This window comes from Coregonus lavaretus (assembly GCF_964263955.1).
Source record: "Coregonus lavaretus genome assembly, chromosome: 15".
In the NCBI taxonomy this organism is placed as follows: Eukaryota; Metazoa; Chordata; class Actinopteri; order Salmoniformes; family Salmonidae; genus Coregonus; species Coregonus lavaretus.
The window spans coordinates 40718757-40858239 of NC_140002.1; the positions used below are offsets into that span (position 1 = coordinate 40718757).

The following is a 139483-nucleotide window of genomic DNA, read 5'->3' on the forward strand; positions in this document are numbered from 1 at the left end:
GTCAGTTAAATTGAAATGTCAATTTTCAAATGGTACCACAAAGATGGTTGGCAGTCCACACATCAGAGAACGTTGATTTGAATATCCATTGTTTTAAATTAAACTTTCTATCTTCCATAGGAAACATAGAAATATAGAGATTAGAATAGACATTCCCATTCAAGTAGACATTCGACGGTGGGTGGACTGGCGGCTATCTTTCTGGTAGTAATTGTAACTGGATCATGGACTTCCTGATGGGCCGCCCCCAGGTGGTAAGGGTAGGCAACAACACATCTGTCACGCTGACCCTCAACATGGGGGCCCCTCAGGGTGCATGCTTAGTCCTCTCCTGTACTCCCTGTTCACCCACGACTGCGTGGCCAATGATGACTCCAACACCATTAAGTTTGCTGACAACACAACAGTGGTAGGCCTGATAACCGACAATGATGAGACAGCCTATAGGGAGGAGGTCAGAGACCTGGCAGTGTTGTGCCAGGACAACAACCTCTCCTTCAATGTGAGCAAGACAAAGGAGCTGATTGTGGACTACAGGAAAAGGAGGGCCGAACACGCCCCCATTCACATCGACAGGGCTGTAGTGGAGCGGGTTGAGAGCTTCAAGTTCCTTGGTGTCCACATCACCAACAAACTATCCTGGTCCAAACACACCAAGACAGTTGTGAAGAGGACACGGCAATGCCTATTCCCCCTCAGGAGAAAATATTTGGCATGGGTCCCAGATCCTCAAAAAAGGTTCTACAGCTGCATCATCAAGAGCATCCTGACCGGTTAAATCACTGCCTGGTATGGCAACTGCTCAGCATCCGACCGTAAGGCACTACAGAGGGTAGTGCGTACGGCCCAGTACATCACTGGGGCCAAGTTTCCTTCCGTCCAGGACCTACAGTTGAAGTTGGAAGTTTACATACACTTTTGCCAAATACATTTTAAACTCAGTTTTTCACAATTCCTGACATTTAATCATAGTAAAAATGCCCTGTCTTAGGTCAATTAGGATCACCACTTTATTTTAAGAATGTGAAATGTCAGAATAATAGTAGAGAGAATGATTTATTTCAGCTTTTATTTCTTTCATCACATACCCAGTGGGTCAGAAGTTTACATACACTCAATTAGTATTTGTCAAACGTTTCAGGTAGCCTTCCACAAGCTTCCCACAATAGGTTGGGTGAATTTTGGCCCATTCCTCCTGGAACTGAGTCAGGTTTGTAAGCCTCCTTGCTCGCACACGCTTTTTCAGTTCTGCCCACAAATATTCTACAGGATTAAGGTCAGGGCTTTGTGATGGCCACTCCAATACCTTGACTTTGTTGTCCTTAAGCAATTTTGCCACAACTTTGGAAGTATGCTTGGGGTCATTGTCCATTTGGAAGACCCATTTGCAACCAAGCTTTAACTTCCTGACTGTCTTGAGATGTTGCTTGAATATATCCACATCATTTTCCTTCCTCATGATGCCATCTATTTTGTGAAGTACACCAGTCCCTCCTGCAGCAAAGCACCCCCACAGCATGATGCTGCCACCGCCGTGCTTCACGGTTGGGATGGTATTCTTCAGCTTGCACGCCTCCCCTTTTTCCTCCAAACATAACGATGGTCATTATGGCCAAACAGTTATATTTTTGTTTCATCAGACCAGAGGACATTTCTCCAAAAAGAACGATATTTGTCCCCATGTGCAGTTGCAAACCGTAGTCTGGCTTTTTTATGCTGGTTTTGGAGCAGTGGCTTCTTCCTTGCTGAGGAAGGTTCTTTGCTGTTGTTTTGGGATTGATTTGCACTTTTCGCACCAAAGTATGTTCATCTCTAGGAGACAGAACGCATCTCCTTCCTGAGCGGTATGACTGCTGCGTGTTCCCATGGTGTTTATACTTGTGTACTATTGTTTGTACAGATGAAAGTGGTACCTTCAGGCATTTGGCAATTGCTCCCAAGGATGAACCAGACCTGTGCAGGTCTACATTTATTTTTCTGAGGTCTTGGCGGATTTCTTTTGATTTTCCCATGATGTCAAGCAAAGCAGCACTGAGTTTGAAGGTAGGCCTTGAAATACATCCACAGGTACAACCCCAATTGACACATATGATGTCAATTAGCCTAGCAGAAGCTTCTAAAGCCATGAGATCATTTTCTGGAATTTTCCAAGCTGTTTAAAGGCACGGTAAACTTAGTGTATGTAAACTTCTGACCCACTGGAATTGTGATACAGTCAATTATAAGTGAAATAGTCTGTAAACAATTGTTGGAATTGTGTCATGCACAAAGTAGATGTCCTAACCGACTTGCCAAAACGATAGTTTGTTAACAAGAAATTTGTGGAGTGGTTGAAAAACGAGTTTTAATGACTCCAACCTAAGTGTATGTAAACTTCCGACTTCAACTGTATATACTAGGTGGTGTCAGAGGAAGGCCCAAAAGGCTCCTAAACAGCTTCTACCCCCCAAGCCATAAGACTGCTGAACAATTAATCAAATTTGCATTGACCCCCCCCCCCCCATAAATTATAAAATAGTTTGAAAACCCTGTTTGTAAGCTTTCAAATGATATCAAACTCAACCGTTTATCTTTTTCAATGACATGGATGTCTCATGGTAGGGTGGGGTATGCAAAATAGGTCTACTTTGAGCACCTCTTATCGCCTGAATGTTTTGGCATTCCGGTCCAAAAAGTCACTTTCTGACCACTTCTACCATGAGCAAACATGTTTGGAAGGCTTCGTTCATTTCTAAAGGGGTGTAGTCAGAAATTGATTGAATTCATATGGAACCACCAAGTTATAATAATAAATAATAATAATAATAATAAGTAATAATAAGAAGTATCCCTGCTATTCACAAACGTGGTGAAATTTCAAGGCTTTTCAGGAAAACCAACATTTTCTCTGCATAATTAATGTCAGAATGCTATTCCCTGCATGCTGCTGCTTCTTTCACAGCTGTGGCTCTGAAGTTCTTAACATGTAATAAGTACTGTAATCTCTCATGCTGGCTGATCCCTTGATTGAGGAGGGTTGGTGAAAGCAGTGCAGCCTCTCCCTGCCTCACAGGTCAGTAAACATTGTGCAATGGACACTGGAAACATCCTTTATCACAGCCAATGTGGCCCGTTGATGTGGATGGGGGTGTGCTCTATCTGCTTTCTCCTGAAATCCACGATCAGCTCCTTCATTTTGTTGACGTTGAGGGAGAGGTTATTTTCCTGGCACCACTGCGCCAGGGCCCTCACCTCCTCCCTGTAAGCTGTCTCATCGTTACAAACTTGATGATTGAGTTGGAGACGTGCATGGCCACGCAGGCATGGGTGAACAGGGAGTACAGGAGGGGGCTGAGCACGCACCCCTGTGGGGCCCCCGTGTTGAGGATCAGTGGAGGTGTTGTTTGTCTACCTTCACCACCTGGGGTCGGCCCGTCAAGAAGTCCAAGACCCAGTTGCACAGGGCGCGGTTCAGAACCAGGTCCCCAAGCTTAGTGATGAGCTTGGAGGACACTATCTTGTTAAAGGCTGTGCTGTAGTCGATGAACAGCATTCTTACATAGGGTCGGTTAATTCATTGGGTTACTACTTACAGCTTTTGTTGACCTGAGTATTAGATGGATCATATGGTCATTACAATGAGCACATCCTCCTAAAGCTCCTCCCACCAGCCTCCTCTGCCACACATATGTTCAACATCATACCGGGACTAAACTTTATTTAAAGTGCATTTAAAGTTTGATTTGATTTAGTCCTATTCTTTAAATTGTATTTGTGGTTGAGATGGAGACGTGAATCCAACATATCAATGATTAATTTGTAGACAAACTGGAATTAAAGCAAGACTAAGTCAGTGACTCAGATGGAACTATACAAGCAGTAGATACATGTCCTTTAAATGTTGATATTTGGTTGCGTTGTCAACCAAACACAATTCAATATTACTTTTGTAATATACAGTAAATAGCCTGAAGTTAAGGCTACTTTACAAACGTATGTAACATTCAACTTTGAAATGAGTAACACATCCATGACCACATTTTGATTTTACTGTAACTATATAATCCTTATTATTTAATCATGTAAAGCAAGATGACATGCATAGGTTGTCGCAGGTCTGTGGAGATCTTCACAATTGCTGTAATAATCTGTACAGAATCTCAAACGGCATTGATCACTTGTACCATGTACTTTTAATGTAATCTCAACTACAATCCAGTGTCATTTGGTCCTGCTATTAGATGAAGCACAGTGATAACACGTCATTAATCAGTTGTATACATAAAAAAAATATCTGACCTTGTATTCCAATTTGAACTTTACTGTGCTTTTAAATGGTTGAAAGCGCAGTGATAACACATTGGAAATTCAATTAACTTTTGGCTGTCTTTTTCAGTGGGTCTCTTTGGTTATAATCTCATTGATCAATGTCTCAACCAAATATTACCCAATTATCCACGCGGAAATGACATAGTGTGCCCAGAGGGTTGGGTCGAACTCTTCATTACTTAGGTCCTGCACTTACTTTCAACTCCATTAATATAGAAATCAAATTGAATACCATATAATATTAAAGTTTAACAGGCTAGTTAGTAATATGAGAACTGGAGAGACTGTAAGGGCCAGATTCACTGAGCAGTTACAAGCTGCGAACTTTAACACCTGTTATATTCCAGAAATAAATATACATAAAAGTAAAAACAATATCATAAAAAGTTGAAAAAAGTAAGCAGACTGACAATATGTAGGCTAATGTGTGATTTGTTTTTATTGTAGCCTCATCTTCTTTTCTTTCTTAAAGGTTTTGTTTGTGTCTGTCTTTGTTGTCAGGTACATTTTTCAGAACGTGCTTTGACGTTTTAGGGGCGTGTCCCACCTGTCACCTAACGATGGTGAGAAAGTCACAGAAACTTCACGTTTGCTCAACAGCCTGTACATTTTTCGCAATAACAGTTGGGAAACATTTGCGATTTTATTTCTGCTGTATATGCTTATTTAAGGACGATTGTTGATATTATATTGGTCTGAGAGGGGAAGGACAATCATAAACTTGCTTTATTTAATTATTCTCTCAGGGGGTCAGTGCTGAAAATAGCTTAAATCTGGATTGTTGCATTGCCGATGAGAAACAAATGTTTTATGGAGATGAGGACAACCCCAACAAGGTTCCAGCTATGCTGTGTGGTGGAGTACGCTGTGTCCGTATGCGGTGCTTTAACAGGTAAAATCTACTCCTCACAGAATCTTTCTCTTCTGTTCAGGGCATAGACCTACAGTAGCCTATCTATAGGTCCAGGGGTCATTGAATTGAGCTTGACCGTTCAATTAACCGTTCAATTAACATTGAGGGTGTAGTCCTTTATGGCAGTTATGGCAGTTTTTTTTACAAGGATAATTAAATGTGGATATAAAAATTATATTACGTTGAGGTAGCCAAGATGAGATTACAGTGTTGTTCGTTTTTTCAACCACTTTGGTGCAATTTTCACAACTATGTGGTACATTTTCACAATTGTATGCACAAAAATCAAAACAGATCATCAAAATGGTTTAAAAACTCTAAGCACATTTTCAATTGACTGAGTACAACAAACAAATTAACTAAGTAACTTGTTTAATGCACCAAATCACTCTTTCAATTTGGATACATATTCAATATGCTTTTTCAAAATGCAATATTCACTTTACTTCTGATATGATTTTCTTGTAATTTGTTAACAATACAATTAAATATCACTTATTCAAACTGCTCAAAACTGATAACTACTGAACCAAAATCATGTAGTGCCTAGTTAACTGCTCAACACTGTACATTTCTATATTTATACCTCATAAATATATCATTTTGACAAATTTATGTTGGAAGGTTAAACCAACTCATATATGGATGTGGCTGTAAATACTACATCATCATTCTCCATCAGCCAGTGTGCTTCAATAGGGCAAAGTGGTAAGATTCACTCTAAGTGCCACCATTTGGAATTATAGTGTAGTCTACAATGCACTGCTGAAATACCTGGGTGTCACGATCGTGGGAAGGAGTAGACCAAGGCGCAGCGTGTGAAACAAACATGACTTTAATTAGTTAAAGTTAAATATACAAAACAAGAAACGACTCGTGACGTCCAACGATAACACTGACCGAACACGGAACAAAAACCCACAAACCCAAAGTGAAACACAGACAGTTAAATATGGCTCCCAATCAGAGACAACCAGCAAACAGCTGACACTCGTTGCCTCTGATTGGGAGTCACACAGACCAACCTAGAAATAAACACAACAGAACTACCAACATAGAAACAGAAAACATAGAATGAACACACCCTGGCTCAACATAATGAGTCCCAGAGCCAGGGTGTGACAGTACCCCCCCCTAAAGGCGCGGACTGCGACCGCGCCTCAACTAAACAAACCAGGGGAGGGCTGGGCGGGCATACCTCCTCGGCGGTGGTTCTGGCTCCGGCCTTGACCACCACCCTTCAATACACCCCCCAATGCGCCCCTGGTCCAGTCTGGCCCCGCCGGCTGGAGCAGGACTGGACTTAACAGGAGCGGTCCTTACCAGGCTGTCGACTCGCACCCCTGGCTTGGTGCGTGGAGGAGGAACGGGCCTTACCAGACTGACGACGCGCACCCCTGGCTTGGTGCGTGGAGGAGGAATGGGCCTTACCAGGCTGACGACTCGCACCCCTGGCTTGGTGCGTGGAGGAGGAATGGGCCTTACCAGGCTGACTTCTCGCACCCCTGGCTTAGTGCGAGTGGCAGGAACAGGCCGGACCGGGCTGGCGACGCGCACCGTAGGTTTGGTGCGAGTGGCAGGAACAGGCCGGGTCGGGCTGGCGACGCGCACCGTAGGTTTGGTGCGAGTGGCAGGAACAGGCCGGACCGGGCTGGCGACGCGCACCGTAGGTTTGGTGCGAGTGGCAGGAACAGGCCGGGTCGGGCTGGCGACGCGCACCGTAGGTTTGGTGCGAGTGGCAGGAACAGGCCGGGTCGGGCTGGCGACGCGCACCGTAAACTTGGTGCGGGTGGCAGGAACAGGCCGGACCGGGCTGGCGACGCACACCGTAGGCTTGGTGCGTGGAGCAGGGACAGGCCGGACTGGGCTGGCGACGCACACCGTAGGCTTGGTGCGTGGAGCAGGAACAGGCCGGGCTGGGCTGTCGACGCACACCGTAGGCTTGGTGCGTGGAGCAGGGACAGGCCGGACTGGGCTGGCGACGCACACCGTAGGCTTGGTGCGTGGAGCAGGGACAGGCCGGGCTGGGCTGGCGACGCACACCGTAGGCTTGGTGCGTGGAGCAGGGACAGGCCGGGCTGGGCTGGCGACGCACACCGTAGGCTTGGTGCGTGGAGCAGGGACAGGCCGGGCAGGGCTGGCGACGCACACCGTAGGCTTGGTGCGTGGAGCAGGGACAGGCCGGGCAGGGCTGGCGACGCACACCGTAGGTTTGATGCGTGGAGCAGGGACAGGCCGGGCTGGCGACGCACACCGTAGGTTTGGTGCGTGGAGCAGGGACAGGCCGGACCGTACTGGGAACACACACCACTGGCTTTAAACAGGGATCAGGAACGGGCCGGACCGGACTGGCAATACACCTCAGTCCCTCTCGCCGTGCCTCTACGACTTCCTTCCCTCCTCTCGCCAATGGCTCCCGTAACCCAGTGGCCTTCTCTCCTCTTCTCCTATTTCGCCCTGTGGCAGCCTCCTGCTGCCCAGTCGCCCATGCCGTGTGCCCCCCCCTAAAAAATTATTGGGGGTGCCTCTCGTCCGTCCGACGATGGCACTGCTGACGCCGCTGCTCCTCTCTCGCCAGGGCCTTGATCCTACCCCAAGGTCCCTTGCCCCCGAGCATGTCCTCCCAGGACCACACTTTGCCCACCTGGGCCATCGCCAGCCTCTCCATCTCCTTTCCTGGCGCTTCCTCCCATGACCAGGCTGCCTGCTCCTGGACACGCTGCTTGGTCCTTGTACGGTGGGTTTTTCTGTCACGATCGTGGGAAGGAGTAGACCAAGGCGCAGCGTGTGAAACAAACATGACTTTAATTAGTTAAAGTTAAATATACAAAACAAGAAACGACTCGTGACGTCCAACGATAACACTGACCGAACACGGAACAAAAACCCACAAACCCAAAGTGAAACACAGACAGTTAAATATGGCTCCCAATCAGAGACAACCAGCAAACAGCTGACACTCGTTGCCTCTGATTGGGAGTCACACAGACCAACCTAGAAATAAACACAACAGAACTACCAACATAGAAACAGAAAACATAGAATGAACACACCCTGGCTCAACATAATGAGTCCCAGAGCCAGGGTGTGACACTGGGTTGTATAAAAAAACCTATTCCACTCATTATCTGAATTTCATTGATACACAGTAAGCCGAAGAATTTCAAGCACAGTCAGGTGATACTGTTTCAGTTGACAAGTCACGTAGAAAAGGTTATCTTGTACAATGTTGCATGGAGCAGAAATGACATACAACACGTGCTACGCTTTTAAAGTAGCCAACTGCTTTAAAATACCCCAATTTCTGATTATTTGTCTTATGTACTGTATCTGGATAATGAAACTGTAAGACTGATATATTTCTCAACATGCTCAAAACCTGCCATTGGATACAAATAAAATAAATGTTGCATGTCAAGTTATATCAAATACTGTATGGAAGATGATATTCAGCACTTCAAAAATAATTGTTTTGAAATGTGTATCTTGTATTCTTTGCTATTGGATTAAATGGTAGTTAAAATGACTAAATGTTTGGCTTTATTATTTAGCAACAAAACTGACGCATGCGCAACTATGGGGCAAAACAGACAGGGTTGGCTTAGACTTGACATGTAAAATATATTTAGTCTCATAATGTTTATTGAAAACATAAATACATTTGCACAATGAGCACTTGTCTCTCAAATACATAGTTACAGTTGTTGGTTAGCTAGCTAGCAAGTTTTTTTTTGCCATATTAGCATAGACATGACATCAGTCACTTAAAAACAAGACATGGTATCAATAACAAGATACAACAATCTGAAACGAGTCACCTACGATTCCCCACAAGGCATCTTCTTGTCATTGTTGCTAGCCATCTGACCGTTCAGATTCATAACCCACATGCATCATTTGTGACGTTGTCAGCCAACCAGTCTATAGGTGACTAAACAAAATCTCAGAAAATATGCAATGCCACAGAAAAGAGAAGGACAATGACCAGGAACTAATCTAATCATACAAACAAGCAGCTTGTGGCATTGTAGATTTGAATGTGTGTGTGCGTGCATGTAAGAGATTGTGTGATCAGAGTAATTGTATTATTGTTTCGGGACACAATTGATAGTGTAAATTGAGGTGTGTCAGAACAGGCATACAGTAATGCGTTTGCTTTAGAATGATTTACTCCTTATTTGTGTTAAATATCCATTTGTAACTGACAGAAATAGCTACAAAGATATCACAGGTATTAAAAACAACATTTGTTTAATGTTTGAGAGATCATGTCACAGTTTAGTGTGAACACTTTTTACTCCACCCAAAACAGGATTTAATGTTCTCCAGCACACAACCCCAACACAGAAGACCAGGACAGGTAAGTATGTTCAAGTAACCTCCCCTCAGGTAGGTTACCCTCCCTGACTCCCTCAGGTAAATAGCGGGCAAAAGTGACACTGAACACTGAATTATTCTGATAAGGCACTGCAACAATATGGTAAAAGGCACTACAAATCTCACTCCACTGCACACAATTATTCTGATAAGGCATTGCAACAATATGGTGAAAGGCACTACAATCTCACTCTGGTGCTGCATACAATGTGGGACCAAACCTTGGCCCTGCTCTAATCTGTCAACCCCTCTACTGCTATGGGACAAAATAGGGAGGGGGAAAAACAGACAAGACAACATATAGAAAGGGTGGGGATAGGTTCTCGATTTCTAAGGCCCAACGAGAACCATATCCCCACAAAATAAAAGAAACCTCTCTGTATGGCGTTATCCAGATCCGTACAGCTCCCTGTCCTGGAACGCGCCCGGTCTGAGACTCTGCTTGGCAATGTCACCGATGGACCCGCCTCTGCTGCTAAACGAGAGGAAGACCGACAACAGGGAAACCTGCCGACAATAGTGGCTTTCAGTGGCATGGCAAAATGGCCCAGAAAGAGAAAGATAGTGTAAGGGGAACACAGGAAGAATCACGTCCCTTATTTGGCGGAGCTAAAGCTCCTAGATGTACATTGTACCAATGCCTCTCTCGGTCCTCTGCTCTCGGATCACCACTCAGCTCCACTGCCCCAGTTCGTCGTCAGCACAGCTGCCCACTTCCTCTCTCGAATTCGCAAATAAGACGTTTCGTCCCGCAGAGACTGGTCCAGTGCAATCACAGCAAACACCCAAACAGACAAGACATGGAAACTTGCATAGGGGACCGATCCCCACTGAGAGAAATTCTCTGATCAACTCCTAGCCCCAAATGCAACAAAACACAGGGCTTCTAAAAGAAATTACAGCCAATCCCCAGCTACCTGTCTGATTAGCCAACTCGCTGAAGGTGAGTCTGATCACACCAGCCTCGCCACCGGTCGGTGGAGTTGCATCTGGGCGCGGTCTGAAGGTCAGGTAGGGGCAAGGCCGCATATGGTTCTGATTAATTGTCCGCATTGGTCCCCCTTCCTCTAGTCAGATTCGAAGAACTGGCAGGCAGTCCAGGCCGAAGGTGTCCTAGAATGACAAAAGGCTACGGTTGCCATCGGGTGGCTAGTTTTCCCTGATCACGTCGTCGGAAGTTCCCCAGGAACACCCGTTCACCAGCCATCAATGGAAGGTCCTTCTCCCGCTTGTCGTACCGCTATTTGTCTCGCTCATGCTGATGTCGGGTCGTTGCCTCGAATTACATCAACAGGAAGACGGGCATGCCTGCCACACATTACAAAGAATAGGGTAAGCCCGGTGCTGCTATGTTCAGTGTTGTATGCCTGGAGAAGCATGGGTAACTGCTCTGGCCAACGCATCTGCTCTTCTTGCCCCAGGGACCCAAGGAGAGATAACAATGTTTGATTTAACCCCTCACAGGCCCTGTTGCCCTGAGGGCGGTACAGAGTGGTTCAGATCTCATCGATGCAGGGGAGAGGGTATGCATCCTTGTGGGTCAGGGCGTTGAGTCGGCGGTAACCTACACAGAACCTTCAGGTCCCATCCTTTTTCTTCACCAGTACCACTGCTGCAGCCCAGGGACTCAAGCTTTCTGTGATTACCCCAGACTAGCATCCCTGCCAGTTGGAGTCTCCATGTACAGGCTTGGTGGAATTGGTCGGTCACGCTCGGCTAGGTGGGGCAGTACCTGTGGGAAGGTGGTGTAGGACCAAATCAGACTTAACAAAATATTCCTCATGGGCAGAGAACACACTTTACCAATGGGCTAGGAGTGCATTGAGCCTTTGTTGCGGTGTTGGCTCCAGTCCCTCTACAGTGGGATGTTTACAGTGGGTTGGCCATCAGGCTGTAGCTGGATTGTCTGCACATCCACCTCAATGTCACCTGGTGTCTGGGTGTGTAGCACCAGGTCTCGCTCTCCACACCAGGTCTCGCTCTCCCTGTGCCCAAGAACACTAAGGTAACCTGCCTAAATGACTACCGACCCGTAGCACTCACGTTTGTAGCCATGAAGTGATTTGATGGCTGATCATGGCTCACATCAACATCATTATCCCAGAAACCCTAGACCCACTCCAATTTGCATACCTCCCCAACAGATCCACAGATGATGCAATCTCTATTGCACTCCACACTGCCCTTTCCCACCTGGACCAAAGGAACACCTACGTGAGAATGCTATTCATTGACTACAGCTCAGCGTTCAACACCATAGTGCCCTCAAAGCTAATCACTAAGCTAAGGACACTGGGACTAAACACCTCCCTCTACAACTGGATCCTGGACTTCCTGACGGGCCGCCCCAGGTGGTAAGGGTAGGTAACAACACATCTGCTACGCTGATCCTCAACACGGGGGCCCCTCAGGGGTGCGTGCTCAGTCCCCTCCTGTACTCCCTGTTCACCCATGACTGCATGGCCAGGCACGATTCCAACACCATCATTACGTTTGCTGATGACACAACAGTGGTAGATCACCGACAACAATGAGACAGCCTATAGGGAAGAGGTCAGAGACCTGGCCGTGTGGTGCCAGGATAACAACCTCTCTCTCAACGTGATCAAGACAAAGGAGATGATTGTGGACTACAGGAAAAAGAAGAGGACCGAGCACGCCCCCATTCTCATCGACGGGGCTGTAGTGGAGCAGGTTAAGAGCTTAAAGTTCCTTGGTGTCCACATCACCAACAAACTATCATGGTCCAAACACACCCAGACAGTCGTGAAGATGGCACGACAAAGCCTATTCCCCCTCAGGAGACTGAAAAGATATGCCATGGGTCCTCAGATCCTCAAACAGTTCTACAGCTACACCATCGAGAGCATCCTGACTGGTTGCATCACTGCCTGGTATGGCAACTGCTCGGCCTCCGACCGTAAGGCGCTACAGTGGGTAGTGCCAAGCTTCCTGCCATCCAGGACCTATATACCAGGCAGTGTCAGAGGAAGGCCCTAAGAATTGTCAAAGACTCCAGCCACCCTAGTCATAGACTGTTCTCTCTGCTACCACACAGAAAGCGGTACCAGAGCGCCAAGTCTAGGTCCAAAAGGCTTCTTAACAGCTTCTACCCCCAAGCCATAAGACTCCTGAACAGCTAATCAAATGGCTACCCAGACTATTTGCATTGCCCCCCCCCCTCCTCTTTTACACTGCTGCTACTCTCTGTTTATTATCTATGCGTAGTCACTTTAACTCTACTTACATGTACACTACCAGTCAAAAGTTTTAGAACACCTACTCATTCAAGGGTTTTTCTTTATTTTTACTATTTTCTACATTGTAGAATAATAGTGAAGACATCAAAACTATGAAATAACACATATGGAATCATGTAGTAACCAAAAAAGTGTTAAACAAATCAAAATATATTTTATATCTGAGTTTCTTCAAATAGCCACCCTGGGCGCTCCGTTACAGGACCGGTTTGGCAGCCTCACCCCTACAACCACTCTCCGGTGCCGCTTCTTTGACATTAACCAGAGGGGAGATGAGCCTATGGGAGACAACCTCCTGCACACACGGGAGCAGTTTAGCCGATGGCTCCAATCAGAACTGGACGGATCTGCCAAGGATGAATCAACTCTTCGGAACCAATTCGTTAAAGGTCTAAAGAAGGGCCCTCTGAAACAGGAGCTCCAAAAGTATGCGTGCTGAAAGTAAGGGATGACATTCACTCAGGTTAGTCAGGAGGCTGAGTCGCTGGCAGGAGGAAAGCCCTGAGAAGTCTGCTGTTGTGGGAAACTGCCCTCATGTAGAACTGGAGGTAAGCGGAATAAAAATACCATGTACGTTAGATACGGGGTCCCAAGTAATGATGTTCAGTCTCAGTTTCTTTCAGAAGTGGCTTGGCCATCTCCCCATGCAGAACTTGTCAGACCTCCACTGGCTCACGCTGAAGGCAGCCAATGGCCTACACATCCCTTATGTCAGCTGTGCGGTCAAGGATTTAGTTGTGGGAGGAGTGCAAGTTCAAGCCAAGCTTTGCACACTCTTGGCATTCTCTCAACCAGCTTCATGAGGTAGTCACCTGGAATGCATTTCAATTAACAGGTGTGCCTTCTTAAAAGTTAATTTGAGGAATTTATTTCCTTCTTAATGTGTTTGAGCTAATCCGTTGTGTTGTGACAAGGTAGGGGGGATATACAGAAGATAGCCCTATTTGGTAAAAGACCAAGTCCATATTATGACAAGAACAGCTCAAATAAGCAAAGAGAACCGACAGTCTATCATTACTTTAAGACATGAAGGTCAGTAGCAAAAACCATCAAGCGCTATGATGAAACTGGCTCTCATGTGGACCGCCACAGGAATGGAAGACTCAGAGTTACCACTGCTGCAGAGAATAAGTTCATTAGAGTTACCAGCCTCAGAAATTGCAGCCCAAATAAATGCTTCACAGAGTTCAAGTAACAGACACATTTCAACATCAACTGTTCAGACGAGACTGTGTGAATCAGGCCTTCATGGTCGAATTGCTGCAAAGAAACCACTACTAAAGGACATCAATAAGAAGAGACTTGCTTGGGCCAAGAAACATGAGCAAGGGATATTCTGTCGAAATCGGCCATGTATATCCCCCCTCAAGCCGATACCACGACGGCCCTCAAAGAACTTCACTGGACTTTATGCAAACTGGAAACCACATATCCTGAGGTTGCATTTATTGTAGCCGGGGATTTTAACAAAGCAAATTTGAGGACTAGGCTGCCGAAGTTCTATCAACATATCGACTGTTGTACTCGCGCTGCTAAAATCCTCGACCATTGCTATTCGAACTTCCGGGATGGTTATAAGGCCCTCCCCCGCCCTCCTTTCGGCCAAACTGACCACGACTCCATTTTGCTTCTCCCTTCATATAGGCAGAAACTGAAACAGGAAGTACCCGTGCTAAGGACTATTCAACGCTGGTCTGACCAATCGGAATCCACACTTCAAGATTGTTTTGATCACGCGGACTGGCATATGTTCCGGGTAGCTTGCGAAAATAATTTAGAAGAATATACTGAAACGGTGACTGAGTTTATCAGGAAGTGTATAGGTGATGTTGTGCCAACTGTGACTATTAAAACCTACCCTAACCAGTAACTGTGGATAGATGGCAGCATTCGCACAAAACTGAAAGCGCGAACCACCGCATTTAACCATGGCAAGGTGACTGGGAATATGGCAGAATACAAACAGTGTAGCTACTCACTCAGCAAGGCAATTAATCTGGCAAAACATCAGTATAGAGACAAAGTGGAGTCGCAATTCAATGGCTCAGACACGAGACATATGTGGCAGGGTCTACAGACAATAACGGACTACAAAAGGAAAACCAGCCACGTTGCCGACACCGACGTCTCGCTTCCAGACAAGTTAAACACCTTCTTCGCCCGCTTTGAGGATAAAACAGTGCCACCGACGAGGCCCACTACCAAGGACTGTGGCCTCTCCTTCTCCGTGGCCAACGTGAGTAAGACATTTAAGCATGTTATCCCCCGCAAGGCTGCCGGCCCAGACAGCATCCCTAGCTGCGTCCTCAGAGCATGCGCAGACCAGCTGGCTGGTGTGTTTATGGACATATTCAATCTCTCCCTTTCCCAGTCTGCTGTTCCCACATGCTTCAAGATGGCCACCATTGTTCCTGTACCCAAGAAAGCAAAGGTAACTGAACTAAATGACTATCGCCCTGTAGCACTCAACTCTGTCATCATGAAGTGCTTTGAGAGACTAGTCAAGGATCATATAACCTCTACCTTACCTGTCACCCTAGACCCACGTCAATTTGCTTACCGCCCCAATAGATCCACAGACGATGCAATCGCCATCACACTGCACACTGCCCTATCCCATCTGGACAAGAGGAATACCTATGTAAGAATGCTGTTAATTGACTATAGCTCAGCATTCAACACCATAGTACCCTCCAAGCTCATCATTAAGCTTGAGGCCCTGGGTCTGAACCCCGCCCTGTGCAACTGGGTCCTGGACTTCCTGACGGGCCTTCCCCAGGTGGTGAAGGTAGGAAACAACATCTCCACTTCGCTGATCCTCAACACTGGGGCCCCACAAGGGTGCGTGGTCAGCCCCCTCCTGTACTCCCTGTTCACTCATGACTGCATGGCCAAGCATGCCTCCAACTCAATCATCAAGTTTGCAGACGACACAACAGTAGTAGGCTTGATTACCAACAATGACGAGACCGCCTACAGGGAGGAGGTGAGGGCTCTGGGAGTGTGGTGCCAGGAAAATAACCTCTCACTCAACGTCAACAAAACAAAGGAGATGATCGTGGACTTCAGGAAACAGCAGAGGGTGCACCCCTCTATCCACATCGACAGGACCGCAGCGGAGAAGGTGGAAAGTTTCAAGTTCCTTGGCGCACACATCACTGACATACTGAAATGGTCCACCCACGCAGACAGTGTGGTGAAGAAGGCGCAACAGAGCCTCTTTAACCTCAGGAGGCTGAAGAAATTTGGCTTGGCACCTAAAACCCTCACAAACTTTTACAAATGCACAATTGAGAGCATCCTGTCGGGATGTTTCACCGCCTGGTACGGCAACTGCACCGCCCGCAACCGCAGGGCTCTCCAGAGGGTGGTGCGGTCTGCCGAACACGTTACCAGGGGCAAACTACCCGCCCTCCAAGACACCTACAGCACCCGATGTCACAGGAAGGCCAAAAAGATCATCAAGGACATCAACCACCCGAGCCACTGCCTGTTCACCCCGCTATCATCCAGAAGGCGAGGTCAGTACAGGTGCATCAAAGCTGGGACCGAGAGAATGAAAAACAGCTTCTATCTCAAGGTCATCAGACTGTTAAATAGCCAGGACCAGCACATTAGAGGCTGCTGCTGCATATTGAAATCACTGGCCACACTTGCACTACTCATCTCATATGTATGTACTGTATTATATTCTATAATATTGTACTGTATCTTAGTCCATGCTGCTCTGTCATTGCTGTCCATATATGTATATATTCTTAAATTCCATTCCTTACTAGATTTTTGTATATAGGGTTTATGTTGTGAAATTGTTAGATATTACTTGTTAGATATTACTGCACTGTCGGAGCTAGAAGCACAAGCATTTCGCTACACCCGCAATAACATCTGCTAAACCCGTGTATGTGACAAATAAAATTTGATTTGATTTGATTTAGACCGGTGGAAATGTGTCCTTTGGTCTGGAGTCCAAATTGGAGATTTTTGGTTCCAACCGTCGTGTCTTTGTGAGATGTGGTGTGGGTGAACGGATGATCTCCGCATGTGTAGTTCCCACCGTAAAGCATGGAGGAGGAGGTGTTATGGTGTGGGGGTGCTTTGCTGGTGACACTGTCTGTAATTTATTTAGAATTCAAGGCACACTTAACCAGCATGGCTACCACAGCATTCTGCAGCGAAATGCCATCCCGTCTGGTTTGGGTTTAGTGGGACTATCATTTGTTTTTCAACATGACAATGACCCAACACACCTCCAGTCTATTTTACCAAGAAGGAGAGTGATGGAGTGCTGCATCAGATGACCTGGCCTCCACAATCCCCTGACCTCAACCAAATTGAGATGGTTTGGGATGAGTCGGACCGCAGAGCGAAGGAAAAGCAGCCAACAAGTGCTCAGCATCTCCTTCAGGACTGTTGGAAAAGCATTCCAGGTGAAGCTGGTTGAGAGAATGCCAAGAGTGTGCAAAGCTGTCATCAAGGCAAAGGGTGGCTATTTGAAATATATTTTGATTTGTTTAACACTTTTTTGGTTACTACATGATTCCATATGTGTTATTTCATAGTTTTGATGTCTTCACTATTATTCTACAATGTAGAAAATAGTGAAAATAAAGAAAAACCCTTGAATGAGTATGTGTTCTACTGCTTCTCTTTAATTATTTGTAATTTTTTACTTAACACTTATTTTTCCTAAAACTGCATTGTTGGATAAGGGATTGTAAGTAAGCATTTCACTGTACGGTCTACACCTGTTGTATTCGGCGCATGTGACAAATACAATTTGATTAGATTTTTTATTTGATCTAAGAATGATCCAAGAGGGTCACTGTGGCCAGTGGGCGTCGCCTTGGTTTCTCAAGGGGGTAAGGGTTTAAGATCAACAGTGCAAGGGTAACCTTCCTCCTTGCACTCTCAACACTGTGCGAGCAACTTGCCACTCAACTCCATCACCAGGATCCTCCACCAAGGCATAACAGTCTTTGGAGGAGCTCCCTCCAACAGCAACTTCTCACTTCTAGCTGGGATCCCTTTGGGGTCACCATTGGACAGGCGTGCAGTACTTGGTCCCCACTCAGGCTCATCGGTCTGCATGACTCTTCTGCAGACACCAAAAGCATCCTGCCAATCCTTCCTGGCAGCTGCCTCCAAGGTGGCGTTGAACCCAGTGACACCCTGCGAGACGCCTTGGTACAGCTCCTTCCAGTATTGGGCTATAACATTCATTCCAATGATTCCTTGGTCTGCCCCCAGACAGTCATCCTTGACAATCACAACCCCCTTGGCTTGAACTTGCACTCCTCCCACAACAAAATCCTTGACCGCATAGCTGACATAAGGGATGTGTAAGCCATTGGCTGCCTTCAGCGTGAGCCAGTGGAGGTCTGTCGAGTTCTGCATGGGGAGATGGCCAAGCCACTTCTGAAAAAAACGGAGACTGAACATCGTTACTTGGGACCCCGTATCTAACGTACATGGTATTTTTATTCCGCTTACCTCCAGTTCTACATGAGGGCAGTTTCCCACAACAGCAGACTTCTCAGGGCTTTCCTGCTGCCAGCGACTCAGCCTCATGACTAACCTGAGTGAATGTAATGTCATCCCTTACTTTCGCTGCGCATACTTTTGGAGCTCCTGTTTCATAGGGCCCTCCTTTAGACCTTTAATGAATTGGTTTCGAAGAGTTGATTCATCCTTGGCAGATCCGTCCAGTTCTGATTGGAGCCATCAAGAAGAAGCGGCACCGGAGAGTGGTTGTAGGGGTGAGGGTGCCAAACCGGTCCTGTAACGCAGCCCACGAAGAAGCAGGTGAGATCCTCTGGGCTTGACTAAACATGGTTTCTCTTTGCACGGCAATCTAGAGCCCCCATGATGAAATCAACATGCTGTTCTGCCAGTCCTTGCGCCCTCAATATGGCTTTGATTTGTGCCCGCCATTCCCCAAAGTTAACTCCACTACTCTCAGCAGAATATTTGGGAACCCAGGGTGAACACATGAACCAAGGCATTGCTACAGGAGTATACTGAGGTAGTGGGCCTGCCCCTGAAGGACTAGAGCCTTCTGCCCCCTGTGCTCCATCCCCTAGTTGATCCATAGCCCCCTGTGCAAGAGAAGTGCACTTGGAGAAATCCTGACGACAACACCACTTAGAGGTGTCACAGTTTAGTGTCAACCCCTTTTTACACCAACAGGATTTAATGTTCTTCAGCACACAACCCCAACATAAAAGACCAGGACAGGTAAGTATGCTCAAGGTAAGTTTTATTTTAAATGAATGGGTTAACATGGATCAGACCCTGTTTTCCCACCTCCCACAGCAGATTGTACAATTTCCCCGGACTGTGTCGACACAATAGAGCCTCCCCTCAGGTAGGTTACCCTCCCGCAGGTAAATAGCGGGCATGCAAAAGTGACACTGCACACTGAATTATTCAGATATGGCACTGCAACAAGATAGTTATTTTAAGGGAAGACTGCAAACAATATGGTGAAAGGCACTACAATCCCACTCTGGTGCAGCACACAACATGGGATCCACTCATGGCCCTGCCAACCCTCTACTGCTATGGGACAAAACAGGGAGGGGGAAAGTCAGCCAAGACAACATATAGAAAGGGAACCATATCCCCACAAAATAAAATAAACGTCTGTATGGCGATATCCAGATCCGCACAGCTCCCTGTCCAGGAATACGCTAGGTCTGAGACTCTGCTTGGCAACGTCACCGATGGACCCACCTCTGCTGCTAAATGAGAGGAAGAGTGGCTTTCAGTGGCATGGCAAAATGGCCCAGAAAGAGTAGTGTAAGGGGAACACAGGAAGAATCATGTCCCTTATTTGCTGCCTCTCTCGGTCCTCTGCTCTTGGATCGCCACTCAGCTCCACAGCCCCAGTTCATCGTCAGCATAGCCGCCCATTTCCTCACTCAAATAAAGGAAATTACAGCCAATCCCCAGCTACCTGTCTGATTAGCCAACTCACTGCATGTGCGTCTGGTCACACCAGCCCCGCCACCCACGTATCCACTTATCTACCAATCCATCTCGTGACAATCACACCCAACATATTTTATTCATTCAGAGAACAAAATGTTGATGTTAAAATCTAATCAATCAGTTTGGTTTCACCACACCACCACTATCTCAGTAGTGCAGTCAAAGTATTGTATTTATTTTGTGGTAAAGGACTGTCTCATCAGAGTTAATACTGAGTTTCTTTAACAATGAAGCCTCTGTATTACAGTCTTGATTTATGAGCAGTTAACGTTGATCCTGTGATCTGTTGTTTTACAGAAAGATGACCAAAGCCTCGCATCTCCTATACATGGGAACTAGGACACATCCAAGCCTGCTCCGAGTATCCTTCCTAATCCTTCTTCTTCATGCAGCCATAGGTGAGGTCTTATTATAGGGTAAATCCATTTGAAATCAATCACTTTTTGACAGCATCCCTTTTGATTTAAACAAAACTTTCCAAACATGTTTGCCCATTGCAAAAATGGCCAGAAAGTAACTTTTTGGACCTGAATGGCAAAACATTCAGAAGATAAAGGTGCTCACAGTTGACCCATTTTTTATACCCCATCATACCATGAGACATCCATGTCTTCATCACTGGAAAAGATAATCGGTTAAGTTTGCTATCATTTAAAAGCTTATAAACAGTGTTAAACTATTTTATAATTTATTTTATCTAAAAATGCGTAAACACTATTTCACATAATCTGAGGTTTTTGTGTTGTGCCCGCCATCAGTTGAGCCACAATATGCTCTTGAATGTCGTTTCAAAAATAGATATAGAATTCATAGAATGGACCTATCCCTTCAGACCACTGCAATTTAGCTGGTACACCATTGACATTTAAATTTAATTGAAATGTTAACTTCTAATTACTACCACAAAGATGGCTGCCTGTCCACCCATTGTCGAATTTGAACTTAAATGGTCATGTCTATTCTATTATCTATATTTCTATGATTTCAATAGGTTTCATATGGAGGATTGACGGTATAATTTAAAACAACAAATATTCCCATTCAAGTCAACATTCTCTGATGTGTGGACCTCCAACCATCTTTGTGGTACCATTTGAAAGTTTACATTTCGATTTTACTCCCCTTTTAGTACATTAATCAGCCAAAACGTGACACCCACCCTGTATTCAAGAGCATGTTGTGTCTCAGATGATGGCGAGCACAACACAAAAACCTCAGATCATGTAAAATACAGTCTAAGCTACAACATATGCAATATTTAAAAAATCTAAGTTGACACATTTTTAGATAATTAACGTTAAAGGTTTAAAATCGTTTGACAACCCTGTTTGTAAGCTTTTAAATTGTATCAATCTCAACCGTTTATCTTTTCCACTGATGAAGACATGGATGTGGTGGGGTATACATAATGGTTAAACGTTTAGCACCTTTATCTCTTGAATGATTTGGCATTTAGGTCCAAAAAGTCACTTTCTGAGCACTTCTTGTAGCATAGTTTCTTATGTTGTCATTAAATTTCATGCTGACTGATGTTGAATTCTCTGTTTCTGTTCTCAGGACATTCGTTTGCACAAAGTTTTCCATCTTCACCCTCTCCACCCTCTCCTTCATCATTAACACCTCCTTCGCTCTCTGCAGCCTCTGGCCCACCTCCTTCACCATCTGCCCCACCCCCTTCCCTATCTGCCCCACCCCCTTCCCTATCTGCCACAACCCCTTTGTCCTCACCTCCACCAAATGCACCGCTTAAAACAACAACCATACCAACTACACCAAATACTACCATATCAACTAAAACTACCGCACCTTCTACACCAAATACAACCACAACAACTACTTCAACCACAACAACTACACCAACTACATCCACATCAACCACAACCATATCAGCTACAACAACCACATCTACCACAACATCCATCACCCAAAGTACTATAGCATCAACCATGTCACATACTAACACAACAACTACACCATATCCAACCACATCAGCTACAACCACAACACCTGCAGCTCCATCAACCATACCATTCACAGCTACGTTAACCACCCCTTACATTTCTTCATCTAACACTCGAAACACATCAACAGTCATGGTGCCCACGTCTAATGCAGCAGCATCAAATGCATCCACCATCCCACCCCCACCCCCCACATCACTCACAACCCCTCACCCAACACCACTGCACACCGCCTCATCCAACATGACTAGTGGACCAATGACGTCCACCATGCCATCTCCATCCACTTCCTCTACGCTGCACTCAACCTCACCCATCATTCGGTCCACTGCTAACAGTAAGTTAGATCATCCTTACTACAGTAGTCTATGTTAAAATATGAGAATTCAACTACATTCATTGTACTGTACAGACTCAGCATGCTAATGGATCCTGGCTCTCCATTTCAGTGACCTCTATAAATGCCACATCACTGGGACACTCCACGCCTTTACAAACAACAGTCACCTCTAACGTCACTACAGGTAAGTCAACAGCCTCAGTAATGGTGGAGGGGTGTAACACAATGAGTAATCATATGATTTATGTCAGATTATGTCTTAGTATAATAGAGGTGTTTGTGTGGAGCTACAGTGCTTTCAGAAAGTATTCACACCCCTTGAATTATTCCACATTTTGTTGTGTTACAGCCTGAATTCAAAATTACATTTACATAAGTATTCACACCCCTGAGTCAATACTTTGTAGAAGCACCTTTGGCAGTGATTACAGCTGTGAGCCTTTCTGGGTAAGTCCCTAAAAGCTTTCCACACCTGGATTGTGCAACATTTTCCCATTATTCTTTTCAGAATTCTTCAAGCTTTGTCAAATTGGTTGTTGACTGTGCTTAATTTGAGCCTGTTCCGGAACAGGATCCGGCACCTCTCAGATTGTTCATTCAGGCACCTATTTGCCTGGACCCGGTACCTCTCGCGGCAGTTTGAGGACTATTTTCAAGTCCAGACATACTCGGGGGGGGGGGGGGGGGGGGGGGGGGGGACGACTGTGCATCCACCGACGAAATGCTCGGAGCAGGTGCAATTTGCAGATCAAATGTTTTGTCAATGCGCCGAATACAACAGGTGTAGACCTTACCGTGAAATGCTTACAAGCCCTTAACCAACAATGCAGTTCAATAAATAAAGTTAAGAAAATATTTACTAAATAAACTAAAGTAAAAAATAAAAAGTAACACAATAAAATTACATAACAATAACAAGGCTATATACAGGGGGTACCTGTGCCGAGTCAATATGCGGGAGTACAGGTTAGTCGAGGTAATTTAGGTAATTTGTACATGTAGGTAGGGGTAAAGTGACTATGCATAGATAATAAACGGTGAGTAGCAGCAGTGTAAAAACAAAGGGGGGTCAATGTAAATAGTCCGGGTGGACATTAATTGTTCAGCAGTCTTAAGGCTTGGGGGTGGAAGCTGTTAAGGAGCCTTTTGGACCTAGACTTGGTGCTCCGGTACCGCTTGCCGTGCGGTAGCAGAGAGAACAGTCTATGACTTGGGTGACTGGAGTCTTTGACAATTTTTTGGGCCTTCCTCTGACACCGCCTAGTATATAGGTCCTGGATGGCAGGAAGCTTGGTCCCAGTGATGTATTGGGCCGTACGCACTACCCACTGTAGCGCATTTCGGTCGGATGCTGAGCAGTTGCCATACCAGGCAGTGATGCAACCGGTCAGGATGCTCTCGATGGTGCAGCTGTAGAACTTTTTGAGGATCTGTGGACCCATGCCAAATCTTTTCAGTCTCCTGAGGGAGAAAAGGTGTTGTCGTGCCCTCTTCACGACTGTCTTGGTGTGTTTGGACCATGATAGTTTGTTGGTGATGTGGACACCAAGGAACTTGAAACAGCCCCGTCAATGTTAATGGGGGCCTGTTCAGCCCTCAATTCCTGTAGTCCACGATCATCTCCTTTGTCTTGCTCACATTGAGGGAGAGGTTGTTGTCTCTGACCTCCTCCCTATAGGCTTTCTCATTTCTTTTGATGATCAGGCCTACCACTGTTGTGTCGTCAGCAAACTTAATGATGGTGTTGGAGTCGTGCTTGAACACGCAGTTGTGGGTGAACAGGGAGTACAGGAGGAGACTGAGCACACACCCCTGAGGGGCCCCGGTGTTGAGGATCAGCGTGGCAGATGTGTTGTTGCCTACCCTTACCACCTGGTGGCGGCCCGTCAGGAAGTCCAGGATCCAGTTGCAGAGGGAGGTGATTAGTCCCAGGGTCCTTAGCTTAGTGATGAGCTTTGTGGGCACTATGGTGTTGAATGCTGAGCTGTAGTCAATGAACAGCATTCTCACACAGGTGTTCCTTTTGTCCAGGTGGGAAAGGGCAGTGTGGAGTGCGATTGAGATTGTGTCATCTGTGGATCAGTTGGGGCGGTATGCGAATTCGAGTGGATTTAGGGTTTCCGGGATGATGGGCCTCCTGTAGCTCAGTTGGTAGAGCATGATGGGCCTCCTGTGGCTCAGTTGGTAGAGCATGGCGCTTGCAACGCCAGGGTTGTGGGTTCGATTCCCACGGGGGGCCAGTATGAAAAATGTATGCACTCACTAACTGTAAGTCGCTCTGGATAAGAGCGTCTGCTAAATGACTAAAATGTAAAATGTATTGATGGTGTCGATGTGAGCCATGACCAGCCTTTCAAAGCACTTAATGGCTACCGACGTGAGAGCTACGGCGCGGAAGTCATTTAGGCAGGTTACCTTCGCATTCTTGGGCACAGGGACTATGGTGATCTGCTTGAAACATGTAGGTATTACAGACTCGGTCAGGGAGAGGTTGAAAATGTCAGTGAAGACACTTGCCAGTTGGTCAGCGCATGCTCTGAGTACTCGCCCTGGTAATCTGTCTGGCCCAGCAGCCTTGTGAATGTTGACCTGTTTAAAGGTCTTACCCACATCGGCTACGGAGAGTGTGATCACTCAGCTGGTGCTCTCTTGCATGCTTCAGTGTTGCTTGCCTCGAAGCTAGCATGAAAGGCATTTAGCTCGTCTGGTAGGCTCACGTCACTGGGCAGCTCGCGGCTGGGTTTCCCTTTGTAGTACATAATAGTTTGCAAGCCCTGCCACATCCGACGAGCGTCAGAGCTGGTGTAGTAGGATTCAATCTTAGTCCTGTATTGACGCTTTGCCTGTTTGATGGTTCGTCTGAGGGCATTGCTGGATTTCTTATAAGCATCCGGATTAGTGTTCAGCTCCTTGAAAGTGGCAGCTCTAGCCTTTAGCTCGGTGCGGATGTTGCCTGTAATCCATGGCTTCTGGTTGGGATATGTACATACTGTCACTGTGGGGACGACGTCATCAATGCACTTATTGATGAAGCCGGTGGCTAAGGTGGTATACCCCTCAATTCCATTGGATGAATCACGGAACATATTCCAGTCTGTGCTAGCAAAACAGTCCTGTAGTGTAGCATCCATGTCATCTGACCACTTCCGTATTGAGCGAGTCACTGGTACTTCCTGCTTTAGTTTTTGCTTGTAAGCAGGAATCAGGAGGATATAATTATGGTCAGATTTGCCAAATGGAGGGCGAGGGAGAGCTTTGTATGCGTCTCTGTGTGTGGAGTAAAGGTGGTCTAGAGTTTTTTTTCCTCTGGTTGCACATGTTGACATGTTGGTAGAAATGAGGTCAAACGGATTTAAGTTTCCCTGCATTAAAGTCCCCGGCCACTAGGAGCGCCGCTTCTGGATGAGCATTTTCTTGTTTGCTTATGGCCTTACACAGCTCGTTGAGTGCGGTCTTAGTGCCAGCATCTGTTTGTGGTGGTAAATAGACGGCCACGAATAATATAGATGAGAACTCTCTTGGTAGATAGTGTGGTCTACAGCTATTATCATGAGGTACTCTACCTCAGGCGAGCAATACCTCGAGACTTCTTTAATATTAGACATCGCGCACCAGCTTTATTGACAAATAGACACACACCCCCACCCCGTAGCTGCTCTGTCTTGCTGATGCACGGAAAACCCAGCCAGCTCTATATTATCTGTGTCGTTGTTCAGCCACGACTCGGTGAAACATAAGATATTACAGTTTATTAATGTTCCGTTGGTAGGATAGTTTGTTTTCCAATGATTGCACGTTGGCCAATAGAACCGATGGTAATGAAGATTTACTCACTCGCCTACGAATCCTAACAAGGCACCCCGACCTTCTCCCTCTGTATCTCCACCTTTTCTTTTTGGGCCTGGTCTCCGGAGAGCAGTATATCCTTCGCGTCGGACTCATTCAAGAAAAAATATTTGTCCAGTTCGAGTTGAGTAATCGCTGTTCTGATGTCCAGAAGCTCTTTTCGGTAATAATAGACAGTAGCAGCAACTTTATGTACAAAATAAGCTACAAACAATGCGTAAAAATAAACAAAAAATAGCCCGTAAAACGGCAGCCATCCCCTCCGGTGCCATTATTATAACCCCTGGCTTGTCATGCAGAATTCGTAAAAATAGAACAACAAAGAGCCCTCAGAAAAAAGGTTTTTGAACATGCCTTGGAGAGTGCTGTCCATTTCACCACCATAGATAGTAGGCTACTTGGAGAGTGCTGTCCGTTTCACCACCATAGATAGTAGGCTACTTGGCTGTTTACTCTGTCTGCTGCTCTGCTACGTTGTGTTTGTCACTTATTTTCTCAATGTTTTCTGGTTCCTCAGAGCCCCATGGATAACCCCCCATTCTCGCGCTCACTATGTGTTCTGGGACCTCCCAATTTATAACCAATTTCAGGTCTTGCCATAGATTTTCAAGTAGATTTAATTCAAAATTGTAACTCGGACACTCGGGAACATTCACTTTCTTCTTGGTAAGCAACTCCATTGTATATTTGGCCTAGTGTTTTAGGTTATTATCCTGCTGAAAGGTAAATTAATCTCTCAGTGTCTGGTGGAAAGCAGGCTGAACCAGGTTTTCCTCTAGGATTTTGCTGGTGCTTAGCTCCATTCCATTTCTTTTTTATCCTGAAAAACTCCCCAGTCCTTAACGGTTACAAGCATACCCATAACATGATGCAGCCACCACTATGCTTGAAAATATGGCGAGTGGTACTCAGTAATATGGATTTGCCCCAAACATAACACTTTGTATTCAGGACAAAAAGTGAATTGCTTTGCCAAATTTTTTGCAGTATTACTTTAGTGCCTTGTTGCAAACAGGATGCATGTTTTGGAATATTTTTATTCTGTACAGGTTTCCTTCTTTTCACTCTATCAATTAGTATTGTGGCGTAAATGCAATGTTGTTGATCCATCCTCAGTTTTCTCCTATCACAGCCATTAAACTCTGTAACTGTTTTAAAGTCGCCATTGGCCTCATAGTGAAATCGCTGAGCGATTTCCTTCCTCTCCGGCAACTGAGTTAGTAAGGACGCCTGTATCTTTTGTAGTGACTGGGTGTATTGATACCCCATCCAAAGTATAATTAATAACCTCACCATGCTCAAAGAGATATTCAATGTCTGCTTTTTTTATTTTTACACATCTACCCTTCTTTGCGAGGCATTGGAAAACCTCCCTGGTCTTTGTGGTTGAATCTGTGTTTGAAATTCACTGCTCGACTGAGGGACCTTACAGATAATTGTATGTGTGGGGTACAGAGATGAGGTAGTCATAAAAAAATTGTGTTAAACACTATTGTTGCACACAGAATGAGTCCATGCAACATATTATGGGACTTTTTAAGCACATTTTACTCCTGAACTTATTTACGCTAGCCATACTTATTGAATACTTATTGGCTCAAGACATTTCAGCTTTTCATTTTTTATTAATTTGTAAAAATGATTGTGTGAAAGCCAGAGACCAAAAAATCTCAATTTAATCCATTTTAAATGCAGCCTGTAACACAAAGAAATGTGGAAAAAGTCAAGGGGTGTGAATACTTTGTGAAGGCACTATAAGTGTTGCATTGGTTTGCCTCATGGTTATGTGTGCACTGATCGTCACCTATCTCTTCTCCCATCTCTGTTTCAGAGCCAGCAAAGGTGCATTGCAACTTCTCACAGCTCTGTGCCAATCAGTGTAAGTTGAATGAATCATGCTTATAATATGAATATATTATATTGCTGCATTAGTCTCTCATGTCCACTGTTATTTTGTTACGTTATAGCCTTATTCTCAAATTGATTAATTTATATATATTTTTCTCATCCATCTACACACAGTACCCCATAATGACAAAGCAAAAACAGAAATATCACATTTACATAAGTATTCAGACCCTTTACTCAGTACTTTGTTGAAGCAGCGATTACAGCCTTGAGTCTTGGGTATGACGCTACAAGCGTGGCACACCTGTATTTGGGGAGTTTCTCCCATTCTTCTCTGCAGATCCTCTAAAGCTCTGTCAGGTTGGATGGGGAGCGTCGCTGCACAGCTATTTTCAGGTCTCTAGAGATGTGTTAGATCTGGTTCAAGTCCGGGCTCTGGCTGGGCCACTCAAGGACATTCATAGACTTGTCCCGAAGCCACTCCTGTGTTGTCTTGGCTGTGTGCTTAGGGTTGTTGTCCTGTTGGAAGGTGAACCTTCACCTCAGTCTGAGGTCCTGAGTGCTCTGGAGCAGGTTTTCATCAAGGATCTCTCTGTACTTTGCTCCGTTCATCTTTCCCTCGATCCTGACTAGTCTCCCAGACCCTGCCGCTGAAAAATATCCCCACAGCATGATGCTGCCACCACCATGCTTTACCGTAGGGATGGTATTGGCATTCAGGCCAAAGAGTTAAATCTTGGTTTCATCAGACCAGAGAATCTTATTTATCATGGACTGAGAGTCCTTTAGGTGCCTTTTGGCAAACTCTAAACGGGCTGTCATGTGTATTTTACTGAGGAGTGGCTTCCGTCTGGCCACTCTACCATAAAGGCCTGATTGGTGGAGTGCTGCAGAGATGGTTGTCCTTCTGGAAGGTTCTCCCATCTCCACAGAGGAACTCTGGAGCTCTGTCAGAGTGACCATCGGGTTCTTGGTCACCTCCCTGACCAAGGCCCTTCTCCCCCGATTGCTCAGTTTGGACGGGTGACCAGCTCTAGGAAAAGTCTTGGTGGTTCCAAACTTCTTCCATTTAAGAATAATGGAGGCCATTGTGTTCTTGGGGACCTTCAATGCTGCAGAAATTCTTTGGTACCCTTCCCCGTATCTGTGCCTTGACACAATCCTGTCTCTGAGCTCTACGGACAATTCCTTAGACCTCATGGCTTGGTTTCTGCTCTAACATGCACTGTCAACTGTGGGACCTTATATAGACATGTGTGTACCTTTCCAAATCATGTCCAATCAATTGAATCTACCACAGGTGGGCTCCAATCAAGTTGTAGAAACATCTCAAGGATAATCTATGGAAACAGGATGCACCTGAGCTCAATTTCGAGGCTCATAGCAAAGGATCTGAATACTTAAGTGAAAAACATTTGCAAAGATTTCTAAAAACCTGTTTTCTCTTTGTCATTATGAGGTATTGTGTGGAGGAAAAAGTTTAATTTAATCAATTTTAGAATAAGGCTGTAATGTAATAAAATGTGGAAAAAGTGAAGGTGTTTGAATAATTTCCGAATGCACTGTATATTATTTATGTTTGAACTGCATGTTTGATTGATTGATTGTTTGATTGATTATACACTAAACAAAAATATAAACGTAACATGTAAAGTGTTGGTCCCATGTTTCATGAACTGAAATAAAAGATCCCAGAAATGTTCCATACACACAAAAAGCTTGTTTCTCTCAAATTGTGTGCACAAATTTGTTTACATCCCTGTTAGTGAGCATTTCTCCTTTGCCAAGATAATCCATCCACCTGACAGGTGTGGCATATCAAGAAGCTGATTAAACAGCATGATCATTACACAGGTGCACCTTGTGCTGGGGATATATATATATATATATATATATATATATACAGTGGGGGAAAAAAGTATTTAGTCAGCCACCAATTGTGCAAGTTCTCCCACTTAAAAAGATGAGAGAGGCCTGTAATTTTCATAAAAGGTACACGTCAACTATGACAGACAAATTGAGAAAAGAAAATCCAGAAAATCACATTGTAGGATTTTTTATGAATTTATTTGCAAATTATGGTGGAAAATAAGTATTTGGTCAATAACTAAAGTTTCTCAATACTTTGTTATATACCCTTTGTTGGCAATGACACAGGTCAAACGTTTTCTGTAAGTCTTCACAAGGTTTTCACACACTGTTGCTGGTATTTTGGCCCATTCCTCCATGCAGATCTCCTCTAGAACAGTGATGTTTTGGTGGCTGTCGCTGGGCAACACGGACTTTCAACTCCCTCCACAGATTTTCTATGGGGTTGAGATCTGGAGACTGGCTAGGCCACTCCAGGACCTTGAAATGCTTCTTACGAAGCCACTCAGGCGGTGTGTTTGGGATCATTACGTTGCCCAGGCGGTGTGTTTGGGATCATTGTCATGCTGAAAGACCCAGCCACGTTTCATCTTCAATGCCCTTGCTGATGGAAGGAGGTTTTCACTCAAAATCTCACGATACATGGCCCCATTCATTCTTTCCTTTACACGGATCAGTCGTCCTGGTCCCTTTGCAGAAAAACAGCCCCAAAGCATGATGTTTCCACCCCCATGCTTCACAGTAGGTATGGTGTTCTTTGGATGCAACTCAGCATTCTTTGTCCTCCAAACACGATGAGTTGAGTTTTTACCAAAAAGTTCTATTTTGGTTTCATCTGACCATATGACATTCTCCCAATCCTCTTCTGGATCATCCAAATGCACTCTAGCAAACTTCAGACGGGCCTGGACATGTACTGGCTTAAGCAGGGGGACACGTCTGGCACTGCAGGATTTGAGTCCCTGGCGGCGTAGTGTTTTACTGATGGTAGGCTTTGTTACTTTGGTCCCAGCTCTCTGCAGGTCATTCACTAGGTCCCCCTGTGTGGTTCTGGGATTTTTGCTCACCGTTCTTGTGATCATTTTGACCCCACGGGGTGAGATCTTGCGTGGAGCCCCAGATTGAGGGAGATTATCAGTGGTCTTGTATGTCTTCCATTTCCTAATAATTGCTCCCACAGTTGATTTCTTCAAACCAAGCTGCTTACCTATTGCAGATTCAGTCTTCCCAGCCTGGTGCAGGTCTACAATTTTGTTTCTGGTGTCCTTTGACAGCTCTTTGGTCTTGGCCATAGTGGAGTTTGGAGTGTGACTGTTTGAGGTTGTGGACAGGTGTCTTTTATACTGATAACAAGTTCAAACAGGTGCCATTAATACAGGTAACGAGTGGAGGACAGAGGAGCCTCTTAAAGAAGAAGTTACAGGTCTGTGAGAGCCAGAAATCTTGCTTGTTTGTATGTGACCAAATACTTATTTTCCACCATAATTCGCAAATAAATTCATTAAAAATCCTACAATGTGATTTTCTGGATTTTTTTTCCTCAATTTGTCTGTCATAGTTGACGTGTACCTATGATGAAAATTACAGGCCTCTCTCATCTTTTTAAGTGGGAGAACTTGCACAATTGGTGGCTGACTAAATACTTTTTTCCCCCACTGTATATATATATATATATATATACAATAAATGGCCTATCAAGAAGCTCAACAGGGTCTTGACCTGACTGCAGTTCGGCCTCGTAAACGTCTTCAGTGGACAAATGCTCACCTTCAATGGCCACTGGCACACTGGAGAAGTGTGCTCTTCATAGAGGAATCCCAGTGTCAGCTGTACCGGGCAGATGGCAGACAGCGTTTATGGCATCGTGTGGGCGAGCGGTTTGAAGAGGAGTGTGACAACATTCCACAGGCAACAAACAACAGCCTGATCAACACTATGCTAAGGAGATTTGCATGAGACAAATGGTGGTCACACCAGATACTGACTGGTTTTCTGATCCACGTCCCCTATTTCTTTTTTTGAGTGGGGGGTATCTGTGACTAACAGATGCATATCTGTATTCCCAGTCATATGAAATCCATAGAGTAGGGCCTAATTAAAAAATTTCTATAGACTTATTTCCTTATATGAACTGTAACTCATTAAAATCTTTGAAATTGTTGCATGTTGCGTTTATATTCAGTGTATAATATGAATTTGACATGTGCAATGAAATCTAATTTAATGTGTATGTCTTACAGCCGTGTACTACTGGATGGTCCTTGCTGTGGACGTGACTGGAGACCTGAAGAGTGAATCAGACATCAGTGACTGGGTAGGTCACAGGACTGTGAATGATTCTTAAATGACTGATGTGTAATGAATTGTTTCGAAACTGTACATTTGTTTAGTAATACATCAAACGTGACAGCACTGTTTACCTTTTTCAGCTCTGCGATCTATTTCATACTCACTTGGACACCTGTGAGCCCTACAAACCTGAACAATCAAATGGCACAAACTCGACAGACACACTGCGAACCACCTCAGTCAGTCCAACATATCCCACCCCCTACAACATGACAACACGGTTATACAACTTCACCATAACAACACCATCCCAGAACTTCACCACGACAACACCAACACTGAACTACAGCTCGACCCTCTCACACAACTTCAGCATGACAGCCTTGACAACAAACATGACAACCATGCTTTACAATCATAGTATTACTACTCATTCACACAACCATAGCATGACTACCACACTCTACAACCATAGCATGACTACACCATCACAAAACCACAGCATGACAACTCATTCTCCCAGCTATACCATGTCTGCCAACTGGCCACATAGCACCACTAGGTAAAGTATTCAGTCACATGTCATTATTGTTCATTAATGAATATACAGTAGATGTGCAGAATATGATGTTTGAATATCAAAACATTAATCTCTTCTAAGCTAACTCTGTTCATTAATTGTTTGTTCTGCAGTAAAGAGCACAAAGGTGGAAATAGGACTGCTGCCAGCCTGTTTCAAGTAAGACTAGATCTCTCTCCAGACAAACCTGCCTCAATGTGCATGTGAACATTAGAGGGTACTTTTGCTTTTTCTGTGAAAGTATGTGAGTTGAATCAAAACTCTTATCTTTACAGGACATTGAAGTGACATGCGTCAATAATAAAACAAAGATCAGGTTTGTTGAAAGACTAATTTCAATACTACAGTTCAGCATCCTCTGTCTCGCTCCACGTCTTAATACTGCCCCCTATCCCTCCAGGAGGACTAACTGCACTGTGCTGCTGAAGCTGAGGAAGCCCACATTTCCCTGTTGTGTCCAGCGGGCCCTGTGGTTGGCTGCGGAGAACAGCCCCATACAAGCCTATATTGTGGGAAATAGAGTGGAGAGAGTGGGTGAGTGACACTGACCCTAATGTGAATCTGAAATGTCTCACAGAAATGTAAATGTCCTTATCAGAGCCTCACGTCTGTTGCTTGTTGGTTGTAGCTAAGGGTCTGTGTCATAGTGCAGGCCAACTGCCTCCAAGTAATGGTTTTGCGAAGTGCAATGGCTCGCTCAATGGCACCCTCCCTCTCCCAAACACTTGTCAGTCTCCAGGGCCTGTCAATATCTCATGGTAAGCTGGATATCACTCTGGAAAAGTAAATACTATGCTGTTATTTCTGTGTTTGTAGAATCTCTATAGAATAAATAGTGTATCCATCTTCTCATATGAACATGTTTTATCTTACAGTGGACATGCAGGGACTGTTTATGTACCTCTTGGGAATCAAACCCAAATGAACTGTGGCAAGCCCCCTAAACCCCCCATTGGTAAAAACAATTTGATTTACCCATGTGATAATACTCATTATCCACATTTACACTGGCAGACAAATTAATTTGCCATTTCAACCTTCAGTGGGTTTTTAAAACACATATCTGTCTGTATCTTGATAAGTATCGTACTCCTGCTTTTCAGGGGTGATGATTTTCTGCAACTGCTCTGCTTATTGCTATGGTACAGGTAAGTGAAATATTAAAAAAATCAACTGATAAGTTCACTGATACTGTGATGGACCCACTACACTTTTTAATCTCCCACCATGTGATAACTCTCTCTCCCTCCCTCTCATTTTAGCTGCGTACTACACCTTGGACATACAGATCACAGATTCTGCTATACACATTTCACACATCGTCAATCTGGTGAGTTAGTGCAGATATGCATATACAGGTAACTGCCAAAATAAATGAGGGATAAAAAGTGTATTGAAAGCAGGTGCTTCCACACAGGTGTGGTTCCTGAGTTAATTAAGGACTCAACATCCCATCATGCTTAGGGTCATGTATAAAAATGCTGGGCAGGCCATTATTTTGGCTCCCATGGCTATGCCCCCATAGGATGACAATGCCCCCATCCACAGGGCACAAGTGGTCACTGAATGTTTGATGAGCATGAAAACGATGTAAACCATATGCCATGGCCGTCTCAGTCCCCGGATCTCAACCCAATTGAAAACTTATGGGAGATTCTGGAGCAGCGCCTGAGACAGCGTTTTCCACCACCATCAACAAAACACCAAATGATGGAATTTCTTGTGGAAGAATGGTGTCTCATCCCTCCAATAGAGTTCCTGACACTTGTAGAATCTATACCAAAGTGCATTGAAGCTGTGCTGGCCCAACGCCCTATTAAGACACTTTTTGATGCTGTTTCCTTTATTTTGGCAGGTACCTGTATGAGTGTGTGTGTGTGTGTGTGTGTTTGTGTGTGTGTGTGTGTGTGTGTGTGTGTGTTTGTGTGTACGTGCACTGTCTGTGTGCATGCATATACACTGAGTGTACAAAACATTGGGAACACCTTCCTAATATTGAGTTGCACCCCATTTTGCCCTCAAGAACTGCCTCAATTTGTCGGGGCATGGACTCTACAAGATGTTGAAAGCATTCCACAGGGATGCTGACTCATGTTAACTCCAATGCTTCCCACAGTTGTGTCAAGTTGGCTGGATGTTCTTTGGGTGGTGGACCATTCTTGGGAAACACACACGGAAAACTGTTGAGCGTGAAAAACCCAGCAGCGTTGCAGTTCTTGACACACTCAAACCGGTGTGCCTGGCACCTACTACCATACCCCGTTCAAAGGCACTTCAATATTTTGTCTTATCCATTCACCCTTTGAATGGCACACATACACAATCCATGTCTCAATTGTCTCAAGGCTTAAAAATCTACACTGATTGAAATGGATTTAACGAGTGACATCATTAAGGAATCATAGCTTTCACCTGGATTCACCTGGTCATTCTATGTCATGGAAAGAGCAGGTGTTCCTAATGTATTGTACACTCAGTGTATATGTGTGTGTGTTTAAAACCTAAGCTACCAGCCTTTATTAATTCCTTTTTCATTCATTCCTTCCCCAGGTTGATCAGCTAAAAAATCCACGACCCTGCCACAACATCTCAGTGTATTTCCTAATTTCTTCATCTGTTTTAATACAGTTTTACATTTACATTTTAGCAGACGCTCTTATCCAGAGCGACTTACAGGAGCAATTAGGGTTAAGTGCCTTGCTTAAGGGCACATCGACAGATTTTTCACCTTGTCGGCTCGGGGATTAGAACCAGCGACCTTTCGGTTACTGGCACAACGCTCTTACCCACTAAGCTACCTGTTTTCTCTCTGCTTATTGTCAATATGCTCACACTTTCTAATTAGATCATTACAGCCTTAATGAGCCCCAACAGTACCTATAGCACCATACCTTCCACACCACGTTTGATATTTTGACATAATTCTCTGTTACAGTCCCCCTTGTCCTCTGCCCATCATATCAACTATCTATCAGGTAATTTTGCATTGCATTAATAACCCAACCCCACAATGAACTCTCATTGTTTTATGTTGCACTGCAAATGAACCATATGCTAACTTATTGTCACACACTCGTGGTGTGACATAAATTGAGACCTTATGACCTATTCAGAGTTGTTTTCCCACAGTCTGTTCATGTGGAATGCGTTGGCACAGAGACAAAGTGAGTTCCCATAATCCTTGCAGGCACAAAACCTTTACATTACATTCAAGACAGCCGCCCTTGATGTGCAGTGACGATGGTCTTAATACTTATTAATAACTATACTATTACTGTTTTCTTACCAGTCTCCGAAACTGCAGTGTTATCGTGTGCCTTGACCATTCGGTGCCTATATGTGCAGTCAGTATTGCATTGATGAATGTGTTCAATGATGAGCATGATATTGACTATGATGGAAAGGTGACGCGAGCGGGTGAGTAGCCCTACCATGGAAACTGGAGGCAGAGGGCATCTGTGTCGTTATTCATATACATTATACAATATGTGTCTGGCTGTTTGTTTGTGTTCATATATCTCACACAGGAATTTGTAGCTGGCCAGGATTCAGTGGAAATCTATTGAATTCGACCTTCAGCTCAGCGAAGAGCAGCCTCAACCACTCTGAGTTCTGTGAGGCTGTAGAGGAGAACTATGGCGAATTTGTCTGGTCAGTCCAATCTCTCGTTGTGTGCTTCAAAGATGGCAAAACCTTGTTACACATTTTGTAATCATGTAAAACACTGTAAATGATGGAGAGTAAGCACGTTGCACATTGTTATTTGTACATTTAAGCTGTAACACTTAATCTATTACTGTACTAAAGATGTACATTTATCTGTCCTTTTCTCTTTTTAGCAATCAAGGAGAAATTGTGTGTGTGCTCCTGAATGAAATGTGTGACAGAGACCCCACACCTCCTCCTACTTCACCCAGCCCAATAGCCAACATCACTTTTCCTGCAACAACTACACTGTCTCCTCCAAACAACACCACTCTACAACAAAACACCACCTCCCTCCCATCGAACACAACATTACCTCCACTAAACACCACCTCTACAGCTCCAAATACTACAACATCAGCTCCAAATACTACAACATCAACTCCAAATACTACAACATCAGCTCCAAATACTACAACATCAGCTCCAAATACTACAACATCAGCTCCAAATACTACAACATCAGCTCCAAATACTACAACATCAGCTCCAAATACTACAACATCAGCTCCAAATACTACAACATCAGCTCCAAATACTACCACATCAGCTCCAAATACTACCACCTCAGCTCCAAATACTACAACATCAGCTTCAAATACTACCACATCAGCTCCAAATACTACAACATCAGCTCCAAATACTACAACATCAGCTCCAAATACTACAACATCAGCTCCAAATACTACCACATCAGCTCCTAGCACTATAGTCACAACACAAACCAACACAACGACAACCATCCAGCCCATTCATCCATCGCTAAACACCACCACAACCATGACCATTGCCACATCTACCCTGGGTAATACCACTGCAAACTCATCAACACCCATCCTTCGACCAGTGAACACCACAACAGCTGTGATAACAACCACCGCAGGTAACCACTGGCATCCTAACTCACTCTGATCTTTGATCTATACTTGTCATAGCTGCTGCTGTTACATAAATTTCCATTTAACATTTAGACCCATAGTCAAAGTTCCGCTCTGAAAACATACTTGTTTTTATTATGGATCCTTCTTCCCACAGCACACAACACCACAACAGCCAGTATTGAAGAGCAGTCCAACCAGCTGCTGGGTCTGACAAGTGACGTGTCCAAGCTCAACTCCTCCCAGGTGGACCAGCTGGTGTCCCACCTAGAGGCCCTGCTGGCTGGGCCCAACGTCAGCCTGGCTCTGGGGAAAATCTCTGTCACGATCGTTAGCAACCTGCTGGGTGCCTCCTCTGACACCCTGGCCTCCTCCTCCACCAAGTGAGCTACCTGGAGCTGAACAATCTACAGTTGTGCAGTTGTTCTGGCTGTTGTGCTGCCTGTTGTGCTGCCTGTTGTGCTGCCTGTTGTGCTGCCGGTTGAACTGCCGTTTGAGCTGCCTGTTGAGCTGCCTGTTGAGCTGCCTGTTGAGCTGTAGCTGAAATGATTACTTATACAAAGTCTGTAAAGAGACTGTTTCTACATTTCCTTGAAACAGAAAGAAAGCTTAGAAATGGCTTTGACTAGCCTGCACATCACAGTAACAGTTCATTTTTCTACCAGGATCATTGGGATTGTTGATACGGTGGGCCTGAAGCTGGTCGTTCAGGAAGAGGCTACGATTTTAACCAAGTCGGTCGCTCTCGCTGTCAAAACGGTGGACGGCACTAATTTCCAGAGAACATCTTTCTCCATCCCAGACCCCAACAGTGTGCAGGTATGACCTAAACCTTCCAGTAAGGAAACACTGAATAGGAAATACTGTAACCTTGGTTGCCCTCAGAATGCATGCAAATCTAATGTAAGACATCCTTCACTCTGCATGTATTATCTTTGCACAGTACAGTATGTCTGGTGTGGTCTGGTATGGGCTGGTATGTAAACTCATAACCCCTGTTTATTGCTATGTGTTAACCATAGAGAAATGTGTCCCCTGTAGATCCGTGGAGACGGCAGAGCCAGGAGGAGTGTGAGAGCAGAGGCATCCTCCCTCCCTCAGGGTTCCGTCACGTTCCCCTCCTCCCTCACAGCGAACCTCTCCCCTGAGCATCAGCTACAAGCCTCCAGACTCCAGTTCAATTTCTACCAGCAGAGCACTGTGTTCCAGGTACTCCAAACCATACCATATTCCACTGTATGATCTGCTGGAGTAGAATTGAAGCGTGGCATAGTTGAAAAACCTCACACCCCAGAGGACTAGTATAGTACTTGTCCGATTCTTTCCATACTGTTCCCCAGGACCGAGCCCTGGGAGACAGCAGGCTGAATAGTGGAATCCTGGGGGCCAGTGTGGCCAACCTGTCAATCAAATCTCTGCAGGAGGACGTGGTCATCACCCTGAGGAACACTGAACCCATCCCAGTGAGTCAAACAAACACACACTGTACATTCTAGTCAAAACCTTATTAACTATGTCCAGGATGTGACTTCTTGAGAAACTATTTAATATCTGTCACCTTGTTATCTCAATGAATCCTTGACACACTGTCTTCTCTTTATCATTTGTCCACACAGGCACATTTCGTGGTGTCATGTGCTTTCTGGGACTTTGGCATGAATGGTAAGTGTTCCGCTTGTGTCAAATCAGAATCAAATGTTACTTGTCAAATGCTTCGTAAACAACAGGTGTAGACGAACAGTGAAATGCTTACTTACGAGTCCCTTTCCACCAATGCAGAGTTAAAGATACAAAATATAAAATATAAATAGTGACACGAGAAATAAATACAGAGTGAATAACGAGTAACAATAAAGAGGAAAAATAACATGTCTATGTACAGGGAGTACCAGTAAGTACCCAGTCGATGTGCAGGGGTACGAGGTAATTGAGGTAGCTATGTACATATAGGTAGGGGTAAAGTGACTAGGCAACAGGATAGATAATAGACTGAGCTGTAGCAGCAGCGTATGTGGTGAGTGTGAAAGTGTATGTGTGTGTGTGAGTGTGGCGTCAGTATGCATGTGTGCGCATGTTATGGGTGTGTGGGTGTATGTGTGTGATGGGGTGTGTATGTGTTTGTGTTGGGGTGTCAGTGTAAGTGAGTGTGTTGGTAGAGACTAGTGTGTGTGTGCATAGAGTCAGTGCAAGAGAGTTAGTTAAAAAAAGGGTCAATGTACAGTGAGGGAAAAAAGTATATGATCCCCTGCTGATTTTGTAAGTTTGCCCACTGACAAAGACATGATCAGTCTATAATTTTAATGGTAGGTTTATTTGAGCAGTGAGAGACAGAATAACAACAAAAAAATCCAGAAAAACGCATGTCAAAAATGTTATAAATTGATTTGCATTTTAATGAGGGAAATAAGTATTTGACCCCCTCTCAATCAGAAAGATTTCTGACTCCCAGGTGTCTTTTATACAGGTAACGAGCTGAGATTAGGAGCACACTCTTAAAGGGAGTGTTCCTAATCTCAGTTTGTTACCTGTATAAAAGACACCTGTCCACAGAAGCAATCAATCAATCAGATTCCAAACTCTCCACCATGGCCAAGACCAAAGAGCTCTCCAAGGATGTCAGGGACAAGATTGTAGACCTACACAAGGCTGGAAAGGGCTACAAGACCATCTCCAAGCAGCTTGGTGAGAAGGTGACAACAGTTGGTGCGATTATTCGCAAATGGAAGAAACACATAATAACTGTCAATCTCCCTCGGCCTGGGGCTCCATGCAAGATCTCACCTCGTGGAGTTGCAATGATCATGAGAACGGTGAGGAATCAGCCCAGAACTACACGGGAGGATCTTGTCAATGATCTCATGGCAGCTGGGACCATAGTCACCAAGAAAACAATTGGTAACACACTACGCCGTGAAGGACTGAAATCCTGCAGCGCCCGCAAGGTCCCCCTGCTCAAGAAAGCACATATACAGGCCCGTCTGAAGTTTGCCAATGAACATCTGAATGATTCAGAGGAGAACTGGGTGAAAGTGTTGTGGTCAGATGATGAGACCAAAATCGAGTTCTTTGCCATCAACTCAACCCGCCGTGTTTGGAGGAGGAGGAATGCTGCCTATGACCCCAAGAACACCATCCCCACCGTCAAACATGGAGGTGGAAACATTATGTTTTGGGGGTGTTTTTCTGCTAAGGGGACAGGACAACTTCACCGCATCAAAGGGACGATGGACGGGGACATGTACCGTCAAATCTTGGGTGAGAACCTCCTTCCCTCAGCCAGGGCATTGAAAATGGGTCGTGGATGGGTATTCCAGCATGACAATGACCCAAAAGACACGGCCAAGGCAACAAAGGAGTGGCTCAAGAAGAAGCACATTAAGGTCCTGGAGTGGCCTAGCCAGTCTCCAGACCTTAATCCCATAGAACATCTGTGGAGGGAGCTGAAGGTTCGAGTTGCCAAACGTCAGCCTCAAAACCTTAATGACTTGGAGAAGATCTGCAAAGAGGAGTGGGACAAAATCCCTCCTGAGATGTGTGCCAACCTGGTGGCCAACTACAAGAAACGTCTGACCTCTGTGATTGCCACCAAGTACTAAGTCATGTTTTGCAGAGGGGTCAAATACTGATTTCCCTCATTAAAATGCAAATCAATTTATAAAATTTTTGACATGCATTTTTCAGGATTATTTTGTTGTTATTCTGTCTCTCACTGTTCAAATAAAACGACCATTAAAATTATAGACTGATCATGTCTTTGTCAGTGGGCAAACGTACAAAATCAGGATACTTCAAATACTTTTTTCCCTCACTGTAGGTAGTCCGAGTTGCCATTTGATTAACTATTTAGCAGCCTTGTTTAGCAGTCTTATGGCTTGGGGGTAGAAGCTGTACAGGGTCCTGTTGGTTCCAGACTTGGTGCACTGGTACCGCTTGTCGTGCGGTAGAAGAGAGAACAGTATGACTTGGGTGACCGGAGTCTGACAATTTTTTGGGCCTTCCTCTGACACCGCCTGGCATAGAGGTCCTGGATGGCAGGGAGCTCGGTCCCAGTGATATATGAAACGAAGACTACCTCTTACAATTAATATAATTGTTTTATTTTTTAGATGGCTCAGGAGGCTGGAACCGAGATGGCTGCTCTGTCAGGAACAGCACAGATAATGAGACTATCTGTGCCTGCAACCATCTCACCTGCTTTGGTGTGCTACTGGTGAGTCCATTCTGAGACACGGTTGTAATGTGATCTCTTCCATTCAGTCTTTGTCAACAGACTTGTTTTTAGAATGATTTAATGTGTATAACATGTTTTTGGTGTTTCTTCTGACAGGACATGTCCAGAACGGACATAACCAGTTGTCTCCAGGCCACAATCCTCAACTACATCACCTACATCGGGTGTGGCATTTCCTCCAGCTTTCTCTCCATCACTCTGCTCACCTACCTGGCCTTTGGGTGAGTCTGAGCGCAGGATATCCATGATGACACCCACTTGGAGAGCTGATCTAAATACAAAGACATATAAAAAAGCTCTAATCAATGTAATATCAATCTTAATACCTTTCAATGTGTTCCTGTAGGAAACTGCGTAAGGACATCCCATCTAAGATCCTGATCCAGCTGTGTGTGGCTCTGTTGTTTTTGAACCTGGTGTTCCTGGTGGACGGGTGGCTGGCCCTCTACCCCGACTCTGTGGGCCTCTGCATCTCCACCGCCTGGTTCCTGCACTACTTCCTGCTGGCTTCCTTCACCTGGATGGGCCTGGAGGCCGTCCACATGTACCTGGCCCTCGTCAAGGTCTTCAACACATACATACCACGTTACATGCTCAAGTTCTCGCTCCTCGGCTGGGGTAGGTGAAACAATTATTGCCTTTTTTTCATTATAGTGAAAAACAGCCACCATTTGCAAGTAAAAGTAACAGTTGCTTACAGTTCAATGTAGTCTGTTGTCTCTCATCATAGGCGTCCCACTCCTTGTGGTCATCGTCGTTATTGCTGTTGATGAGGACAACTACGGCCTTGTTGGCTACGGAAAGTACTCAGATGGCTCCCCTACAGATGACTTGTGAGTCCCTTGCATTTTGTTCACTATTTAACATGCCGATTTACAGTTGGAGTCTTTGCATAAAGTGCGTGTATGTGCATCATGAAATGTATACCGATACTCACATTTGCATAATAGGATAGCTGATACGTCTACACCTGTTGTTTACGAAGCATGTGACAAAAACAATGTTATTTGATATATCCATTTATATATGTTATATATATGTTTGTTTTATATATGTTTTATAGACTACTGTTCAAAAGTTTGGGGTCACTTAAAAATGTCCTTGTTTTCGAAAGAAAAGCAATTTTTTTGTCCATTAAAATAACATCAAATTGATTAGAAATACAGTGTAGACATTGTTAATGTTGTAAATGGCTATTGTAGCTGGAAACGGCTGATTTTTTATGGAATATCTACATAGGTGTACAGAGGCCCATTATCAGCAAACATCAGTCCTGTGTTCCAATGGCACGTTGTGTTTGCTAATCCAAGTTTATCATTTTAAAAGGCTAATTGATCATTAGAAAACCCTTTTGCAATTATGTTAGCACAGCTGAAAACTGTTGTGCTGATTAAAGAAGCAATAAAAACTGGCCTTCTTGAGACTAGTTGAGTATCTGGAGCATCAGCAATTGTGGGTTCGATTACAGGCTCAAAATGGCCAGAAACAAATAACTTTCTTCTGAAACTCGTCAGTCTATTCTTGTTCTGAGAAATGAAGGCTATTCCATGCGAGAAATTGCCAAGATACTGAAGATCTCGTACAACGCTGTGTACTACTGCCTTCACAGAACAGCGCAAACTGGCTCTAACCAGAATAGAAAGAGGAGTGGGAGGCCCCGGTGCACAACTGAGCAAGAGGACAAATACATTAGAGTGTCTAGTTTGAGAAACAGGCGCCTCACAGGTCCTCAACTGGCAGCTTCATTAAATAGTAACCACAAAACACCAGTCTCAACGTCAATAGTGAAGAGGCGACTCCGGGATGCTGACCTTCTAGGCAGAGTTACAAAGAAAAAGCCATATCTCAGACTGGCCAATAAATATAAAAGATTAAGATGGGCAGTCTGAGATATGGCGTTGTACGAGATCTTCAGTTTCTTGGCAATTTCTTGCATGGAATAGCCTTCATTTCTCAGAACAAGAATAGACTGACGAGTTTCAGAAGAAAGTTATTTGTTTCTGGCCATTTTGAGCCTGTAATCGAACCCACAATTGCTGATGCTCCAGATACTCAACTAGTCTCAAGAAGGCCAGTTTTATTGCTTCTTTAATCAGTACAACAGTTTTCAGATGTGCTAACATAATTGCAAAAGGGTTTTCTAATGATCAATTAGCCTTTTAAAATGATAAACTTGGATTAGCAAACACAACGTGCCATTGGAACACAGGACTGATGGTTGCTGATAATGGGCCTTTGTACGCCTATGTAGATATTCCATTAAAAATCAGCCGTTTCCAGCTACAATAGCCATTTACAACATTAACAATGTCTACACTGTTTTCTTTCGAAAACAAGGACATTTCTAAATGACCGGAAACTTTTGAATGGTAGTGTATATGTTATATATATGTTATACTCTATTGTAAGCCATACATCTTCTCTCCATTTTTCTCCCACAGCTGCTGGCTGAAGAACGACATTGCCTTCTATGTATCTGTTGTGGCCTATTTCTGTGTCATCTTCCTGATCAACCTCATCATGTTTGTGGTAGTGATGGTTCAGCTGTGTCGGATAAAGAGGCAGAACCCCAACAACAAGAGGCACCGTAACGCGCTGCAGGACCTGCGCAGTGTGGTTGGGATCACAGTACTCCTAGGCCTCACCTGGGGCTTTGCCTTCTTCGCCTGGGGGCCCGTCAACCTGGCCTTCATGTACTTCTTTTGCATCTTCAACTCCGTTCAAGGTGAGATTTAGAGCTCCTCCAAATTTGCCTAAATGTTCTATCCTCAGAGAGGACAAACGGCTTGTGGGGTTTCATGAGGAAGTGTGTAACCAATTGGTACTTCAAATCAAATCAAATCAAATTTTATTGGTCACATGCGCCGAATACAACAGGTGCAGACATTACAGTGAAATGCTTACTTACAGCCCTTAACCAACAAAAAATAAAACAACAACAAAAAAAGTGTTGAGAGAAAAAAGAGCAGAAGTAAAATAAAGTGACAGTAGGGAGGCTATATATACAGGGGGGTACCGTTGCAGAGTCAATGTGCGGGGGCACCGGCTAGTTGAGGTAGTTGAGGTAATATGTACATGTGGGTAGAGTTAAAGTGACTATGCATAAATAATTAACAGAGTAGCAGCAGCGTAAAAAGGATGGGGTGGGGGGGCAGTGCAAATAGTCTGGGTAGCCATGATTAGCTGTTCAGGAGTCTTATGGCTTGGGGGTAGAAGCTGTTGAGAAGTCTTTTGGACCTAGACTTGGCACTCCGGTACCGCTTGCCGTGCGGTAGCAGAGAGAACAGTCTATGACTAGGGTGGCTGGAGTCTTTGACAATTTTGAGGGCCTTCCTCTGACACCGCCTGGTATAGAGGTCCTGGATGGCAGGAAGCTTGGCCCCAGTAATGTACTGGGCCGTACGCACTACCCTCTGTAGTGCCTTGCGGTCGGAGGCCAAGCAGTTGCCATACCAGGCGGTGATGCAACCAGTCAGGATGCTCTCGATGGTGCAGCTGTAGAATTTTTTGAGGATCTGAGGACCCATGCCAAATCTTTTCAGTCTCCTGAGGGGGAATAAGCTTTGTCGTGCCCTCTTCACGACTGTCTTGGTGTGTTTGGACCATGATAGTTCGTTGGTGATGTGGACACCAAGGAACTTGAAGCTCTCAACCTGTTCCACTACAGCCCCGTCGATGAGAATGGGGGCGTGCTCAGTCCTCTTTTTTTCCCTGTAGTCCACAATCATCTCCTTTGTCTTGGTCACGTTGAGGGAGAGGTTGTTGTCCTGGCACCACACGGCCAGGTCTCTGACCTCCTCCCTATAGGCTGTCTCATCGTTGTCGGTGATCAGGCCTACCACTGTTGTGTCGTCGGCAAACTTAATGATGGTGTTGGAGTCGTGCCTGGCCATGCAGTCATGGGTGAACAGAGAGTACAGGAGGGGACTGAGCACGCACCCCTGAGGGGCCCCCGTGTTGAGGATCAGTGTGGCAGATGTGTTGTTACCTACCCTTACCACCTGGGGGCGGCCCGTCAGGAAGTCCAGGATCCAGTTGCAGAGGGAGGTGTTTAGTCCCAGGATCCTTAGCTTAGTGATGAGCTTAGAGGGCACTATGGTGTTGAATGCTGAGCTGTAGTCAATGAATAGCATTCTCACGTAGGTGTTCCTCTTGTCCAGGTGGGAAAGGGCAGTGTGGAGTGCAATAGAGATTGCATCATCTGTGGATCTGTTGGGGCGGTATGCAAATTGGAGTGGGTCTAGGGTTTCTGGGATAATGCTGTTGATGTGAGCCATGACCAGCCTTTCAAAGCACTTCATGGCTACAGACGTCAGTGCTACGGGTCGGTAGTCATTTAGGCAGGTTATCTTAGAGTCCTTGGGCACGGGGACTATGGTGGTCTGCTTGAAACATGTTGGTATTACAGACTCAGTCAGGGACATGTTGAAAATGTCAGTGAAGACACTTGCCAGTTGGTCAGCACATGCTCGGAGTACACGTCCTGGTAATCCGTCTGGCCCTGCGGCCTTGTGAATGTTGACCTGCTTAAAAGTCTTACTCAGATCGGCTACGGAGAGCGTGATCACATAGTCATCCGGAACAGCTGGTGCTCTCATGCATGCTTCAGTGTTGCTTGCCTCGAAATGAGCATAGAAGTGGTTTAGCTCGTCTGGTAGGCTTGTGTCACTGGGCAGCTCGCGGCTGTGCTTCCCTTTGTAGTCTGCGATAGTTTTCAAGCCCTGCCACATCCGACGAGCGTCAGAGCCAGTGTAGTACGATTCAATCTTAGTCCTGTATTGACTCTTTGCCTGTTTGATGGTTCGTCGGAGGTCATAGCGGGATTTCTTATAAGCGTCCGGGTTAGAGTCCCGTTCCTTGAAAGCGGCAGCTCTACCCTTTAGCTCAGTGCGGATGTTTCCTGTAATCCATGGCTTCTGGTTGGGGTATGTACGTACGGTCACTGTGGGGACGACATCATCGATGCACTTATTGATGAAGCCAGTGACTAATGTGGTGTACTCCTCAATGCTGTCTGAAGAATCCCGGAACATGTTCCAGTCTGTGCTAGCAAAACAGTCCTGTAGCTTAGCATCTGCGTCATCTGACCACTTTTTTATTAACCGAGTCACTGGTGCTTCCTGCTTTAGTTTTTGCTTATAAGCAGGAATCAGGAGGATAGAGTTATGGTCAGATTTGCCAAATGGAGGGCGAGGGAGAGCTTTGTATGCGTCTCTGTGTGTGGAGTAAAGGTGGTCTAGAGTTTTTTTTCCTCTGGTTGCACATTTAACATGCTGGTAGAAATTAGGTAGAACGGATTTAAGTTTCCCTGCATTAAAGTCCCCGGCCACTAGGAGCGCTGCAACTGGATGAGCGTTTTCCTGTTGATTTATGGCCTTGTACAACTCATTCAGTGCAATCTTAATGCCAGCATTGGTTTGTGGTGGTAAATAGACAGCTATGAAAAATATAGATGAAAACTCTCTTGGTAAATAGTGTGGTCTACAGCTTATCATAAGATACTCTACCTCAGGCGAGCAAAACCTCGAGACTTCCTTAGTATTTGATTTTGTGCACCAGCTGTTGTTTACAAATATAAACAGACCGCCACCCCTTGTCTTACCGGAGTCAGCCGTTCTTACCTGCCGATGTAGCGTATAGCCCGCTAGCTGTATGAAATCCATGTCATCGTTCAGCCACGACTCGGTGAAACATAAGATATTACCGTTTTTTAATGTCCCTTTGGTAGGATAACCGTAATCTTAAGTCGTCCAATTTGTTCTCCAATGATTGAACGTTGGCTAATAGGATTGATGGAGCTTGTGTTCTCTTGCAGGGTTCTTTATATTTGTGTTCCACTGCGCTGTGAAGGAGAACGTGAGGAGGCAGTGGAGGACTTATCTCTGCTGTGGTAGACTGAGACTGGCAGAGAACTCAGGTAAGACCTGTTGACCTACATCTTGCAATAAAACAGTGACCTACAGTGGGGAGAACAAGTATTTGATACACTGCCGATTTCGCAGGTTTTCCTACTTACAAAGCATGTAGAGGTCTGTAATTTTTATCATAGGTACACTTCAACTGTGAGAGACGGAATCTAAAACAAAAATCCAGAAAATCACATTGTATGATTTTTAAGTAATTAATTTGCATTTTATTGCATGACATAAGTATTTGATCACCTACCAACCAGTAAGAATTCCGTCTCTCACAGACCTGTTAGTTTTTCTTTAAGAAGCCCCCCTGTTCTCCACTCATTACCTGTATTAACTGCACCTGTTTGAACTCGTTACCTGTATAAAAGACACCTGTCCACACACTCAATCAAACAGACTCCAACCTCTCCAAAATGGCCAAGACCAGAGAGCTGTGTAAGGACATCAGGGATAAAATTGTAGACCTGCATGAGGCTGGGATGGGCTACAGGACAATAGGCAAGCATGTTGGTGAGAAGGCAACAACTGTTGGCGCAATTATTAGAAAATCGAAGAAGTTCAAGATGACGGTCAATCACCCTCGGTCTGGGGCTCCATGCAAGATCTCACCTCGTGGGGCATCAATGATCATGAGGAAGGTGAGGGATCAGCCCAGAACTACAGGGCAGGACCTGGTCAATGACCTGAAGAGAGCTGGGACCACAGTCTCAAAGAAAACCATTAGTAACACACTACGCCGTCATGGATTAAAATCCTGCAGTCCACGCAAGGTCCCACTGCTCAAGCCAGCGCATGTCCAGGCCCGTCTGAAGTTTGCCAATGACCATCTGGATGATCCAGAGGAGGAATGGGAGATGGTCATGGGGTCTGATGAGACAAAAATATAGCTTTCTGGTCTAAACTCCACTCGCCGTGTTTGGAGAAAGAAGAAGGATGAGTACAACCCCAAGAACACCATCCCAACCGTGAAGCATGGAGGTGGAAACATCATTCTTTGGGGATGCTTTTCTGCAAAGGGGACAGGACGACTGCACCGTATTGAGGGGAGGATGGATAGGGTCATGTATCGCAAGATCTTGGCCAACAACCTCCTTCCCTCAGTAAGAGCATTGAAGATGGGTCGTGGCTGGGTCTTCCAGCATGACAACGACCCGAAACACACAGCCAGGACAACTAAGGAGTGGCTCCATAAGAAGCATCTCAAGGTCCTGGAGTGGTCCTTTGGAGGGAGCTGAAAGTCCGTATTGCCCAGCAACAGCCCCGAAACCTGAAGGATCTGGAGAAGGTCTGTTTGGAGGAGTGGGCCAAAATCCCTGCTGCAGTGTGTGCAAACCTGGTCAAGACCTACAGGAAACGTATGATCTCTGTAATTGCACACAAAGGTTTCTGTACCAAATATTAAGTTCTGCTTTTATGATGTATCAAATACTTATGTTATGCAATAAAATGCAAATTAATTACTTAAAAATCATACAAAGTGATTTTCTGGATTTTTGTTTTAGATTCCGTCTCTCACAGTTGAAGTGTACCTATGATAAAAATTACAGACCTCTACATGCTTTGTAAGTAGGAAAACCTGCAAAATTGTCAGTGTATCAAATACTTGTTCTCCCCACTGTACGTGTGGTTTGTTTATGAAATCACAGTGCTCTAGGGTAAAAAAGCTGAACATTCTATGTCAACCTAAATTGAGATATTTTATGTCATTTAACTGACGTGAGGATTTCATTTCATTCTTCTTTTCTCATGACAGAGTGGAGCCGCACTGCAACACAGAAGACAGGGAAGAAGTCATTGTCAGTGACCAGAGCCACGTCCCTCCGCTCCGACAACTCCTCCCAGTTCAACCATTCCTCCATCTCCTCCTCCTTGGCCAATCACTCCTCGGAGTGGCCCAGTGGAGGAATAGGTAGGCATTGAGGGAGGGGGAATCAGGGTTTATTAACAACCAATATGGGTCAGACAACAGGAAATAGGACACTGGAAGTCCATCCACCATAACTAACTGACTTTATACGTGGTCCTTCAACGCAGAGGAGTTCATCTCAGAAATACACTACATTACCAAAAATATATGGACACCTGCTGGTCGAAATCATGGGCATTAATATGGAGTTGGTCCCCTCTTTGCTGCTGTAACAGCCTCCACTCCTCTGGGAAGGCTTTCCACTAGATGTTCGAACATTGCTGCGGGGACTTGCCACCATTCAGCCACAAGAGCATTAGTGAGGTCGGGCACTGATGTTGGGCGATTAGGCCTGGCTCGCAGTCGGCATTCCAATTCATCCCAAATGTGTTCGATGGGGTTGAAGTCAGGCCAGTCAAGTGCTTCCATACCAATCTCGGCAAACCATTTCTGTATGGACCGTGCTTTGTGCACGGGGGCATTGTCATGCTGAAACAGGAAAAGGCCTTCCCCAAACTGTTGCCACAAAGTTGGAAGCACAGAATCGTCTAGAATGTCACTGTATGCTGTAGGGTTAAGATTTCCCTTCACTGGAACTAAGAGGCATAGCCCGAACTATGAAAACCAGCCCCAGACAATTACTCCTCCTCCACCAAACTTTACAGTTGGCACTATGCATTCGGGCAGGTAGCGTTCTCCTGGCATCCGCCAAACCCAGTCCGTCGGACTGCCAGATGGTGAAGTGTGATTCATCACTCCAGAAAACGCGTTTCCACTGCTCCAGAGTCCAATGGCGGCGAGCTTTACACCACTCCAACAGACGCTTGGCATTGCGCATGGTGATCTTAGGCTTGTGTGTGGCTGCTCGGCCATGGAAACCCATTTCATGAAGCTCCCAACGAACAGTTCTTGTGCTGACGTTGCTTCCAGAGGCAGTTTGGAACTCGGTAGTGAGTGTTGTAAGCGAGGACAGACAATTTTTACACGCTTCAGCACTCGGTGGTCTGTGTGCTTGTGTGGCCTACCACTTCGCGGCTGAGCCGTTGTTGCTCCTAGACGTTTACGCTTCACAATAACACACATGGCAGAACTTTTACAAACTGACTTGTTGGAAAGGTGGCATCCTATGACGGTGCCACATTTAAAGTCACTGAGCTCTTCATTAAGGCCATTCTACTACCAATGTTTGTCTATGGAGATTGCATGGCGGTGTGCACCTGTCCGTAACGGGTGTGGCTGAAATAGCTGAATCCACTAATTTGAAGGGGTGTCCACATACTTTTGTATATTTAGTGTACCCCTCTAATGATTTGGATACAGTAACTTGTGCAGAATGATCTGTAACTCTGATGTGTCCTATTGCAGGTAGTCCATTTGACGACAGAACCATCACTGCCCTAGAAGAGCCCAACTCAGACGTGTTCCTCAACGAGATAAACAGACAGTTTAGGACTCAGAGTTAGAGAGCACCCTGACACCTGTGAAATACTAGGGGCTCTATTCAACCTGTATCGCTGATGAGTTACAGATTGTGCAATAGAAATGTTACGGTAATTTCCGATTGAGCCGACATGTGCAGCATTTACCGTGAATGCAGTCTTCGCTAACGCGGGAACGTTGCCTTTAAATTTCAATCACACTGTAATGCTGAACTTCTGCGATACGGATTGAATAGAGGCTTCCAGGTAGGCTGGTGGGGGAATGGACTTACGTGACACAGTGTGTTTCATATTATTTTACTTTTGAATAATATATTATTATATTTTGTAGTTTAGCTGAAGTGTGTGACAGAATACACTGAAGAGATGGGACATCACCAAAGAGCCAGCATGCTCATGGATTCCATCCGGTTGATCTAGCAATACTATCATGAACTCGTCTGGGCTAGCACCTATGATTGTGAATATAAATACATGTACTGAAAGGGTATCTAGCACAGAGAAAACCCCCATTCACAGATCCTCATGAGCTGCATCTTTTGACAGCATTCTACATACTTTATTGTTTTTCTTCACATTCTTCAGAGGCATAAGTTAAATAAAGGTTAAATAAAAAATATAATAAAAATAAGCTAATACCAACACTGTGTCACTATCTGATTTAATTGTAAAAAAAATTTACACTCCACTCAGAATCAAGATATTTTCATAAGATATATGTTAATTATATTTTTATATAATTATTATTATTCTAACATTTTAAAAATAGAATGACGAATCTGTAAAACATTATCCTAAATATAAACCATCAATTTAATTAATACCATTGGAGTTTAATATGAGGGTTTCAGCATGAAATGTCCTTTATGTTTTCTTTACACACTTATTTATTTAACTATTTCAATATGTCTTTGTAAATGTTTTGGCGCCAAACTGGTGGCAGTTGTGAAAAAAGTAAATAGTTGGAAGAGTTGCAGAGTTTCAGAGTTAATTGAAAGTGATTTCATTGTTGATTAGATGCGTTTTAAATTAAATTAGGCAATTTTCTCTTGAACCATAGTCTATCCACTAGACAATATGGTCACATATAAAAAGTGATTACTATATAATAATATATATTTTTAAAGTTATTCAAGTATAAATTATCAAAGTTACCATTGCCATAGATTACCAATTAATTAATCTAGTACTTTTGGTAAATTACCAGTATGCAACCCTAATTACAATAGAAATACTCCCATGAACAGCACCACCAACTTCCCACCTGAACCCAGATTTCTAATGAAAAGCAGGTTTACTCAATAGTCTCTCTTCTTCAGTAGGGCTTGACTGTCCAAAACTCCCACAATGCACTCTGGTAGACACCAGTGGTTAAGGTCATAATCCAGTGGGTGGCAGAATACAATGGCTTGATGATGATGCTGTTGTCAATGTGAATAACCTACTAGATAATGTATGGTAGTATAGTTCTGTAGTATAGTTCTGCAGTATAATTCTGCAATATAGTTATGTAGTATAGTTATGCAGTGTAGTTCTGAAGTGTAGTTCTGTAGTATAGTTCTGTAGTTTAGTTTTTCTATTATAGTTATGCAGTGTAGTTCTGTAGTGTAGTTCTGTGGTATAGTTATCTAGTACAGTTATGCAATATAGTTATGCAGTATAGTTCTGCAGTATAGTTCTGTAGTATAGTTATGCAGTGTAGTTCTGCACTATAGTTCTGTAGTATAGCTCTGTCGATCTTTATTAGTAGAGTACACACTCAACTGGATGCAGATCTGTATGAGAACTGCAGGTAGGCTGACAGTGTGCATCTATAGCTCATGAGTATAAACTCCAGTAGATGATGTTGAACAGCAGGTAGGTCATGGGGAAGATGACTCTGGAGTAGGAGTCGATCATGTAGCTGTTGCTCATGATGAAGCTGAGGTTGTGTTTGATGGATTTTTTGCGTCGTAGCCTTGTGCCCTCTGTGGGTGGGGGCTCTGCAGCAGAGTTCCTTGACGTGGCCGTCCTACGCCGCTCTGTGTTGGGGGTATTGGGCAGCTCTGGGAAGGGCGTCAGGTCAATGTCATTGTCATGGTAACATCCGTCAAAGGCCATAGTTTGAGTGGCATTGAAATCGGCAGGGATCTGTGGAGAGAGGAGGGAATTTACAGTACATGATTTTCTGACAGTGGAATACATTAAGACCAGTAGGGGGAGATACAGACATAGTTATTGTCACAGCCTAATCTGGTGCCAATATTGTGGCTCTGACATTGTGGTAGCATGGGTATATTCCATATTTCATAATACACCCATTCACAAGAACCCAACTGTGACTTATTTCACCCATGAACTCTAAGTTTCAGTGACCTTTCCCCCCTTGAGCTTCTTCATCTCCTCCACAGTGGTGAAGTAGTTGACAGCGGCATACTCAATGACGGACAGGAAGACGAACAGAAAGCTGGCCCACAGGTAGATGTCCACAGCTTTTACATAAGACACCTGAGGCATGGAGGCTGACACGCCTGTGATGATGGTGGACATGGTCAGAACTGTGGTGATTCCTGGAGTGGGAGAGGGAGAAAGGGAGATTAGTTGATTATTAAGTTGATAAGGTATAAATCTTGATCAATCAGGGGGGGTTTTCACCACCAAAGTTCATAATTCAATGTAGCTTACACAACCTTTCGGCCTTTGATGATAAAAAGAGGGAAAAATAATTTAGGTGTATTACTGTTTGGGGGATGAGCATAGATGGATGGAAAGTCAAACAAGGGCTAGAGGAAACCGTGTAGCAGCTACATCCCACTCGGCACAAACTGGTTGAATAAACGTTGTTTCAACGTAATTTGTCAACGTATTGTGATGTGGAATCTACGTTAAATATACATTGGATTTTTAAAAAGTCATCAACTTTTGTTTTGAGGCTGATACAGTGGGGAAAAAAAGTATTTAGTCAGCCACCAATTGTGCAAGTTCTCCCACTTAAAAAGATGAGAGAGGCCTGTAATTTTCATCATAGGTACACGTCAACTATGACAGACATAAAAATCCAGAAAATCACATTGTAGGATTTTTTATGAATTTATTTGCAGATTATGGTGGAAAATAAGTATTTGGTCAATAACAAAAGTTTCTCAATACTTTGTTATTTACCCTTTGTTAGCAATGACACAGGTCAAACGTTTTCTGTAAGTCTTCACAAGGTTTTCACACACTGTTGCTGGTATTTTGGCCCATTCCTCCATGCAGATCTCCTCTAGAGCAGTGATGTTTTGGTGCTGTCGCTGGGCAACACGGACTTTCAACTCCCTCCAAAGATTTTCTATGGGGTTGAGATCTGGAGACTGGTTAGGCCACTCCAGGACCTTGAAATGCTTCTTACGAAGCCACTCCTTCGTTGCCCGGGCGGTGTGTTTGGGATCATTGTCATGCTGAAAGACCCAGCCACGTTTCATCTTCAATGCCCTTGCTGATGGAAGGAGGTTTTCACTCAAAATCTCACGATACATGGCCCCATTCATTCTTTCCTTTACACGGATCAGTCGTCCTGGTCCCTTTGCAGAAAAACAGCCCCAAAGCATGATGTTTCCACCCCCATGCTTCACAGTAGGTATGGTGTTCTTTGGATGCAACTCAGCATTCTTTGTCCTCCAAACACGACGAGTTGAGTTTTTACCAAAAAGTTCTATTTTGGTTTCATCTGACCATATGACATTCTCCCAATCCTCTTCTGGATCATCCAAATGCACTCTAGCAAACTTCAGACGGGCCTGGACATGTACTGGCTTAAGCAGGGGGACACGTCTGGCACTGCAGGATTTGAGTCCCTGGCGGCGTAGTGTGTTACTGATGGTAGGCTTTGTTACTTTGGTCCCAGCTCTCTGCAGGTCATTCACTAGGTCCCCCCGTGTGGTTCTGGGATTTTTGCTCACCGTTCTTGTGATCATTTTGACCCCACGGGGTGAGATCTTGCGTGGAGCCCCAGATCGAGGGAGATTATCAGTGGTCTTGTATGTCTTCCATTTCCTAATAATTGCTCCCACAGTTGATTTCTTCAAACCAAGCTGCTTACCTATTGCAGATTCAGTCTTCCCAGCCTGGTGCAGGTCTACAATTTTGTTTCTGGTGTCCTTTGACAGCTCTTTGGTCTTGGCCATAGTGGAGTTTGGAGTGTGACTGTTTGAGGTTGTGGACAGGTGTCTTTTATACTACAATATGATTTTCTGGATTTTTTTTCCTCAATTTGTCTGTCATAGTTGACGTGTACCTATGATAAAAATTACAGGCCTCTCTCATCTTTTTAAGTGGGAGAACTTGCACAATTTGTGGCTGACTAAATACTTTTTTTCCCCACTGTATTTAAAATACAGGATTATGTCATGTATAAAATATGTTGAATTTGTACGTTTGAAACAACATGATATATTTAACGTTAAATCCACTATTAGAAAGAAAAACTATAAGCTGGGAGAATTTATCTATATCTACAGCAAACTTTTGATCTCTCATCCAGGCTTTTAACCAAGCCCAGTTTAGCTATGATGTTTGTCACTATTACAAATGTGCTTTTTTGAGAATGATTGTTGAAAGATATCCACTTAAAAACTAAATACATTCACTGTTTGTATCGAAGTAATTCCAAAGGGTAGGTTTAACAGAGCAAATTAAATGTGACCATCCTTTATCACTCATATAACATCAATGATGCTATTTAGGCCTATATCAATTGCAAAGTCATTAACACACCTCTCTGACTCAGAGGGGTTGGGTTAAATGCGGAAGACACATTTCGGTTGAATGCATTCAGTTGTGCAACTGACTAGTGTCAGAATGGCAGGCTAGGGCCTAGTTTTCTGTGACATTTTAGTGGCAGAAAGCATGGACAGGAAATTCTGACAGGAATGCCCCACTCACACACTCAGACACCCACACACGCATGAAGAAGTTTCACTGTACACTCACACATGGAGCACAAAGGAGAATGAACATTGAGAGAAAAATTGACATTGTCCATAGAAAATAAGAAAACGAAGAAGAAATGAATTGTGACTGGAATTTATTAAAATAATAATTAAATGTTAAATATGTTAAATGTGAAAGGTTGGAAACATTGGGGAATGTTAAAGGGTGACTGAAGTAATATAGTAAAATGGTTAAGGATGAGATGTTTGTTTGTTTTAAGGGACAGTACATTTGGACTATGTCTATCAGGCTTGGAGGATAAGGCCTTAGGAGATAGATAGTGAAATGTTATAATGTTGAAATAGTAGGATGATGATGGGATGTTGAATGTTTAAGATGTAACTGGTAATAAAGTGGACGAACTACAAGCACGTATATCCTACCAACGGGTCGTGGCTGAACGACGACATGAATAACATATAGCTGGCGGGTTATACACTGTATAGGCAGGATAGAACAGCAACCTCTGGTAAGACAAGGGGTGGCGGTCTATGTATATTTGTAAACAACAGCTGGTGCACGATATCTAAGGAAGTCTCGAGGATTTGCTCGCCTGAGGTAAAGTATCTCATGATAAGCTGTAGACCACACTATCTACCAAGAGGGTTTTCATCTATATTCTTCGTAGCTGTCTATTTACCACCACAAACCGATGCTGGCACTAAGACCGCACTCAATGAGCTGTATACGGCCATAAGCAAACAGGAAAACGCTCATCCAGAGGCGGCGCTCCTAGTGTCTGGGGACTTTAATACAGGGAAACTTAAATCCGTTTTACCTCATTTCTACCAGCATGTTAAATGTGCAACCAGAGGGAAAAGAAGTCTAGACCACCTTTACTCCACACACAGAGATGCGTACAAAGCTCTCCCTCGCCCTCCATTTGGCAAATCTGACCATAATTCTATCCTCCTGATTTCTAGTTACAAGCAAAAACTAAAATAGGAAGCACCAGTGACTCAGTCAATAAAAAAGTGGTCAGATGAAGCAGATGCTAAGCTACAGGACTGTTTTGCTAGCACAGACTGGAATATGTTCCGGGATTCTTCCGATGGCATCGAGGAGTACACCCCAGTCACTGGCTTCATCAGTAAGTGCATCGGTGACGTCGTCCCCACAGTGACTGTACGAACATCCGCACTGAGCTAAAGGGTAGAGCTGCCGCTTTCAAGGAGTGGGACTCTAACCCGAAGAAATCCCGCTATGCCCTTGATAGAATAACTATTAATGACTAATTATTACACCCTGAAACTGTGTGAAATGTGTTAGAATGTGTGAGTGTAGGACCAGTAAAGACTATGACATTGAGCTACTATTTAGCAATGTGAGTAAGAGTTAGACCAGACAACAAAGGACAAGGAGAAATGTCTACAGACAACTGAGAAACCAAGATAACTGAGGAATTTAGGGAGGAGAGAAACTGTTAGGCTTTTTAAAGAGTATGAAATATGGTGCAGGATACTGTGAGGACGGCGATAACTAAGGAATGCATGTGTGTGTGTGTATGTATGTGTGTGTGTATGTATGTGTGTGTGTATGCATGTGTGTGTGTGTGTATGTATGTGTGTGTGTATGCATGTGTGTGTGTGTGTATGCATGTGTGTGTGTGTGTGTGTGTGTGTATGTATGTGTGTGTGTGTGTGTGTATGTGTGTGTGTGTGTGAACTGAAGGTCAGGAGAGCAGTTTTAAAGTGGAAAATTAGAGCCCGCCTAGAGAGGGGAGGGATTTTTGTATGACGTGTGAGTATAAAAGATGGACTCTGAAATTGTGATGGCAGAATTCTCAATGAATAAACATCTCTGACTATGCAGACCGGGACTCTGTCCGTTTCTTGATTTTGGGAGACGCACAGAGACACTGAAATAGTTTGTTAAATAATTCACATAACAGCCCTCCGACGAACCATCAAACAGGCAAAGCGTCAATACAGGACTAAAGATCGAATCGTACTACACCGGCTCCGACGCTCGTCGGATGTGGCAGGGCTTGCAAACTATTACAGACTACAAAGGGAAGCACAGCCGCGAGCTGCCCAGTGATACGAGCCTACCAGATGAGCTAAATTACTTCTATGCTCGCTTCGAGGCAAGTAACACAGAAACACGTATTAGAGCATCAGCTGTTCCGGACGATTGTGTGATCACGCTCTCCGTAGCCGATGTGGGTAAGACCTTTAAACAGGTCAACATCCACAAGACCCAGGGCCAGACGGATTACCAGGACGTGTACTCAGAGCATGCACTGACCAACTGGCAAGTGTCTTCACTGACATCTTCAACCTCTCCCTGTCTGAGTCTGTAATACCAACATGTTTCAAGCAGACCACCATAGTCCCTGTGCCCAAGAACACTAAAGTAACCTGCCTAAATGACTACCGACCTGTAGCACTCACGTCTGTAGCCATGAAGTGCTTTGAAAGGCTGGTCATGGCTCACATCAACACCATTATCCTAGAAACCCTAGACCCACCCCAATTTGCATGCCGCCCCAACAGATCGACAGATGATGCAATCTCTATTGCGCTCCACACTGCCCTTTCACACCTGGACAAAAGGAACACCTACGTGAGAATGCTATTCATTGACTACAGCTCAGCGTTTAACACCATAGTGCCCTCAAAGCTCATCACTAAGCTAAGGACCCTGGGACTAAACACCTCCCTCTGCAACTGGATCCTGGACTTCCTGACGGGCCGCCCCCAGGTGGTAAGGGTAGGTAACAACACATCCACCACGCTGATCGTCAACACAGTGGCGCCTCAGGGGTGCGTGCTCAGTCCCCTCCTGTATTCCCTGTTCACTCATGACTGCATGGCCAGGCACGACTCCAACACCATCATTAAGTTTGCCGATGACACAACAGTGGTAGGCCTGATCACTGACAATGACCAGACAGCCTATAGGGAGGAGGTCAGAGACCTGGCCGTGTGGTGCAAGGACAACAACCTCTCCCTCAACGTGATCAATACAAAGGAGATGATTGTGGACTACAGGAAAATAAGAGGACCGAGCACGCCCCCATTCTCATCGACGGGGCTGTGGTGGAGCAGGTTGAGAGCTTAAAGTTCCTTGGTGTCCACATCACCAACAAACTAACATGGTCCAAGCACACCAGGACAGTCATGAAGTGGGCACGACAAAACCTATTCCCCCTAAGGAGACGGAAAATATTTGGCATGGGTCCTCAGATCCTCAAAAGGTTCTACAGCTGCACCATCGAGAGCATCCTGACTGGTTGTATCACTGCCTGGTATGGCAACTGCTCGGCCTCCAACTGCAAGGCACTACCAAGGGTAGTGCGTACGGCCCAGTACATCACTGGGGCCAAGCGTCCTGCCATCCATCATTTAACTGACGTGAGGATTTCACTCCCCACTGCATACAGCCTCGCTATTGTTATTTTACTGCTGCTCTTGTCACGCCCTGGCTCTGGGGACTCTTAAATGTTGAGCCAGGGTGTGGAGTTTCTATGTCATATTTTCTATGTTGTGTTTTCTAGATCGTGTAGATCTATGTTGGCCAGGGTGGTTCCCAATCAGAGGCAGCTGTAGCTCGTTGTCTCTGATTGGGAACCATACTTAGGCAGCCTGTTTGGCACTAGTCGGTGTGGGATCTTGTTCCGTTAAGGTTTGTGTTGTGTAACCTAGCACTTCACGTTTCGTTTGTTTGTTGTTTTGTCATGAGTTAAGTACTTAATAAAATGTACGCTTATCACGCTGCGCCTTGGTCCGTATCTTCCATAAACGATCGTGACAGAAGATCCCACCAAAAGAGGACCAAGCAGCGTGTCCAGGAACAGACAGCCTGGACCTGGGAGGAGATCCTGGACGGGAAGGGATCCTGGACTTGGGAGGAGATTCAGGCCAGAATGGATCGCCATCCTTGGGAGGAGACTGTGGAGGCGCGCTATAGAGAGGAGCAGCGGCAACGCAGAGGGTACCGGCCGAGGAGGAAGCCCGAGAGACAGCCCCAATATTTTTTTGGGGGGGGGGGGGCTAAAAGGGTGGTTGGCGGAGCCTAGGGTTAGAGCAGAGTCAACTCCCCGTACTCAGGCTAGGAAGCGTGTGACTGGGCAGGCTCCGTGTTATGCGGAGCCACGTACTGTGCCGCGAGTGTTCCGGCACAGTCCTGTACGTCCTGTGCTAGCACCACGCATGTGTCGTGCAAAGATGGGCATTCAGCCAGGACGGGGTGTGCCGGCTCAACGATCGTGGTCTCCAGTACGCCTCCTCGGTCCCGTATATCCTGCGCCAGTGCCACATGCTGTAGCGCCAGTACGAGTGCACAGCCCCGTACGTCCTGTGCTGATGCCTCACACGTATTGTGTGGAAGTTGGCATTCAGCCAGGACGGGTTGTGTCAGCTCTTCGCTCCAGACCTCCAGTCCGCCTCCACAGTCCGGCCCGGCCCGTTCCGGCTCCCCGCACCAAGCCAGTGGTGCGTGTTCCCAGTCCAGCCCGGCCCGTTCCGGCTCCCCGCTCCAAGCCAGTGGTGCGTGTTCCCAGTCCAGCCCGGCCTGTTCCTGCTCCCCGCACCAAGGCAGTGGTGCGTGTTCCCAGTCCAGTCTGGCCTGTTCCTGTCCCTCGCACCAAGACAGTGGTGCGCGTCGTCAGCCCGGTGCGGCCCGTTACTGCTCCCCGCACCAAGCCAGTGGTGCGCGTCGTCAGCCCGGTGCGGCCCGTTCTTGCTCCCCGCACCAAGCCAGTGGTGCGCGTTGTCAGCCCGGTCCGGCCCTCTCCTGCTCCCCGAACCAAGACAGTGGTGCGCGTCGTCAGCCCGGTGCGGCCCGTTACTGCTCCCCGCACCAAGCCAGTGGTGCGCGTCGTCAGCCCGGTGCGGCCCGCTCCTGCTCCCCGCACCAAGCCAGTGGTGCGTGTGTCCAGTCCGGCACGGCCCGTGCCTGTTCCACCGGTGCCTGGTCCGGCACCGGTCAGCTGCTCCACTCCGGAGCCAGAGCAATCCGCTCCACCGGGGTCCGGTCCAACTCCTGTCAGCGGATCCACTCCGGAGCCAGAGCAATCCGCTCCACCGGTGCCCAGTCCAGCTCCGGCCAGCGGCTCCAGTCCGGAGCCTGTACAGATCGATCCACCGTCGTCGGGTCCAACTCCAGTCAGCGGTGCCAGACCAGATCAGGGGCGCAACGGGGAGGTGGAGAGAAAGTGGTGGTCACGCCCGGAGCCGGATCCACCTCCGAGGCGGAATGCCCACCCGGCCCCTACCCTGTTGTGTTTGTGTGGCGCGGTCGCAGTCCGCGCCTTTGGGGGGGGGTACTGTCACGCCCTGGCTCTGGGGACTCTTAAATGTTGAGCCAGGGTGTGGAGTTTCTATGTCATATTTTCTATGTTGTGTTTTCTAGATCGTGTAGATCTATGTTGGCCAGGGTGGTTCCCAATCAGAGGCAGCTGTAGCTCGTTGTCTCTGATTGGGAACCATACTAAGGCAGCCTGTTTGGCACTAGTCGGTGTGGGATCTTGTTCCGTTAAGGTTTGTGTTGTGTAACCTAGGACTTCACGTTTCGTTTGTTTGTTGTTTTGTCGTGAGTTAAGTACTTAATAAAATGTACGCTTATCACGCTGCGCCTTGGTCCGTATCTTCCATAAACGATCGTGACAGCTCTTTAATTATTTGTTACTTTTGTTTCTTTTCTTTTTAGGTATTCTTTCTTAAAACTGTATTGTTGGTTAAAGGCTTGTAAGTAAGCATTTCACTGTAAAGTCTACACCTGTTGTATTCGGCGCATGTGACAAATACAATTTGATTTGATTTGATTTATTATCTTTGCCAAAGAAGTGTGGGCTTTCTCCTTGAGGAAACCTACTGGAGAAATACTAAAAGAGCCCATTTTCCATAACCTGTAGGTAGGTCTGCGGTCTGAACGGATAGTTCAGCTTCTGCTCTTTTCTATAACGTGTATGGAACACAATCTATGGTCTATACTTGGCATGTACTTATGGGTGGCACAAATTGAGATATCGGGGAGAGGAATGGGCAGGGTATATGCAAATTCAATACTGTAGTATTTACTTTAGTTAAGGAAGTGTTGTATTTTTGCGGACATTACTGTAATTCAGTACAGTGTTTTTTTGGGGGGAGGAATAATACTGTAGTATTTACAATAGTATTCTACTACAACATTCTATAGTAAGTACTACATGTGATCGAAGGATACTACAGTGTGTAGTATAGTATTTTACAGTATACTACAGTTTACTACAGAATTCTATAGTAAGTACTGCAGTATTCCATAGTAAACTATAGTATTCTTTCATGTGGGGAGTTGCAGAGTGAAATGAGGCCAGCCTTTGTTACGGCATCATGATTCTCTAAAGACCTGCCATGCTCCCAGCACACCCCCCCACACACACTGTTGCATTAGCAAAGTCAATATCTATTCACAAATCTGAGTGCAGCGTTTCTTGCTCTCTCTTGCTCTTCCCTCTCCCTCCCTTTTTCTCTTTCTCTCCTACACAAATATGCTCTGACACACACACACACACACACACACAAAAAAAGGGACATCGCCTCGTACAGGTGACTTTAGTCATGCGCAGAACTGAAATGCTTTGTCACTGTGCTCAGTTTCAGTTGTCCTTTGATGGGAGGTGCATGACGTGTCCACCCCAACTGCTCTCTCTCTCTCTGGGTTAATGAGTCTCTGAGCAGTTCTACTCTGACTGTCAAAGCAGCAGGCTCACGTTCACTCGCCCACATAAAAGGAACACAACAGGAAATTGTTGCACAACCTTCCCCCCTTCACCTTACAGTAATCACAGAGATGTGACATGGAAGAGTAATGTAAAGCACCACCACCCACTTTACTTTATGGAGATGAATCAAGTATGTTGTACAAAAAATGATGGCTTTGAGAGCCGTCTCTGCTCAGTCTTTAAGCTTAGATTATTTTCTGGAGATTCCCCACATACTAGTGAGAGGATCAGTACTGTACCCAGTGAGACTCGGGCTGGCACAGCCCTCCTGTCAATCCAGAAGGACACCCAGGAGAGCATCACCATCAGCATGGTGGGGAAATAGGTCTGCAGCATGAAGAAGAAGATGTGCCTCCTGAGGATGAAGTTTATGTAGAGCCTGTTATACCAACCTGAGAGAGAGAGAGAGAGAGAGAGAGAGAGAGAGAGAGAGAGAGAGAGAGAGAGAGAGAGAGAGAGAGAGAGAGAGAGAGAGAGACAGAGAGAGAGAGAGAGAGAAAGAAAAGGAAAAAATAAAAAAGGGCTCTGAACTCTCTTTTTTGGTGGAACAGTTTACTCACCATCCTTCTGGGTAATCAGAGCTCATTATGAAAGACAGGAGGGCATCTAGTCAAAATAATAGTCACATGGGACATCACATGGCTATGATGTAATGGACACTAGAACTACTGAAAGTTGAGCAGGATTCCACACTGACACTCTGTGGAGGAAAATCTCCCAAACTCTCCCTCTCCTCAGACTGGCAGAGTGGAATCAGAAGGAGGAGGCTTTGGGATAATGGCTTTGGCTCTTACAGATCAGTTTTACGTAATAATAAGCTGAGTAGCAGAGGAGTAGGACAGAGGAACAGCACTGTGGGCCCCTATGCAACAGGGTGCAACACAACCACACATACCCGTGCTGCTGTAGAAGGCAAGCCCGTAGGAAGGGTGGAATTCTTCAATAAAAAACTGTGAGAGAACGATCTCGTCAGTCCTTAATGAATCGTTCCCGTTCTTCCAGTAGAGCATGAGGTCATTCTCATTGTACGCGTCTTCAAGAGAGGAGAGAACAGGGGGAGAAGGTGACTCCTTCATGTGGCCTCTCTTAGAAGAATCATGGGCTATGTCCCTCAGAGGAGAGGAGACACTGAGATTCACTACTATCACCTCTCGTCTGAGACCAGGCCCATGCTTTCTGTGTGTGCGTATCTGCGTGCGTGCGTATGTGTGTGCGTGCGGCGATCATTTGTGTGTGTCTGTCTGTGTGTCTGTTCGTCTGTGTGTCTGTGTTCTAATCTGGGTAAGGTGCACTGCCTCCTGAGGTTGGGTTTAACACAATCATGACAATTGCAACATCAGTGTGGTAGAATGTCTCTGATGAGAAATTACTGACTTCAATTTGACTGTAGCTGCTGCTCCTTTCACACCCAGGGCAACCATATAGCCTTATTGTTTTATACTCACAGCTCTCCAGTTCCAGAGAGCATTTCTGTGTGTCCAAAGGAAAACTACTGAAGTCCATGGCGCAAAGAGCAGTCACAGTGATCCTGAAACACAGTGCATAGTCAATAACACAGCAGTTTCAGAAAACAGACCGTGGTAATATAATGTGGTCGGCAGAGAGATCAGAACTCTCTTTGATAGGTGATGCACTTCCTCTTTTTTTGTGGATATTTTAGGCTGAAAGACACAAGATGGACTACTCCCCCATGTTTCTTATGTGTACAGAGCACCAATACTATCGAGTAGTACACTACAGGCTAAAGGCCTTATGGTCCCTGTGTTAATGGAGGACATTCTCATTGTACCTGACACTGTAGAGAATGTTGCCATCAGGGTACACCCTCAACATGATGTTTTCCATGGTCGTGTCATGGATGAAGGAACGCTTGGAGTGGACAAAGAACACATCCGGCACCCAGATCTTCTTTACCAGCCGAGCGTCAAATGTCCGGCTCCTGTTGCTGCTGGAAGGGAAGGCCAGCCGGTCGTCCTGCCAATAGTGTCTCAGGTACAGAGTCATGGTGAAGTCCTATACAAACACACCAACACAAACCAACGCTCAGGTCCAATGGACAAACTATCACATAATCAAAATGTGGGTAATTGCGCAATGATGGCAGTAAGACTTATATCTCAATAATGGTTCACATGGATTATTTGTATATAGGGTTACGAGCGACAGGGTCATGCAGGTTAATAGTGTTTACAGTGCTAATGTTTATTGTGACCAGAACATCAATGATCCATTAAAGTTAGAGTCCAGAACTTAGTGGAAACAATAGCATAACAGTAAAGTGGTCATCCGGCCCTGTTTTGGAAAAAACTGAGGGATGGGCCTGGAGATTGTGACCACTCTTAAATTCATAGACTGAGCTATGTATACAAGGAATGACCATCCATGATATCTGAATTATAGTTTTAAACACGTTTTGACACTATATTAGTGTTTGTTTACATTTACATTGTTTACAAACCTTGGAGTAAAATAATCTATTATTTTAGGTTCTGATGGGGTATGACAGTATGACTGAACTTATGAGGCATTTATAAGTTATATTCTTCAAGAATTAACAGGTATAAAAAAATGTATAGAGCAACTAAGGATTCTAGCTTTAAATCAATATATGTTTTGACTGTTATTCCCCGACATTTAATTGGGGGCAATAGAGTGGAACAGAGTTCCACCACTTTAGAATGAGGGAGAGAATGAGAGGTTGTCTCACTGTGTGTGAGAATGAGCGTGAGTGGCGGTGTGTTAGTCACATACACACACAGCTAAAGATACTTATCGACACTTACCATGTTGACTTCAGATATACTGTCAATGCTCTCCACCTGCACGTCTATGCCCACAGGAATAGCTGCCCCTACAGGGGTGAAGTAAACAGCTTGAGACTTCATACGTCTATCCTGACAGGGCAAGCACATTGAATGTTAGGCTGTGTGGCTGTGTGGTAATCATATAGTAGTCCTGACGCAAGGCCTTAGAATGTCTGACTCAGCCTGAAACCAGCCTCACTGGTTTTGATTTGCCTTTGACCTATCACACATATATCATTTTACCTATACTGTTTTTTTAAATTTAAATTTCCTCTTCAAGACCTAAGTATTTGTAAATCAACCCAAACACTATAAAGTTGGGACAATATTTGTGAATAAGAGAAAACCCCAAACAATGGTGTCACTGAGGATTTTGGCGCTATGCTGGGTCTCAACAGATATACTGAAAACCTGTGGTCCCACTGGAGGCTGTGGTGTTGCAGGACATCATCAGCTAAGCCCTATGTTGTGATTATCCTGTCCATTTCCATGTAGATACAGGGTCATGACATCACTCTTCATGCTAAACACAGCTGCAAGCTAATGGGCCCCACATAACCCCAAAGACACACCAGTAATCCCACACCTCCCCTCCCCACAGACACAGCATTCTCATCTCTCAGGGACGCAAGAGATGCTCTGTCACCAAACTCAAAAATTGATTTTCTCTCCTTATAGCCTTTCCTTCATAAATCCTAATCATATTATACCTATTGCATTAATCTATAATCAAGTTACATCCATCTATAATCACAGCCATGGTCAGGAGGTTTTCCTGATAATGTGACCTGCCCAATTTCATTTCAACATTACAGGAATTACCTTCCTCCATCAACCCCACCTCGCTTAGACCACACAGACACAAACACAGAGATAGTTCGGAATAGAAAACATCCAAATGGAAACACAAATGGACATAAATCCATAACATGCCCTCACACTACATTTACAAATATGTACCTAAACTGCCATTAGTACTGCCTATAATATAAATGTTATGTAAGTACATGTTTCAGTGACAGTTGATTTACAGTGGGACCCCATACACTGACACACATGCAAGCATTCATAAACATGATCAATAGTTCATTATAAACTGGGTGGTTTGAGCCCTGAATGCTGATTGGCTGAAAGCCATGGTATATCAGACTGTATACCACGGGTATGACAAAACATTTATTTTTACTGCTCTAATTATGTTGGTAACCAGTTTATAATAGCAATAAGGCACCTCGGGGGTTTGTGGTATATTGCCAATATACCACGGCTAAGGGCTGTATCCAGTAGAGTAGTGACCTGAGGGCACACACTTAATGTGTTGTGAAAAGTGTAATGAAATGGAATGTCACGTAATATTTTGAATTGTATATAATTGCCTTAATGTTGCTGGACCCCAGGAAGAGTAGATGCTTGCCTTGGCAGCAGCTAATGGGGATCCTTAATACATACAAATACAAAATCCAGGCACTCCGCGTTGCATCGTGCTTAAGAACAGCCCTTAGCCGTGGTATATTGGCCATTTACCACAACCCCTCGGGCCTTATTGCTTAAATATAATACTGTCTGATCATCACCTAGTGAACATACTGCTGTTGTACTGTATGCATGGAACTCTTTGCTGCCCTGGACTTTCCAGTAAGATGCAACATTTGGTATTGTTTCAGAAAGCGTGGCCTATAATCCAGATTACAATAGTTCTAAAAACACATCTGTGTACTCGGCCGCAGGCTGTCATTGTCTGCTAGGCTCTGCAGACAATCTGGGTCAGTGAGCTTTTCTGGGGATGGGGTGTTATCAAAGATGACACTATAACCTATATTCTGCTCCAGGAGAGAGCATACAAGCTAGCGTCAATGCTGCCTCTTACAAAACCTAAACTCTGTGGCACGTCATGGACTATCTATAATTCTACATCTGTAACAAATTACTGTAAGTAAAGCTCTATTACCCCCCTTCCTCTCTTGCTCTTCCCTCTTCCCTCTCTCAAATGACCCTTGATTTTCCCCATTCAGGCTTAATTAATGAGTCCAACCCAGAAACCGTGAATAGATGGCAGCATTCGCGCAAAATTGAAAGCGCAAACTATCGCATTTAACCATGGCAAGGTGACTAGGAATATGGCAGAATACAAACACTGTAGCTACTCACTCCGCAAGGCAATTAAACTGGCAAAACATCAGTATAGAGACATGAACCCCGCCTTGTGCATCTTGGTCCTGGACTTCCTGACGGGTCGCCCACAGGTGGTGAATGTAGGAAACAACATCTCCACTTCACTGATCCTCAACACTGGGGCCCCACAAGGGTGCGTGCTCAGCCCCCTCCTGTACTCCCTGTTCACCAATGACTGCGTGGCCAAGCACGCCTCCATCTCAATCATCAAGTTTGCAGATGACACAACAGTAGTAGACTTGATTACCAACAATGATGAGACAGCCTACAGGGAGGAGGTGAGGGCTCTGGGAGTGTGGTGCCAGGAAAATAACCACTCACTCAACATAAAAAAAACAAAGGAGATGATCGTGGACTTCAGGAAACAGCAGAGGGTGCACCCCCCTATCCACATCGACAGGACCGCAGTGGAGAAGGTGGAAAGCTTCAAGTTCCTTGGCGTACACATCACTGACAAACTGAAATGGTCCACCTACGTGGATAGTATGGTGAAGAAGGCGCAACAGAGCCTCTTCAACCTCAGGAGGCTGAAGAAATGTGGCTTGGCATGGCACCTAAAACCCTCACAAACTTTTACAGATGCACAATTGAGAGCATCCTGTTGGGCTGTATCACCGCCTGGTACGGCAACTGCACCGGCCGAAACCGCAGGGCTCTCCAGAGGGTGGTGCTGTCCGCCGAACACATTACCGGGGGCAAACTACCCGCCCTCCAGGACACCTACAGCACCCAATGTCACAGGAAGGCCAAAAAGATCATCAAGGACATCAACCACCCGAGCCACTGCCTGTTCACCCTGCTATCATCCAGAAGGTGAGGTCAGTACAGATGCATCAAAGCTGGGACCGAGAGAATGAAAAACAGCTTCTATCTCAAAGCCATCAGACTGTTAAATAGCCATCACTAGCACATTAGAGGCTGCTGCTGTCTATTTAAATCACTGGCCACTTTAAGAAATGGAACACTAGTCACTTTAATAATGTTTAATGTTTCCCATGGAGGGCCAGTATAAAAAAGAAACAAAAAATGAAACAAAAAAACACACAAAAAAAAGGTATTCACAACTGTAAGTCGCTCTGGATAAGAGCGTCTGCTAAATGACGTAAATGTAAATGTAAATGTACTCATCTCATATGTATATACTGTATTCTATAATATTATACTGTATCTTAGTCCATGCCGCTCTTTCATTGCTTGTCCATATATGTATATATGTATATATTCTTAAATTCCATTCCTTACTAGATTTTTGTGTATAGGGTATTTGTTGTGAAATTGTTAGATATTACTTGTTAGACATTACTGGACTGTCGAAGCTAGAAGCACAAGCATTTCGCTACACCCGCAATAACATCTGCTAAACACGCATATGTGACAAATCAAAATTGATTATGATTTGACGTGGTGGGAAAAAGCACACACACACACAGTCACATCCAAACTGCACATTATCGTAGTTCAACCCACCAGGCTAAAGGATATTGGGTGGGTGGTCTTACCTCCAAAGCCAGGCCGCATTGCAAAGTCATGGTCCTCGATACGGAGCAGCTGTTCAGATTTAATTAGCAGGGACTTGGTGCTGTCGGACTTTTTCATCTTAAAGTCTATTCGTCTGAGGAGAAAAGAGGACACAGATCAGCATATCGGATGTTTTATTTCCTAAGAAATACACACACACACCAACTGGCACGCGCACTGGCACACACACACACACACACACACACACACACACACACACACACACACACAAACACACACACACACTTAAGGAAGCAACATCTGCTCTGGGGTGTTTGCTGTTTAGAATAATCAATTGCACTTTAACCATCTGATTCAAAGTAAGAGTATACATGATGTGAGAGCTCTTCACTAATGATTCAGCAGCAAACTGAATCAGTGCTATTATGGTTCAATAATTGGTCCTGGGGGATTATATAGACTTCCCAGAGTTAGTCTGGGTCAAAGGACATAATGAATAACTCCAATTTGGTTGACAACACATCCTGCATCATCACTTGCAATGTTTCTAAATAGCATCATACGATAAACTTCAGTAAACTTATATTTTCATTTTCAAAATACATAAACATGTCTGCTCTAACAAATCATTCCCATACCACCCAAAAACAATCAACTCCCCTATTATTAGAAATGATATTCAAGCGTACAGTCATCCCCCTTATTAACACAACTCCCCCCTATCATTACCCACAAACTACTGCTTTTCTCTTACAATATGTCACCACCAAAACACAGCTTCCCAGACATTACCTCTAAGCCCCTGTGGTAACCTCACCTGCCCTGGCCTTTATCCACAATGCACTGCAGTAATGACATCTGTCCCAGCACACATTGGAGATAATTCATGCTACCATGGTAAATTCACCATCAATATTTTAAAAAATTCATAGAGATTAGATTGATACATTCAATCCATGAATAGCGTTCTGTGATGAACAATACATCTCCCCAAAAAATAACCTTTTAACCATATCAATCAGACAACAGATCAACAGAACAGTAACATCCTGTGGTGTGTGTACCAAATGTAACCTTTCTACCAGAACTATACACAAACCGGCTTCAAACCAAACAGAACAGATAAGCAAACAGAACCCTTGACAAGAACATGAAACAACAACTCCAGTGGGGCCGCACCCTCAGACTCTGGCTCACCCTCCATGTTGGTTCTTGCTGTTCTCCCCAAGGTACACGTCCTTGTGCCTCCTCTTGTTGGGTTGGTGGCTGCCGTTGAGCAGTGTGACAGGCCACAGCCAGGCCAGGCACATCAGCCTGAAGGCCAGGAGCACCAGGTTCATGTCTGGGGCTGGAAGAGCAGGAGCAACCAGGAGGTGCTCCCACTGCGTCTTGAGTCTATCTCCCAGAAATCCTCCAGCAGGTCAGTGGGACGCCACGACTGTCCCTGTCCGGTGACCCATCCATATCCCAGCAGCAACCATATACACCTCACCACACACGCAGAGCTCTGAAAGATCTTTGTTATCCAACCCTCTGTTACATGCTGCACGTTGATCCAGGCATCCAACGATCAGCTCCAGTGCCACAAAATGTGCCCCCAGCTTGTGTTTTCGCCTGCCTGTGCCCTAGTGCCAGTCCCTCTGACTTGTGTTTCTATGCTACTCAGGGCACATGCTGTTGTTCCTGCTCTCCTCTCTCCACTCCCTCTGATTAAAATCAAATATCAATTTATTCATATAATGACAAAGGAATGACGTTAATTCCTCTGTAATCTTCTTATGTGTGGTCGCTGAAATCTTTCAGTAACCTACAAACTGGAGCCAGGGGAGGGCGGGGTGTGGATAATACAACCAACAGTTTCTAATCATGATTTTTCCCCCAGATAAAAATAAAAAGCTTGTAGCTCACAATCAGTGTATGCATCAACAATGTTCCATGGAATTGCATTGAGATTGTGATGGCAGCAGGATTAGATTTAGAAATACAGTGAGCTTCAAAAGTATTGGGACAGTAACACATTTTTTGTTGTTTTGTCTTGTACTCCAGCACTTTGGATGTGAAATGATACAATGACTATGAGGTTAAAGTGCAGACTGTCAGCTTTAATTTGAGGGTATTTTTTATCCATATCGGGTGAACTATTTAGAAATTACAGCACTTTTTGTACATAGTCCTCCCATTTTAGGGGACCAAAAGTATTGGGACAAATTCACTTACAGTGGGGAGAACAAGTATTTGATACACTGCCGATTTTGCAGGTTTTTCTACTTACAAAGCATGTAGAGGTCTGTAATTTGTATGATAGGTACACTTCAACTGTGAGAGACGGAATCTAAAACAAAAATCCAGAAAATCACATTGTGTGATTTTTAAGTAATTAATTTGCATTTTATTGCATGACATAAGTATTTGATCACCTACCAACCAGTAAGAATTCCGGCTCTCACAGACCTGTTAGTTTTTCTTTAAGAAGCCCTCCTGTTCTCCACTCATTACCTGTATTAACAGTACAGGTGCATCAAAGCTGGGACCGAGATAATGAAAAACAGCTTCTATCTCAAGGCCATCAGACTGTTAACCTCTTAAGGATCTGACCCTTTTTTAAAATTTTCGCCTCAAATGACATACCCAAATCTAACTGCCTGTAGCTCAGGACCTGAAGCAAGGATATGCATATTCTTGATACCATTTGAAAGGAAACTTTGAAGTTTGTGGAAATGTGAAATTAATGTAGGAGAATATAACACATTAGATCTGGTAAAAGATAATACCATCTTTGAAATGCAAGAGAAAGGCCACAATATAATATTGCATTTTAGGCGCAATGTAGATTTTGGCCACTAGATGGCAGCAGTGTGTGTGCAAAGTTTCAGATTGATCCAGCGAAGCATTGCAATACTGGACATTGCAAGTCTGCCCTAATGTGCCGAATTGGTCAATTGATACATTTTCAAGTACATAACTATAGAGAACATACAAAAATGATATGGTAATACAAAATGTAAGTTTACACACTCCCAGGAATGTCATACATTATGGATCATTAGCTTATACACTAACTTTAACACATCTAGAGGCCGGGCGGGGTGGGTGTGGAGCCAGAGACAGCAGGGGTTCAAACTGTAGAACACAGTTCCTACATTTGAATATAAAAATTGATTTAATCAAACAAAACTATGCTACATTTTATCTCTGGGACCCTTAGGATGACAAATCAGAGCAAGATTACTGAATGTAAGTGCATTATTTACCTTCAGAGGTGAATGTATCAAACCAGTTGCCGTGATACGTTTTTTGTTGTTGTGCACTCTCCTCAAACAATAGCATGGTCTTTTTTCACTGTAATAGCTACTGTAAATTGGACAGTGCAGTTAGATTAACAGGAATTTAAGCTTTCTGCCCATATTAGACATGTCTATGTCCTGGAGAGTTTGCTGTTACTTACAACAGTCATGCTAATCACATTAGCGCACGTTAGCTCAACCGTCCCGTATATGGGACACAGATCCCATAGAGGTTAAACAGCCATTACTAGCACAGAGAGGCCTACATACAGACTTGAAAATCACTGGCCACTTTAATAAATGGAACACTAGTCACTTTAATAATGCCACTTTAATGTTTACATATCTTGCATTACCCATCTCATATGTATATACTGTATTCTATACTATCTATTGCATTTTAGACTATGCCACTCTGATAATGATAATGACATTGCTCATCCATATATTTATATATTCTTATTCCATTCCTTTACTTAGATTTGTGTGTATTAGGTTTTTGTTGTAGGACTGTTAGATATTACTTGCTAGATATTGCTGCACTGTCGGAACTAGAAGCACAAGCATTTCACTACACTCACAATAACATCTGCTATCCATGTGTATGTGACCAATACATTTGATTTGATTTGATTTGATTCGAACCTACCCCAGTGTCTCCCAAATGCCAGTGATTTAAACCTCACAGTCATGCACTCTGCTACCCCCAAATATTTATATAATTGCACTTCATCCTCCTAGATCCTCCTCTTAACATCTGCAAAGCATCAACATCCAGCTAATCTGGAGGTATGGGAATAGATTGCCAAATGCCAACCATCGAATGTTGAGCATCTGTGAGCCAAAATAAGGTGAGGGAGAGATAGAGGAGCTATAGTTGAGATAATAAGCAGGATAATGAAAGAGGAACAGAGAAATTGGTGGATTATTACAGGAATATTAATAGTAATAAGTATTAGTATTTACAGGGGCACAGGTGGGCCATCCACTGGGGAGCCAGGCCCACCCAATCAGATTTGTATTTTTTTGCTCTACTTGACAGTGTTCCAAGTCTTTTTACCTAAACACAGTACTTTACTTGGGCAGCAGCTCACTGGAACTGTTTACCGGCACCTAACATGTTATTCTGCTTGAGTTCCTGCACCTCCCATAGAATATTAGCTCAAAAGCATTGAGGAGTCCCTGTGCCCAAGAACGCCAAGGTAACCTGCCTAAATGATTACCACCCCTTAGCACTCACATCTGTAGCCATGAAGCACTTTGAAAGGCTGGTCATGGCTCACATCAACAATATCTTCCCGGAAACCCTAGACCCACTCCAATTCACATACCGCCCCAATAGATCCACAGATGACGCAATCTCAATTGCACTCCACACTGCCCTTTCCAAACCTGGACAAAAGGAACACCTATGTGAGAATGCTGTTCATTGACTACAGCTCAGCATTCAACACCATAGTGCCCACAAAGCTCATCACTAAGCTAAGGACTCTGGAACTAAACACCTCCCTCTGAAACTGGATCCTGGACTTCTTGATGTGCCGCCCCCAGGTGGTAAGGGTAGGCAACAACACATCTGCCACGCTGATCCTCAACACAGGGGCACCTCAGGTGTGCGTGCTTAGTCCCCTCCTGTACTCCCTGTTCTCCCACGACTGCGTGGCCAAGTACAACTCCAACACCATCATTAAGTTTGCTGACAACAGCGGTGGTAGGTCTGATCACCGACAATGATGAGACAGCCTATAAGGAGGAGGACAGAGACCTGGCAGAGTGGTGCCAGGACAACAACCTCTCCCTCAACGTGAGCAAGACAAAGGAGCTGATCGTCGACTACAGGAAAAGGAGGGCCGAACACGCCCCCATTCACATTGACAGGGCTGTAGTGGAGCGGGTCGAGAGCTTCAAGTTCGTTGGTGTCCACATCACCAACAAACTATCATGGTCCAAACACACCAAGACAGTCATGAAGACGGCACAACAACGCGTTTTCACCCTCAGGAGACTGAACAGACTTGGCATGGGTCCCCAGATCCTCAAAAAGTTCTACAGCTGCACCATCGAGAGCATCCTGACCGGTTGCATCACCGCCTGTATGGCAACTGCTCGGCATTGGTCCGTAAGGCGCTACAGAGGGTAGTGCGTACGGCCCAGTACATCACTGGGGCCAAGCTTCCTGCCATCCAGGACCTCTATATTAGGCGGTGTCAGAGGAAGGCCCAAAAAATTATCAAAGACTCCAGCCACCCAAGTCATAGACTGTTCTCTCTGCTACCGCATGGCAAGCGGTACCAGAGCGCCAAGTCTAGGTCCTAAAGGCTCCTTAACAGCTTCTACCCCCAAGCCATAAGACTGCTGAACAATTAATAAAATGGCTACCTGGAACATTTGCATTGACCACCCCCCTTTAATTTTTTTTACACTGCTGCTACTCATTGTTTATTATCTATGCATAGTCACTTTACCCCTACCTACATGTACATATTACCTCAACTAACTTGTACCCCCGCACATTGACTCGGTACCGGTACCCCTGTATATAACGTCGTTATTGTTATTTTATTGTGTTCCTTTTTTTCTTCACTTTAATTTATTTAGTAAACATTTTCTTGACTCTTAATTTCTTCAAACTGCGTTGTTGGTTAAGTGCTTGTAAGTAAGCATTTCACGGTAAGGTATACACCTGTTGTATTAGTCTGTAACGATGAGCTGGGAGTCAAGAAGCAGGTGCAGGTGGTAAGTTTAATATAACAAAGAACATGGAACGATACAAAACAGGAGTACCGTCTGGACATGAAACACAGAAACAATACTGGCTGGGGAATGAACCTAAGGGAGTGACAGATATAGGGGAAGTAATCAGTGAAGTGTTGGAGTCCAGGTGAGTCTCATGGTGAGGCGCAGGTGCGTGTAAAGATAGTTGTCAGAGCCAGTGATCAGTAAAACCGGCGATGTCGAGCGCCGGAGAGGGGGAGCGGAGGTAGACGTGACAGTACCACTCCCCCCCCCCCCTTCTGACGGTGGACTGCGCGCTGGAGTCTCACGTGGGCATCGCTCCCCACTTCATATGCGTGCCTAAACCACTCATCCACCGCAGCACTTTTGGTCTGGCCCGGGGTCCACGGAGCCAGGGCCGGCTGATAACCCAGAACACACTGGAAAGGAGTCAGCCCGGTGGAGGAGTGATGTAACGAATTCTGGACGTACTCCGCCCATGGAAGAATCGGGCACACCCCCCCTGCCGGTCCTGGCAGTGACTCCTCAGGAACCTCCCCAGCTCCTGGTTCATCCTCTCCACCTGCCTGTTAGACTGAGGCCTATAACAGGAAGTGAGGCTGACCGTGACCCCGAGCTTCTCCATGAAGGATCTCCATACCTGTGTGTGAATTGGGGGCCATCGTCGGAGACTAGAAGTCAAATCTAGTAAAGAAAAGGGCCCACCTTGCTTGGCGCGGGGTCAGCCTCCTCGTTGTCCGTATATACTCCAGGTTCCGATGTTCGGTGAGGATGAAGAATGGTTCCTTGGCGGCCTCCAGCCAGTGTCTCCACTCCTCTAATGCCAACTTCACCACCAGGAGCTCTCGATCGCCGACGTCATAATTCCTCTCTGCAGGAGACAGTTTCTTAGAGTATGTGATGGAAATGTTAATGTTGGTGCTTTCCTATTCTATACATTTCTATATTCTAGTAATGTGCTGTTCTAATAACCAATTTCTGTGTTCATGCAAGTGACTGATCGGATGAATCCTCACTTATCAGTATCTGCAATTTGTCAGTACGCCCAGACCTTGTTTTGAGAACGTGAGGAGAAAGATCTCAGTTTCAAGGTCTCAGCTTAGAGAGAAGAAGCCTAGTGAGTGTTGGTCTGTCACATGTTATGAACCAGGCTTGAACCGGAAACGGAGAGGAGAGCGGGTATGAGGTGATGTTAAGAGAGGAGGCAAGGGTCTGGTCAATAAAGTTCACTGCGGCACCGGAATCCACTAGCGCTATAGAAACAGAACATGAGGGACAGTCAGCTAGAGGGGAAGCGGGAGTAGACGTGACAGGCACATGTGACAAATACAATGTTATTTGAATTGAGTTCCTGCACCTAAATATAAACGGTACCGGCACCCAAAATTAATACTGGAACCTATTTCAGTCCAAGTCAAGCACAGGCCTAAACATGCGTACACCATCAGATAGATTTCACAACAAGCAGTAAGGAGTGGGTGGGAAAGGGATATACATTGAAAATATGAATAATAATAATACATTTTATTTGGCAGATGCCTTTTAGGACACTCAAGGACATCTTACATTAAAAGTAGGCCTACATACATTCAAGTGTCGTACATAAAATACATTTAATGTAGGCCTATGTAATGGAATTGAATAATGCTTGATTATTTACCAGGAAAAACTAAAACAATCAGGTTATCAATTAAAACAATTATGGGCGGGTTCTGGCACGTGTCACACCGCACTGATACCATGTGCAGTAAACAGTAGCTATCGCTGTGTAGGCTTGGCTACACTGTGTAGGCTATTGACTGTTAGCTAGCTAGCTATCAAAGACTCACTAGCCAACTTGGCTAGCAAAAACAAGTATAATGGCCTAACAAAGCTCATTGTTAAAAAAAAATCAAAAGAGCTTGTATAGAAGAGGTTATTTGATACAGTATTAGTGATTTCACCACAAAGGGCCTCCAGTCCCCCTCTATATGAATCACTGATTGCATCAATCTAATAGAAGGCTTTAAAGACAGTTTCAGTACATTCAGAGACAATTGTGAAGTTGATTTTGATAAAATAATTAAGCTTACAGATGATTTAATGTAAAAATAATAATCCACAACTGGGATGTTAGCTACCAGTTCCCAAAACAGAAAAATGCAAGCAAGGTTTGGGGACTTGATGTTACATCTACAGTGGGGAAAGCAGCCCCCGTTAGGAGCAACAGGCATTATTAAATGAGATATTAGACAAACAACTTATGGAACTCAACAGTCGTTTTCAGAGCGATTCATACAGGATAATGAAGAAGGCCGCAGCTGCCTGCCTGTCCCAATAGTACTCATTTGGTCAAATGACAGCGACACAGCCACCCAGTACCCACTATGGCATTTCTGTGGTTGACGCAGAAATAACTGCTTTTTGTACAGCAGCTTAAACAAAATGTACAAGAGGGTCAGTCACTCAGCCAATCAGGCTGGCTATTTTTGATCAAAAAAATAAATACTGGTAGCCTATTCGCCAATAATGCGATAGGTGCACTTGATTTAGCTACCCCGCCGGGTAGGCGAAGTGTTCCCATTTTGAACCATTTTATTTGTCTGAAAATACAAACTCTGCCTATATCCAGTGGGCACAGAGAGCTAAGTCAGGTGCACCTGTAGGCATACCACTGGCCACAGCAGCTTCCACAAGCCCACAGCAAAGTTGATAGACCCACTGACCGTAGAGCAGGCTACTGTAAGATTTAAAAACCATGCCTAGAGAGAGACTGTTAAAGAATACAGCAAAGGGTTTTCAGCACTAAAACGCTGTTTTTATTCAACACTTTTAGAAATCATGAAACACACTTCTCCACTTCGACTCACACTCTCTCCCTCCCTCCCTCCGCTGAGACGGTCCAGTGAAATAAAAAACCAAGTTATTTCAATTTATGCTCTGATGTGGCTTGCAAGTAGGCTACAACAATTGACCTATTACCAGTGTTATCATATAGCCTAGCTTGAGACTCGAGTTTTGCAATATACTGAACAAAAATATAAACGCAACATGTAAAGTATTGGTCCCATGTTTCCTGAGCTGAAATAAAAGATTCCAGACATTTTCCATACTCACAAAAACCTTTATTTCTCTCAAATGTTGTGCACAAATGTGTTTACATCCCTGTTAGTGAGTATTTCTAATTTGCCAAGATAATCCATCCACCTGACAGTTGTGGCACATCAAGAAGCTGATTAAACAGCATGATCATTACACAGGTGCACCTTGCGCTGGGGACAGTAAAAGGCCACTCTAAAATGTGCAGTTTTGTCAAACAACACAATGCCACAGATGTCTCAAGTTTTGAGGGAGCACGTAATTGGCATGCTGACTGCAGGAATGTCCACCAGAGTTGTTGCCAGAGAATGTAATGTTCATTTCTCTACCATAAGCCGCCTCCAACATCGTTTTAGAGAATTTGGCAGTATGTCCAACCGGCCTCACAACCACAGACCACGTGTAACCACGCCAGACCATGACCTCCACATCCGGCTTCTTTACCTGCGGGCTGGTCTGACACGAGCCACCCGGACAGCTGATGAAACTGTGCACAACCGAAGAATTTCTGCACAAACTGTCAGAAACCGTTTCAGGGAAGCTCATCTGCGTGCTTGTCGTCCTCACCAGGGTCGTAAATGCTCACCTTCAATGGCCACTGGCACGCTGGAGAAGTGTGCTCTTCACAGATGAATCCCGGTTTCAACTGTACCAGGCAGATGGCAGACAGCAGTATGGCGTCGTGTGGGTGAGCGGTTTGCTGATGTCAACATTGTGAACAGAGTGCCCCATGGTGGCGGTGGGGTTATGGTATGGGCAGGCATAAGCTACGGATAACAAACACAATTGCATTTTGTCTATGGCAATTTGAATACACAGAGATACCGTGACGAGATCCTGAGGCCCATAGTCGTGCCATTCATCCGCCGCCATCACCTCATGTTTCAGCATGATAATGTACGATGCCATGTCGCAAAGATCTGTACACAATTCCTGGAAGCTGAAAATGTCCCAGTTCTTCCATGGCCTGCATACTCACCAGACATGTCACCCATTGAGCATGTTTGGGATGCTCTGGATCGACGTGTATGGCTGCGTGTTCCAGTTCCCGCCAATATCCAGCAACTTCGCACAGCCATTGAAGAGGAGTGGGACAACATTCCACAGGCCACAATCAACAGCCTGATCAACTCTATGCGAAGGAGATGTGTCGCGCTGCATGAGGCAAATGGTGGTCACACCAGATACTGACTGGTTTTCTGATCCACACCACTACTTCTTTTTTTAAATGGTACTGTATCTGTGAACAACAGATGCATATCCGTATTCCCAGTCATGTGAAATCCATAGATTAGGGCCTAATGAATTGATTTCAATTGACTGATTTCCTAATATGAACTGTCACTCAGTTAAATCTTTGAAATTGTTGCATGTTGCGTGTATATTTTTGTTCAGTGGATAATGGACTCATGGTTGCAGTTGTGGCTGCCTAGCCTACTAACTCCTGGTCTCTGAGCCAGTAATCTGAGAGGTTGTCAAGCCTATTGTGATTATTACTGTCAGATCAGGGTATTATTTTCTAGTCTCATAGTCTAGGCCTATGGTTTATTATGTGTAGGTCTATGTGAGTTGCATGTTAAATGCAAGAGTCATGGATTTACGTAGGCCTACAATACAGTTTGTTCTGTAATGCGAAATCACATGTTAGCAGTGTTGGGAAGTAGTGAACTACATATACAGTGGGGAAAAAAAGTATTTAGTCAGCCACCAATTGTGCAAGTTCTCCCACTTAAAAAGATGAGAGAGGCCTGTAATTTTCATCATAGGTACACGTCAACTATGACAGACAAATTGAGAAAAAAAATCCAGAAAATCACATTGTAGGATTTTTAATGAATTTATTTGCAAATTATGGTGGAAAATAAGTATTTGGTCACCTACAAACAAGCAAGACTTCTGGCTCTCACAGACCTGTAACTTCTTCTTTAAGAGGCTCCTCTGTCCTCCACTCGTTGACTGGAACGAATTGCAAAAATCTCTGAAGCTGGAGACTCTTATCTCCCTCACTAACTTTAAGCATCAGTTGTCAGAGCACCTTACCGATCACTGCACCTGTACACAGCCCATCTGAAATTAGCCCGCCCAACTACCTCATCCCTATATTGTTATTTATTTTGCTCATTTGTACCCCAGTATCTCTATTTGCACATCATCTCTTGCACATCTATCATTCCAGTGTTAATACTAATTGTAATTATTTTGCACTATAGCCTATTTATTGCCTTACCTCTATAACTTGCTACATTTGCACACACTGTATATATATATATATTTATTTCTGTTGTATTTTTGACTTTGTTTTGTTTTACCCCATATGTAACTCTGTGTTGTTGTTTTTATCGCACTGCTTTGCTTTATCTTGGCCAGGTCGCAGTTGTAAATGAGAACTTGTTCTCAACTGGTTTACCTGGTTAAATAAAGGTGAAATAAAAATAAAATAAAACCTGTATTAATGGCACCTGTTTGAACTTGTTATCAGTATAAAAGACACCTGTCCACAACCTCAAACAGTCACACTCCAAACTCCACTATGGCCAAGACCAAAGAGCTGTCAAAGGACACCAGAAACAAAATTGTAGACCTGCACCAGGCTGGGAAGACTGAATCTGCAATAGGTAAGCAGCTTGGTTTGAAGAAATCAACTGTGGGAGCAATTATTAGGAAATGGAAGACATACAAGACCACTGATAATCTCCCTCGATCTGGGGCTCCACGCAAGATCTCACCCCGTGGGGTCAAAATGATCACAAAAATCCCAGAACCACACGGGGGGACCTAGTGAATGACTTGCAGAGAGCTGGGACCAAAGTAACAAAGCCTACCATCAGTAACACACTACGCCGCCAGGGACTCAAATCCTGCAGTGCAAGACGTGTCCCCCTGCTTAAGCCAGTACATGTCCAGGCCCGTCTGAAGTTTGCTAGAGTGCATTTGGATGATCCAGAAGAGGATTGGGAGAATGTCATATGGTCAGATGAAACCAAAATAGAACTTTTTGGTAAAAACTCAACTCGTCGTGTTTGGAGGACAAAGAATGCTGAGTTGCATCCAAAGAACACCATACCTACTGTGAAGCATGGGGGTGGAAACATCATGCTTTGGGGCTGTTTTTCTGCAAAGGGACCAGGACGACTGATCCGTGTAAAGGAAAGAATGAATGGGGCCATGTATCGTGAGATTTTGCGTGAAAACCTCCTTCCATCAGCAAGAGCATTGAAGATGAAACGTGGCTGGGTCTTTCAGCATGACAATGATCCCAAACACACCGCCCGGGCAACGAAGGAGTGGCTTCGTAAGAAGCATTTCAAGGTCCTGGAGTGGCCTAGCCAGTCTCCAGATCTCAACCCCATAGAAAATCTTTGGAGGGAGTTGAAAGTCCGTGTTGCCCAGCGACAGCCCCAAAACATCACTGCTCTAGAGGAGATCTGCATGGAGGAATGGGCCAAAATACCAGCAACAGTGTGTGAAAACCTTGTGAAGACTTACAGAAAACGTTTGACCTGTGTCATTGCCAACAAAGGGTACATAACTAAGTATTGAGAAACTTTTGTTATTCACCAAATACTTATTTTCCACCATAATTTGCAAATAAATTCATAAAAAATCCAACAATGTGATTTTCTGGATTTTATTTCCTCATTTAGTCTGTCATAGTTGACGTGTACCTATGATGAAAATTACAGGCCTCTCTCATCTTTTTAAGTGGGAGAACTTGCACAATTGGTGGCTGACTAAATATTTTTTTCCCCCACTGTAGTTCAACTAGTAATTTAACTACATTTTGCAGTAGCTTTAAGTCGCTCTGTTTAAGAGCGTCTGCTAAATGACTAAAATGTAAAATGTAAAAATGTAGTTGAACTACATTCAAATATTGGTAGCTTTGTCAGTAGTTAATTACTTTTTTTGCCATGTGTAGCTAACTACTGGAACTACACGCTACTTTTTTTGCAAAAAGAAGAGACAATATGGGTGAAGTAGGAAATCATTTCCTTTCTTTTTCGGCATTAGACCTGCCTTATTCTCACTTGAAACATCATTTTTTTTGTGTTTAATAAGACAAATTACACATTCTGTTAACATCTGACACCATAGAGATCTATTCTTGCAATATGTAGTCCATGTCATTTCAGATTAAGATATGATAATTTTTCAAAGTAACTTTAGTTACAGTGCATTCAGAAAGTATTCAGACCCCTTGACATTTTCCACATTTTGTTACGTTACAGCCTTATTCTAAAATTGATCAAATTGTTTTCCCCCATCATCAATCTACACATAATACCCCATAATGACAAAGCAAAAACTTGTTTTTACATTTTTTTGCAAATTTCTTACAAAAAAACCCCGGAAAGATCACATTTACAAAAGTATTCAGACCCTTTACTCAGTACTTTGTTGAAGCACCTTTGAAAGCAATTACAGCCTTGAGTCTTCTTGGGTATGACGCTACAAGCTTGGCACACCTGTATTTGGGGAGTTTCTCCCATTCTTCTCTGCAGATCCTCTCAAGCTCTGTCAGGTTGGATGGAGAGCGTCGCTGCACAGCTATTTTCAGGTCTCTCCAGAGATGTTCAATCTGGTTCAAGTCCGGGCTCTGGCTGGGCCACTCAAGGACATTCAGAGACTTGTCCCGAAGCCACTCCTTCATTGTCTTGGCTGTGTGCTTAGGGTCGTTGTCCTGTTGGAAGGTGAACCTTTGCCCCAGTCCGAGGTCCTGAGCGCTCTGGAGCAGGTTTTCACCAAGGATATCTCTATACTTTGCTCTGTTCATCTTTCCCTCGATCCTGACTGTTCTCCCAGTCCCTGCCGCTGAAAACATCCCCACAGCATGATGCTGCCACCACCATGCTTCACCGTAGGGATGGTGCCAGGTTTTTTTCCAGAAGTGATGCATGGCATTCAGGCCAAAGAGTTCAATCTTGGTTTCATTAAACCAGAGAATATTGTTTCTCATGGTCTGAGAGTCTTTAGGTGCCATTTGGCAAACTCCAAACAGGCTGTCATGTGCATTTTACTGAGGAGTGGCTTCTGTCTGGCCACTCTACCATAAAGGCCTGATTGGTGGAATGCTGCAGAGATGGTTGTCCTTCTGGAAGCCACAGAGAAACTCTGGAGCTCTGTCAGAGTGACCATCTGATTCTTGGTCCCCTCCCTGACCAAGGCCCTTCTCCCCCAATTGCTCAGTTTGGCCAGGGGGCCAGCTCTAGGAAGAGTCTTGGAGGTTCCAAACGTCTTCCATTTTAGAATGATGGAGGCCACTGTGTTCTTGGGGACCTTCAATGCTGCAGAAATGTTTTGGTACCCTTCCCCAGATCTGTGCCTCGACACAATCCTGTCTCGGAGCTCTACGGACAATTCCTTTGACCTCATGGCTTGGTTTTTGCTCTGACATGCACTGTCAACTGTGGGACCTTATATAGACAGGTGTGTGCCTTTCCAAATCATGTCCAATCAATTGAATTTACCAAAGGTGGACTCTCAAGGATGATCAATGGAAACAGGATGCACCTGAGCTCCATTTCGAGTCTCATAGCAAAGGGTCTGAATACTTATGTAAATAAGGTATTTCTGTTTTGTATTTGCAATACATTTGCAAACATTTCTAAAAACCTGTTTTTGCTTTGTCATTATAGAGTATTGTGTGTGTAGGTTGATGAGGGGGAAAAAACAATTTAATCCATTTTAGAATAAGGCTGTAACGTAACAAAAGTCAAGGGGTCTGAATACTTTCCGAATGCACTGTATATATGTTATTATTTTAATTTTTTATTAAGCATAATGATAATGGCTCTAGATTGCAGGAAAAAGCTGTTTCAGGTGTTTGAAAAATGCAAAATTATCCAACTTCCGGACGGGGGGGCTAATTTAATGAGGATTTGAGTGCCAACATTTTTTGCTGGCCCTGCCATCAATGGATTTCTGTCCACACCACTGAATAGTATAGTAATAGTACTCTTCTACGATCATGATGATTCATAGAATATACCCATGATTATATCCATGAAGGGAACAGAAATGTGCATGTATTCTACATGTTTCTATTGGTTGTGTGGATTATAAGGTTGGACTAAAATAGTGGTGTCATAGCTGCTTTTATATAAGGTTGGACTAAAATAGTGGTGTCATAGCTGCTTGTATATAAGGTTGGACTAAAATAGTGGTCTCATAGCTGCTTGTATATAAGGTTGGACTAAAATAGTGGTCTCATAGCTACTTTTATATAAGGTTGGACTAAAATAGTGGTCTCATAGCTACTTTTATATAAGGTTGGACTAAAATAGTGGTCTCATAGCTGCTTTTATATTATTAGATATTGGCTGTGCAATGTCTATAGTTCAAGGCTATCAGTGCATGTTTTCCAGTCATTTAAAACAATGATTCCCTTTCAAGGTCCTTATTGACTAATGTAGGCCAGTCATGATTGTCAGGCCAGTTAAATGTTGCTTCTTATCAACCAGAGAGTCTGCTAATGTCACCACAAGGGGTTTGGATTATTGCTGGTAATATTCATAGGTATGATGACCTGGGAATGGATGGGAACAACGTTTAGTCACTGGAATATAACCAGAATTAAACCATATTACACAGAGAAAATTCACCAAAAATAAACAAATGACAGACATTATAGTGATGAGTAAACACACATTATAAGAAAAGAAATAAATAGTATACCAGAGGAAGTATAAAAGTGAGTCAGGAAGACTGGTAGAGAATCAATGATAAAATGGAAGTGCCCACAGCATAATCCCAGTCCAGTGGCATGCTCCTTTAATCTGGGATTAGCGTTGATTGAGGGCAGAGATGAGTGCTGCCATCTTTAAGAGGCATTCACGTGGAGCCATGGTTTCCCCTCACACGCGCCTCCTAAGGACCATAAAGGAGAGGTGTAGCTACACATCATGGAGTAAATACAGGATCATCTCTCAATCACACCCTATAGTACTCACTGTTGGTAAATCATGGCAACAGAGTGAGGCCTCCAGTCTAATATATGTTTGCTATGATAAAAACAGATATTAAAACCATAACCACTCTTTATTGACACACAATTCTGCTGTGAAATTATTGTGCCTTTCTTCTGTGCTCATCTCTGTTTATCAGCTACTATGGGATAAATAGGACATTTATCATAAGTGACTCATCATATAACGTGGCATTGTTATGGTTTTATTTCACCCCTTGGAGGTCAATGATACTGAACACAAGGAACTAACTTCAGAAAACATGTTGCATCATTCAATGTGAGGGCAAACTTCCTGAAAACTTCCTGAAAGTTAGGTGCAGTCAGCTACAACAAGAAATAGATTAGCATTCAGGTTTAGTGTGGTCTGTGATCATGTGTGTATAACACAGTGGCAGTAGTGCCCAGTGGGAGACAGACAGAAACAACAGTGACTGAATATGTTCCACATTGAGATATCATTGACCCTGAGCTGAGCTCTTCTCTCTCTGTGGTTAACCTCATGCATGCCTGCTAGTGGCAGGGCACTGTGACATCACAGTTTTTTGTTGTCCAGACCAGTTCTCTATGATTAATGAAGGTATTGAAGGCTTGAGAGATAAAGAAGATGCCTTTCACGGAACTAGAAGATACAAGAAGATATACTGTTTCAGTGGAAACTACAATATGAAAAGAGCACTATATCTAGTCTACTGTGTGTGCAGTTATTACTCAGAGAAGGTGAAATAGTGTGAGATGTAAAAGTGGTGACAAATCAAATCAAATCAAATGTTATTTGTTACATGCGCCGAATACAACAGGTGTAGACCTTACAGTGAAATGCTTACTTACAAGATCTTAACCAACAATGCAGTTTTAAGAAAAATAAGTGTTAAGTAAAAAATAGATAAGTAAATAATTAAAGGGCAGCAGTAAAATAACAGTAGCGAGGCTATATACAGGGGGTAACGGACATACAGAGTGACGTGGAAATAAATCAATCCTATGACGATATTCTATGAGGCACTGAGTGTGACAGGTGGGGAAGGGGTGGGGAGGTTTGACAGGGAGGTAAGAGGCAAAGAGGCGTTTCCAAGTAACACAGTGTAAACAATGTTTCCACTGTGCCTCGATGTCTCTGTAGAGGGGTGTGTATTTCAGTCTAGCCTGTCTGCCCTGCCGCTCCCTCCTTCTCGCGCTCTCTTCCTCGTACACTCCCTCTCTTCTCACTGTGAGAGGAGATAGTTGCTCTGACAAGGAAACTGCTTTTCTGCTCTGGCACAAGTGGTTCCAGGTGGGACCTTTCGTATGTCTGTGGCAGTGGGTTTCAGACTCATTGGCTCTCATTTGGGTTTACAAGGATATATTCCATCTGGATCCTTTAACCTTTAAAGTGACAGCAAATGCTTTTGATCCACACCATCCCTGAGGCTGAAATGTGAGATCTAAGAGAGACAAAGTTACTGATTGTGATTCAGAGCTCCTAATTGCTTTAAGATTGCCACAGATTGGAATCAGGACGTGAGTCAACAACAACCGTACTTGTGACTTTGTGAATGAATGAGAATGGTAAAGGCACTTGCTCAAGCTTTTTTGAGGTTGCTGTGGATTCTCACCTTGGCAAAGTGTAAGATCCCAGGTAAGGATAAGATCTCCCTATCCTCTTTGAAAGGTAGTAGTGCAAGAATTGTCAAGATAGGCTCATGGGTCAAGGGTCAAGGCATGGGATGTCTTTAATGTGACTGTGCTGCGCCTCTGAGTGAGGAAACAAATAATCTGACTACTGTATGTCTTTAAATACTTCCATTTGATCTAATCTTAAGATACATCTCTATCTAAAAGCATTCCTTACCCCAGGACACTTCAATGGGTGACTATCCAGGGAAATAAAGACATACAAACTTGCTTACCTGGCTCTGATGGAGGTGATTACGCTGAAACGTAAACATGTTTGTATGTTGTGTCCCGTCAATAAATAATCAGATCTATGCAGAAACAAAGTACTCCTTTTTCTTTCTTTGTGTCCTGGGGTAAGGAATGTTTCCCTTTTTGTTCAAACAGGGCTGAAGTGGGTTTGGGTACACTTTCTTTCTCTACATCTCTTGTTCATGGAACAGGTGCTTTTTGCATTTTGGGTCCCTTTCACTGCACAAGAAATCATAGTTCCTCTTGGCAAAACTAAAACGAGACTATTTTAACATGTGGTCATAGGGATTCTCCATGAGACAAATCCAGTGTAAAGTATTAGTTTAAAGAGAATGGTTTGGCCAGGAGTTTTTTAAAAATACAAACAACCATTCATATACAATATAAATTACATATTGTCACTGCACTGTCCCTGTAGCTTGTTGTTGAAGTCCCTATCCATCCTCAGCAAATCTGAGGATTTATGAAGTAAAAACATCCTTCAATGCAATGCTGAGCCTCTATTGCTGTGCATGTGGGACTATGTTGTCCACATCCCTGTAAATTCTTGAGAGGTGGACAGTCAGTGGGCAGTGAGCAAGAGTCGAGATGTGTTCTTTCTGAGGAATCCAGTAGCCCACAGCGTCTTTGATGGCTGGCCCTCTGGCCCTCGGCACGCCACTGTTTGTTCTAGCTGGGAGTATTTAGACTGGCCAGACCATCCTGGGACGCAGGTCAGCGGTCTCTCCTGTTTGGAATGTTGCTGAGGAATTTAAAGACGTCTACTCTGAGGAGATCACAGTCTCACTGGGACATCCCTGACTCTTAACACATTTGCACACATGCTAATTCTATATAGTCATGTACTATATTTGACTCTGAGTGGGTGCCCTGTCTATGAAGGACTTCACTGGTGTTACCATCGTTATTTTGGCAGTAAAAAGCCCATAAATTCACCTGTGAACATTTACCCATTCACAGTGCAATGTCTTGTTGCAAACACATTTTGTGCACAACAAATGACTGAAAAAGCCACATGTTGAGATTAGGCTGTGTGATTACCAGTTTCAAGGGTATTACCTAATACTTATCCAGTCAAACTCTGCATTTAACTCGACAATTGTAATGTGTGGCCTGTCATGTTTGGCTTTAGAAGTCCCACCATAACCATAGGTGCCGGAGCTCACTCTGAATTGTGTGGTGGCTAAAATGCTGGGACTGCAGGTTACGGTTGGGTAAGACAAAACATAGTGAATGTTTCAGAATCATGAGAATAACACAATCTATAGCAAGATGGAAAGAGGGGGGAAAAAGTTCACTCATGACCAAATGAGGATCCAGTACACGTCGTATGTGATGTTCTCCCGAGTGGCGTAGTGGTCTCTAGCTGTGCCACTAGAGATCCTGGTTCGAATCCAGACCGGGATTCGAACCGCGACTGGGACCGGGAGACCCATGGGGTAGCGCACAATTGGCCCAGGGTAGGGGAGGGAATGGCCGGCAGGGATGTAGCTCAGTTGGTAGAGCATGGTGTTTGCAACGCCAGGGTTGTGGGTTCGATTCCCACGGGAGGCTAGTATGAAAAAAAATTAAAAGAATGTATGCACTCACTAACTGTAAGTTGCTCTGGATAAGAGTGTCTGCTAAATGACTAAAATGTAAATGTATATTCTGATATGGAAAAAACCTACGGTGTGTGGGTTAAAAGAAAAAGATAAGAATGGAGAGATATTTTTTCATTCCGCCTTCTACTGCAGTGGGCTAAATCAGGGTCACACAGTGTTTCTTGGTAGTCTTAAACAAATCTACTTTGAAACAAAAGTATACACCTCACACACATAGTTATGGGCTTAAAAAAAGAAGACACCTGTACCATGTCAGATATAGAGTTGAAATGTATTCAACTTAGAGTTTGCATCCAAAAATTACACTTTATATACATCACAGAAGACTGAAATATCAAATATAACAAAACCGTTTGACATAGAAACACTGGATTTTCCACTGGTTTATTGAAAGAATGTTGACTAATTATGAAAGGAAGGTCACATTTGCCCACACTGTTATCTCTCTACTTCTCCCCTAGATACCCATGTGACATGTTTGTTCTCAGAAGACTGTGTGCTACCCTGCAGCTTCAAACCCAGCGGAAATGAGATCATCAGCTGGTACCGCCAGAAGGTACTCCTCCTCAGCCACTCCCAGCAGGGTGGAGACCAGCCGGACCAGCCTCCCAAGGACCACCGTACCAGGATGTACCTGCTTCAGGACCAGCTCTCCCGAGGCAACGCCTCGCTCCACCTCAGCCAGTGTGGCATCAAGGACCGAGGCCGCTACAGCTGTCTGGTCAACAGCACTCTGGGACAACAGGAGTCCTTTATCATCATGAAAGTGGAGGGTTAGTTGTACCGCTGGCGCTAGTATCGAGGCTAGAGTATGCTGCTGAGTATCCATTTCACATATCAAATTCTTTCAGCATAGCTTGTGGTAAAACACCCTCTGTCATGAATGTGAAGGGACATGAATCATTGTTTGTCGACCAGCTGCAGCTGTATTGGAGCTGTTAGAGCTAGAGCCAAATTGCTAAACTGATGCCAAGCCAAGAGTCAAGTATTTGCTTTTGTTATTGGTTTTGTGACTTTGCTGTACAAAACCTTTTGTATGGTTATTGCTCTCAAATTCGCAGTTTGTAGTGAAACCACTCAAGGCTGTTACTCTCTAACCCTGGCTCTCTATCAATGCTATTGCAGCTCCCATCAAGATGGTTACTATGGAGATAAGTAAGAACAGAGAGATTCAGTGCCTGTCTAAGGATATCTTCCCTGCTCCCCGTGTGCAATGGTCCACTCTGCCGCCTAAAGCCAACCTGAGATCCACCACACATATGGCACCCAACACTGAGGGCCTCTACTCCGTTCAGAGCAAACTGAGAATGTTTGAAAATACCCTCACTTACGTCTGCACCGTTAATTCCACATCTGGATCACAGTCATGGAAGAGCTCACTGCAAGAAGGAGGTACGGCATAATTAGTATTGTCTTTCTCTTCCTCTCTTTCTCTCTTGCTCTCTCATTTTGCAGATGCATAGCTTATAGTTGATCAATTCTCATGAAAACAGTAATACACTGCTGGGTGTGACTGTTATGAAGGCTAAGTGCAGAGCCAGAGACAAACCCACACAGAGAAACAGACTCATTTAAATACAGGTTCTCTCAACTCCCAGCCAGACTTGGGTGATGCGCTGATGCCTGAGAAAATTTATAATTCATTGATTTCAGTGTAACACCCAAAGAATAGAGCTCGCTAGCTTGTAGTCCTAAAAGCTTACAGTCCTCTGGTTCGTTCAGCCATCCTTATGGGAAGAATACATGGGGAAAGAATAAACGCTGAAAATAAGGTTTGAGGTTAACACAGGCTTAGGAGATCTTATACATTTTGTTCTATGAGATAATAGCAGTCAGTTAATATGACCATTATGAATTATGAAGCCTTTGTGATTTGTGTGTTTTTAATTATTACATAAATTCGTCAAAATTCACAAAAAGTCACATTAGCTGATGAAGATTATTTCATAGAACAAAACGTATAAGATCTCCTAAACCTGTGTTTACCACATACCTTATTTTTGGTGTTTATCCAAAAACCCTACAAAAATGCCATTCATTTTCCTCATAGGCTTTGTCCAACGAACCATGGTTGAGTTAGTGCCTACAAAAAGACGCCATTACTATTTCTCTGTAGTAGGAATTAGAGTACTAAAATGGACATTAACCTTCTTATGATGGGATAAAGGTTAGCCATTTTGGTCAGGGAGTTAGTCAACCATGGTTTGCTAGTGCTGTGATAAGATATTGTGTAAAATAATGAATTTGAATAATTTATCTATACTGTATGTTCGTCAGCTAGCTAGCCAGACAGTTTTAGAGGAATGATTCCATCCATTTTTCTAATTAACTGTCAATATGCCAACATTCCATTCAAACAATGTGGTCAATCCGCAGTCATACACTGGCTGAAATCATTTGATGATAGGATTTAGACAAGTTGTAAATTGAACATAATAGCACTCACAGCTTTCCAAGAAAAACATTTGAGACATTTCTGGTCTGTTTACATATATTCTAGAGGCTATCTATACAGAAAATTGGTATAGAACCTGTATAAACTGTATTTACAATTATATGACAATATGTGTTCTATGTTGACAATAATTATATTGGGCTCCCGAGTGGCGCAGCGGTCTAAGGCACTGCATCTCAGTGCTTGAGACGTCACTACAGAACGTGATTGGGAGTCCCATAGGGCGGCGCACAATTGGCCCAGTGTCGTCCGGGTTTGGACGGTGTAGGCCGTCATTGTAAATAAGAATTTGTTCTTAACTGACTTGCCTAGTTAAATAAATATTACACCATTTCTGATATATCACACTACTTACTTTTACTTTCCTGCATAAGTAAAATCATGATTATATACCTCTACTGCCATTCATTCCAATTAGAGTGGTTTGGATTTCACCCTGACCAATATGGCTGCCATTTTCACCCATTCTGGACCTTTGGGGCCCGTGTAGCTCAGTTGGTAGAGCATGGTGCTTGCAACGCCAGGGTTGTGGGTTCGTTTCCCACGGTGGGCCCGTATGAAAAACGTATGCACTCACTAACTGTAAGTCGCTCTGGATAAGAGCGTCTGCTAAATGACTTAAATGTAAATGTTTATGACATAGCCCCTCTAGTAATTTAATAGGATCTCTATGGTAACACCGCCCTCTAGTGTTTAAGAGAGTGACTATAGCGGGAAGGCCGCTAATGGACAGTGATATATACCATTTACATTTTAGTCATTTAGCAGACGCTCTGATCCAGAGTGACTTACATAAGTCAGTACATTCATTTTTTTACTTTTTTGTACTGGTCCCCCGTGGGAATCGAAACCCACAACCCTGGCATTGCAAGCGCTATGCTCTACCAACAAAGCCACAAATGAAATACTTTCACCGGCTCACAATTCATAAACTTATTTCATCAACAGAGTTGATTGGAGAGGCAGGGCGAGACCTGTCCATCCCTTGCATGGCTCCACAGAACCTCCAGAACTTCTCCCTCACATGGACCTTCACCAGAACTAATGAGCCCACAGTCATCCTCAGCTACGACAGCCTAACCAGACGGACCTCCAACCTCTGGGAGAGCCGGGTTGGACTGGAACAGGACCAAGTTTTGATGGGAGACGGATCCCTCCTTCTTCACAACCCAGAGAGTCAGGAACACACAGGAACCTACACCTGTACATTCTCAGGCTTCCAGAACAGACACATGGTCCAAACCCAGGTCACCATCAGGTCAACATTACAGCGGTCGTTGACAGGTACATAAAAGTTATACCTTTAAAATATGTACACGCTATGTGCTTATAATGCATGCAAGGTTATTGATGATAAGTGTTCACATCATTTCATAATGCTGAATTTTTCACACATTTACCTTGTCCAAACGTCTAGAAAATATGCCAAATGCTGGAGGCCAGACTGAGCGTACAGGGGAAAGTCACTCCAAGATGTGGGTGATTGCTGTAGTAGTTGCAGTGGTTGCAGCAGTAACAACAGCTCTACTACTGTATAGAAAACAAAGAGGTAAGTATAAAGACAGGGGGACCCGGGCCTGCAGGGGGAGTACATCACGCTACTATAACTAATGTGATGGAAAACCTGAGAGTAAATTAATCACTTCTGCGCACCATGCATTCTGTACTCATACTCACATGACAATGAAGGAAGTGATGACTCATATGATTTATGTATTCCTTAGCCAACCAACGGCAGGCTAATAGGACCACTGTGGAGGACACAGAGATGCAGCCAATGGAAACTAGTAAGTGTAGGCCTATTTTAGTAGTTGTCAGGACTCATCATTATATGGCCTTTGTCTTATTATAATCCAATCCAACTATCTTACACTATATATACAAAAGTATGTAGACACCCCTTCAAATGAGTGAATTCGGCTATTTCTGCCACACCTGTTGCTGCCAGGTGTATAAAATCGAGCGCACAGCCATGCAATCTCCATAGACAAATATTGGTAGTGGAACGGCTTTACTGAAGAACTCAGTGACTTTCAACGTGGCACTGTCATAGGATGCCACATTTCCAAGTAGTACACTGGAAGGAAATACTGCAGGCTTTAGAGTTATTCCTTCATTGGCTAATACCTATTGCCCTGCCTTACTAATTGACCTCTCCATCTCTCTCTCACAGTTAAAACATCTGATGATTTGCCAATGGATAACTGCCAGCTGACAGCAGAACACAACAACGGCCATACATAGCTCTGATTGACAAGACGTTCTAGATGACAATCATATGTTTCTAATCACAGGCCTGACATCATCAATCAAGCATGCCTTTCTAGCTTCACTGATATTGAGAAAATATGCCCATGGACCACAACCCACATTTTTTGCTCAAGGGGGAAAATTCAACCACATAGGGATGCATTCCAGTGATTTCATTGGAGAGTGCCGTTCTACAATGGAGTGCATCTGTGTTCTAAGCAATTGAATAACTGTACAGTCTTCATCATTCACATTAAAGTTTTGAATAAAGTGTACATTGTAGTAGTCATCTGTGAGTGTCTGAACAGTTGCCAACTCTGAGATGCCTTACCCTTCTAAGGTACCTAGCTAGCTACAGCAGGCTACCGAGACAGAAATAGACACTGCCATGCTGTTCGTAATGAAGCGTAACATTTCGTTTTAACAATATGGTCACACAACTTTGGTATTCTGTATAGGAGAAAATGCTTATGCTGTATCGATATGTTTTAAGTCAAATTAAATTAGTGATGTGACTATATTTTGGATTATACTGGTTATGCTGTATGTTTGAGTTGACCTGCACTTGTTTTTCTTTTAAGGATTCACAAGCATGAACACGTCTTCAAATGGCATGGGTTTGTTGACATTTGCTTTAGTAAAGGTTTCATAGACATAGAAAGTGTTCTCCCTTATTCAACTGTCTCTACAAAAACACAAAAATATATTCAACTATATCATTATCTTATGGCGTTGCAGGCATATTTTGATATTTAAGATTGTGAAAATGTTGTACAGTACTATTATTCCCTCGACACTCTAAGAAAAAAGTCTCTACGGGTAAGAATACTACAAATGTTGATTATCAGAAATGTTTGATTGCAATTATATAACATTATCCTCTGGAATCCAAACTTCTATTAAAGAATATGTAATTTTTTATATATTATTTTTAATTTTTTATGTCAATGTCTTCCCTCTCAGTCTCTCTGGTGACCTGTCTCTACTGTGAGGACTGTGTGCTGCCATGTAGCTTCAAACCAAATGAAGAAGAGGTGATTCATTGGTACAGACAGCAAACCCCCATCCATAGCTACTATGATGACATTGACCAGTTACAATTTCAGAATGAACATTTCAGTGGAAATACATCTTTGTTTAAAGACTATATAAATAATTGATTTTTATTTTCACATCAATAAATCACTCCTACTCTGGAGGGTAGATGTTACAGATGAGGGCATATATAAGTGTTACACCAGTACCATTATGGGTAACCAGGAAACCTTTGTGGATGTTAAGGTGGAAGGTTAGTTGCTGCTGTTACTGTGTGGAAATGTCTGAAGTAAGTAGTGCTATGTTTTATCATGCTTATAAAAGCGTTTCTTATTTTAATTTATTAAACAGAGAACACTTTTTTCTCTTTTGCAGCTCTCATCCAGTCAGTGAGAATAGAGATTACTGAGGAGGTGGTTTCCTGTTAATCTCAGAACATCTATCCTGCCTTTCAGGTGGCATGGATCACAGACCCACCATCTAACCAAAAACACTACAGAACTCCACCATCAAAACCCTCAACTCCAAAGGTCTGTACACAGTGGAGAGCAGAGTGAGGATCCTGGGTAATGTCTCTGACCACACCTACTTCTGTTCAGTCATCTCTGCAGACAAGGCCCAGGTGTGGACCACCTTCATAAAGCAGACAGGTATTCTGATCCTTCACCCATTTATCAAAGTCCACCATAACAATATTAAGGCCCATAAAGTTGGACAAAACCAGCCTGTGACACTTTGGGTGAATGTGTCTCTATTTCAGAGGAATTGATTGGAGAGATGGGGTGAGCACTGTCCATCCCCTGCATCGCTCCACAGAAACTCCAGAACTTCTCCCTCACATGGTCCTTCACCAGAACCAATGAGCCCACAATGAGCCTACGACAGCAGAACCAGACTGATCTCCAACCTCTGGGAGGGCCGGGCTGGACTGGAGCAGGACCAGGTTCTGATGTGAAACGGAGCCCTCCTTCCTAACAACCCAGGAAGACAGGAACACACAGGAACCTACACCTGCACATTCTTAGGCTTCCAGAGCAGACACATGGTCCAAACCCAGTTCACCATCACAGCCAGATGAGCCACTGCAGGTAATATGTAGGAGGAACAATCAAAGAAATATAGGATGAATATCAAGAGTAAAATTACCATGATATTTCCAAATACTGGTGTAACATGCTGTGAATGATTCCTGCAGTGTCAACACTTCTGAGGCAGTGCTTATGGTACCATATGTATTGATGTAAATAAATAATATATTTTTGCACTTTGCCTTATGTGGTGTGATTTCACATGGATGAATTTACAATTTGGGAAAGGGGTTAAATGCCAGCAACCTTTTTTACAAGGTAAACAAAGGTCAGACACACACTTACTCTCAAGCACAGTTTTTATGGCACACGTTGTATGGTTGATTGGTCTGTGAACTCAATTTGCTGTGGCCTGGTTTAATGGAGTAATGTGTAATGAAGCAGACAGCAGGAGGTTGGCTTGGGAGGTGCACTGTAAAAAATTACACTTTGGATCAACCTAAAAAAAATGTGTTCAACTGGTTACAAGGAAATTAGTTAGGTTTTCTCTGTTTGTTGAAACAAAATATATGATTCAATGCCAACTGTTATATTTGATTATTAATAAACATATTTCAAGTTGCAACCTATATCTTTCAACACTAAATCTTTCCCCTTTGGTTAAACCTAACAAATTCAAACTAATATTTCATGCAAATACAACCCATTTTTTTCATCTTGTTCCAAGTTCACTTTAGAATTACTTATCCAGATTTCTTCAACTGGGTTACAAGCAATTGAATCAATTCCCTGTAAATTAAGAAATTACATTTCTTCTATATCTTAAAATAAAGTTTTCAAACATATTCTTTAAAGAAGACTTTCACATTTAGTAATCACAATATCATAACCAAGCAATGGCTACCTTAACACAGCAATCTTATCAGGCTCTCTAATACCACATGCATCTGTGCCGATTTTAGCATGTAAATCTTGGTGGGGCATTAATTGCACTATAACGGTCATTATAACGGTCACAAACGGTGCCCACAAACTGCTAGGGCCTACATAAAGCTGTCCCAACAGCAGAGCTTTCTTTTCAGCACTATTGACTAAATCCTTACCACCGCTACACCTGGCTATCAGCGGAGCCTTGACTGGCAGTGAAACAGTTCATTCAGCCTCATTTACTGCCTTTAAAAAAACCATAGCTGATATGGCTGACTTGCTTAAACAAATGTGGTTTCTACTGACAATTGAGATGTACAAACTCTGGTATAAGGGAACGATGAGTGGATAAGAGGCAATCCGTAATTTCAATTAAGACATTAATGAGCAAGCTTTGAAATGTACCGCGACAGAATTCAGAACATGGGCCATTCTTACTGTATTCTTGCAATGAATATTCAGGGAGAAAAAGGTGTAGATTCACACACAGAGTGCGGTAGGTGTTTATTTCGCCTTCGCAGAAGGCAGGAATCGTGGTCACAGGCAGGCAATGGTCATACACAGGTAGGCAAACAGGCAGGTGAATCAAAACTAAGACTGAAGGTTATAACTGATTCTCACAAACGAGCTAGGAACAGGCTTAGTAGAGTCAAAACGGACAATACCTCACAAGGCACAAACAGAATGAACTGAACTAAATAAGGAGCTGATGAGACCAAGTGAGTAACTAACACAGGTGAAATCAATGAACAAAAATGAAAGACAGACCTACGTTCAAGAACATAAAAGAAACAGGGCTACGTTCAAAAACACAAGGTGAACTAAGAAAATAACTACAGAACCTTACAGTACCCATAACCTTCCCAGTCCACTAGATAGTGGATGCGACCTCTCAGGCGTTTGGAATCAAGGATGGCCTGAATGGTGTAAGCAGGTTCCCCTCCGACGTCCAACGGTGGGGGCGCACTGCAGGTTGAGACTGGAGGATGAAGAGGACTGTAGGTGACCGGTTTTAACAGAGACATATGGAAGGACGAGGAGATTTTATTCTGACGAGGTAACTGGAGGCGGTACGTGACAGGGTTGATGCGATGGGTTATCTTGAAGGGACCAATGAAGTGAGGACAGAACTTTTTGCAGGGGAGACGGAGCCGGATGTCTCTGGTAGAGAGCCACACACGCTGTCCGGGGTGAAAGAGTGGCGTAGCTCGGCAGCGTCTGTCGGCAAAGCGTTTCTGGGTATTAGAGGCTTCCTGCAGATGCCGGTGAGCTGTCTCCCATACCCGCTCACTATGCCGAAACCAGTCGTCGACAGCTGGGACAGGACCAGGCTCCGCCTCCCAGGGAAACATGGGGGGTTGGTAACCAAGGACACACTGAAACGGAGTAAGGCGGAGGGATGAATGCATGAGTTCTGAGCGTATTCGGCCCAGGCCATATACCGACTCCAGTCGTGTGGAGAGGCTGAACATTGTTGAAGGAGGTACTTTTTCTTGATTCAGGCGTTCCGTCTGCCTGTTGGTCTGGGGATGGTACCTGGAGGAGAAGCTGAGGGCGACCCCCAGTCGGTCACAGAAGGCTCACCACACCCGGGAGACAAACTGGGGCCCGCGGTCAGAGACGATGTCCTCCGGAATCCCATACAGACGGAACACCTACTGGACCATACACTCAGCCAATTCCATGGCATTGGGTAAATGAGGAAGAGGAACCAGATTACACATTTTTGAAAAACGGTCTACTAAGACAAGGATGGTGGTGTTACTAGAGGATTCAGGAAGGTCTGTGATGAAGTCAACAGCTATGTGGGACCAGGGTCTGTGAGGGATTGGCAAAGGTTGAAGCTTACCGGAAGGGAGATGACGAGGGCTTTTGGTTTGGGGGCAGACTGGACAGGAGAGTACGTAATCCCTTACATCGGATGCCAGTGAGGACCACCAGAACTTACGGGCTAGAAGTTTGGTGGTTCGTGTAATGCCCGGATGTCCTGACCCGAAGGATGTGTGACACCATTGCATCAGTTGGGGTCTAACAACTGCTGGTATGTAACTCTTCCCAGCTGGTGTCTCAGGAGGAGCCGGGTCTGAGGTTAGGGCTTCTTGTATGGCAGAGTGAACCTCCCACTGTACCGGTCCCATAATGCAAGAGAAAGGAAGAATGGGTGTAGGGTCTGAGTTACTGATCAGAAGGTCAAACTGGCGGGAGAGAGCATCAGCTTTTACGTTTTTCTTTCCAGGGATGTAAATAACATGAAAATGGAAGCATGTGAAGAAGAGAGCCCAGCGGGCTTCTCTGGAGTTTAACCTCTTGGCCCCTGATATATTCCAGATTACGATGATCTGTTAAGACGAGAAAGGGATGTTGTGCGCCCTACAACCAGTGGCGCCACTCCTCGAGGGCCAGCTTGATGGCGAGGAGTTCTCTGTTCCCCACATCGTAATTCCTCTCAGCGGAGGATAACTTCCTGGAGAAGAAGACACAGGGATGTGATATTGGAGGTGTTCCCACCTGCTGAGAGAGTATGGCTCCTACTCCTACTTCAGAGGCATCCACCTCCAGGGTGAAAGGAAGGGTCGGATCAGGTTGACGAAGGAAAGGAGCTGAGGTGAAGAGGCGTTTCAAGGTGTTGAAAGCAGTCAGGGCAGTATCAGTCCATTGAAGGGTCCGGGTCTTTTGGCTGGTAAGGGAAGTGAGAGGAGCGGCAGTAGAACTGAAGTTCTGAATGATCCGGCAATAGAAGTTGGAGAACCCAATGAAACTTTGCAGTTCCTTAACGGTGGTGGGTTTGGGCAAGTTGCTGACGGCAGTGACTTTGTTCTCATCCATGCTGACCCCTCCAGGTGTCGGTACGAAACTGAGGAAGTTTACCGAGGTTACATTGAAGGTGCTCTTTTCAGTCTTCACATAAAGGTTATGGTCAAGGAGCCGTTAAAGAAACTTTTGTACATGCTGTATGTGTTCCTTCAGGGAGTGGGAGTAAATCAGGATGTCATCACTGTAGACGATGAGAAAGCGGTAGATCATATCCTGGAAAACCTAGTTCATAAAGGATTGGAAGATGGCAGGGGCGTTAATAAGGCCGTAGGGCATGACCAGGTATTCATAGTGCCCTCGTGCGGTGATAAAGGCCGTCTTCCATTCGTCGCCTTCACGTATACGGACAAGGTTATATGCACTTCGCAGGTCGAGTTTTGTATAGATGTTGGCGTGGCCCACTTGTTCAAGGGTCGCTGGGATCAGAGGAAGAGGGAAACGGTTCTTGACCGTGACGTCATTCAGGGAACGGTAATCAATACATGGATGGAGACCAACGTCCTTTTTTTCAATGAAGAAGAAGCTGGACGCGGCCAGGGAAGAAGAAGGACGAATGAAACCGTTTGAGTGTTTCATCAATGTAGTTCTCCATTGCCTCATTTTCCGGGATAGATATGGGGTAAACACGACCCTTCGGTTGGGACATTCCAGGGAGTAAGTCAATAGCACAGTCCCCTGGGTGATGTGGTGGCAGAGTGGAGGCCTTGATTTTGCTGAAGACATTGCTGTACTGGGCATATTCAGATGGTATGGTGGGTGGCACTGCAGAGGCAGAGTCCTCAATGGTGGTGGCTCTGCAGGGTAGGCTGAGACAACTGGTTAAGCAGGTAGAAGACCAGGAGAGTAGTTCACCTTGTCGCCACGAGATGGCAGGGTCGTGACGACAAAGCCAGGGGTATCCGAGGATGAGAGTTCCATGAGTTGAATGGTTTTGGTATGGAGGACTCCAATCTGGAGGGTGACGCTCTGTGTCAGGTGCGCAATGAAGCCCGTGCCCAATGGCTGCCCGTCCAGGGTGTTAATCCTTAAGGGAGGGGTGACAGGTCTTAGATCAATGTGAAGCTCTTGTACTAGCTGGTGAGCGATAAAATTACCTGCTGCTCCCGAATCTATCAAGCCCTCTACGTACTTAGTAACTCTCTTCACGGTTATCCATACTGGGATGGAGAATTGCTTCTGGGAGATATTTAGAAATAAGGACACGCCTACCTGCATGGCAGCGGAGGGACCCTTCTCATCTCTCCGTGGGGGCGAACAGGGCAAAGGCTGAGTAGATGATCGTTCCCTCCACAGTATAGGCAGAGCCCTTCTTGGATCCGCCTTTGACGTTCGATACACGGGAGAGGAGCATGGCCCAACTGAATGGGCTCTGGAAGACTCGGACGGGATGACGGAATCATGGAAAGAGAAGGTTTCGGGTTCCTGGGTGGCAGAGTTCTTCGGTGGTCGGCTTGGAGGTGGTTGATGGAGATGGACATACGAATGTATTGATTTAAATCCTGAAGATCACCTCTACAGGCCAGCTCCGCCTGAAATTCCTTGTTGAGCCCTCTTCGGTAGACTGTAAGTAAAGCAGCCTCACTCCATCCACTCCCTGCAGCCATGGTGCGGAACTCGAGGGCATACTCGGCAGCTGAATTGCGTCCTTGTTGAAGGTCTATGAGGAGGTCTCCTATAGGACGACCGGAAGGAGATTGATCGAATACCTCTTTGAAGAGGGTGTGGAAATGGGTCTCGGATCAGAGTTCTGTGCTGTTGGCAGTCCATATGGCGGTGGCCCAATCCAGGGCTTTGCCTGTGAGTAGAGACACAACAAAATCCACCCTGCTCTTGTCGTTGGCGAAGTTAGTCGGGTGGTGCTCAATGTATTTGCTGCATTGCATCAGAAATCCTTGACATTTCCCAGGAGAACCGTCATATTTTCCAGGCATGGATATGAATGAAGGAGAGCTATGGGTTACGATACCTGGCATCGGAGGCGTAGATTGTCGACTTGATTCATGATGATGACTGCTTGCTAGCTAAGATGTTGAAAGTATGATCAAAGCTACGGTAGATATAACGTGATTTGATATATATACTTTTTTTGCTAAACAGGTGGGGTTCAAAACAGGTGCCCTGAATGACAGGTCACCACTGATCATTACAGATGCAGGCAGTGTATACGTTTTAATAATAAATACAATAGACCACAATAACTGGAATGACATTAACAAAGTGAAAGCCATGCCCCCAATAAACCACGCCTCCAACTCTTCTGAGAGTCTGCTTCATTGTCCTCACCACTATTTTATACGCATGCGCATGAGGTGTTGAAAAATTACATTGACGATTTTGTCATTTGATTTCAGACTAATTGAATAGAATAGGCTGAACGAACCAAAATGTAATTTTTGATCATTCCAATCATTAAAAACACTTTAGATTAACAGCACAGACCCACTTTTTACAGTGTGTGCAGGTTAATGGAACAACCGCTTGATTAGTTGCACAAAGTGCATACTGAGGCACACTCTCAAACATAACACACACACAAGCATGCGCGCACACATGCAAACCCACTCCCAAAGACAGGAACGTTGTCTTTTATATTGTACACATTTTGAGGTTACATGTTCTGCTTTCTCTCTTTAAAAGCAGTTGTATTTGATGTAATTATTTGTGTAACCACTGTTGCGTACACATAATGTCTATTCATGGGTTGCCAGGGTAAAGTTTTACTCGCTTGGTTAATGAGTCCTTGTTTCATCAAAGTAAGAGGCACTGAGACATGGATTCACACACACACAGCTCAAGATCTGGAAACAGACTCTCTAAGATGGCACTGACACATGGACCTGCCACTCTGTTCCTGATCTTTCTGAGGACATTGTCTATGGCTAAAGGTACAGTATGACTAAACCGCTTCTCTCTCTCTCTCTCTGTTTGTAAGCGGAACAAACTCTATTGATATTATTCAGGGGAGAGCCATTGCTAAGCTGTAAGTAGGCACCGTTATTGGGGCTCTGTGCATATCTTGACTTAGAACATTTGACTGATCCATATCGACACAAAATGCACTAATAGCAGTTAAAATCATGATTAATTGTATTCTATTGGATAATAATAGGCTACATCTCTATTAGGATTTTTTTTTTTTGTGATGAATGCCCATGAAATAATTGATGTACAAGTATCTGTGTATTGGTGTCTTAATTTAGTAGCCAGTACATAGTGTACAGTAGATAGAACTTCAGTGAAACTTTCCAAAGCAAAGATAAGAGATTTATTTGGGAATAATGTCTCAGATAATGGCAAGAAACGAACTGCATTTATTCATGAATAACCTTATTGAACCGTTTTATTGAACATCAGCAGATAAATTATCAATGCCAATATGTTGGCCAGTACTTTTATTCTATATTTGATTGTATTTGTTATACGGAAGTTTACATACACTTAGGTTGGAGTCATTAAAACTCGTTTTTTAACCACTCCACAAATTTCTTGTTAACAAACTATAGTTTTGGCAAGTCGGTTAGGATGTCACGATCGTTAACGGATGAGACGGACCAAGGCGCAGCGTGATAAGCGTACATATTTATTTAGTACTGAACACGACCAAAACAACAAACAAACGATACGTGAAGTCCAATGTAGACTGACAACATACATATACGGAACAAGATCCCACACAGACTGGTGCCAAACGGCTGCCTAAGAATGGTCCCCAATCAGAGACAACGAGCTACAGCTGCCTCTGATTGGGAACCACCCTGGCCAACATAGATCTACACGATCTAGAAACTCAACATAGAAAACTTAACATAGAAACTACACACCATGGCTCAACATTTAAGAGTCCCCAGAGCCAGGGCGTGACATAGGACACTTGTGCATGACACAAGTAATTTTTCCAACAATTGTTTACAGACAGATTATTTCACTTATAATTCACTGTATCACAATTCCAGTGGGTCAGAAGTTTACATACATTAAGTTGAGGGTGCCTTTAAACAGCTTTGAAAATTCCAAAAAATTATGTCATGGCTTTAGAAGCTTCTGATAGGCTAATTGACATCATTTGAGTCAATTGGAGGTGAACCTGTAGATGTATTTCAAGGCCAACCTTCAAACTCAGTGCCTCTTTGCTTGACATCATGGTAAAAAAATCAAAAGAAATCAGCCAAGACCTCAGAAAAAATCTTGTAGACCTCCACAAGTCTGGTTCATCCTTGGGAGCAATTTCCAAATGCCTGAAGGTACCACGTTCATCTGTACAAACAATAGTACGCAAGTATAAACACCATGGGACCACGCAGCAGTCATACTGCTCAGGAAGGAGACGCATTCTGTCTCCTAGAGATGAACGTACTTTGGTGTGAAAAGTGCAAATCAATCCCAGAACAACAGCAAAGGACCTCGTGAAGATGCTGGAGGAAACAGGTACAAAAGTATCTATATCCACAGTAAAACGAGTCCTATATCGACATAACCTGAAAGGCCGCTCAGCAAGGAAGAAGCCACTGCTCCAAAACCGCCATAAAAAAGCCAGACTACGGTTTGCAACTGCACATCGGGACAAAAATCGTAATTTTTTGAGAAATGTCCTCTGGTCTGATGAAACAAAAATAGAACTGTTTGGCCATAATGACCATTGTTATGTTTGGAGGAAAAAGGGGGCGGCTTGCAAGCCGAAGAACACCATCCCAACCGTGAAGCACGGGGGTGGCAGCATCATGCTATGGGGGTGCTTTGCTACAGGAGGGACTGGTGCACTTCACAAAATAGATGGCATCATGAGGAAGGAAAATGATGTGGATATATTGAAGCAACATCTCAAGACATCAGTCAGGAAGTTAAAGCTTGGTCACAAATGGGTCTTCCAAATGGACAATGACCCCAAGCATACTTCCAAAGTTGTGGCAAAATGGCTTAAGGACAACAAAGTCAAAGTATTGGAGTGGCCATCACAAAGCCCTGACCTCAATCCTATAGAAAATGTGTGGGCAGAACTGAAAATGTGTGTGCGAGCAAGGAGGCCTACAAACCTGACTCAGTTACACCAGCTCTGTCAGGAGGAATGGGCCAAAATTCACTGGTTAATACTAATTGAGTGTATGTAAACTTCTGACCCACTGGGAATGTGATGAAAGAAATAAAAGCTGAAATAAATCATTCTCTCTACTATTATTCTGACATTTCACATTCTTAAAATAAAGTGGGGATCCTAACTGACCTAAGACAGTGAATTTTTACTAAGATTAAATGTCAGGAATTGTGTTTGAGTTTAAATGTATTTGGCTAAAATGTATGTAAACTTCCGATTTCAGCTGTAGTTCCAATCACAATATATGGGAACATTTTACATAATTGTACATATTTTACATACTTTTGCATGTAGTGCACAACAGTGTTATTATTGTGTGGGAGGAAAACATCTATGGGGATTTGCTGTTGGCCATTGATTTCAATAAGGAAAAATAGATCAACTGAAGATGTAATACAGTGCATCCGGAAAGTATTCAGACCCCTTGATTTTTTCCACATTTTGTTACGTTACAGCCTTATTCTAGAATGGATTAAATTGTTTTTTTCCCTTATCAATCTACGCACAATACCCCACAATGACAAAGCAAAAACAGGTTTTTAGACATTTTTGCAAATGTATTACAAATAAAAAACGGAAATATCTGGAGCAGGTTTTCATCAAAGATCTCTCTGTACTTTGCTCTGTTCATCTTTCCCTCGATCCTGACTAGTCTCCCAGTCCCTGCCGCTGAAAAACATCCCCACAGCATGATGCTGCCACCACCATGCTTCACCGTAGGGATGGTGCCAGATTTCCTCCAGACGTGACGCTTGGCATTCAGGCCAAATAGTTACATCTTGGATTCAGACCAGAGAATCTTGTTTCTCATGGTCTGAGAGTAATTTAGGTACCTTTTGGCAAACTCCAAGCGGGCTGTCATGTGTCTTTTACTGAGGAGTCTGGCCACTCTACCATAAAGGTCTGATTGGTGGAGTGCTGCAGAGATGGTTGTTCTGGAAGGTTCTCCCATCTCCACAGAGGAACTCTGGAGCTCTGTCAGAATGACCATCGTGTTCTTGGTCACCTCCCTGACCAAGGAACTACTCCCCCGATTACTCAGTTTGGCCGGGCGGCCAGCTCCAGGAAGAGTCTTGGTGGTTCCAAACTTCTTCCATTTAAGAATGATGGAGGCCATTGTGTTCTTGGGGACATTCAATGCTGCAGAAATTCTTTGGTACCCTTCCCCAGATCTGTGCCTTGACACAATCCTGTCTCTGAGCTCTACGGACAATTCTTTCGACCTCATGGCTTGGTTTCTGCTCTAACATGCACTGTCAACTGTGGGACCTTATATAGACAGGTGTGTGCCTTTCCAAATCATGTCCAATCAATTGAATTTACCACAGGTGGACTCCAATCAAGTTGTAGAAACACCTCAAGGATGATCAATGGAAACAGGATGCACCTGAGCTCAATTTCGAGTCTCATACAAATGGTCTGAATACTTACTGTAAATAAGGTATTTATGTTTTTAAAAAATCTGTTTTCGCTTTGTCATTATGGGGTATTGTGGGTAGATTGAATAGGAATGCAGGCTCTAATTTTCAAACATTGCTTTTCAGAGGCCTATGTGACCTGTCTATTCCATGAGGATTGCATGTTGCCCTGTAACTTTAAACCCACTGGTGCTGTGGTCATCCACTGGTACAAACAGCAGATTCCTGTTCACAGCTACTATTACAACAAGGACCAGTATGGACTGCAAAATAAGCACTTCAATGGAAGGACATGCTTGTTCAACTCCCAGATCACCCATGGCAATGCATCGCTCCTCCTGAAGAGGGTCAAAGTTCAGGACAAGGGCAGGTACAAGTGCTACACCAGTACCAGAAAGGGGAACCAGGAGACCTTTGTCACACTGGGGGTGAAAGGTCAGTGAAAAATATCCCTATTGTCTCCTAGTTTATTATTATTCATGCAGCATTTCTCAATGGACAGCTCACATAAACCACCTTCTTTCTATTCATCAGTGGCGATTTTAGCCTGTAAATCTTGGTGGGGCAACAAAATTAAAATGTGGATGCATGCCAGCAAAGCCACTACACAACACAACACTAAACAATACATTAATTGCACTATAACGGTGACAAACAGTGTCCACAAACTGTTACGGCTTACATTAAGCTGTCCCAACAGCAGTCCCAACACCTTACCACTGCTACACCTGGCTATCAGCGGAGCCTTGTCTGGCAGCGAAACAGTTAATTCAGCCTAATTTACTGCCTTTAAAAAAAACATAGCTGATATGGCTGACTTGCTTAAACAAATGTGGTTTCTACTGACAATTGAGATGTACAAACTATGGCATAAGGGGACGACATGCGGATAAGAGGCAATCCGTAATTTCCATTAAGACATTAACGAGCGAGCCAGGACGGACATAGTCAATATAACTATTTGTTCAGCACTTTTGAAATGTACAGTGACAGAATTCAGAACATGGGCCGTGCTTACAGTGTTCTCCCTGTACACCAAGTCAGAACTGTTGGATAAATAAAGGGGGCATATAAGCAGACAATGAAAGCTCTTACAATATTCGTTAATTAGGCAAAATTAAGAGGTAAAAATAGACCAAATGATTAGGGTGAGGCACATGGGCTACTAACAGCTTACTACACAACATACACTTAGTATTACTTTCTTAGCTACAGTATATATATCTCCCTGGCATATTACATCATTTACGCAGCAGCATATAAGACATTTTTGGACTTTTTGTGATGTGCTCACTTGAATAGGAAGGTGGCGCGGCCGTCCTTCGTGGGCAAATATTTTCCCTGCCTGAGCTCGTTTATTCCCGACTTCCCAGTTGCAATGCTTGCAGTTAGCCACTGTCACCGATTCCTTCCAAACCACTCATTGTTGAATTTGCGATTTCCAACTTGTTGTGTAATGTTTATGTCTAATAATGAGCACCGATACATTTTATCTATAATTTCTCTTCATTATTTCTCTTCATATGACAAGGATTAAAAAGGATTTGCCAGTAGATTGTCGACTTGATTCATGATGGTGACTGCTAGCTAAGATTTTGAAAGTAAGATGTTGACATGATCAGTCCAATCAACGTGATTTGACGTCATTTTATCTGTGGCCAATGACCTTGAGCCTTCTTGGATGGGCACTTCTAATGTAACTCTATGCATGACCCAAAGGACTTTAATTTTCAATGTCTACTCTTACTAAGGACTTAGACTTGTCGGTGACATAGTGTCCCCATGAGTGACAGAACACTGAGCCAATCACAGCGCAACTAGAGAACATTACCAACCCCTACGCTCCGTATTTCCGCTGGCTGCCCCACCACCACAGAAAGCACTGAGCTAGGCTGAAACACCTGCATTTTGGAGATGCCTTACTCAAGAAAACAAAAAAGAGACCATGTTTGTATGCGGCTTTATTAACTTAAGTATATATATTTTTTTTTACATTGTTTGCAAACTGATATGTGACACGTATTAATGCCAGAATAACCATTTTCTTTGGTTGCAAAAAATGTGGGGCTCAAAACCACTGCTATTCATCAGTATGATTCCACATTTCAAATTCTGTCCAGACATGTGTAAAGCATTAAAAAGCTGGCACCCACTGGGCACAGACATCAGTTCAACGTCTAGTTTTGATTGAGTTGACAACTAACGTAATTTCAACGTGAAATCAACAAAAAATATCACCTTGTCATTAGATTTAGGTTAAAAGTTGGATGAAAAAAAAGAAGAAATGTCCTTACGTTGATGACTTTTTTCAATTCCAATCAATTTTCCACGTTGATTCAACGTCATCACATTAAATTTTTTTGGGTTGAAATGGCATGGAAACAACGTTGATTCAACTCGTTTTTGCGCAGTGGGCAGGCTTTGTTAGCCATGTCTACATGTCTCAATATCGTTATGTTAACTTTGTCCGTTTATTTGTTGTGTAATATTTGCTCCTCAAACCACTTTAGGAGAGCCAAGAGGAGTGTGATTATCTATAGAGTATAATAAAAGCTTAAGCCTAATATTGAGTTTCGTGGGACGGTGTTTGTTAGTGCCCTATAATGCATTAGTCTACCCTCATGGTTGGGACTGCAGGGGGGAATAAAGCACTCACTTTTTCCACTGTAACACTTGACTGGGCCCTGCCTGCATTAGTCTACAGGGTACACAATGTTTCCACAGGGACCGTGCCGTGGTCATGTGACTGGCTCTTATGTCATATTTCCATGAATGCCGAAGTTGTCATACTAACAATGCAAGCATCGCTAGATAAAACAAAAAACATTACTGATATACATTGATTGGCCATGGAAACTCTAGAGGGCTAGGTAGGGTTCATACTTTATTCAACACTATCGAGAACACTTTTTTTTCTCTTTTGCAGCTCTAATCCAGTCAGTGAGAATAGAGATGACTGGGGAGGTCGTCTCCTGTTCATCTCAGAACATCTATCCTGTCCCTCAGGTGGCATGGACCACAGACCCACTGTCTTCCCCAGAAACACTACAGAACTCCACCAGCAAAACTCCAGACTCCAAAGGTCTGTACACAGTGGAGAGCACAGTAAGGATCCTGGGTAATGTCTCTGACCACGCCTATTTCTGTTCGGTCATCTCTGCAGACAAGGCCCAGGTGTGGACAGTCTCTCTGAAGCAGCAAGGTATGATTCAACATCCTGGAATGCAGTGTTATGTTTATAAAACCAAGTCTCACAAAAATTCACTGTGAACAAGCTGTTCTCTCCTAGATTTAGCCTGAAAATGCATTTTACAAAGAACTGACTAAGCTTGTATTTGAGATGCTCCTTGGAACAGAAACTAGGAATTATTGATCAGTCTATTTAGCGTCTCTAGAGAAAACCTTCAACCTGTCTGGCGATATAGTGACATTTAAAGGCACGTTAAATATGTGCCTCATAAAAGTGTGTTACCAGCTTACATATCGTTAAATGTTGTGCTTTTTAGGGGTCATTAAGTTGTTGACAAAGGGGAGAGGTATCCCCGTGTAGCTCAGTTGGTAGAGCATGGTGTTTGCAACGCCAGGGATGTGGGTTCGTTTCCCACGGGGGACCAGTATGAAGAAAAAAAAAGAACAAATGTATGCACTCACTAACTGTAAGTCGCTCTGGATAAGAGCGTCTGCTAAAATGACGTAAATATACAATGTATCATTGACAAATGATTTGTGATGTTTAATCTTGCAGAAGATATGATTGGAGAGGCGAGTCGAGAGCTGTCCATCCCTTGCATGGCTCCACAGAACCTCCAGAACTTCTCCCTCACATGGACCTTCACCAGAACTAATGAGCCCACAGTCATCCTCAGCTACGACAGCAGAACCAGACGGACCTCCAACCTCTGGGAGGGCCGGGTTGGACTGGAGCAGTACCGAGTTTTGATGGGAGACGGATCCCTCCTTCTTCACAACCCAGAGAGTCAGGAACACACAGGAACCTACACCTGTACATTTTCAGGCTTCCAGAACAGACACATGGTCCAAACCCAGGTCAACATCACAGCTACTCCAATAGGTAGGTGCATACTCATTAAATGTATATGTTTTCTACACTATTCATATACATTGCTACAAACACACAAAGACAAGCAGATAGTTAATAAAGAAACACAATGTCTGTTTCACAGTGGAGAATGAGCAGAACAGTGAGAGGTCATTGTGGGGAACAGCAGCCTCTGTAGCCTTCTTTGCCTTCACAGTTTATGTGGTCCTTCCACGGTGTCTAAGACACAGAGGTAAGTGACTACAGACCTCTAAAAAATGTAGCTGTACACCTGATTGTATTTTCACCTATCTTTCCAGTAGGAAAGCAAACAATGTATAATTGGAAACATGGGCGACCATTGCCTATAATGAGACCCTCACATGCAGGTAACCATAGACTAGAGGGTCATAACAGTAACACGTTTTAAACTGTTCTCGAGGAGGATGACTTGCTGTACTAAAATACTGTGTTCTTGTGTTGTAGATACAGCAATAACCATGAGTGGATCAACTTTACACCAACAAAATGGAGCAGGTCTGGATGAAACAGGAACCACTGAACATAGACCACATAGCCAAGGATTGTACATATCTGTACCACATACACCAGAGGGTGATATAACACCACCATACACTCCTAGACCAGATGAATTGGCAAATGATTTTCCAGAGACAACAGGACATTATTCACCAGGATCACAGTCACTGAGTGAGGAGCTAGACACAATCGGACCACAAACACCAGGCGATGATGGACCACAACCACACATACCAGAGAGTGATGAACTAGGAAATGGTGCCTCTATACTTGGAACCTTTGCACAAGACTTTAATGTAACAATATCATACGCCCAAGAAGGGGATATACCGGGACCATGTACATCAGGAGATGATGAAGAAGTAGGACTTCATCACCTCCCTCCACACACATAAGGAGGTCCCGTCAGACCAAACACCAGAGGAGTCGATTCCTCTGGGCCAGATGACTCAGAAAGAGGTGCACATATCCAGGACTTACTAGGTAGTGATGCACCAGGACCTTACATTTACATTTTAGATACATAACAGGACTAGACAGCATGTCATATTGGAATAGCGATTGAGGAGATACAGTACTTCTCACAGTGGTCACAGCTGATGGACACATGGCTACAGTTGGGGGGAAAAGTATTTAGTCAGCCACCAATTGTGCAAGTTCTCCCACTTAAAAAGATGAGAGAGGCCTGTAATTTTCATCATAGGTACACGTCAACTATGACAGACAAAATGAGGAGAAAAAAATCCAGAAAATCACATTGTAGGATTTTTAATGAATTTATTTGCAAATTATGGTGGAAAATAAGTATTTGGTCAATAACAAAAGTTTCTCAATACTTTGTTATATACCCTTTGTTGGCAATGACACAGGTCAAACGTTTTCTGTAAGTCTTCACAAGGTTTTCACACACTGTTGCTGGTTATTTGGCCCCTTCCTCCATGCAGATCTCCTCTAGAGCAGTGATGTTTTGGGGTTGTCGCTGGGTAACACAGACTTTCAACTCCCTCCAAAGATTTTCTATGGGGTTGAGATCTGGAGACTGGCTAGGCCACTCCAGGACCTTGAAATGCTTCTTACGAAGCCACTCCTTCGTTGCCCGGGCGGTGTGTTTGGGATCATTGTCATGCTGAAAGACCCAGCCACGTTTAATCTTCAATGCCCTTGCTGATGGAAGGAGGTTTTCACTCAAAATCTCACGATACATGGCCCCATTCATTTTTTCCTTTACACGGATCAGTCGTCCTGGTCCTTTTGCAGAAAAACAGCCCCAAAGCATGATGTTTCCACCCCCATGCTTCACAGTAGGTATGGTGTTCTTTGGATGCAACTCAGCATTCTTTGTCCTCCAAACACGACGAGTTGAGTTTTTACCAAAAAGTTATATTTTGGTTTCATCTGACCATATGACATTCTCCAAATCCTCTTCTGGATCATCCAAATGCACTCTAGCAAACTTCAGACGGGCCTGGACATGTACTGGCTTAAGCAGGGGGACACGGCTGGCACTGCAGGATTTGAGTCTCTGGCGGCGTAGTGTGTTACTGATGGTAGGCTTTGTTACTTTGGTCCCAGCTCTCTGCAGGTCATTCACTAGGTGGTGTGGTTCTGGGATTTTTGCTCACCGTTCTTGTGATCATTTTGACCCCACGGGGTGAGATCTTGCATGGAGCCCCAGATCGAGGGAGATTATCAGTGGTCTTGTATGTCTTCCATTTCCTAATAATTGCTCCCACAGTTGATTTCTTCAAACCAAGCTGCTTACCTATTGCAGATTAAGTCTTCCCAGCCTGGTGCAGGTCTACAATTTTGTTTCTGGTGTCCTTTGACAGCTCTTTGGTCTTGGCCATAGTGGAGTTTGGAGTGTGACTGTTTGAGGTTGTGGACAGGTGTCTTTTATACTGATAACAAGTTCAAACTGTTAGGCCTACTGCTGCTAGGTAGCTCTCTCTCTGCTCTCCCCCTCCCCTCTGTCTGTCCTTGATTGCAGGAGTGAAGTCTGGTGTGCGGGAGTCAGGGTTCCAGCTGCAGCTCATTCACCATAATCACCTCAGCCTTTAAGACCCGGTCAAACTTGCCACTCATCGTCAGATCATAGTCAAGACGACCATGTTAGTCTCGCTGCCGACTCAACCTGTTTGTTTTCGCTCTTTGTGTTTTTGGCCTGTTCTATTTACTTTTCTCCTGTGCCACAGATTATGGGAACCTGACTCCTGCCTCCGCTTCACTCCTGCCACCACCATCCTGCTCTCCACTACCGGACCTCCCTTTTGGACTCACCACGGACACTAGGACATTACGGTACCACACCTGCCCTGACCTGGATCTGTTACCCTCCCTGTAACCTGGACTTGCTCTTCCCCTATTATTGGAAACCTGGACTTATTGAACATTGTAAATAAACCTGTTAAACCTTCTCTGGCTTGGTGTACTTGTCTGCATTTGGGTTCTACTCCAGTTAAATCATGACACAAACAGGTGCCATTAATACAGGTAACGAGTGGAGGACAGAGGAGCCTCTTAAAGAAGAAGTTACAGGTCTGTGAGAGCCAGAAATCTTGCTTGTTTGTAGGTGACCAAATACTTATTTTCCACCATAATTTGCAAATAAATTCATAAAAAATCCTACAATGTGATTTTCTGGATTTTTTTTCTTCTCAATTTGTCTGTCATAGTTGACGTGTACCTATGATGAAAATTAAAGGCCTCTCTCATCTTTTTAAGTGGGAGAACTTGCACAAGTGGGAGAACTTGGTGGCTGACTAAATACTTTTTTTCCCCACTGTACATCAACATCCTCACAGAGTCCATGTCCAATGCAGACCAATGTGTCCAGACCTGTGAACAAAGCTACTATAATTGCCTGAGCAAAGTTTGGGATGGGTTGGAATTATGTTGGAAAGTAGCACAAATTCATTGCCCTGTTTGATATTTGCCTTGAGTTATGGTAACCTACTAATATTTTCTGACTAACGTTTTAATACATTTATTAAAAATAACTTGGTCAAGTTGTGTCTTTGTCACGCCCTGGCCGTGAGAGGCCTGTTGTCTTTAGTTGGTTTGGTCAGGGCGTGAGTTTCTATGTTATATATTCTATGTTTACGTTCTAGTTAGTCTATTTCTATGTTTCAGTTCTAGGTTGTGTGTCTATGTTTGGCCGGGTGTGATTCCCAATCAGAGACAGCTGTTGCTCGTTGTCTCTGATTGGGGATCATACTTTAGTAGCCTGGTTGCCTACCTTAGTTGTGGGATCTTGTTCCGTGTTAGGCTTGTATGTGTATAGCTTGAGGACTTCACGTTACGTTGTTTCTTGTTATGTTTATGTTTACTGAGTTAAATAAACATGTATGCTTTTCACGCTGCACCTTGTTCTGACCCGTCTCTCAACAATCGTGACAGTCTTGTGCTGACTCCTTGTTTGTTGCTTGGGCATACTCACAGAGAATGAGACTGCAGGCTGCCCTGTGTTAAATGAGGTCAACATATGCATGTTTATCCTGGCCTCACACCGTGGAGGTAACACATCCCATTGGTGGCAACTCATCCCTGAAATGAAAGGGAATGTTTGACTAGTCACATTGCGCTGGTTCTCTGAAGGATGGAATTAAGTTCCCTCATTGCTTAGTAACCCTAATGAAGATTTTGACCACAAAACACTGTTATCTTGCATTCACCCTATCATATCTATTAATAACTGAAACCCCAAAGTGAATCTAAGGAGATGACAAGCAGTCTGGATGAAGAACTAATGAAAATAAGCTTGTGTGACCCCTGGGTCAGCAGAAAGGGGACATTTGATCACCCTACAGAAAACACAATCTCCTGCTTTTGTTCTGACTGCACTGGGCAGTAAGGAATAAGCACTGTGTGTGTGGCTCAGGGGTATAGTGATCACATGTCCTCTGTGAACATCACATGAACAGAAACAACCCATGAAGTAGTTGGAGAGAAATGCTTGAAAGCATCAGCACATAAGTGCACATAAAATACAGGGAATTTGTGATAGAAATCACATGAGTTGAATGATCAGTTTCACTTCTCACTTATATCTTCACAACACACACAGCCACATCCATTTTCTCCTTAAAGGCACCTATCCAATCACATGCACCCTCAAGCAAAACACACACACACTCATCCTTGCAACGCTACATAGTTACTTTCTCTCCAACAGAGCACAGCCCAATGGATCCTTTGTGGGGGTTTTGCATGAAGCTGTGACTGTTTAGCTTCAAATCAAGATTCTTCGACTCTACGATTAAAGTGAGTAAACTGACCTTTCTGGACAATGTGGCCATGATTCCAAAACGATGACCAGGCTAAATTGTGCCAGGACAACCCTTCCCACTGAGCAAAAACTGCTTGAATCAACGTTGTTTGCATGTCATATTATTTTTTCTATGTGATGACTTTGAATCAATGTGGAAAACTGAATGGATTTGCAAAACATCAACATAAGGGAATTCTGTCTTTTTTTCACCCAACTTTTAACCTAAACCCAATGACATGGTGCAATGTTTTGGTGATTTCACATTGAATTCATGTTAGTTGACAACTCAACCAAATGTAAATCAAAACTAGACATTGAAATGACGTCTGTGCCCAGTGAGTTATCCCTGTGTGTACACTGGAATTAGGATTCATGTAAAAGTTTGGACACACCTACTCATTCCAGGGTTTTTCTTTATTTTTACTATTTTCTACATTGTAGAATAATTGTGAAGACATCAAAACTATGAAATAACACATATGGAATCATGTAGTAACCAAAAAAGTGTTAAACAAATCAAAATATATTTTATATTTGAGATTCTTCAAAAAGGCACCCTTTGCCTTGATGACAGCTTTGCACACTCTTGGCATTCTCTCAACCAGCTTCACCTGGAATACTTTTCCAACAGTCTTGAAGGAGTTCCCACATACAGTGGGGGAAAAAAGTATTTAGTCAGCCACCAATTGTGCAAGTTCTCCCACTTAAAAAGATGAGATACACGTCAACTATGACAGACAAATTGAGAAAAAAAAATCCAGAAAATCACATTGTAGGATTTTTAATGAATTTATTTGCAAATGATGGTGGAAAATAAGTATTTGGTCACCTACAAACAAGCAAGATTTCTGGCTCTCACAGACCTGTAACTTCTTCTTTAAGAGGCTCCTCTGTCCTCCACTCGTTACCTGTATTAATGGCACCTGTTTGAACTTGTTATCAGTATAAAAGACACCTGTCCACAACCTCAAACAGTCACACTCCAAACTCCACTATGGCCAAGACCAAAGAGCTGTCAAAGGACACCAGAAACAAAATTGTAGACCTGCACCAGGCTGGGAAGACTTAATCTGCAATAGGTAAGCAGCTTGGTTTGCAGAAATCAACTGTGGGAGCAATTATTAGGAAATGGAAGACATACAAGACCACTGATAATCTCCCTCGATCTGGGGCTCCACGCAAGATCTCACCCCGTGGGGTCAAAATGATCACAAGAACGGTGAGCAAAAATCCCAGAACCACACGGGGGGACCTAGTGAATGACCTGCAGAGAGCTGGGACCAAAGTAACAAAGCCTACCATCAGTAACACACTATGCCGCCAGGGACTCAAATCCTGCAGTGCCAGACGTGTCCCCCTGCTTAAGCCAGTACATGTCCAGGCCCGTCTGAAGTTTGCTAGAGTGTTTTCAACAATAACAGACAAAAAATACAGCCTCAGCGACTGTCCAAGCAACCATTCAACAACACTGGAGGCCTATTGGCATTAATATAACGTACGAGAAGTTAACAAGTAATGCAACAACAAAATATAGGCTATTTGGAAAGGGCACAATGGCTGCCGGAGCTGCAACTTGGTGATGGTGGGAGTGGTTTTCCCGAATGGAATCATCTGAGTTCAAGAATCATCTGAGTTCATCAAGACATTTCCAGTTTTGCTCATCACTAAACAGTAAATAGACATAAAATCATAAAATTACACAAAAACTCTGTAGGACATCATGGCTCTCTCTGGCTATACTGTCCCCATCCATACAGCCAGTTGGGTTCTCAGTACATTGCGCAGACAGGAATAGAGAACTCTCCGGCAAAAAAAAAGGCAGAGGTGTTGTCACACCCTGATCTGTTTCACCTGTCTTGTGCTTGTCTCCACTCCCCACCAGGTGTCTCCCATTTTCCCCCATTATCCCCTGTGTATTTATACCTGCATTTTCTGTTTGTCTGTTGCCAGTTCGTCTTGTCTTGTCATGTTGTGCCAACGTGTTCTTTCCCGTTTTCCTGTTTCTCAAGTTTTTGTTTTTAGTCTTCCCGGTTCTGACCCTTCTGCCTGTCCTGACCCTGAGCCTGCCTGTCGTCCGGTACCTGCCTGACTCTCCTGGATTACGAACCTCTTCCTGCCCTCGACCTGCCCTTTGCCTGCCCCCTGTGTTAAAATAAGCATTCTGAGATTCGAACTATCCGCCTCCTGTGTCTGCATCTGGGTCTTATCCTGAGTCATGATAGTATGAACTGGCCATGACTGACCCAGCAGACTCGGACCAGCTCCGCAATGCTGTCTTCTCCCAAGGAGCCAACGTTGGAAGACACAAGGAGCTATGAAAGGACTCCAGACCTTGGCGGAACGCCATGACCACGCTTTCAATGTATTGCTGGAGCAATTCCGTGGATTATCTACTAGGCAGCAAGCCACTACGGTAACCCCACAGACTCTCAGTAACCCTGCTACCAGCGGCGCTTCTCCCCAGCCTACCCCTGCTTCCCGAGAACCCAGCTTACCTCCTCCGGAGCGCTACGCTGGAGATTCAGGAACCTGGCGTGCGTTTCTCTCCCAGTGCTCCCTCATCTTCGAGCTGCAGCCCTCTTCGTTTCCCTCGGATTGATCAAAGATAGTGTACCTGATAACGCTGATGTCTGGGAGGGCACTCGCCTGGGCTACGGCTGTGTGGGAGCAACAATCCACCATTTGCCTCAGTCTGGAGGAGTTCGTAGCAGAGGTTAGAAAGGTGTTTGATTCTTCGTTGTCCGGGAGAGAGGCTGCTCGGAAGCTACTTGTGGCAGACTACGCAGTAGATTTTCGCACTTTTGCCGCCGAGAGTGCCTGGAACCCAGAATCTCTGTTCGACACTTTCCTTCATGGATTATCGGAGGTGGTTAAAGATGAGCTCGCAGCCCGGGAGCTTCCCATGGACCTTGACTCTCTCATAGCCTTGACCATACGTATCGATAGGCGGCTACGGGAACGTAGAAGGGAGAGGAGGTCTGTTTCCGGTTATACTCCCTCGTCCACGGCTCCCACCTCGCCTCCGAGGAATCCCGGACGTCCCCGACGTCTACCATACCGGTAGAATCCGATGTCACCCGAGTTCCCTCGGGAATCACCGAGGGCTGTCGACTCGCCTCCTCCGGAGCCCAAGCAGCTGGGCAGGGCTAGATTGTCTCCTGCTGAACGCTTACGCAGACTGAGCACCAAGAGCTGTCTGTAGTCCCGTGTAGCTCAGTTGGTAGAGCATGGCGTTTGCAAACGCCAGGGTTGTGGGTTCGATTCCCACGGGGGGCCAGTATGAAAATGTATGCACTCACTAAAACTGTAAGTCGCTCTGGATAAGGTTTTCAATAAGGCCCGTGCTACATCTCTCCCTCCGCATCAACCCTATGACTGCGCTATCGACCTTCTCTCGGGCATTACACCGCCTCTGGGGCGGCTTTATTCCCTGTTGGGTCCGGCGACCAAGACTATGGAAATGTACATTGTGGGCTCTCTTGCTGCAGGGAGTATTTGTCCATCTGCCTCCCCCGCTGGTGCAGGGTTTTTCTTTGTGGAGAAGAATGACAAAACCCTGCATCCGTGTATCGACTATTGGGGACTTAATGACATCATGGTTAAAAAACTTTACCCTCTTCCACTCATCTCCTCGGCTTTTGAGCCTCTTCAGGGGGCTACTATCTTCTCGAAGTTGGACCTTCAGAACGCGAATGGAAGACAGCCTTTAACACGGCTAGCGGGCACTACGAGTACCTTGTTATGCCATTCAGACTGACCAACGCTCCCGCAGTGTTCCAGGCCCTGGTCAACGATGTGCTCCGTGACATGCTGAACCGGTTCGTGTTTGTCTATCTTGACGACATCCTCTTTTTTCCCCGTTCAGCTCAAGAGCACATCCTCCACGTCCGACAGGTCCTTCAGTGTCTCCTGGAGAACCAGCTTTTTGTGAAAGCAGAGAAATGTGAATTCCATCGCTCCACCATCTCCTTCCTAGGATATGTAATCGCTGCAGGAAATATTCAGATGGATTCTGACAAGGTGAGAGCAGTGGTGGATTGGCCTCAACCCACATCCAGAGTACAGCTGCAACGTTTCCTGGGGTTTGCTAATTTCTTCCGCCGCTTCATCCGGGGTTACAGCACCCTGGCTGCCCCCCTCTCAGCACTCACCTCTGCCAAGTTTCCGTTCACGTGGCTCCAGCAGCTGACCGGGCGTTCTCGGACCTCAAGCATCGATTCACTACAGCTCCCATCTTAATCCATCCGGACCCGTCCTGTCAGTTTGTGGTGGAAGTCGACGCCTCGGATGTCGGAGTAGGGGCCGTCCTGTCCCAGCGTTCTGCCCAGGACCAAAAGCTGCATCCCTGCGCTTTCCTTTCCCATTGTCTTAACCCCACTGAGAGGAACAATGACGTGGGTAATCGAGAACTTCTCGCGGTCAAGATGGCGTTGGAGGAGTGGAGGCACTGGTTAGAGGGGGCGGAACATCCATTCTTGGTGTGGACTGACCATAAGAACCTGGAATATCTCTGCACCGCTAAGCGCCTCAACTCTAGGCAGGCTCGATGGGCCCTGTTATTCACTCGTTTCAATTTTACTATCTCCTACCGCCCTGGGTCCAAGAATGTGAAGCCTGATGCGCTCTCACATCTGTATAGCCCCGTTGCTACACCGTCTGACCCCGAGACCATCCTCCCTACCTCCTGTCTAGCGGATGCACTCATCTGGGGTATAGGGAGCCTGGTCTGTAAAGCACACCGTTCCCAGCCGGACCCCGGGGGGGGGGGGGGGGGGGGGATCAGCTAACCGAATGTTTGTCCCGGACTCTGCCCGTTCCCCGGTCCTGAAATGGTCACATTCCTCTAGACTAACCTGGCATCCTGGCTCCCGTCGGACCCTGGTTTCATCTGACAACTTTTCTGGTGGCCCACCATGGTTCCTGACGTCTCCGCATTCGTCGCCGCCTGCACTGTGTGTGCACAGAATAAGACGCCACGGCAAGCTCCGGTTGGCCTCCTTCAACCACTCCCTGTTCCTATCTGTCCCTGGTCCCATATATCCCTGGACTTTGTCACTGGTCTCCCTCCATCAGATGGCAACACCACTATCCTTGCAGTGGTGGATAGGTTTTCCAAAGCAGCCCATTTTATTCCCCTTCCCAAGCTACCCTCAGCCAAGGAGACCGCCCAGCTCATGGTGCAGCACATCTTCTGGATCTATGGACTTCCGGTCGACATGGTCTCCGATCGCGGTCCTCAGTTCTAGTCCCGGTTCTGGAAGGCGTTCTGCATCCTCATTGGGTCGTTGGCCAGCCTGTCCTCCGGTTTTCATCCCCAGTCTAACGGCCAGTTGGAGCCAGCAACTCGTGTGGGTGGAAAACGCCCGCAACACCCTCCCCTGCTTGGCCACTGGTCTCTCGCCCTTCGAGTGTTCCTTGGGATATCAGCCCCCACTCTTCGCTGAGCAAGAGGAAGAAGTCAGCATACCCTCTGCCCAGATGTTTGTCCGCCACTGTCGCCGTACCTGGAAGAGAGCCCGGTCCGTTCTCCTCAAGACCACCTTCAGGTATCGGCGACAGGCGGACCGCCACCTGACCCCTGCTCCTCGCTATCGTCTCGGGCAGAGGGTATGTCTCTCAACTCGGGATCTGCCTCTTCGGGTGGAGTCCCGTAACCTTTCCCCCCGTTTTTTCAGCCCTATCCCCATCTCTAAGATCCTTAGCCCCTCTGCTGTTCGTCTTCTGTTGCCCTGCACCCTCCTTATACATCCCACTTTTCATGTGTCTAGGATTAAACTTCTGTCTCACAGCCCTTTGTCTCCTGTTTCCAGGCCCACCCCTCTCTCCCGTCTCATCGACGGCCATACACGTTGAGGCGCCTTCTGAGTGTTCGACCTCGGGGCAGGGGATTCCAGTACCTGGTTGACTGGGAGGGTTATGGCCCAGAGGAGAGGTGCAGTGTCCCCGCTAGGAATATCCTGGACCCAGCCCTCACTGCTGAGTTCCACTGCCGGCACCCCGGTCAAACAGGTATGTGCCCGGGTAGGACGCCAGGTGGCGCCCCTAGAGGGGGGGTACTGTCACACCCTGATCTGTTTCACCTGTCTTGCCAGTTCGCTTGTCTTGTCAGGTCATACCAGCATGTTTTTTCCTGTTTTCCTGTTTCTCAAGTTTTTGTTTTTAGTCTTCCCGGTTCTGACCCTTCAGCCTGTCCTGACCCTGAGTCTGCCTGTTATCCGGTACCTGCCTGACTCTCCTGGATTACGAACCTCTGTCTGCCCTCGACCTGCCCTTTGCCTACCCCCTGTGTTAAAATAAACATTCTGAGATTCGAACTATCCGCCTACTGTGTCTGCATCTAGGTCTTATCCTGAGTCGTGATAGGTGTATGTTTAATGATTAATGTACAGGAACTCAAGTCCTTTTGTTCACCCGACCTAGAATACCTCAGAATCAAATGCAGACCGCATTACCTCCCAAGATAATTATCTTCGGTCATTGTCACAGCCGCATATAATTCTCCCTCAAGCGGATACCAAGACGGCTCTCACGGAACTACACTGGACTTTGTGCAAACTGGAAACTGTATATCCTGAGGCTATATCTATTGTAGCTGGGAACTTAAATAAAGCAAATCTTAGGAAAACGCTACCGAAGTTTTATCAACACAATGCCTGCCCCACTCGCGCATCAAAAACTCTCCATTCATTGCTACTCTCCCTTCCAGGACGACTGCATGGCCCTCCCCTGTCCTCCCTTCGGCAAATCAGATCACGCCTCCATCCTTCTCCTCCCTTCCTAGGCAGAAACTCAAACAGGAAGTACCCGTGGTAAGGACTGTTCAATGCTGGTCTGACCAATCGGAATCCATGCTTCATGATTGTTTGATCACGCTGACTGGGATATGTTCCGGGTTGCCTTTGAGAATAACATTGACGCATACACAGACATGGTGACTGAGTTCATCGGGAAGTGTATAGGGGATGTTGTTCCCACTGTGACGATTAAAACCTATCCAAACCAAGAAATGTGGTAGATGGCAGCATTCGCGCAAAACTGAAAGCGTGAACCACCGCATTTAACTGAGACTAGGGGACTGGGAATATGGTAGAGTACAAACAGTCCAGTTATGCCCTTCGTAAGGCAATCAAACAGGCAAAACGTCAGTACAGAGACAAAGTGGAGTCACAATTCAATGGCTCAGACACGAGACGTATGTGGCAGGGACTCCAGACTGTCACGAATTCAGCTGAGGCTGCCCCTCCTCCTTGCTCGGGCAGGTTTCGGCGTTCGTCATCACCGGCTTACTAGCCACTACTGCTCCATTTATCATCACTCCATTTGTCTTGTCTTGTCTTGTCTTGTCAATCACACACACCTGGTACTCATTCCCTCATTAGTCTGTGTATACGTGTTTCCTCTGCCCCCTTGTCCTTTGTGAGTGATTGTTCGTTGTGAGAGTGAGTAGCTCGGTTGAGCTACTCTTTACTTTTATGCAGCCAAGGTTCATTTTCCCTTGTGCTAGTTTTGTTCTGTCGCTATATGCGCTACATTATTGTACACTGAATAAACTCTTGATTTCTGTGTTTTACCTCTTGCGCCTGACTCCGTCATTCACACCTCATCACACAGAGAATCACTCACCAATATGGAGTCAGCGGGAGAAGAGTGCACACCTGGAATCGTGGTAAGGGTCCAGGAGCATTCCACGATGCTGGCCAGCTTGGGGGAAGCGATGGATCGGGTTCTTCAGGTCTTCCAATGCCTGGAGAGAAGAGGAACCGATCTGTCGAGACCAGCTGGCCAACCGGATCCAGCCACCTACATCACAGCACCCGGAGGGATCCAGATATCCCGACCTCGGGCGTTCGATGGGACGCCGGCTCTATGTCAGGGATTCCATCTCCAACTAGAGCTGTACTGCTCCAGTGTCAGGCCGGCGCCATCAGATCGAGAGCAGGTGTCCGTCCTCATTTCCTGCCTCTCGGGGAAAGCCCTGGAGTGGGCCAACGCGGTTTGGAGAGAAGGAGGACTACAGGGAGTTCGCCCGCCTATTTCGGGCGGTTTTTGATCACCTGCCCGAGGGTCGAGAGGCGGGTGAGCAGCTGGTCCACTTGAGGCAGGGGACGAGGACAGTACAGGAGTTCGCGCTGGAGTTCCGGATCCTGGCAGCAGGGTCCGGGTGGAATGAGCGGGCCCTGATCAACCAGTTCTGGTGCCATCTACGGGAGGACGTCCGACGGTAGCTAGCCTGCCGTGACACCAGTTTGTCTTTTACCGAACTGGTGGACATGGCCATTCGTCTGGATAACCTGCTGGCAACCAGAGGACGTCCTGGAGGAGGTCTGCCCATTCCCACCCCGACCGACGGGGATCCAGAGCTCATGGAGCTGGGTGGTACCGAGCACCGAGAGAGAGGAGGACGACAGCGCCAGTGCCACTCGGATGGCACGAAGGGACATTCCACCACACATTCTGGTCAGCGCTCTTTTGGGTCAGGAGGCGGCCGGCAGGGCACTCTCGCATCACCCCAGGTATTGAGCACCCACTCTTGTTCAGATCCCTCTGCTGAGCACTGTACTATAACCATATACTTCCCTGATCACATGAGAGTTCCCCAGTGTAAGGCGCTAGTCGATTCAGGTGCAGCTGGGAACTTTTTGGACAAAACTTTCGCACGCCGACAGGGCATTTCATTAGTTCCCCTATCCATTCCACGCCCCATCAGAGCACTTGATAGTCGACCATTAGGGTCCGGGTTGATAAAGGAAGTCACGGTACCAGTCACCTTGATCACACAGGAGACGCATTGTGAGCAGGTCACTTTTTCCATCATTGAGTCTCCTGCTTTCCCTGTGGTGTTAGGTATTCCATGACTAGCACTCCACAACCCCACTTTCTCATGGCCGCAGAGGGTTCTCACGGGGTGGTCGCGAGAGTGTCAGGGTAGGTATATGGGTGTTTCCGTTGGTGCAACCATGGTGGAAAGTCCAGACCGTGCGCATTCCCCCCGAATGTGCCTCCACCGTGCGCATTCCCCCCGAATACCATGATCTGGCACAAGTCTTCTCTAAGAATAAAGCGACTAAATTACCACCTCATCGGGCAGGGGATTGCGCAATAAACCTTCGGGTAGACGCTGTACCTCCCAGGAGTCATGTGTATCCCCTGTCGCAGGTGGAGACGGAGGCTATAGAGACATACAGTGAGGGAAAAAAGTATTTGATCCCCTGCTGATTTTGTAAGTTTGCCCACTGACAAAGAAACGATCAGTCTATCATTTTAATGGTAGGTTTATTTGAACAGTGAGAGACAATAACAACAAAAAATCCTTAAAAAAGCATGTCAAAATGTTATAAATTGATTTGCATTTTATTGAGGGAAATGTGTATTTGACCCCCTCTCAATCAGAAAGATTTCTGGCTCAAGGTGTCTTTTATACAGGTAACGAGCTGAGATTAGGAGCACACTCTTAAAGGGAATGCTCCTAATCTCACCTTGTTACCTGTATAAAAGACACCTGTCCACAGAAGCAATCAATCAATCAGATTCCAAACTCTCCACCATGGCCAAGACCAAAGAGCTCTCCAATGATGTCAGGGACAAGATTGTAGACCTACACAAGGCTGGAATGGGCTACAAGACCATCACCAAGCAGCTTGGTGAGAAGGTGACAACAGTTGGTGCGGTTATTCGCAAATGGAAGAAACACAAAAGAACTGTCAATCTCCCTCGGCCTGGGGCTCCATGCAAGATCTCACCTCGTGGAGTTGCAATGATCATGAGAATGGTGAAGAATCAGCCCAGAACTACACGGGAGGATCTTGTCAATGATCTCAAGGCAGCTGGGACCATAGTCACCAAGAAAACAATTGGTAACACACTACGCCGTGAAGGACTGAAATCCTGCAGCGCCCGCAAGGTCCCCCTGCTCAAGAAAGCACATATACAGGCCTGTCTGAAGTTTGCCAATGAACATCTGAATGATTCAGAGGAGAACTGGGTGAAAGTGTTGTGGTCAGATGAGACCAAAATGGAGCTCTTTGGCATCAACTCAACTCGCCATGTTTGGAAGAGGAGGAATGCTGCCTATGACCCCAAGAACACCATCCCCACCGTCAAACATGGAGGTGGAAACATTATGCTTTGGGGGTGTTTTTCTGCTAAGGGGACAGGACAACTTCACCGCATCAAAGGGACGATGGACGGGGCCATGTACCGTCAAATCTTGGGTGAGAAACTCCTTCCCTCAGCCAGGGCATTGAAAATGGGTCGTGGATGGGTATTCCAGCATGACAACGACCCAAAACACACAGCCAAGGCAACAAATGAGTGGCTCAAGAAGAAGCACATTAAGGTCCTGGAGTGGCCTAGCCAGTCTCCAGACCTTAATCCCATAGAAAATCTGTGGAGGGAGCTGAAGGTTCGAGTTGCCAAACATCAGCCACTGTCATACATTCCGGGTACGAAGAACGTGACGGCAGATGCACTGTCCCGGCTGTATGATAAAGAGGAGAGGCCCAGAGACAATACCCCCATACTGCCAGACTCCTGCATTGTGGCGCTGGTAGTATGGGCGATGGACGCGGATATAGCGCAGGCATTACGCACAGATCCATCTCCACCACAGTGTCCAGCTGGGCTGCAGTACGTGCCTGTGCATATCCGTGATCGTCTGATCTACTGGGCACACACGTCACCCTCCTCTGGTCACCCAGGTATTGGTCGTACAGTGTGCTGCCTGACCGAAAAGTACTGGTGGCCTACCTTGGCTAAGGACGTGAGGGTGTATGTTTCCTCCTGCTCAGTGTGCGACCAGAGTAAGGCACCTAGGCACCTCGCAGCGGGTAAGTTAAAACCTTTACCAGTTCCACAACGACCATGGTCTCATTTGAGTGTTGATTTTTTAACTAATCTGCCTCTCTCTCAAGGGCACACCACCATCCTGGTCGTTGTGGACTGCTTTTCGAAGGCCTGCCACCTCATTCCTCTGCCCGGTCTCCCCACGGCCCTGCAAACTGCGGAGGCCCTGTTTACACACTTCTTCCGGCACTACGGGGTACCAGAGGATATAGTGTCTGACCGAGGTCCCCAGTTCACGTCAAAAGTCTGGAAGGCGTTCATGGAACGTCTGGAAGTCTTGGTTAGCCTGACCTCTGGGTTCCACCCTGAGAGTAATGGGCAGGTGGAACGGGTTAATCAGGATGTGGGTAGGTTCCTGAGGCCCTACTGCCAGGACCGGCCGTGGGAGTGGGCAGTGTTCCTGCCATGGGCAGAATATGCCCAGAACTCTCTCCGCCACTCCTCTACGAACCTAACGTCATTTCAGTGTGTTTTAGGTTATCAACCGGTTCTGGCATTTTGGCACCAGAGCCAGACCGAAGCTCCTGCGGTGGATGACTGGTTTCGGCACGTGGTGGAGACGTGGAACGCTGCCCATGTTCACCTCCAACGCGCCGTGCGTCGTCAGAAGGCCAACGCTGACCATCACCGCAGTGAGGCCCCAGTCTTTGTACCGAGGGATCGGGTCTGGCTCTCGACCTGGAATCTGCCCCTCAGCCTGCCCTGCCGGAAGCTGAGCCCGCGGTTTGTAGGGCCGTTCAAAGTCCTGAGGAGAATCAACGAGGTCACATATAGGTTATTACTCCCCCCTGATTACCGTATTAACCCCTCGTTTCATGTGTCTCTCCTCAGGCCGGTGGTGGCTGGTCTGCTCCACCTCCTTTGGACATCGAGGGGGCGCTGGCATACTCTGTCCGGTCCATCCTGGAATCGAGGCGCCGGGTGGGGGGCCTTCAGTACCTCGTGGAGTGGGAAGGGTACGGTCCGGAGGAATGGTGCTGGGTCCCGGTGAGGGATACCCTTGATCCCTCTCTGCTGATGGACTTCCATCGTCGCCATCCGACTCGCCCTGCTCTGCGTCCTCCTGGCCGTCCCCGAGGCCGGTGTCGGCACGCTGCTGGAGCTGCGCGTCAAGGGGGGGGGTACTGTCACGAATTCAGCCGAAGCTGCCCCTCGTCCTTGCTCGGGCAGGTTTCGGCGTTCGTCATCACCGGCTTACTAGCCACTACCGCTCCATTTATCATCACTCCATTTGTCTTGTCTTGTCTTGTCAATCACACACACCTGGTACTCATTCCCTCATTAGTCTGTGTATAAGTGTTCCCTCTGCCCCCTTGTCCTTTGTGAGTGATTGTTCATTGTGAGAGTGAGTAGCTCGGTTGAGCTCTTTACCTTTATGCAGCCAAGGTTGATTTTCCCTTGTGCTAGTTTCGTTCTGTCGCTATATGCGCTACATTATTGTACACTGAATAAACTCTTGATTTCTGTGTTTTACCTCCTGCGCCTGACTCCGTCATTCACACCTCATCACACAGACAATCACGTCGCAGACACCAACATCTTGCTCCCGGACAAGTTATATACCTTCTTCGCCCACTTCAAGGAAAACACAGTGCCAATGACGTGGGCCACCACCCCTCCCGTGGACTGTGAGCTCTCGTTCTCCGTGGCCCACGTGAGTAAGACATTTAAGCATATTAACAAAAGCAAAGGCTGCCGGGCCAGACGGCATCCCTAGCTGAGTCCTCAGAGCATGCGCAGACCAGCTTGCTGGAGTGTTTACAGACAACTCAATCTCTCCCTCTCCCTATCTCAGTCTATTGTTCCCACTTGTTTCACGATGTCCACCATTGTTTCTGTACCCAAGAAAGTGAAGGTAACTGAACTAAATGACTATCGCCCCGTAGCACTCACTTCTGTCATCATGAAGTGCTTTGAGAGGCTAGTTAAAAGTAATATCACCTCCACCTTACCCGACACCCTAGACCGACTGCAATTTGCATCCTGCCCCAAAAGATTCACGGACGATGCAATCGCCATCACACTGCACACTGCCCTAACCCATCTGGACAAGAGGAATACCTACAGTGCATTCAGAATGTATTCAGACCTCTTGACTTTTTCCACATTTTGTTACGTTACAGCCTTATTCTAAAATTGATTGAATAAATGTTTCCTTCATCATTCTACACACAATACCCCTTAATGACAAAGTGAAAAAATGTTTTTAGAAATGCTTGCTAATGTATTACAAACCTCATTTACATTAAGTATTCAGACCCTTTGCTATGAGACTCGAAATTGAGCTTAGGTGCATCCTGTTTCCATTGATCATCCTTGAGATGTTTCTACAAGTTGATTGAAGTCCACCTGTGGTAAATTCAATTGATTGGACATGATTTGGAAAGGCACACACCTGTCTATATAAGGTCCCACAGTTGACAGTGCATGTCAGAGCAAATATCAAGCCATCAAGGTCGAAGGAATTGTCCTTAGAGCTCCGAAACAGGATTGTGTCGAGGCACAGATCTGGGGAAGGTTACCAAAACATTTCTGCAGCATTGAAGATCCCCAAGAATACAGTGGCCTCCATCATTCTTAAATGGAAGAAGTTTGGAACCACCAAGACTCTTCCTACAGTTGGCTGCCCGGCCAAACTGAGCTATCAAGGGAGAAGAGCCTTGGTCAAGAAGGTGACCAAGAAACCGATGGTCACTCTGAGAAAGCTCCAGAGTTCCTCTGTGGAGATGGGAGAACCTTCCAGAAGGACAACCATCTCTGCAGCACTCCACCAATCAGGCCTTTATGGTAGAGTGGCCAGACGGAAGCCACTCCTCAGTAAAAGGCACATGACAGCCCACATGGAGTTTGCCAAAAGGCACCTAAAGGACTTTCAGACCATGAGAAACAAGATTCTCTGGTCTGATGAAACCAAGATTGAACTCTTTGGCCTGAATGCCAAGCATCACATTTGGAGGAAACCTGGCACCATTCCTATGGTGAAGCACCTTACCTTACTGACTATTTGCACCTTAGAGACTATTTTCACTGACTCTCCACACATCCAACCCTTACAGACAAGCACACACACACATAACCAACCACAAAAAGACCCACACACAAGCACACACACTCACATGCACACACATCAGTGGAGGCTCCTCAGAGGCGGAAGGGGAGGACCATCATCTGCAGAATTTCATAAAAATCGAAATAGTGAAACTTAAAAAAGTTATCCTTTTTACATAAAACTATACTAAATATATTCACGTCACCAAATAATTGATTAAAACACACTGTTTTGCAATGAAGGTCTGCAGTAGCCTCGGCAGCACTCTGTAGGGTAGCACCATGGTATATTTACTTTAATACAAAATCTAGCAAGCTCATAGTTTTCACCCCCTTCCATAGACTTACACAGTAATTATGGAGGACGTCCTCCAACCTTTATTCCATTTATTTTTAAGGTAGAGTGGCCAGACGGAAACCACTCCTCAGTAAAAGGCAGAAGACAGCGAGTTTGCCAAAAGGCACCTAAAGGACTTTCAGACCATGAGAAACAAGATTCTCTGGTCTGATGAAAAGAAGATTGAACTCTTTGGCCTGAATGCCAAGTGTTACTTCTGGAGGAAACCAGGCACCATCCCTACAGTGAAGCATGGTGGAGGCAGCATCATGCTGTGGGGATGTTTTTCAGCGTCAGGGACTGGGAGACTAGTCAGGATCGAGGGAAAGACGAACGGAGCAAAGTACAGAGAGATCCTTGATGAAAACCTGCTCCAGAGCCCTCAGGACCTAAGACTGGGGTGAAGGTTCACCTTCCAACAGGACAACGACCCTAAGCACACAGCCAAGACAACGCAGGAGTGGCTGACAATAGCTGTGCAGCGACGCTCCCCATCCAACCTGACATAGCTTGAATGGATCTGCAGAGAAGAATGGGAGAAGCTCCCCAAATACAGGTGTGCAAAGCTTTTAGCGTCATACCCAAGAACACTCAAGGCCGTAATCGCTGCCAAAGGTCCTTCAACAAAGTACTGAGTAAAGGGTCTGAATACTTATGTAAATGTTATATTTCCGTTTTTTTTTTCTTTTTTGCAAGAATGTCTAAAAACCTGTTTTTGCTTCATCATTATGGGGTATTGTGTGTAGAATGATGAGGGGGAAAAACAATTTAATCAATTTTAGAATAAGGCTGTAATGTAACAAAATGTGGAAAAAGTCAAGGGGTCTGAATAAAGAATGAATGTATTGGCTACATTTATGAGAATAATAGATGCATTTGCTTACCTTATCAAGCTTGAAGACGATACACTCATTTATCACTGAAAACTGTGTTATGAGTGAGTGCACCACAAACATCTTTCCAGGGTGTTGATGGATCCTCTTCCCAATGCAGCCTCTTCCAACACCACAGGTAGGAGAAGGGTATCCATCTGCAAAAGTGAAGTTTTGATTTGATGTCAAGTCATATTGTTGCTACCTTAGCTGTTGTGCTTACTAGCTAACACATGCTACTGAACAGTGACGCTAGCATATTGACATGCATGGCATTACAAGACAGCAATGTCATCACCAAAAAATTTGTTTAAAATATCCAGCATATCATTAGTTAGCTAGCTAGCTATCACATTAAATGTGCAAAAATATGACCTAGCCATTTAAGCACGAGCCACTGGCTAGTGGCACTGACAGGTTGAAACTGATATAGCAATTTGTTTCAGTCTATGAACTGATAGTTGCCTAAGCAGAGAGCTCCTGTAAATATACTGAACAAAAATATAAACGCAACATGAAACAATTTCAAAGATTTTACTGAGTTACCGTTCATATAAGGAAATCAGTCAACTGAAATAAATTAATTATGCCCTAATCTATGGATTTCACATGACTGGGCAGGGGTGCAGCCATGGATAGGCCTTGGAGGGCATAGGCCCACTGGCTTCGCAGCCAGGCCCACCCACTGGGGAGCCAGGCCCAGCCAATCAGAATGAGTTTTTCCCCACAAAAGGGCTTTATTACAGACAGAAATACTCCTCAGCACTCCCACAGATTAAAAGAGAATGAAGAAAAAAACTCTGGCGAACTGTTTGCCACTAGTGGCAATAAATATTATTGTTACCGAAGGTTTGCAGCAAATTCACCACTAGTGGTAAACATTTGCAAACTTCTGGCAACATTTTGTGGCATACTATTGAGTTTGCAGCAAATTTGCCACAAACTTGTGGGAAGTTTGCAGCAACAAATTCATTTTTGTAAGGGCTGGAATAACTTTGAATATACAGTATGTGGAGGGTGTGACGTTTTACCAATTGACTCATACTATAGATCAGGAGCTGACTCTTGAACAATGGAAATTATGGTAAATATAATGATATATTGACAGTTCTGTCTGTCCCCTCCTGAGCTCATGATGGACTAACAGCCAAGTCACACACAGGAATGTACTTCTTTGGCAATGTTTACTTTTGTGAACCGCACCACAGACACTGACCCTGTTTTACTCTGTTCAGCGTGGTGTCAGACAGGGTGATCTGGGGATGTTGTATAAAGACCAGACTCAGCTTGGTATAGAGGCCACTGTGACAGTGTTGCACAGGGCATTCCTCTGAACTTACTTGGAGAAGATCACATAGATACAAATGGTCTCACAATACAGCATCAACCACCCTACTGACCTGATGTGCTCCTAGGTATATGAATCACTTTTGTACTGTGATCCACTGTCTGATTGTCGTTTTAGCTTAAACGTGTTTCTAACTTCTCATAGTGTTCTGATTATCTGTGGAATTAGTTTGTAGTCCCTCCCAACCGCCCTGGAGTTTGTATTTTTATTTATTAGGATCCCCATTAGCTGCTGCCAAGGCAGCAGCTACTCTTCCTGGGGTCCAGCAACATTAAGGCAGTTATATACAATTCAAAAGTTAGGGAGTAATATGACGGTATAACCAGTGACCTCACACAGGACTTGAGCTTTCAATGAGAGGAAATGCATGAGTTTTCACAACTACTTGTGAGGAACTACTTCCTCCTGATGGAGCACAAGAAAATACCCAGAAACCTGCAGTAGACTGGAGCAGTGGGAACACACACACTACACATCAGTGTCAGCTCTAATCAATGACCACTGGATGATTGTGATTAGTGGGTCCCCTGACTTCCTCATTTTCTCTCCTGAAACTCTCCCATTCCTTTTTTCACCACATTCTCCTTCCTGCTGTCATTCCGTCTGTCTGTCTGTGTCTATGGCTAGGCTAGCATCACTCTCTGTTGGTTTGTAGGCCTCAGACACAAGCAGCTGTACAGCTGCCAGTCCCAGGCAGTCTGATCAGCAAGGTCTAGCAGCTTTCCCATGGTGAGTACAAACACACACACACAAACATACACACACACATACACACTCGCTCTCTCGCTCTGTGTGTTTTTAGAGCTTGGGTCTCACAGCATTACTCCAGAACTCTACCTCGCTCTGTCTTTCCCCGCAGAGGCCACCACTGGACCTGATTGAGACTGGAGGAGGCCTAAAGGTGCAGACAACCACCTCACATGGCCAGCCTGGCCAGTGGCTGGCTCAGTGTGGCCATCACCCTTATAACCCTAAATTAAGGGATGTCCAGTATACATATACACACACAAATAAATAACCCAGATGCATTTACATAAATAAAGGCCAGTTGATATCTAGAGAACACACACATAGTTCTGTACACTTCCTCTACCTCCCCAAGGGATCTACTGAACTGCAAGTGGCCCGGTTTGAGTGTCTCTCTTGGCTGCTACACTCTTAGAAAAAAAGGGTTCCTAAAGGGTTCTTCGGATGTTCCCATAGGATAACCCTTTTTGGTTCCAGGTAGAACCCTTTTTGGTTCCAGGTGGGTTCTACCTGGAAGCAAAAAGGGTTCTACCTGGAAGCAAAAAGGGTTCTTCAAAGGGTTCTCCTATGGGGACAGCCGAAGAACCCTTTTAGGTTCTAGATAGCACCTTTTTTCTAAGAGTGTAAGACCCAGGATGATTTGACTTCCCAGTCCTATGATGACTCAGCAATGCTGTGTAAAATGTAATGCCATAATATCAGCGCATAGTTTTGTGCCTTTTAAATGTAAAACCAGTACCATATTTAGAGGGTCTATAACCAGCACAGAATCCTACTCTATGTATGAAAGAGAATGTGTTACTGTTCCAAATAGGGATCTATAGAGACACAACTGTTGCAGCTTTCACAGACCAGATTTTTCAGTGTATCAGGCGTGACTAGAATCGTCCGAGAGGATGCATCAGTACTACTGAGGGTCTGGGTATAGAGGCAGATCGTTGTCGTATTATAAACAGGGGAGGAGTCATCACCGTGAACCCTGACAGAAACATATGTTCACTTGATGGAGTGCCCATCGCAAAACCAACAGTGCTGACACAAGGTAATACATATGTAATACACATTTACTCATGGAAACGCACACACACACACACGTTAAGTAGTCCAGATTAAAGCATACAGCAATATAAATCGTTTAGGCTGATTTGAACCACTCTGGCCTTGTCTCGGGATATAATCTCCTGTAGTTAGAGGGAGGAAAACAAACTGTGTGAATGAATGATTTCCTGTCCACGGTTACCCATCAGGCCAGGCTGTTGACATAGGCCCGCCCTATTGTGATTGGGTGAGGCTCTTGGTGGGGTGAGACTTCACATATGCTGTGACTCAGACTCTCTCTAGGATTAATACTGGAGCTGATCATACACCCACTCTTCTATTCCCCTCCCCTCCTCTGACCCTTCTCACTGGGATCTCCCTAGCCTGTGGGGGCCAAGTAAATATTTACAGTAGTATAGGGAGTAGTCGATAGAGATTTCTATGCACGCAGTTTCTAGGCACACAAAGATAGTAAGCAGGGTGCGTGTCTGATCCAACTCTTCATGCCTGTATTCGCTCCCCTCCTCCACATGCGGTGTATGAAATAACACTCCATACCGACTTGTTCACCACTCAACTGCTATTCATCATCCCTGCATCATTGGTTTGACAGATTAAAACCAGGTTGTACTGGAATATGTTTATTAAAACGTTGGTGTGTTCAATACTGTATACTGTCACACACTAATACTGAGTGTGTGTGCCTGTGTGTCGCTAATACTGTATGTATTAGTGAGTGTGTCTCTCTGTGTGTGTGTGTGTGTGTGTGTGTGTGTGTGTGTGTGTGTTTGTTTGTGTGTGTGTTGAGAGAGATTTTTAACAGACTCCAGAGCAGTGTCTGGAAGTAATCAGCTGGTCTGGGCTGCGCTCCAGCGCCCCCTCCACATAATGAAACAGGAGTTGTGAGTGTAATGGAGAGCAGAGCCTGAAGGGTTTCAGTTGGTGAGACCCCTGCCTTCTACTAGTCTCGAAAACCTGACTCTAGGTAACAGTGACTCCACTGTCAAACTTTTCCCTGTAAATTTACAGCATTATACTGGCACCAGAGTTGCCAGCTTACAGTTTTTCCCAATTGCTAAAACACTATTTTGCAAACTAGGCTGGTTTTATCAAAATACTTAACACAATTCACAAAACCACACACCCAAACTGCAAAATACCTCATATATCCTGCAAAATGAAGCACTGCAACCAAAACTACATATAGCATTATCAAAATCAAACGTTTGCACGAAATGGCACACACTTCATTCATATTACCAGATTTTTGTCTAACCAACTACACAGTATGCTTTGCCATAATACTAAAATAGTTCAAATTGTAGAAAATTCTTCAGATTGTTCACATGCACAGAAATATTTGCAGATACACACACATGCTGTTGAAACATTTATTGTTTTATTTTTCACCAAACAAGTCAGTGCAACATATGCACAACAGATATATTTACATTGGACTGAACAAAAATATGCTCACAAAAAACAGTAAACTGAAAAAGAAAATTGCAGAAGAAATGTGCAGAAAGAATATATAGAAGAGAAAAAAAAAGAGGCAAGAAAAATTATTAGGCAGCATCTTGCCGCACAGCTGGGTCTGGCCACAACGCCTCGTCCACATCACAGGCAATATCTTCCCTTGCCAGACATCGAGGGAAAAAGCGCCTTGAGTGCCTTATCCATCCCTGAATCGTACCCACATCAATCTCATCACATGCCTCTTCCATAGCCTGCACAAGAGGCATGCGCACAAAGGGTTGCCGGTCGTATACCTTCCAAAAAGAACTCTTCTATGGGGTTCAGAAATGGTGAGTATGGTGGGAGGTATTGCACGAGAAATGGTGGGTGGTCAGAATGCGAGCCAATGTGGACAGACTGACTCGTTGAATGTTGTTGAATATGGTGTTGTCTTGGATGATGTGGCTTTGAATTTCTCGTAATCTGATTTCATTATTTTCCAAAACCAAGTTTACAATGGCAGCTTCCTGTACCCCGGTGAACATTTGGCCCCTTCCTCCACCATGGTTGCGTCTCTCAGTCCTTTAAAAAAAACAAAAAAACAAAAATATAGGGCTTGGACAATGCAGCCTAAAGATATTTCCCCCACAGTAGAGTAAATTGTACAGGAAACTTGTGCAGTTAGTGTATGACATCATCCATTCATGAAGTAAACAGGTGTCACCCAACTGATACACTATGACATGGGGTGTACTACATAGTGTGAAATACATTTTGGTTACATACCTGTACTCCAGTCTAAATGTCCGGATGACACAGGCGACAGTAAAACGGCTCAAGTTGGGCTGCACTCTCTGTCCAGCCTCTCGCATTGTCAGCCCATGGTTGATGACATGATCAACTAAGGTTGCTTTAATTTCATTTGAAAGTTGTTGTCTTCTTTGGCCATGAACTCCTCTACCAGCTCTACCACTACCTCTCACTCTTCCTCCCCCTCTCATTCTCACCCTCCCTCTTCCTCTTCCTCTTCCTCTCTCTGCAACGTCTTCCATTGTTGTTGTAAAACAAAAGGTGCTCATCTGTGGTCTTTTCATAGTGCTTACTTCCTGATTGAAGTGGTAACAATTAACCATTGAGGTGTTTGGCCAGGTGGCACATGTATTGGCCAATTAGCTCATGTAGTGTCATTTGTCATTTTGAATGGCAGTGTTTTGAAATGGCAAACATGTGACTGTATGTCAGATTGTTGTGTCTTATGCAGAGAACCGTGTGCAGTGCATTTAAAAAGTGCCATTTTGAATTGCAAAATGTGTGTAAAGCACAAAATGTGTTTAGACTTTTGGAGACTTGAGAAGAGGTTTTGCTCTCTGTGTGTCAGTTTAAATAATTGTGCTGTGCATGTCATTTTAGTGTGTTAGCAATTGGAAAAAACTGTAATACTGTACTTGTGCTTTGCAGTAGAGACCCTGTAATATATTTTACAGTACTATTTGACTGTAAAACATATTACAGCATCACTGTTGTAACTTTACAGCAGAGGCGTGCCTCTGGGTTCAGAGGCGGTGAAACACACAACAGGACAGTTTGGGCAGGAGAGCATCCAGGAGACAGAAGTCAGTGCAGCATCAGGTGTTCCTCATGGGGCTCTGCAACAATTCTCCTCAGTTCTGATTTGTCAGCTCTTCTCACCCCTAGGACAAGCATAGAAAAAGAAAGAATTGAATGAGAGACTGAGAGAACCAGGGCTGTTACTCTGTGGGTAAAAAGATAAGTGACAAGGGACATATCAAGCTGGTGTGTGTGTGTGTGTGTGTGTGTGTGTGTGTGTGTGTGTGTGTGTGTGTGTGTGTGTGTGTGTGTGTGTGTGTGTGTGTGTGTGTGTGTGTGTGTGTGTGTGTGTGTGTGTGTGTGTGTGTGTGCGCGCGTGCGTGCGTGAATCTGCTGATTTCCCTGTTGTGTTAGGTCTTCCCTGGTTAGCACTACACAACCCCACCTTTTTATGGCCGCAGAGGGTTCTCACAGGGTGGTCGCGAGAGTGTCAGGGTAGGTGTCTAGGTGTTTACTAAAGTAGTCTGAGCTACATGTGTCGCACCCTACAGCATGATGTTGGAGTCTGAAACTGAAAATGTGAATCTACAGTAGGATTAAGCTATTACTGTAAAGAAATACAGTATGTTAGAGTAATTTTTACAGGAGGCTTCCAATTAGCCTTCAGTTAATAGCAGTATTTTTCAGCATTTTAACCATAATGCAGTGCAATCTACAGCATTAATGCTGTAAAAAACCTTTACAGTATTTTACTGTGCATTCTACTGTGATTTACTGTTACAGAAAAGTCTTAAAGTGTAGGGTCTGGTTCCAATTATGGACTCTTTTGGCAACTTCGATAAGGGAAAACAATTTTTCCAGGGTGAGTCCTCTTCAGACAGACAACCCAATAAATCATGAGGCAGACATGCCAGAACGTAGCAAATCGAAACCAAAGTTTGCAGGAAAAACCTTTGCAGTGGTTTTAGTGAAGGTAGTTGATGCAAAGTAGCCACTTGTGAAATGCACTCATTCAAAATAACCTCTGTGATCTCCATTTTGCTCTCTACTATTTAGTATTTTTCAAGCAGATAAGGTAGTGATGTAGGTAGTGACATAGTTCCTCTATGCCAAAAGACTCTGTCATTGAAACCAGACCCTAGTCACTGTTGCCATGGGTCGGGTTTTCAAGACTCGCCTTCCACTGCCTAACTTTCACTTGTAGAAATACACCCTCAAACACACACACACACACACTATCCCATGGTCCACACTCTGAGAGATGACAGTCTGTGAATGTTTTGGTTTGTCTCGGCATTGGTCAGTCATTGTCAGTTCTCCTTTGTATCAGTTTACAGTTTTTCCCAATTGTTAACACACGTTTGCTGAAACTACATCTCAGGTACTCAAAACTCTAAACACAAAACACAAAGCAGTTAGCTAATTCCCCCAAACCCCACAAACATCTTGCAAAATGAAACACAGCAATCAAAAGAATGTACCCCCTGCTCAAAATGTAGCTTTGCATACAAATAAGACACACACACATCAAATTAATCTAACTTAGTGACAACCGAGATTACATTCACGTCATTTAGCAGACGCTCTTATCCAGAGCGACTTACAGTTAGTGAGTGCATACATATATATATATATTTTTTTCATACTGGCCCCCCATGAGAATCGAACCCACAACCCTGGCGTTGCAAGCGCCATGCTCTACCAACTGAGCTACACGGGGGATCACACTAATATGACATATTCAAAACACTACTTTCAGAACCTATTTCAGAGTAAAGACTAAGATTTTGTTGTTATATTGTATATTGTTTGTGTGTACTCAAACAAGAAAGTAACACAAATGCAAAAAAGTTAGTTTATATTTCAACATGACTCAATACATGTCAAACAGCATACTGTAAGCACAGATACAGTAAATATATTTCGCAAATGCAAAGGAAGAAAAATAGGCCGATTTGTACTACTATACTGTATGTAGATCAATTTAATGGAATAGATCAAGAAACTGTCAAAATACAGTAAAATCAAAATCATAAGTCAAGAAACAAATACTCCATTGCGAAAACGAAATCAGTCATGTCTGTTGATTTGGTCCGGCCATTTCTTGCACATATTCGTACTGTTTATCCTTCACTCTTTGGGAATTCCTTTCAAATGGGCAGAGCCCCACCTGTTTAGCAGAACCAGTCAAAAGTTTGGAAACACCTACTCATTCAAGGGTTTTTCTTTATTTTTTACTATTTTCTACATTATAGAATAATAGTGAAGACATCAAAACTATGAAATAACACATATGGAATCATATAGTAACCAAAATAGTGTTAAACAAATCAAAATATATTTTAGATTTTAGATTCTTCAAAGTAGCCACCCTTTGCCTTGATGACAGCTTTGCACACTCTTGGCATTCTCTCAACCAGCTTCACCTGGAATGCTTTTCCAACAGTCTTGAAGGAGTTCCCACATATGCTGAGCACTTGTTGGCTGCTTTTCCTTCACTCTGCGGTCCAACTCATCCCAAACCATCTCAATTGGGTTGAGATCGGGTGATTGTGGAGGCCAGGTCATCTGATGCAGCACTCCATCTCTCTCCTTCTTGGTCAAATAGCCCTTACACAGCCTGGAGGTGTGTTGGGTCATTGTCCTGTTGAAAAACAAATGATAATCCCACTAATCGCAAACCAGATGGGATCGGGTATCGCTGCAGAATGCTGTGGTAGCCATGCTGGTTAAGTGTGCCTTGATTTCTAAATAAATCACAGGCAGTGTCACCAGCAAATCACCCCCACACCATCACACCTCCTCCTCCATGCTTCACGGTGGGAACAACACATGCAGAGATCATCCGTTCATCTACTCTGCGTCTCACAAAGACACGGCGGTTGGAACCAAAAATCTCAAATTTGGACTCATCAGACCAAAGGACAGATTTCCACCGGACTAATGTCCATTGCTCGTGCTTCTTTGCCCAAGCAAGTCTCTTCTTCTTATTGGTGTCCTTTAGTAGTGGTTTCTTTTCAGCAATTCGACCATGAAGGCCTGATTCACGCAGTCTCCTCTGAACAGTTGATGTTGAGATGTGTCTGTTACTTGAACTCTGTGAAGTATTTACTTGGGCTGCAATTTCTGAGGCTGGTAACTCTAATGAACTTATCTTCTGCAGCAGAGGTAACTCTGGGTCTTCCTTTCCTGTGGCGGTCCTCATGAGAGCCAGTTTCATCATAGCAAGAAACTTTCAAAGTTCTTGACATTTTCCGGATTGACTGACCTTCATGTCTTAAAGTAATGATGGACTGTCATTTCTCTTTGCTTATTTGAGATGTTCTAACCATAATATGGACTTGGTCTTTTCCCAAATAGGGCTATCTTCTGTATATCACCCCTACCTTGTCACAACACAACTGATTGGCTCAAACGCATTAAGAAGGAAAGAAATTCCACAAATTAACTTTTAACAAGGCACACCTGTGAATTGAAATGCATTCCAGGTGACTACCTCATGAAGCTGGTTGAGAGAATGCCAAGAGTGTGCAAAGCTGTCATCAAGGAAAAGGGTGGCTACTATAAAATATATTTTGATTGGTTTAACACTTTTTTTGTTACTTAATGATTCCATATGTGTTATTTCATAGTTTTGATGTCTTCGCTACTATTCTACAATGTAGAAAATAGTCAAAATAAAGAAAAACCCTTGAATGAGTAGGTGTGTCCAAACTTTTGACTGGTACTGTATATATATAGTTGCCTGTTTGGCATGTTATTTTGGCATTAATACGTGTCATATATCAGTTTGCAAACAATGTAAAAATAATAATAATAATAATAATAATAATTGAGTTAATAAAGCCGCATACAAACATCGTCATTTCTTTGCTTTCTTGAGTAAGGCAACTCCAAAATGCAGGTGCTTTCTGTGGTGGTGGGGCAGCCAGCGGAAAATACGGAGCGTAGGGGTTGGTAATGTTCTCTAGTTGTGCTCTGATTGGCTCAGTGTTCTGTCACTCATGGGGACACTACGTCACCGCAAAATCAACGGGGAGAGGTTGAAA

General features: G+C 44.6%; 3 protein-coding genes across 3 annotated transcripts; 2 read left to right on the top strand and 1 right to left on the bottom strand.

Annotated features, from left to right (window-relative positions):
* Positions 1-37069: 37069 nt before the first annotated feature.
* LOC311143151 (adhesion G-protein coupled receptor G2-like) lies at positions 37070-50682 on the top strand (the record flags this gene model as incomplete). The annotated part of the gene is made up of 14 exons (XM_084178944.1): positions 37070-37172; positions 37325-37550; positions 37833-37986; positions 38209-38376; positions 38508-38630; positions 38784-38829; positions 41274-41377; positions 41495-41619; positions 41745-42016; positions 42129-42231; positions 43840-44123; positions 47214-47315; positions 49067-49222; positions 50585-50682. The coding sequence occupies 14 exons, from the start codon at positions 37070-37072 to the stop codon at positions 50680-50682; spliced, it is 2064 nt and encodes a 687-aa protein (XP_084035070.1).
* Positions 50683-51491: 809 nt separating this feature from the next.
* On the bottom strand, positions 51492-70109 carry LOC311142891 (gamma-aminobutyric acid receptor subunit rho-3-like; the record flags this gene model as incomplete). The annotated part of the gene is made up of 9 exons (XM_084178607.1): positions 51492-52788; positions 53014-53207; positions 62554-62706; positions 63210-63347; positions 63760-63842; positions 64104-64327; positions 65098-65165; positions 68790-68902; positions 69967-70109. The coding sequence occupies 9 exons, from the start codon at positions 70107-70109 to the stop codon at positions 52477-52479; spliced, it is 1428 nt and encodes a 475-aa protein (XP_084034733.1). The 3' UTR covers positions 51492-52476.
* Positions 70110-86035: 15926 nt separating this feature from the next.
* On the top strand, positions 86036-93963 carry LOC311142893 (uncharacterized protein). The gene is made up of 7 exons (XM_084178610.1): positions 86036-86446; positions 88799-89110; positions 89463-89729; positions 91741-92076; positions 92210-92341; positions 92517-92579; positions 92966-93963. Exons 1-7 carry the CDS (start codon positions 86368-86370, stop codon positions 93034-93036), a joined length of 1260 nt encoding a protein of 419 aa, XP_084034736.1. The 5' UTR covers positions 86036-86367; the 3' UTR covers positions 93037-93963.
* The last annotated feature ends 45520 nt before the right edge of the window (positions 93964-139483 follow it).

Bases quoted from the DNA above. Each gene is read 5' to 3' on its own strand.
- LOC311142893 (XM_084178610.1), top strand. From the start codon at position 86,368: ATGAGAATGGTAAAGGCACTTGCTCAAGCTTTTTTGAGGTTGCTGTGG. The intron at 89,111-89,462 runs GTTAGTTGTACC...ATGCTATTGCAG, and splicing joins TATCATCATGAAAGTGGAGG to CTCCCATCAAGATGGTTACT. The intron at 89,730-91,740 runs GTACGGCATAAT...TTTCATCAACAG, and splicing joins GAGCTCACTGCAAGAAGGAG to AGTTGATTGGAGAGGCAGGG.